Source organism: Myotis daubentonii, chromosome 12, assembly GCF_963259705.1.
Source record: "Myotis daubentonii chromosome 12, mMyoDau2.1, whole genome shotgun sequence".
Classification (NCBI taxonomy): Eukaryota; Metazoa; Chordata; class Mammalia; order Chiroptera; family Vespertilionidae; genus Myotis; species Myotis daubentonii.
In genome coordinates this window covers 44,103,135-44,247,313 of record NC_081851.1, presented here as the reverse complement: position 1 = coordinate 44,247,313, position 144,179 = coordinate 44,103,135, and the positions used below count along the sequence as shown (strand labels likewise).

At 43.8% G+C, this 144,179-nt stretch overlaps 2 protein-coding genes and 1 long non-coding RNA gene across 4 annotated transcripts in view; 2 read left to right on the top strand and 1 right to left on the bottom strand.

Moving 5' to 3' along the window:
* B3GNT2 (UDP-GlcNAc:betaGal beta-1,3-N-acetylglucosaminyltransferase 2) overlaps positions 1-19,104 on the top strand; it is a 244,919-nt gene extending 225,815 nt beyond the window's left edge. For both annotated transcript variants that reach the window (XR_009447951.1, XR_009447950.1), the window contains one exon: positions 17,582-19,104. The gene's annotated coding sequence lies outside the window, so the exon portion shown is untranslated. The remainder of the gene's footprint in view (positions 1-17,581) is intronic.
* A 28,022-nt stretch (positions 19,105-47,126) lies between these two features.
* Positions 47,127-116,734, top strand: LOC132213314 (uncharacterized). Its single transcript, XR_009447946.1, has 3 exons — positions 47,127-47,360; positions 86,758-86,819; positions 116,604-116,734. It is a non-coding gene; the product is annotated as an uncharacterized LOC132213314 (long non-coding RNA).
* On the bottom strand, positions 86,705-92,693 carry TMEM17 (transmembrane protein 17). The gene is made up of 4 exons (XM_059659673.1): positions 92,267-92,693; positions 88,746-88,849; positions 88,471-88,584; positions 86,705-86,983 (listed from the first exon to the last, which is right to left on the bottom strand). Exons 1-4 carry the CDS (start codon positions 92,364-92,366, stop codon positions 86,705-86,707), a joined length of 597 nt encoding a protein of 198 aa, XP_059515656.1. The 5' UTR covers positions 92,367-92,693.
* Positions 116,735-144,179: the final 27,445 nt, after the last annotated feature.

Below are 144,179 nucleotides of genomic sequence, written 5' to 3'. Positions count from 1 at the left end.
ACCAAGCACCTCCTGGAAGCCTGTCCCCTCCCACAACAGGAAACAAACAGAAAAGCTGGGCTTCGGGAACCAGCTCTGCAGAATGCTTGCCAGTAAACATTTTAAAGTCTGAATTAGAGAAGTGGGTTTTTAGTTTGCATTTTTAAAAACAATATCCACAGCTCACTGTGCTAGATTATAGAAGCCTGGAGACACAGCCAGCAAGACCGTAAAGTGAGGCCTCTTTACTAGTGTGGCAGTTTAAACATATGTCCACAAACTCTTTGATACACCTCCCTCCAAAAAGTGGAGCTTAACTACTTCCCCTTGAGTGTGAGCTGTCTTGCTAATGGAGTAGCATGCAGCAGCAGTGACAAGGTATGGCTCCTGAGACTCAGTCATAACAGGCACTGTGGCTTCCTCCTCGCTCTTTCTCTTGGTCACTCACTCAGCGGGGGACACTCAGAGGACACTGGACAGCCCAATGGAGAGGTGCTTGTGGCGGGAATGGAGGCCCCCTGCCACTATGAGGCCTTCTGCCAGCAGCCATGCGAGCAGACCGTCTCAGACGCAGATCCTTCAGCCCCAGTCAAGCGTTCAGATGGCAGCTACCCCAGCTGACTTCATGACGCAACATCACAGGAGACCCCGGGCCAAGGCACCCAGCTAAACCACTCCTCAATTCCTGACCCACAAACCTGTGAGATAAGGAATGCTAGTTGTATTATTACACTGCTAAGTCTTGGGGTAACTTGTTATATATAGCAAAGGTAACCAGCACAAGTAAGTTACCCTCTAGGTGAGTAGTTCTTACCCTTTGGGGTGTCAGGGATCCCTTTGAGAATCTGATAAAAGCGATGGACACTCTCCTCAGAAAAATGTGCAGTCACAAAAACACATAGCTCACGGTTTCTGGAGGATCAAATATTCTGATAAAGTCCACGAATGGGTGTCAAGTTAAAAACTCCTTTAACTATTACAGTAGTGCAAGGTTGAGCTCTTTCCCACAAAATCCTTTTCCTGTGGATGACTAATTTGCAACATTTTAAATCCTTTCCTTCAGTTTATTTTTCCTTGAGATAGAAGAACAGGCTAGAGAAGGACCCCTGAGCCCCACCACATTTCCCTAGGCTCTTTCCGCCCGTGCATTTCTGAGAGCAAAAGGGTCAAACTAACTTTTCTCATGGTTCTATTTCTGTGACTCAATTCTTCTGGAAGAGTGAGGGTGAATGGTGGTATTTCCAGAATCAGTAGTTATTAGGAATACAGGAAGGAAGTGTGTTCCTGAAAGATTAAAGCCCCAGGGTTCAGAGCTAAATGAGTTGGCTTGGTTCATATTCTCAGGACACGCTAGAGCATTTCGGGGAATCCCACTGAGCTCATTCTCTGTCCACTGGAGCCCCTCCCTCCTTGTTTTCATATTCACTTATTTCTGGCTGACATCACTGGTACAGAGAAGCCTAGTGATTTCTCCCCATCTTCTGCCTGGGGAGATAAAGGCCTCTAAGGGGACATAGACACAGGAGAAAACAATTGAACTTCCTCTCTGAGGTCAGTATCTGCTAAATCCCTTGAGGCCATCATCTCTTTTCTTTTTTTAAAAAAATATGTTTTTATTGATTTTAGAGAGGAAGGGAGAGGGAGAGAGAGACAGATGCATCAACGATGAGGGAGAATCATTGATTGGCTGCCTCCTGCACACCCCACACTGGGGATTGAGTCAGGCATGTACCCTGACCTGGAATCAAACCGTTACCTCTTGGTTCATAGGTCAACGCTCAACCACTGAGCCATGCTGGCTGGGTGAGGCCATGATTTCTGATCAAACCAAAGATAGTAATTGCAGCTCTCTGAGTCACTTCTGCTTTGGGAACCCCAGCATGGTTCTCATTTCCATCCATGAGCACATTTCTCTGGGCTGCAGAATGTCGTGTAACGCAGGCAGTGTAGACCAGGAAGAGAGGCAGTGCTTGGTGGCATGATGATGTGATATTTGGGGTAAATTAGGACATCTTCACAGGGGCTGGGCATATGATACTGGAACTGTGGAGCGGTCTGGGTTCAGAAATATTTGTTAGCTAAAACATGAGGATAGAACTTGCTCGTGCCCTAGCCATTTTGCTCAGTGGCTAGAGCATCAGCCTGAAGCTTGAAGGGTCCCGGGTTTGATTCAGGTCAAGGGGCACATGCCCAGGTTGTGGGCTTGATCCCCAGTAGGGGGTGTGCAGGAGGCAGCTAATCCATGATTCCCTCTTATCATCGATGTTTCTATCTCTCTCTCCTTCTGCCTTCCTCTCTCTCTCAAATAAAATCAATAAAAACATATATTTTTTTTTTTTAAAAAGAGCCCTGAAAACTGACCGGTAGGGGAGGAAGAGAAGCCCGCTAAAGAGTGAGGGGATTGGTTGATTGAAGAGTTTGGGAGAAGAACTGGGAGGACGAGATGTGAGAGAAATCAGTGGATGAGGGAGTTTAAGAATGGAGGGAATGTTAAGTAGTTTCACATATGAACTGAGGGTTCAGGGAAATGAAAGTTGAAACATGTCTGTTGTAGTTAGCATGTAGTTAGCATGGATCGTCTTGGCAAGAGCTTGTCAGTAGAGTGGAGGACGTGAAAGCCTGATTGGAGCAGGCTAAGGAGTGAATGAATTGACGTGGTTCCCATAAAAATGGCTAAACAGTAGTCACCCAAGGTTTGCGACTGGATAAGGCAGAGAGTTCTGTCAGCCACGATTTTGGGCTGCAGTCGAAGAGGAAGCTGGGAGGTTCTTCTGAAAGGATCGTTTTCATTTTGATGTTTGTTCATAGTCTACTTTCACTGAATGAGTAAAATTATATTTTTAATAAACAGAGGTAGCTCTCTAGAGATGGGAACTTCTGGTGTGGACAAGATGCCACTAAATTAACATAAAGAAATAGATCAAAAGCCATCTGCCCAAACTAGAACTGTCAGAGAAGAAACAGCCTTGCCAGGCACAGTGACATAAGCTGATCATGAATCAAAGAACTGAAGGATGAAGGGTTCTGAGGGGAGAAGCAGGTGATCCACAGGTGGGGGATGAGGTGATAAAATGGTCTCTGCTGCCTTGTCTAAGTGGATATAACCTGAGATACTCAGTCTCTCTGAATAATTAGCACCAGTCTGAGATGTATCTAGAGAGCAAAGAGGAGATGGACAAATTGCAGCAAATAATTCTAAGACTTCGATTCAGGACACAGAGAACATAAGAGTTGTAGTATTATTTCATTTTAAATAAATTTATTTCCTTTACATTTTAACAAAACATTTTCTGTGTTTAATAATAATCTTTCTAGTTAAAAAAAAAAAAAAGTGAGTATAGACAACATTTTCCAAGAAGCTTCCCCAGGCTGCTGGCAGGTCCTGCCCTCATGATTCCTGCTGTGGTTCTCTGTGCTCAGGATTCACTGAAGGCCTATCACCAACCTCTAGGGCTATGTTACTATGACAACCAGTCTAGTGATTCTGTCTCTTGGAGACACTGGCTACCTATGATGCCCAGCCCTTTGGCAGAGCTCAGTATGTGGGTCCTATGGGCCACACTCCCTTAGGCCTGCTTTCAGATTTAGATAACATCTCAAGCCCCATGGGAAGCGCGTTTCCTGGCGGAACCCTGTTCCCACTGCAGACTTCCCTGCCACTGCCCTGCTGCTGGTCCCTGCACCCATTGCTGCTGAGCTGGTGTGTCCTGCTGGGACACCTATTATATTGTGTAGGCCAGAAAGATTGAATGTGAGGGCCAGCACCAACTTCCAGGAAGCAAGGCTGAAAGCCCACAACTCTTCCACCATGTGCTCAGTCTCACAAAAGCCCAGCTGCCTACGTGCTGTATCCAAAGAAACTGCCACCATGCCTATTAAAAGACAGGAAGCAAAGTCATAAAATATACATTTCCTGCCAAACATTTGGTGACAACCAGATATAAGAAGAGGAACCATAAAATAGGAATGTGAGGGTGACCGTTACATGCCCAGATGCCTTTCCTGTTGAAGAACAGCAGCTTGGACGATGGCGTGGGGAACTTGGTCACGTGGCTGTGAGTCTAGTAGGACAGTCACACAGGCAGCTCTCTTGCTTGTGAGCTGAGAAGGACCGAGCCAGCCTCCAGGTTGGTTTCTGGGAGCACTGGGCTCTTCGATGTCACAGTGAAGCAAATGTTGGATATTCTACAAAGTTAGAAGCAGATCAGACTTATTTTGCTGACCTTAGAGGCCATGTGACTTCTTTGGTGGCTGCGGCTGACTATGGAAAGTCCTTAGTACATGTGGTGGCATTTGAAGCTGAGGAATCTTGTCACAGCAATGCAGCAGGCACTTTACAATGAACCCCAGAGTGCCTCCTAACATCCCAGAGACCTTGTGCCAGTTGTCGACACCCTCAGACCCCACCTTGTGCCTCCTGGACCCACCTCCTCCTGAAATTGAGTCCACCTTCAATGCCTACAAAGAAAGCTTTTGGAAAATGTGGAACAACTTTATTGTTTTTGTTTAAAATAACAAATCCTATGGAATAAAAGCCTAATATGCAAATTGACCATCACACCCTCACACAAGATAGCCACCCCCCATGTGGCCACAAGATGGCCGGCAGGGGAGGGAAGTTGTGGACGACCAGGCCTGCAGGGGAGGGCAGTTAGGAGCGACCAGGCCTGCAGGGGAGAGCACTTGGGGGCAATCGGGCCAGCAGGGGAGCAGTTAGGCGTTGATCAGGCTGGCAGGGGAGCAGTTAGGGGTGGTCAGGCTGGCAGGCAGAAGCGGTTAGGGGCAATCAGGCAGGCAGGCAGGTGAGTGATTGGGAGCCAGCAGTCCTAGATTGTGAAAAGGATGTCCGACTGCCTGTTTAGGCCCAATACCACAGGGATCGGGCCTAAACAGGCAGTCGGAATCCCCTGAGGGGTCCCAGATTGGAGAGGGTGCAGGCCAGGCTGAGGAACACCCCCTCAGTGCACAAATTTCATGCACCAGGCCTTTAGTTTTATTATAAAAATTCAAGTAATATAAAAAAGGACAACTAAGTTAACACACACACACACACACACACACACACACACACACACACACCCTTCAGGGTAAATCCTATTGCCCAAAGACAACCATTCCTAATCCTATATGATAAAGAGGGAATATGCAAATTGACCATCACTCCACCACAAAGATAGCAGCGCCCACAGCAGAGGTGGGGTTTCCGTAACACAAGATGGCTGCACCCACAGTGGAGGTCGAGTTCCCGTAATGAGCCTTAATGAGTAATCAGGGACTTGAGGCTGCATCCCCCCACCCCTGTGGGGTTGACAGGGGACCTCAGGCTGCACCCCCCTACCCTGGCGCCAGGCCCGGGAACCTCAGGACATGCCCCTAACTCGACAGGGCTTGTCGGGGGACCTCAAGGTGCACCCCTGCCCCAGTGCTGGGCCAGGGGACCTGAGGCTGCTCCCCTCACCCCGGGCCGGGAGACCTCAGGCTGTGCCCCTCTCCCAGCGGGGCTTGACGGGGGACCTGAGGCTGCGACCCCCTCCCAGCGGGGCTTGACAATGATGGGACTGGCCGGGTCTGGATCTAGCCCAATTGGGAGGGGGGTGGCCAGGTCTGGGTCTTGCGCAATTTTGAGGTGCACGTGGGTGGGTGGGGACTTGACTCTGGGTCCCGTGGTGTGCCCCAGACTCTGACAGGAGGAAGATTTTCATATATATTTTACTAATTTTCTTTCATCTCTGACACTTCTATTATAGAGAAAGGGCAAATAGCAATATTAAAATATTTCCCCTAATTAATCCCCCTTTAATGTGTATGAATTTTGTGCACTGGGCCACTAGTATATATATATATATATATATAGATAGATAGATAGATAGATATGTGGATAGATAGAATAACTGATAAAATTCTATAAAAATATGAGCATACTCTGCTTAAAATATATTTTTCTTGATTTCAGAGAGGAAGGGAGAGGAAGGGAGATAGAAACATCAATGATGAGAGAGAATCATTGATTGGCTGCCTCCTGCATGCCCCCTCCTGAGAATCGAGCACACAACCCAGGTATGTGCCCTTGACCGGAATCGAACCTGAGACCCTTCAACCTGCAGTTCTGTCCAGTGAGCCAAACTAGGGCTGGGGTGGCTGGGGTGAAGGTGGGACAGGCGGGGCTTCCTGGTGTTACTATTTTTTTTTTATTATTGATTTCAGAGAGGAGGGGAGAGTGATAAGAGATAGCAACATCAATGATGAGAATCATTGATTGGCTGCCTCCTGCACGCCCCCTACTGGGGGGCGGGGGATCAAGCCCGCAACCCAGGCATGTGCCCTTGGCACGAATTCAACCTGGGACCTTTTAGCCTGCAGGTCGACGCTCTATCCACTGAACCAAACCAGCTAGGGCTGGTTGTTGCTATGTTTAATAGCAATTCTTCTGTTTTGCACTAAGGATAACATCAGCTCTGTTTTAAATAGCTCTGTATTTTGTTATTGTGATATTTTTCTATTCTTTTCTCTCTTTTAAAATGAGAAGTGGGGGCTGAATTTTATCAAGTGCTGTTTCAGCATCTGTTGAAATGATTGTATTTTTCACTATTTAACCCAGTGATATGGGTGATATCTTATTGTTAATATTAATTATAGTTGCCTTTGTATCAAGTCCTTTAATCATTCCTGGGATAGAGTCTCTTTGGCCATGGTGTAATGATTTCCGTAATGTATTAATTAAATCTATTTTATGTATATTTTAATGTGAGATTTGTGTGTGGTTTATAACTGCAGATGAAGATTTTCTAGAGCAGTGCTTCTTATCCTTTCTCATTATTGCCCTCCCTGTGGAGACTTTGAGACATTTTATCTTTATGTATGTACTCACAAGCCAAGAGCTTTATTGATGCAGCAGGCACTTTACAATGAACCCTAGAGAGCCCGCCCTCTCTGGGAGGATGTTTGTACAAACCCTCCAGGGTTTTCCACTTCAAAAACACAAGTTCTCCCTTTCAACACAGGCCGTGGATCTGCACCGCCCAAATCATCCCTCCCCGTCTTAAACAGGCAGTGCCCACAGGTACACCTGACCAACACTGGCCAGCCAGCCTGGCAGACAGTCCCAGTGTCAGTTCTACATTAGCTGTGGACAAAGGCGCAGACTGTCAGATCCTACAAAGGCTTTAGGAAACAAACATAAGACAATTTCTTCCTCCACCTTGAAAATAAGCCCTAATCGGTTTGGCTCAGTGGATAGAGCATCAGCCTATGGACTGAAGGGTCCCAGGTTTGATTCCGGTCAAGGGCATGTACCTTGTTTGCGGGCACATCCCCAGTTAGGAGGTGTGCAGAAGGCAGCTTATCGATGTTTCTCTCTCATCGATGTTTCTAACTCTCTGTCCCTCTCCCTTCCTCTCAGTAAAAAAATCAATAAAATATATTTAAAAAATAAATAAATAAAATACACTTCAGTGGATGCATGTCCTGAAATAGTTGGGAGTTCCTGGGAATATGGTTCAATGTCAATCCCTTTTTAAAATTGATTTTTAGAAAGAGGAGGGAGAGAGGGAGAGACAGACACATGAGAGATAGAGATAGAGATGAGAGAGAGAGAGAGAGAGAGAGAGAGAGAGAGAGAGAGAGAGAGAGAGAGAAATATGGATGGGAGAGGATTGGCTTCCATATGTAGTTTTATATATCTTGGAATGAACTAGGCAATAGGGCACATTTTTTATACTCACCCAAGGATACGTTTTTATTGATTTTTAGAGAGCGAGAGAGGGAGAGAGAAACATTGTGTGAGAGAGACACATAGATTGGTTGCCTCCCACACATGCTCCTACCAGGGATTAAACCCACAACCTTTTGGTGTACAGGGCGATGCTCCAATCAACTGAGCCACCTGGCCAGGGCTATTGGCCCTTTCTTTAAGGCATCAATCACAGATAGGCCCTTCAGCGTATGGGTCAGAATATTTGCAACATCTAGTGGATAAGCAGGCATAGGATAGGAGAGAAGACTGAGGAGTGAGGCCTAGAATGTCTCCAGATCCCTAAAGTTGTATGCATTACACATAAGGCCTTAGCAAGAGAACACGACACCATGGAGAGCAAGACTCCACTGGGGCAGCTGCTCGTCAAGGATTGACAGTGCGTAGCTGGGTTTGAAGTCAGGAAGAAGTAGGGGACAGAGGTTGGACTCACAAGCTGAGCTGTAGATTGGGAGGTAGCAATGGTATTAAAGTGCACATGGTTGAGGGCCCAAGACTGTCCTCAAAGGCTTATTTTATTGCACATGCTTCCTTTGGAGCTTCAGTCTTATCTTCAAGGGATAGAATTCCTTGATTGCCATTTTTAAAATAAGGTCATTAGCCTCGGAGAGTTGGGTGGGATTTAGCGTTCACCCGTATTGTAGTAGATAATAATATGTAGTGGCCGGCTAAGGTGACTCCAATGAGTAATACTCCTGTATAACCAATCCCCTCCCATTGAATGCAAGTGGAACCTGTGACCTGCTTCTAACCAGTATGCATGGCAAAGGTGAGGGGATGTCAATTCCTTGCTTAGGCGTGTCCTATGGCTAAGGTCACTCCTTGATTACGTTTGTTATGTAAGACTGTTGAGGAGAGAGGGATTCTCCTGTTGGCCGTGAAGAAGCGAACTGCCATGTGGTGAACTGCCTATGGAGAGGGCCACGTGGGAACAAACTGCAGGCGGCCTTAGGACCTGAGGGTAGGCAGCGGTCAGGAAGACGCTGGGCCCTGAGCCCTGCAGACATAAGCAAATGAATTCTGCCAACAACCGATGACCTTGGAAGCAGACCCCCCCTCCCTCGCCCCCCACCAGTCAAACTACCAGATGAGAACACAGTGCAGCCAACATCTTGATTGCTACCTGTGAAACTCTAAGCCCAGGACCCAGCTAAGTTATGCCTGAACTCCTGAACCAAGGAAAGCATAAGAATAAATATGTGTTCATTGAAGCCACAGAATTTGTGGTAATTTGTTATGCAGCTACAGAAAACTAACACACACACACACACACTCACGCACACACACACACACACACACACACATACATGGACACTTCAAGTTGAATTCTTTTCTACATTTCTTCCCTCTTCCCAAGTGATTAGCTTAATATTTATTAGGTGAAGTTTGGACTTTCAGATTGTTAAAAAATATTGTTCTTTTCATTCATATGTTCAAATTTTATGAGCATATATTTTTGTGTTCTATTTTCTTATTTTTAAATTTTTATGTATTGGTTGGTATCTCCTTCCTCAATTCAAAATTTATTAAATTATGGCTTTACTTTTCAAATACTTAGCTTTTGGTTTTACTTATTGAGCCCAGTGAAATTATTTTTCATTTTCAAAAGTATCTCCTTCTACTTTTATTGTCACATTTGCTTCTTCCTCTTTAGCCTGGCTTGTCTTCTAATTCTTTTTCTAATATCTTCAGTGGAATTCTTTCTAAAATGTTCTCTTTTTATCAACCACTGAAACAGAGAAAATTTCAAATTATAAAATTTTCTAAAAGTACTGCTTTGAATACATTCCAGAGATTACTGTGGCATGTTTTAACCATCATTGTTTTCTGAATAAACTCCTTTTGTGTTCTTGATTTTCTTTCCAATTCAATTGCTGATTCAGTCAAAAATTTAAAATTTCCAAGTAGTTGGTTTATTTTTATTTGTTTTGGTCGTTACTTTATATTTCATTCTATTTTGGCCAGAGAACATAGCAAATATCATTTCTGTTCTTTTTGAACTACTTGAGATTGTGTTTGTGGCCTAGCATGTGATATATGAGACCATATGGGAAGTTGCCATGGACAGTTGGAAATTATACACAGTACAAGAGATCTATTAATTCTGTCTCTAAGATACTTCTTCTCAGGGGCTGGGACAGGCTCAGGGGCTAAAGTAAGAGCTGAGGAGCATCCATGAGTATAATTAGTAGGACCCTGGTTCCTGGCAGAGCTGGGAAGGGCACCACTCAAACAACCAAGGAGAGTGTTGTTGAAATAGAGAGAGAGTAGTTAAGAGACTAGCTGTGACAGGCCAGAGAGATGGGGACATAGTGTGTCACCCTCCAAGGGGAGGCAGGGGTCCAACAGTAAATGAGCAGAGAAGTCAGTGAGTTAAAGAGAGAGGTATGGATCTTGCTGAAAATCCCCATGTGTTGTAGTACTTCAGTTGGCTGCATATGGTAGAATCCTCTGGTGCTTTCTCCAGGCTAATAAGTGTTTAGAATTATCTCTAATGATTAACTTCTGTTCTTTCTGGTAGAGAGGGAACATCTTTGCAAATTTATGTCATGCTTTTAGGAAAATAGGGGGAGGGCAAGAGAGCTTTTCTTGTATTTATTTCTCTCTTTCCCCCCCCCCCCTTTTAAAAAATACATATTTTTGTTGATTTCAGAGAGGAAGGGAGAGGGAGAGGTAGAGATAGAAACATCAATGATGAGAGAGAACCATTGCATGCTCCCTACTGGGGATTGAGTCCACAACCCAGGCATGTGCCCTTGACTAGAATCGAACCCAGGACCCTTCATTCTGCAGGTTGTCACTTAAGCCACTGACCCAAATAGGCTAGAGCTTGTATTTACTTCTCAATTGCCTTTAGCTCAAAATAATGTTTAAGCCAGAGTGGCACATTTTGGGGTGGCATATTCTGCTACCCTTCAAGGTCAAGAACAACATACTGTAGCAGAACATGAATTTAAAAGGAGCCTGAATATTGATAATTTCCAAAACCTCTGTACTGGTCCCAGAGGCCTGTCAGACCTGCTGTGTTCTCATTACTTGGGGAAAATACTCCATTTGGTTAAGCTTCCATATTTGCACCTCTATTTTATGCAATGGAATTCAAGCATAATTGAAGATAGGCCAGTAAAATACCTTGCTGTAATTGTTTTTCTAAAAGAACTTTCCAGCCGAAACTGGTTTGGCTCAGTGGATAGAGCGTCGGCCTGCGGACTGAAAGGTCACAGGTTCGATTCCGGTCAAGGGCATGTACCTGGGTTGCGGGCACATCCTCAGGGGGTGTGCAGGAGGCAGCTGATCGATGTTTCTCTCTCATCGATGTTTCTAACTCTCTATCTCTCTCCCTTCCTCTCTGTAAGAAATCAATAAAATATATTTTTTTAAAAAAAGAATTTTCCTTGTACTTATACCCATTTTTGCTTTATGTATTTTGTAACTAGACTTGGGTGGGGGGGGGGTCATCTGTATTCAATGTTCTTAGTATTTTATTATTAAACGTGTCTTTTCCATTATATGATAACCTTTTTCATTTGTTTGAATACTTTTTGTCTTTATCTAGTAGGCAGTGAAAAGCAAAATTATTTTGTTTCTCATAGAAGAGAGTTGAAAGTTCTGATTGTTGATAGTTAGAACCAGATATAGAAAAGAAAATGTTCATTGTTTTAAGTTAATTGCCTGTTACTGCTGAAAAGGAAAATGTGACTTACCACACATACTTACGAGATACAAATAAGCAAAAGACATAATGGAAAAGAAACAGGAAACATAAAATATGAGCCCAGAAAATGGACTAACCATCATAGTAAATGAATACAGTCAAAATGCTTCTACTAAAATCTAAGAGCCTCAGTTCAGATTGAAAAACAAAATCCATTAGTAAATGAATTCTGAGGCCACACAGATGTTTTTTAAAAAGGCAAAACCCAGGAAGTAAGACAACACTTCTATCAAAGTCAAGCAGAAGGAAGGGAGAGGAGGGTTTCTAGAGTGGTTCCTGGCCTCTGAGGGTTCCTCTCATCTCCTCAGCCCAGTTCTCCCACAGGAAGGGGCCACACCCCTCCGAGGTATGCTGCCAAGCGTTCAGGGGGCCCCTGGTGGCTCCCACTGGAGTGGGTAGAAACCGCAGATTCCAAACTCTAGTGAGGAAGAAACATAAGCTTGTGTTTTCCTGAATGCAACTGGACTTCTAGTACAGTCTCCGTTCCATCAAGGTGTCCTGCTCCTCACCCCAGCCGCGTCCCCCCCCCCCCCCCGACACGCCCCACTTTCCTCTGATTGCCTAGTTCTGGAGGACTTCCCATGGCATGGGGTGGGGCAGGGCAGATGCTCCTTGGCTGGTCCAGGACCAGGCTTCTCTCCACTTCTGCGCTGGCCTTGAGTGCCTGCAAACCACCCTGCCAGGCCGCACCAGCCCTGTCTGCCTCCACACGGTGCTCACCCCTTTCCCATCTCCGGGGTCTTGCCACTTCTCTGAGAGGGATTCCGTCTGAAAAGTGAGGCCTACAGATCCGACATGTTCATTCTGACTTTGCAGTCTCTGGGGCTCAGCTCAGGACAGAGGACCCTGGATCCTTCTGCCCATGATCCACCAACAAGCTAAAGACAGCAAATTAGTAGCGCGCAGGCCGTGTCCAGTCCAGGAGATATTTTGTCTGGCGCAGACGGTATTTAAAGATTCTTTTCAAAAGGTTAGGAACATTTTGTTATGAGAGCTTTAGCTTTTAAATCCATCTACCAATTTACAGGAAGTACAGAAGACAGAGGAGCATGTAAATGACACCAGCAAAACCCAGACTGTGGGAAACTCTATACGACAAAGGGAATGGCTTCTTCTTTTTTGTTTTAATTTTTAGAAAAAAATTTTTTTAATTGGTTTGAGAGAGAAACAGATTTGTTGTTCCACTTATTTATGCATTCATTGGTTGCTTCTTGTACGTGCCTTGACCTGGACTGAACCCACCGTCTTGGGGTATCGGGGTGATGCTCTAACCAACTGAACTACCCAGTCAGGGCCAAGGGCTTGGATTCTTTAACAAATACATTGAGGAGACAAAAAGAAGGGGAGCGAGCCCCTAGGCTAAAGGAAACTTAAAAACATCAATCATTTGCAATGTGTGGACTTTGTTTGGATCCCGTTTCAAACAAACTGTAAAATATAAGATAACATAAACATTGATGACCTTCATGAAAAAATTGTAAATGTTAACACTGACAGGCTATTTAATGTGAAGTTCCCGGGGTTTATTTAGTTATGACATTGTGTTATGGTTAGAAACAGGAGTCCTTACTTTTACAAAGAAAAGGGCGAGTATAGGATTTACTTCACAATATTCAGGGTGGGGGGAAGTGAGGCAGATGAAACAAAATTGACCATGAGTTGATAACTAATTGAAACTTGGTGATAAGTGCAGGCAGGTTCATTATATTAATTTGCCGATTTTTAATATGTTTGAAGTTTTCCATAGTTACCTTTTCATTTTATTTTATTAAAAAATTTTAGAGGAGAGTTTCCACATAAACATTCTGAGTTTGGCTTTTCTGGAAGAACATGGGAGGATCTGGTAAGAGGCCAGACCTCCACCCTGCAGCAAACAGCTGGAGTTGAGAAGTGTTGTGGGGCGGCATCTGCCCCCTCAGGAGCCAGGTCTCCACACTCTCTGCCCCCTCAGGAGCCAGGTCTCCACACTCTCTGATGCTCGAGGTGGAGGCCGGGCCACACCCTCTGCCCCCTCTGCCCCCTCTGCCTGCCTCAGCCGCCAGCATTCAGGTTTGCAACTTTCCTTTCCTTCCTTCCCGCACTCTCCTGACCGTGGGGCTGGGTCAAAGGAGCTGCTTGCTCTTCGCTCTTTTTCACTATGCTTTTCTCCCAAGTCTTTTTTCTGTACCATGCATCCTTTTTGGTCCCCGGAGAATCCAGGATTTTGAAACTCAAAAGCATGAGACGAAAAATCCATTAGAAAATTAATTATGAGGACAAGCAAATGTGTTTTTTAAAAGGCAAAACCCAGGAAGTAAGACAAATACTTCTTTCAAAGTCAAGCAGAAGGAAGGGAGAGGAAGATGAGAGGAAGGACCTCTGAGGGTTCCTCTCATCTCCTCAGTCCATTTCTTTCACCGGGAGGGGCCACACCTCTCCCAGATGTGCTGCACAGGCCTTCTGGGGGGTGGGGTGGGGGGGAGGCCCCTCCCGCGCACTCCCCTCCTGCTTTTATCCATCATCACACCCCATTCCTGAGGAAGCGAGCACAGCACACCCTGGCACTTCCAATAAAGACACAGATGGGGCTGGGAAGGAAAAATTACAGAAAATTTGGTTAAGATGTAGATGTGGATCGTATACCTATCAGGATGGCTGATGTTAAGAAGTTGGGTGATATCAAGTTCTGCCAAAGGCGAAGGGACCCAGAAGCGCTCGTGGGCCTGTTAGCGGGTGTAAGCTTTCCGGGCAGCAGCTTGGAAGTGTTAAGCGAAACGGAATACGGACGATCGGCGCCCAGCACTCCTGGACGCTGAGCCCAGAGAAAGTCTTGCCCAGCTCCCCAAAGAAACATGTGCGAGTGAATATGTTCTTGTAGAATCGTTTGTAAGAGCGCAGATTTGGAAACACCCAGAAGTTTACAAATAGTAACGTAGATAAATAAAATGTGAGCTATGCAGATGAGCGCTGTTCAGCAGGTAAAAGGGAATGCTCTGGCCCATACTCGTTTCCGTCAACTTGGAGCCACCTCAAGATCTCAGAATCTTGACTGGGAAAAAGTGAGAAGAGAATGATATGTGCACAAAAGAACACTGAAGGTTATTTCTTTAAAAAAAAAATAGGCACAAAATAATACCAATACTGGGCCTGGATACAAATGGAAATCTAGATGAGTGGGACATACAGAATCACAGGAACGGTAAGAGGAGAAAAATGAGATTGGGGATGGGGTGAAGGGGTAAAAAAAAAAAAAAATGTAAAATTGAGCCGTGCAGGTGCTGATAGAGGTGGTGTGCCTTGGACCAAGGAGACGGCTCATTCCTTCTGCGTACGTGAGGTTTCAGCAAACAGAAAACGAACCAAAACAAAACACCAGTTAATATTTAAAATATTAACCTGACGCATGTGGAAAAAGAACTGAGCGAGTGGCCGTGAATAATTAGAGGTCTAATGTGTGCCCAGAGGTGACAGCGAGGGCTATCTCTCGGGCCTCCTGGCAGAGTGGGCCAGCGGGCAGCCCGGGGAAGTGGGGTGTCCCCTGTGATTCTCCAATGACTGATCTCCTTCTGGGGTCACTCCTTGTTGTGGCCTTGAGTCTCTTGAAACACAGATACTCAGCCTCCTTCCAGCCCTGCCGACTGCTATCAGGGAACCTGCGGGGTCACGAGATTTTCCCACAGAGGTTGTCAGCACGGGGAGGCTTCCACCTGTTATTAGCCGCCAGCTCCTCCAGCAAAGCCAGGGTGTCCTGGGAACAGACACTCCTCCAGCCCCCCTTTTCTTTGGGTGCCTTCAGTACCAAAAGCTGCTTCTCAGACATGTTATATGCTCCTAACTAGAGCTGTCCAGGTTATCTTTTCTTGGGATGTGAAGGGGCAGAGGAGAGTGGTTCTAGCAACGGCTCTGGTTTTGCTTGAAGCCCCACCCGCAGGCAATGAAGGGGAGAAGGACCATGAGTTCTTTGTTGTCTCCTGAGCCCACCCTCCCCCCCCTCCTTCCTTTTCCTTTTACAAACATACCAGGAACTGTGCTGGGCACCATATGATTTGAATCTGACACGACGCCTGCCCTCAGGGAGGCTCCAGTGTAGTGGGGAGCAGGTAGTGAGTGTGGCCACGTGGTAGGTTTGTGAGTGTGAGGGTGCTTTGAGACCACGGAGGTGGGCAGCTACTTCAGATGGGAGGGTATCAGGGGTGGCTTCTTGGAGGCAGTGCTCCTTGCTGAATCTGAAAGGATAAATGGAGTTAACAAGAAGGGGAGAGGTATTCTTGTTGGAGGGAAGAGCACATGGGATGGTTGGGAGGCACGAAACAACAGGAAGCAGTGGGAAGCTGTCAATAGCTCGTCATATCTGGGCTCAGGCGGATTGTGTTAGGACTTAACTGACATCCTACCTCCTCCCTGGAGCCTGCAGAATGGCCACAGCCCATCATGTTCCCCTCCTCTGAATCTTGGGCCAACTTTTACAATCACGTTCCCCTACTGTTAGTGTGTGTGTTTGTGTGTGTGTTTGTGTGTGTGTTTGTGCGTGTGTGTGTTTGTGTGTGTGTTTGTGTGTGTGTTAGTGTGTGTTTGTGTGTGTGTTTGTGTGTGTTTGTGTGTGTGTTTGTGCGTGTGTGTGTTTGTGTGTGTGTTTGTGTGTGTGTTAGTGTGTGTTTGTGTGTGTGTTTGTGTGTGTTTGTGTGTGTGTTTGTGTTTGTGTGTGTGTTTGTGTGTGTTTGTGTGTGTGTTAGTGTGTGTTTGTGTGTGTGTTAGTGTGTTTATGTGTGTGTTAGTGTGTGTGTTTATGTGTGTGTTTATGTTTGTGTGTGTTTATGTGTGTGTGTTAGTGTGTGTGTGTTTATGTGTGTGTGTTAGTGTGTGTGTTTATGTGTGTGTGTTTATGTGTGTGTGTTAGTGTGTGTGTTTATGTGTGTATGTGTTAGTGTGTGTTTATGTGTGTGTGTGTTTATGTGTGTGTGTTTGTGTGTGTGTGTGTGTGTGCGTGTGTGTGCGCGCTCACACGCGAAGGCGTCAATTCCCAGCCCTGGCTTGGAGAAGGGCTCACTGGCCCAAGGCTTCTCCCACCCAGTGCCTTGCATTTAGCCTTCATTCTACCACGGATGGGCCTGATTCACCCAGTTCTGAGCGGATGTGCTGCTCAGTGAGGAGGGAGACCGAGGCCACCGGATCCCACCCCAGTGCATTGGGTGTTCAGTCTGAGAGGCTTCTGCCAGGTTGTGCCTGAACCAGGCTGACATCTGGGCCAGTGCCTAGACCAGTGATGGCGAACCTATGACAGGCGTGTCAGAGGTGACACGCGAACTCATTTTTTTGGTTGATTTTTCTTTGTTAAATGGCATTTAAATATATAAAATAAATATCAAAAATATAAGTCTTTGTTTTACTATGGTTGCAAGTATAAAAAAAATTTCTATTTGTGACATGGCACTAGAGTTAAGTTAGGGTTTTTCAAAATGCTGACACGCCGAGCTCAAAAGGTTCGCCATCACTGGTCTAGGTGAACATTCTTCTGGGAGAGAGAACTGAAAATCTGGTAGCCAGCCTCTCAGATGGTGCCCAGTGATCCCCACTGCCTGGCTTTCATGCCCCGTGTTGTCTCCTTCCTTGAAGCTTGATGGGTCGGCATGACCAACAGAATACAGCAGCAGAGAAGGGGTATGCCTTCAAGGTCAGCTGAACAGAGCCTTAGACTTCCTCCTTAGATTCCATCTTGGACTGCTCACCCTGGAAGGAGCCACCTGCTGTGTGGTGAGCACACTCAGGCAGCCCTCTGGGAGGTCCCCGGGTGAGGAGCCAGGGCCCCTGTCAACGCCCAGTGAGGAGCCATCGTGGACACACCCCCTCCAGCTCCAGTGAAGCTCAGAGGACAGCGGCTTCCTGAGAAACCCAGAGCCGGAGCCACCACCGTAGCTGCATCCAAATTCCTGACTCTCAGATACGCTTAGGAATGTTAAACGTTTGTTTTTAAAGCCGTGGCGTTTTAGGGTAATTTATTACACGCAGTAAATAACCTACACGAAGCATTTAGCAGCTCGGAGTGGCTTTTCCTACTGCATGTTTGGAAAGGCCTCCTGGCCGGGCAGAAATATTAGGGCTCCCAAAAGGTCACAGTCACTCACCCCCGTTCCTTTTTCTCACTCCTTCTCCCTCCCCAGGTACTTCCCTTGATGAGACTAAGAGCCCAACAGCAGACCAGAAAGAAATCTCACCTGGACTTCCCTTAGGTGACTGCCTGGAGCGGCAGGAAAACCAGCTGCCGCGACCCCACCCCCACTGCTCCCGGGAGGTCTCCAGTCAGGGAGGCACTGACATTGGGCACAGGACATTCCCAAAGAAATTGTGTCAACAAGCCAAGCCTCATCAGAACCTTCCATCCTCACCCTACAAAAGCCCTAACGCCTGCTTTTGTTAAATTGGAGTATAAACCTTTACCTCTGGTTATTCAGTGAGTTACCCGTTAGTCCTTGTGCCCACACTCAGTATGGTACAAACCTCACCTTCTGTTAATCTGTTTATCGTTAGTTAATTCACATGCCCCCACCCCCACCCTCACCCCTCAAACCTAAGTTGGTAGAAGAAATGTTTTTTTCCTCCCAACACTCTCAAATCAAAGAATCCCCAGGGACTGTCAAGTGGGAAGTTCTGGGGCCCTTGCAACTGAGTTTTCAGCCTGAACCAACACCTAGTAGGAGAGATGCCTCAGAAATTCACAGTCCCCTCACCCCAGGGATCCACGGAAACATAACTGCTGGACCTTAGGACATAGGGAGGCAGGATGGTAAGAAGCTATAAAAATTCCCTGGCAAGTGGAATGGGGAACTGAGACAGATAGTGGGTTCCAATGGGCCCCACCCAGCACCACGACTCACCTGCCTCCTTCTCCCTGCATGACCACTTCCTTAACCTCTGGCCCTGAGAACAATGAGGTTCTGACCAGCATCAAATAAAGCTTCTGAAACAAACAAAGCTTCCGGTCCGTTGACCACAGAGACAGAGTTTTGGTCAAACTAGAACATCTAGGCCTCAATTGTGTTTCAGCTTGAGGCCCAGAAAAGCAGCAAAACCAGACAAAGTGAACAGGCAAAACCAACTTGTATCAGGACCTACCCTAGTACCAACCAATCAGCAGAGACCATGACGCGGACTCTACACACTTGCTCATTTTGATGAATCATCATATTAAAGGACACACCTGGAAAGCTGATGAATATTCTATTAAGATCCTCCCCTAAAACCTCCCTTAAAATTCCTGCCTTTAGGAAACAGATAAAAACCCTTGAGACAAAGGACCCAGTGCATGCCCTCTCTCTGGCATGCCCATACCTTCCCACCTTCCTCCTTTAGGTGTGTGCCTTTGTTTTCTTTCTCCTAAGCTCCAAGGGGCCCGTCTGAGTAATTTGTTCCCGAGTCCATGCAGCCCAGCTGGCTCACTTCTTCTGCCTCTGTGACTTTCTTTCTAAAAAGCCAAGGCCAATCTCTGAGTAGTCCACTCGCTTCTTCTCTTCGAGTGTGCTTTCACTTTACTTGCTAAATAAACTTCCTCTTGTGCTAGAGTTCTTGCCTCTGAATTCTTTCTTTGCTGAACTCAAGGACCGAGGTTGCTGAACTGAGAGCCCACCTCAGTGCTAACAGTAGTGAGAAGGCTAAAAGGTTAATTCCAATGTAACCCTGGTATCTGGGGGGGGGGGGGGGGGGGGGGGGATGTTAGCAATCTGAATCTGTGCCAGCAAGCCGAGTGTACATTCTTGAGAACCTATCATTAAGTCATTGCCCCTTTCTCCACAAACTGGTCTTGTAAGACCTGTTACCTAAATGCTCCCACTTTACAGAGGCCCTAAACCATGACACAGCCCCTGGAGAGGGGTTATCAGCACTGGCGCCAGGCCAGGCCCTTAGGTATGGTCTCAAGACACCCAACACCTGGGGCTTTTTGCAAAGCCCTCAAAAGGTCCAGAAGTATAATCCATATTTGGGGGACAAAGACACCAAAAGGGGTTAAAAGAAGGGCTTCCACCATATTGGTTTGCTCAGAATTTGAGAGGCAACCTCCTCTGAGTCTGCCGGCGAAATAAAGCTGTGTAACTCCATTTCTCTAAGCGTCACTTGGTTTTACTCTGGTCTTCTACAACAGCCGTAGGGGCAACTGCTGATTTACAGAAGGTGGCAGCTCCTGGTCTGTAGCAGCTTCCTGTTGGGTCTTGGCTTATTTGACAAACACCTAGTACTTGCTATGTGCCAGGCTCTGTCCTAAGCACTTCATAAATATTAAGTCATTTAATTCTCATAACAACCCTCTGAAGTAAATGCTATTGTTGCCTTCATTTTACAGTAAGGATCTCAAGGCATGGAAAGGTCAAGCAATTTGCTCAAAAAGGCACACAGTGAGTGGGTTGCAGAGCAGGGATCCATGCACACCCAGGTGGCCTGGTTCTGTGCTCCGCCCTGAGATGAGAATTGACCCAAAGTTTGTTCAGTGAGTGTTCTGTGCCTCTGGGGCCCTGTGTTTTGGCCAGGGCTTCTGGGGCTGGACAGGGTTATGTATCTTGGTTCTGGGGACAGGAACGCTGGAAGTTCACATCCTAGGCCGTATGTTTACTTGGGGAAACCAGGGGGGTGGGGTGTGTGTGTGTCGTGGGGGTGGGTTGGGGGATGTTCCAAGGCCAACCTCTATACTCAGCCCTGAGGGTCAACCTGAGCCCTGCCTGGGGAAGGAGAGCCTCCTTCCTGATCATGCTCAGTCCTGCCTCCCCAGCTTGGCTCAGCCAGGTAGGCACCTTTGGGGGTGCCCCCGTACTCCCCCATCTGCATAGACCATTATTTCTCAACAAGGGCAATTTTGCCCCCCAGGGATCATGTGGCGAAGTCTAGAGACATGTTTGTTTTTTTACAGATCCTATCTTTATTTAGAATTTGATATTATGTTCAATATGCATTATGTTCAATGCAAAGTTAAGTTTTGCATTAACTTTGATTTTTTTAGTACTGCATTAATTACTTTTCTTATTACTGAGTTTTTGGGGGCCTGCTTAAATTTTATTTTATTTTTTTTAAATTGTTTTATTGCTTAAAGTATTACAAAGAGTATTACATATGTCTCCTCCCCCCCCCCCCCCTTGACAATCCCCTGGCCTCCCCTACCCCCCAGTGTCTTATGTCCATTGGTTATGCTTATATGCATGCATACAAGTCCTTCAGTTGATCTCTTACCCTCCCCTCCTGCGCCCCAACCCTCCCCGGCCTTCCCGCTGTAGTTTGACAGTCTGTTGGAGGCTGCTCTGCCTCTGTATCTATTTTTGTTCATAAGTTTATAATGGTCTTTATTATCCATAAATGAGTGAGATCATGTGGTATTTTCCCTTCATTGACTGGCTTATTTCACTTAGCATAATGCTCTCCAGTTCCATCCAGAGACATGTTGTTTTTTAAATTTTATTTTTATTGTCACAACTAGAAGGTTGCTAATGGCACCTAGTAAGTAGAGGTCAGAGATGCTGCCAGACATTCTAAGATTCACAGGATGACCCTGCACAACAAAAAATTACCTTGTTCCCCCAAAATGCCAGTGGTGCCTAGGTTGAGAAACTGACCTGGGCCCCTCCCACAGCCTCCTTAAGGCCCAGGACCCCCTCCCCCACAGGATGATTCCTGGTACAGTGGTGGTTGTGGTCCTGGGGGGATCCTCACTTCCGCGCCTCTTAGAGGCCACAAGAGCACATGAATGATTCAGTTTGACCTCCAGCTATAGGTTCTTGGAAATAAAAATAAGGATGTTGAGGTATTGACAAATGTAGTTGACATTATTTTGTATCAGGCTCTGTACTGAGCATTTTACATATTTTATCTTATTTATTTTTCATAAGCTTGTTTTAGATGCTATTCTTATCCCCATTTAATGATTGGGAAACGAAGGATTATAAATGTTAAGTAACTCACCCATAATAAGTGACAGGGCGGGAATCCAGCCCACCCAGGTAGTCTGACTAGGTGCTGATATGTGCACCTAGGCAAAGCAAAGATGCTAAAATCTCCCTGTGGAGGTGCCTGCCTGAGGTCAGGAACCTCCTATCCTCCCCTGGACAGGGATCCGCACCACTCACTCCATAGCTCAGTTGTAGCCAAGACTCCCTGGAGCTGGGCAGAGTGGTTTGACCTGACCTAGTTCGTAAAAAAAGGGAGAGGAGTGACAGAGAGAAGGGCTTGTTTTCGTACAGGGACAGTTAAGACAGACAGGACTGGGCGGGAGGAGATGGGCGGGGAGGGGAGGCTGAGGAGCTTCTTAGTATTTATTATCCCAGGGGAAAGAATGGGAGGCTTGTTTCTAAGCCATAAATACCCTCCTTTGATCCCTGTGCCTATCAGAGATAAAGGAGTCGCCTGGCCTCAGAGGCGCAGGATGCCGGCATTAGCGATTCTCTCCACACCCTACTCCAAAGTAGCTGTGTCAGGATTTGACCAGGTTTGGGGAGGAGACGGGACTGAAGTGGGGTGAGCTCCTGCACTGATCAGATTCATGTTTGCAGAGATGTCATCAGCCTCCCTTCTTAAGCCAGAGAACAGAGCTAGACCCCAGCTTCTGAGCTCTGTCCTCCTCGACTTTGCCTTCAGGGCCCTGGTGGGTCCTGACTCCACTGAGCGGGGACGGGTCCTGTGTATTTCCAGAGCTGCAGGGGCATCTGAAAGCTCTGAAGAGGCTTTTGGTGCAAAGTTAACAACCTAGGACCCTGCCCATTCAGAGGGCGGGAGAGCTTTGAAGTTCCCTTTGTTGCTTGTTTTCACGGCCCTGATCCTGCTGTGCTGGAATTAGCCTGCAGCCCTGCCCCATCTCTGGAGATTTATTCCCAAACTCCACAAACCTTAGGAAAATGCTGCAAGTTCCACTCACCATCCCCAGTCACTGACTCCCTTTTCTTAGGCTAAACTATAAAAGAGCCCCCAGAGCCCCCACCAGGAGACATTCTCTACCTGCGTCTAGTTTCTCTAGATTTTCTGCTGACTCTTAGAATCGAACGTGAGGGCTGAAGCTTCCAAGAAGTGTGTTGGGGGTGGGGGGTGGGGGGTGGAAGAAAGGACTTGATAAGGGCAAGGGGGCGTGAACAAGATCGTCCCTGCCGGCTAGCCGCCCAAGCTGAGGGCCAGGTCTAGGCCAGTAACAGCAGGGCCCAGAGAGAAGAAAAAAACAGGGGAGTCCAGCCTTTCCAGTCATGTCCAGTGAGTCAACCACTGCGGTTTGTGTAGCCAAATATCAGTCTCAGGGATCTTTATCGCTCTGAGCTTCACGAAACAGGCTCTGCTACCGCATTGCTCAAGTCCACCAAAAAGTCAGTATTGAAGGAGGAGAGGGGACAAGCAGGGTAGGAGGGAGAGGAGGAGGAGGGGGAGGAAGAGAATAATGATAGAAAGATAGATAAGGAAGGAAGAAGGGAGGGAGGGAGAGAAAAGGGCTGGGGGCAGGGGGAGAATGGGAGGGAGGGAGGGAGGGAGGAAGGAAGGAAGGAAGAGAGGGAGAGCAGAAATCCTAAACCAGCCTGCATTACTTTTCAGAGTGAAGACCGAGCAATGGTGCCATCTTGTGGCTGTGAATAGGAATTACATCCAGCATCCGTGTGTGTGTGTGTGTGTGTGTGTGTGTGTGTGTGTGTGTGTGTGTCGCTCTCCCCTCCCTCCCGCCTTCTCTTCTACTTTTCATCTACATTCCAGAGTAATATTTCTATATACAAGGTTCTAGAATAGCACCACCCAAAAACAATACCCACAAACCACATGAGTATTTATACTTAAGTGTAAGTCAATTAAAGTAACGTAAAATTTGAAATTCACTTCCTCAGTCACATGACGCATTTTAAGCCCGGTGTGACTGGTGACTACTGCATTGGACAGCACAGGAATATAGCATTGCCATTGTTGCAGAATGTTCCCTTGAACAATGCTGTTGTAGGAAGTTCAGAGTTGTCATTTGATGGAGCAGTATAAAAATTCAGAAGAAATATAGTTTAGAGCCAAATTGCACATTCAGAATGACCCCTGGTGATATATATATATATATATATATATATATATATATATATATATATATATATATATTTGTATTGATTTCAGAGAGGAAGGGGAGAGGGAGAGAAACATCAATGATGAGAGAGAATCTTTGGCTGCTTCCTGAATGTCCCCTTCTGGGCTGTGCCCACCCCATGGTGTCTGATGCTGCTGGGGCATGAGCCATGAATCTTGGCATCCCCACCCCTCATCAGCCTGTCCTCAAAGCCACTACAAACTCTGAACCTCTCTCACATGTCTCTCAGGTAAGGCCATATTTGCGCAGTGAAATGCCTGCTATTTGGTGTTTGACTCAACCCTAACTTTAAGATGTATTCACTCTTCAACAGATATTTATTGCATTGTTTTTATGGGTCAGGCACTGTCCTGAGACCTGGGGACCTGGCTGGAAATAAAAACATCTGCATTCATCTCCGAAGCATCTTACATTTTAACTGTAGAGACAGTTATTAGGTCATGTGTTATCTATAATAATAAAAAGGTAATATGCTAATTAGACCAGAAGTCCTTCTGGATATCCTGCCGGACAGAAGCCTGAGTCCCAGGTGCCAGCGGGCAGCCGGAGGGAAGCCAGTGATGGCAGCCAGGGGAAGGAGGGCCTACTCTTTCACAAATTTCGTGCACTGGGCCTCTAGTCTAATATAATGGCAAATGGTAACGTGCAATGAAGGGAAATCAAGCAGAGGATTTGGAAGGCTATTTTAGATAGGGTAATTGATCAGGCACACTTTAAAAAAAAAGTCTTTTTAATTGATTTTAGAGAGAGGAAGGAAGAGGGATAGAGAGATAGAAAAATCAATGAGAGAGATAGAGAGAGACTTTGATTGGCTGCTTCCTGCACACCTCTTACTGGGGCTCGAGCTCTCAACCCAGGTATGTGACCTCCTGGCTCATGGGCTGATGCTCAATCACTGAGCCACGCCAGCTGGGTCAGGCACACTTTTATAAGCAGATGACATTTGTGCAGCGAGGGAGAAGGCCCAGTGGAGATCTGAGCAGAGAAGGAATTGCACATGTAAAGGAACTAAGGCTGAGGCAGTCCCTGTCCCTTCCTGTGGATGTTCTTGGGGCTGTGGCTCCAGGATAAGCTGCTATAGGAGATGACACAAGAGGTAACCTGGGGTCTAGGGTCTATGAATAGATCTGACATTTATCTCTTGTCTAGTGACCCCCATCTTTAGCATCCAAAGATATCCTTATGGAATCCACCTGCTGAGGACCCCCAGAGCAGGTGGGGAGGCCATGCTCTCGGTTCAGACTCAGGACCTTTTGGCTCCCATCTTTCTGGATACAAAAGCAGACTTAAGTGATTTTATTTATTATTTATTTATTTGAGAGAGTGGGAAGGAGGGGGAGAGACAGAGAGAAATATCAATGTGAGAGAGATACATCAATTGGTTGCCTCCCACAACCACCCTGACCAGGGCGGGGGATCAAGCCTGCAACTGAGTTAACCGAGGTATGTACCTTTGACCAGAATCAAACCTGGAACCATTCAATCCCACGGGGCCGATGCTCTATCCACTGAGCCAGACAGGCTTGGACTTTAAAAAAAATATATATATATATTTCTTTATTGATTTCAGAGAGGAAGAGAGAGATAGAAACATCAGTGATGATAGAGAATCATTGATTAGCTGCCTCCTGCACATCCCCCACCGGGGATCGAGCCCGCAACCCAGGCATGTGCCCTTTACCGGAATCGAACCTGGGACCCTTCAGTCCACAGGCTGATGCTCTATCCACTGAGCCAAACTGGCCAGAGCCAGCTTGGACTTTTGATGTGAGAAATCCAAAGTGCTTCACTGGAGGGGCCAGTGTTTTCTTTCCCCAAATTGCTGGGTTCCCTGCTGTGACCCACGCTGATCCCATAACTCTGCCTGTGCTTATATCCAACAGCTCGGATCTCCAATGGAATGTCTCCTCTGACATCAACGTTGAAATAAAGAAGGCCAGTTCTTTTAGAGAGCAGGCCCACGCTGTAGAGATCCGGTTATGAGCCAGCTCGTGGGCCAGGCTGGCCTGCTCTTCCCTTTGATCACTTCACAAACACAGGAAAGTTCCCAGGTGTCTTTGCCCATTTTCCAGGTTATAAAAAATATCACCTGGAACATTATTTGGGAGCAGGGGGCGGGTGCGAAGCCTCTTTCTTCGTTTGTGGCGGCTTGTAGTCCCTATAGGCAGGGAGCCGCTGGTTTATAAGAACAACTGCTCCAAACCAGACGGCGCTCAGGGCCTGTGTGGGTTTGCTTTCCCAACAGGAGTCAACAAGAATGGGCCATTTGTCTTCCGACTGGCCTCTGGGTGGACAAGGTAACTGGTTTAATCAGGTTAGTTGACTCAACAGGTCAGAAATGCCTGCAGCAAGGAGTCTGCAGACGTGATAAGTTTTTTCCAGGATTGCACGCCCAGTGCCCAAGGCGGCTGCAGGGGTGGGGGTGGGGAGGCTCCAGAGCACATTGTCTAACCTTGGTGGCCAGAGTCAAATGACCTCCACTAAAGAATAAACACAAAACAAAGTCTCCATTGGAACGTTAGAGTCTCCCCAGTGAATTGAGTCTTGTAGTTTTTGTGATTTCCGAAACGGGCTGAGGCAGCTCTGAGCTCTTGCCGGGACTCTCTCAGGGTCAGTGTCCCTTTGCTCAGGTATGTTTGTGTGGTAACACGGTGTTGTCACAGAGCTCCTGGCCTCCTGCCTGGCTCGGGGAAAGGCCTGCCTCCGGTTGGGCCTGTCCGGGGCCTGTGCACAGGGAGGGCAGGTCGGTCACAGCTGCCTCACAGCTCATCCAGCCTGTTCCTGGATCAGAAGCCCCCATAGGCTCACCTGGAGTAAAATTGGCAACCAGGAATGAGATAGCTGCTTCCTCCCTGCTGCCAGCAACAGGCCTTCCAGGGCCACCTCTCCAGGGAGAGGGAGAGTGGCATTTGCCTCTGTGTGGTTTTCAGTTTTCGGGGGCTGGGGCTGGGGCTGGGGCTGGGGCAGGGGAGGAGGGCTGGCAGTGTTGGCAAGGGCTCAGGGCCAGGATACTTAGGAGTTGCCGGGGGAGTGTGAGTCGTGCAGCATTTCAGAAGGCCAGCTGGCAGCGTGAATCATGCCCAGAGCCGTCCTGGCTTACTGGTAGTTATTAGTTGCTGTTAATTTTTAAGGTTACCCCCTTTTTTTCATCCTTAAAAATGTGCTGCTTTGGAGGATAACTGATGTGGGCACCCAATCTTTGGGGTACCTTTAGGAAATGTGTACAAAGGTGTAGCTCTAGGGATGTTTACCCCAGGGCTACTCGGCATAAAGAAAAGTTAGAGATAATTATGTGTCACACACTAGAGGATTAGCTGAAATTAGTTAAATGAATTATAGATCATCCACGTAGTAGAATGCTAGATAGCCATTAAAAAATAAAATGTAGTAAAATATTTAATAGCAGGAAATATATACATATTAAGGAAAAATACTAAACATTGTATATAGTATTATCCTTCAAACTTAGCTTACAGAAACAAAAACCCAACAAAAACCATGAACAGAGGACTGGATGAATACACATTAAACTGTTGGTGGTTCTTGCTGGGAAGTGGGCTTGGAAGTGGCGTACATATTCCCCTTCATGCTTTTTCTCTATTTTTAAATTCTCTACAGTGAACAGAGGTTGTAGGCAGAGTAATGACTTCCCCAAGTCCTAATCCTTAGAGTCTGTGACTATGTTAGGTTACCTGGCAAAGGGAAGTAAGTTTGCAGGCGGAATTGATGTTACCCATCGGCTGGCCTGGAGAAGGGAGATTATCCTGATAATCCAGGTGGGCCCAGTGCAGCCACATGGAGGAGGGAGGCGGCAGAGGGAGGCTCTGTGGGAGACTCAGCCATTGCTGGCTTTGAAGATGGAAGAGGGGCCACGAATCCAGAAATGCCACTGACCCCTAGAAGCTGGAAAAGGTGTGTGTGTGTGTGTGTGTGTGTGTGTGTGTGTCGGGCGGGGGGGGGGTGGGGTGGGGGGTGGGGTTGGCTTCTCCCCTGGAGCCCCTGCAGAAGGAAGGAAGCCATGCGGACACCTTGATTTTAACCCTGAGATACCCACGTTGGTTGTCTGACCTCCAGAACTGTGTGTCCTTGTCAGCCACTAAGTTTGTGGTAATTTGTTACAGCAGCAATAGGAAACGAATACAATGGATTTGTTTTTCACTGAGAGGGAGAGAGGGAGAGGGAGAGGGAGAGAGAGAGAGAAAGAGAGAGAGAGAGAGAGAGAGAGAGAGAGAGAGAGAGAGAGAGAGAATATGATAATAAAAGAGGATTAATCACTCCTTGTAATTTAACCCAGCAGCCATCCAAGGAGGTGCTAGGAGCAGGCCTGGCACCGTCTTCTTCCTACAGAAAACCTGCATGAAAAGCTCGTAGGAATGGCTGGCGGTTGTTCTGTTATTATAGAGAATAACAATGCAAGGGCTAAGTAAGTGACCCGCCCAGCCAGCAACCCGAGAATTGTCTGCAGCCGTGCCCGCCATGCACAAGTCGTTGTGGGAGATGGGCCCAGGGCCGGGGCCGGAAGACGGAGAACCAGGGAGTTGCTACTTTTGAGAACCCTGGGAGTAAGAAAGAAACCAAACCTGCAAGGAAGCCCTTTCCAAGGGAGTGGAAACTGCCAGGTTCCGCTGGCTTGTGCCGGCAAATCCCGTTCCAGCACCAAGAAATAGAAGAGGGGCGCTGGGCCCAGCCCACGGGGAACGGTGCCAGCCCCACCCACGGTAGGGAGCCGAGCATGTGTGCAGGGTCGCCCACTCTGGGCTGTTCATGGAAGCAACGTGCTCGGGCGGGAGACTTGCAGAGGGCTCTCTTAAAACCCTTCCCGCTGGTTTTGAAGGAACTCTTAGGGCAACGCCAGGGCCCTGGCAAAGGCTGTGGTGAATAAGGTTTTCACCAGCATTTTCGTTTTCTTTGCTAGTGGGTCTAAAACCACCTCCTCTTTGGTTAAATCTATTGCAAAGCCCCCCCCCCCCCCCTTCTGTGGCCGTCAGGGCTCTCTGGAAGCAGGCGCTGAGCTGGAGTTTGGTGAGCAGGACTTTGGTCAGGGATGAACGCCTGTGAAGGGCAGGGAGGGGAAGCAGGACTGGGCAGAGGGAAGGGCCACACGGTGACGCAGGCATGGCAGAGCCAGCCGCACAGGCATAAACCGCCCGTCAGAGTTCTTGGGGGTGGGTGCCGTGGGCAGGGTTTGACCCCTTCCTGTGGTCAGTGTTTGGATGTGTCATGGTCTTGGTGAGGCAGCCTCGACCCCTCCCCACCCCCCCACCCCACCCAAGAAGCAAGAGTCTATTTGCTGACGGCAACAAGTCCTTCCCTGAGGGGCATCGGGTTGGCACACCTCTGTGTCCACACACTGTCCCCTGAGCGGACCTTGTCCTGCTCACTGGCTTGGACCCACCGTCCTGCCAACCTGGTGGGTCAAAGAGGGACTTGGCTCATCTCGCCCAGCTCCTGAGAACAAGAGGTGGCGCCCTCAGGGACCTGTGCCACAGCTCAGAGCCAAACACAGCGTGTCTCTGTGTCTTTTTAATCCTCCGAGGTCCTGAGCCAAAGGCGGGGGACGTGTGTGACAGGACAGAGAAGGGATTTCCACACTGAACCATGCGGGGGGGGGGGGGGGGGTGCATTCAGGGCCCTTCCAAGGCTCCTGTGTCTGAGGTGTGTGGCTAACGGGTCCATCGCAGGTTCTGCCCCAGGGGGGCTGCTCCTGGCCATTTCGGGCTCTGTCTGCTGGTGTTACCCCTGGAGGTGACATCTACTTCATGTCAGTCTGTTGGTCCCTTCCAGCCCCTTGTCACAGACCAGGCCCTGCTTAGTCCCACACAGGGCCCAACTCCAATTCCCGCAGGCTGGCCCTGTCGGACACCGCCTGCCTCTGCTCGCCCAACCTGGGGGCTCCCAGCCTCAGTGCCCCCTCCCCGTTTTGTCCCTCTTGGGTTTGCTGACCCTGTCATGGGACCATGCCACTTTACATGGCTCTCAGCCCATGCCCTGCAGCCTGGGCACCAGCCACTTCCTTCCCAGTCAGTTCTCGAGGCTTCACCACCCATCCCTGCCCTGCAGGTAAATTCAGTCAGTAACAAGCACTGAACATTCACTATCCCCTTGATAAATGGGACTTCCTTCTGTTTGCTCAACCCATACCTGCCACAAATTCCAGAAGGTGCCACCTTTTCCTAGTATTTCAGAATTTGATGAACAAGTCATGTTTATTTTGTTCCTGCTGCTCATGACTTCATATTATACACGCAAAATGGTGTGCATTATGTACACATGGCCACACCTGAGAACCCACCATCTGTGTAAGAAATAGAAACTTCCTGGTACCTTTGAAGTGCCTGTGGTCCCTCTTCTCCAAAACATCTCCTGCCCTCTCTCCCAGAGGTGGCTCAGGGGCCCGTCCTGCATCTCAGTGCATCATTCCTTTGTTTTTCTTTGCAGTCTTACTTGAGTATGCATTCTACGCAGTATGTTTTTTGCTTTTGCTGGTTTTAAAAATGCATATACATGAGCCCTAGCTGGTTTGGCTCAGTAGATAGAGTATCGGCCTGTGGACCAAAGGGTTCTGGGTTTGATTCCAGTCAAGGACATGTACCTTGGTTGCAGGCTCCTCCCGGGCCCAGGCCCTGGTCAGGGCTTGTGCAGGAGTCAACCAATCCATGTGTTTCTGTCACATGATGTTCTTCTCTGTCTTTCCCTCCCTCTTCCTCTCTCTCTGAAAGTCAATGGAAAAACATCCTCGGGTGAGAATTAACAAAAGAAAAACAATGCATATGCATGGAAATCTACTGTATTATTCTTCTGTGATGCTTTCTTTTCACCCAATATGTGTTTTGGAGACCCACTCCTGCTGTGCTGTGGGATTTTATATCCAGGGCCCTCCTCAGTCTTCACCTTTCCCGTGACGCTACAGGCTGAAGGGTCCTGGGATTTCGGGTTGTCTGTGCAGGAGTCTCACTGGACACCCCCTTTCTTTCTCATTGTCCTCCTCTTGTCTCCTCCTTTTCATCTTCCACTGTAACTGCCTTGAAGTCAAAGACCCCCACCCCCACCCCCACACCCCCCCGTGCACCCACACTGCACAGGGCTGTGGAAACAAAGGAAAAACCATGGCACTCACATGGACGTGGCTTAATGACTGTGAGATTTTTACTTTGCTGAACCCTGGACGGTGGGACAGAAATGTGTTTTCTCTTCCTGCTTTAGGAAGTGAAGCATGTTGGTTTGATTGCTATTGGACTAGGCAGGCAATGCTTTGCAAACTTTCGTGAGCACAAGAATTACCTGGGGGTGAGTGTGTGGGCTTGTTATTTGGGCAGATTTCTGGAGCCCATTCTCCAGAGGTTCAGAGCTAGAAGGTCCGGGCGGCGGCCCAGGAATCTGCCTGTTAGCAAAGTGCCCCTCCTCCCAGCATTTCTGATGCAGACGTGTTTTGGCTCCTCTTTTGGCAAACATTGGACACTTGACCAGAAATGCTATCAACCTCCCAGCATTTCTCTTAGCGAGACATTAAATGAAAGCCTGTCCCCTGAGTGTTCAACACCGGGCCCAGGTAGAAATAAATCGTCACTGAGGCTTAAAATCCTGGCAAGGACTTGCCCTCCCCGCAGAAAGGAAGGCCAGGCAGGCTCCACTTCTGAAACTGGCCCTTTCTGTCCAGGGTTGAGTTTCATGGAGATTGCTACATTTCCACACAGAAAGTGGGAAGAAAAAGCTGATATTTGCTGCCGATGTACGAAATGGCTCAGCCACCAGCCTGACACCAGCAGTCCTAGGGCTGGGTCATGACCGGGATGGCAGGAGCAACAACTGCAGGGGGCAGAGTCTAGCCTACAGGTCACCCTGGAGCCAGCAGGGTGGCAGACAGTGCCACCGTAGGCCTCACCCAGGCTTTTTGCACACTTTTCAACTTATTGGGGTGGAGGGTGGGGGAGGGGGGGGAGACAGGCCATGAGAGCTGGGCATCTTTGGTAAGATCTGTTGACCATGGGCACCTGTTTGCACTTCCCTGTGGAACAAAGTTCTTGGCCAGTGGCCACCCTTACCAGTCACACTTGTTGGGGGAAGAAGCTGTCTAGGCCCCTGGGGCATGTGGCAGGGATCCTCAGGGAAGCAGCTAAGCTGTTCTTTTCCAACCTAATGAAATTTACACACACACACACACACACACACACACACACACACACACCCCACAGTCGCTGAGCCCAGGGCAGTAAAGAGGTCTTGGGTGGGACAGGGAGAGCCCAGGACATGCTTGTCTTCGATGGAACTGGGGTAGAGAGGGGGGCATTGTTCAGTGAGCGAGCCTGGCTCCGCTGGGCCTCGTGGTGAACGAAAGTCACAGGGGTTCCTGGCCTCACGGAGCTCTGTGTGCGTAAACAATTGTAGATGTGTGCAAACGGAAGTATTTGCTAGATCAGTGGGATACAGTGGGGCCAGGGGAATGGATTTGACTTTAGTCCAGGAATGCTTTACAGAGAAGGGGAGACACTGCGTTTTAAAGTCGGGAGAGGGCGCTGCAGGCAAAGGAAATTGTCAAGAGCAAAGGCCTGAAATGGGTTCACCGGGCTTCGATGTTGCTTTGACTCTGCAATAGTGCACAGAAGGCGCTTGGCTCAGAGTGTGGCACTGAGCAGGCCCTTTGGAGAGCGGCAGGGAGTTCTGTGGGGCTGGGGCCCGGTGGGAGCAGCCCGAGATGGAGCTGGGGAAAGGAAGGCAGGCATCAGGGAGCCAGGCCTCCAACCAGTGTTCTCTGGAGGAGGCAGTCCAGGGCAGGGCTTAGCAGAGCGTGCCCTGGTCTTGCATCTTGGGAAGATCATCTAGGGACTGTGGAGGGGGAAGGGCTAGAACCTGGCACCTCTTTGGAGCCTATCAGAAGAGTGACTGGGAAGTTGTGACTGAGAGGTCAGACAGGGCTCCGTGGGGCAGCATTTTAATATCTATGAAGGTGTGACAGCTGGAGAAACATAAGAATGACAAAGTTCTTTATACCTGGAAGGAGAAGACAGTTATGTTATCTAAAGAGCCAGAAAAATGCAAAGTCTAATCCAGCGATGGAGCCCACTGGCTATACTCCGACTTGAAATCTCAAGCAGTGACATGACACACCTCTAAGGAAGGTGGCACCTTTCGAGTTGTCCACAGGAATCTAGTCATATTCTGGCCAAAACTTGGTGCACAGATGTCTGAGGAGCAATTTTTCCCCTCAGTAAAGAGTTTCCCAACTTCTGTGGCAAGATCAACATGGGCTTTTTATAAGCATGCAGACCAACTGGTTTTTTCCCTGGAAATGCAGATTCAGTGGATTTGGCTGGGCGCCCAGGAATCTGTGTATATAATAAACACCCCAGGTGATTCTTGTTTTCTGGAAGTCTGGAAACCCACACTCTGGGAAACTTCGTTAAGCCCAGAAAGATTTAAAACTAACTATAGAAAGGATTTTAAAATAAATCTACAGTGTTGATTCTTTTGTTCTAAGAATACTCTATGCATATTTGGCATTTTAACTACTTTATAATCTTGAAGATAATTTGATCGATTAGAGGAAAAGTGAGACTTATAATTCCAATTTAAAAGTGTAATTGAGTAACTGAGTTAGACTTGTGATTTAACTTGAAAGTTTAATAAATTTATGTATGGTGTTAGAGGAGTTAGAACATGAGTGTTACCATATTTATTAGTTTAGCTTATTAGATTTATGTAGTTTTTAAAGTTGTTGGTAAGATTTTGTTTGTTAAACAATTGAGGTATTTAAAGAAAGAAATTGCAAATATTAAATTTATATAGTTTTAAGTGTTGGAATGTGCCTAATTAAGCTTATTAATTGGACCAAATATTAACCAAATAAATATTAACCAAAGACTTCCTTAAAAATATTTGCTATAATTTTGTTTGCTAAAGCTATAAACAGGGAAAAGTATTTTAAGAACTTAAAAGCTAAAGGAAGGTTTTAAACAGATGAATGGATAAACAAAATGTGGTACATACATATAATGGAATACTACTCAGCCTTATAAAGGGAGGGAATTCTGACATATGCTGCAACATGGATGAATCTTCAGGACATTATGCTACATGAAATAAGCCCATCACAAAAGGACAAATGGTATACGATTCCAAGCACAGTATATGAGGTACCTAGGGTACTCAAACTCATAGAGCCAGAAAGTGGGAGGGCCGTTGCCAGGTGGTGAGGGAGAGGGGGAATGAAAATATCTCACAGGGTTCTAACCAACTTCATTACAGAGTGCATATTGCACATCAGGACCTTGGCGCAGAATCTGAGCAAAATATGTTTCATCTATTATTAGAAGCATTATCAATGTCTGAACTAAGTTTGAAATACGAGAGGGATTTGATTCCTATAAGTAGGCAAGCAAAACTGATTTCTCTTTTGCTTTCTCCTGTTACCCATGGAGAGGTAACAATATTTTCCTTGCTTCCTGGAAATGGCTCTGTTCTAGCATTTCAATATAATCCAGGAGGTAAGATTTCATAATTGGAGAGTATTAGATATATTCCAAACCCATTAATCATGTTTAGAGACCTGAATCCTCTAAAGCCATCTTGTAAGCCGATAGCAGACGAGAGGCAGCATACTCAGACCACAAAGTATTGTCTTCACGAGTTACATCAGGGAATTGATCAGAAACCAGCTTTCTGATCCAGATTTTCACCTATGTGCCTTTCCAACCTTACAGATACACAGACTTAATACATTTTTAGTGTGTTGTGTCTAAGGTTTAACCTTTGGCTTAACCTCACCCAAGGGCCATTGTTTCAGAATCCATTCCCAAGTCTAATGTAAACTCAAACAGAAATGCAAGCAAAGAGAGCACACTTTAGGTCAACTGGGGAATAAAAGTCCCAGAGGCTTGTGACACTGAAACAATATTGCTATGCTTTATTGATAAGATTTTTTTCCTCCCCTCTCTCTGAAGTTGTCTTAAAGTGATGGTTAAGTCAGAGCACCTCAAAGAGTCTTCGAGTGGATACTCTTCCAAAGCGTTAAGATCTGCAGTGAGAGACATTAAGCAGGAGGTAAGTTGAGGACGGGACTCAGTAGCTGTGTACCCATGGACACTACTTGTTCTAGTGACAGGAGAGTAATCCCTGAGGGGGATTCCCACCCTCTATACATTCACATTTTCCCCCTCTCCCTCCCCCTTCTCTTGTTTTCTCTCTCTCCCTCCCACTCCCTCCTCCTGCCTGGCTCTTGACTCTTACCCAGTTGGGAAACTTTCCTCTACACCCTGACTTGCTGGTCCACGTTCTGGCTGGAATCAGGGAACACAGTCGAGGGGCAGCGGGTGTCAGACAGGGGTGTAGGTGATTCGGCTCTAGTCCCAGATGAGTCCCTAATAAGGTTTTGGACAGAGTCCCCATTCCAAACCGGTTTTCTAAGCTCTATAATGTCCATATGTGAGCTTGACAGAGGTTCCAATGGACTAGCATACTACACCAGCTGCATTACTGCCAGGTCTCTGACCTGGTGGCTGAGTTGTTTTGGAAGCAGACCATCCATCCCACACTCCTTATCTCCTCGGAATTGAGATGCATATAGTTTTATGCTCTAACAGACATCAGTAATTGTGGCAACTCTGATTCCAACTCAAGAGGAAGGACTCCACCCGAGCTCAGTCTGCACCTACCTTTTATAGTCTGAGGTAAACAATGCCGTGGTTACCATAGTTACAGTTCTTGTGAGTTTCACCTGTTTTGATCATGTTTACACTCCCTGTACTTCCCTCAGCCCTTTAGCTTCCCAGGTAAGATCTGGGGAGTGTTATAATGTCAAGCCTAATTATGCTAAGAGGACTGAGCCCTCTAAGCTGGGACTTGTTTGTGACTTTGCCAGCAGGTCAGTCCGAGGCTCAGCCCTGTATCAGTTTCCCACACTTTCCTGCACTGATTTTTCTTTTGCAGACTTTAGCTTTGGAGTATTTCCGTAGGGATGCTATTCCTGATTCTGATCACAGTAGATGTGCATAAGAATGAACTTGAACATCCGGTTGTTTCCCCAAGGCTCCAGCCTTTGTGTCCTTGCTTTTAGAAGCTTTCTTACCGAACACAGCATTGGGCAGGGACTTGTGAGTGAGCTCCCTCTGAGCAGGTCCAGAGAGACCAAAGGCCTTTCTCCCCGCCTTTGCCTTTTAGAGGAATTACTGCTGGTGATATAATTCATTCTGTAGTTACCCAGGAAATCATGTAAAGTGCCTGGTGCTGCCACAGGCAGGTTAGTAGACACTATTTCTATTTCCTTCTTGCTAATTTGCTGTGTGAGCTTGGTCCTTGGGGTCCCAATATCCCCATGCAGCGAAGGGTTTAACTAGATGTCAAAGGTTTTGTCTAGCTCTTTTGAAATTCCAGCAAAGATGCCATTTACCACAATCATTTTCCATTGGACTCTAAGGGCAGGCAGGTGATCCTGCAATGCTTGCTTTAATTATATTGAGCTCAGTGGATGGGGGAATTAAGACACAATTAGGGGACAGGTGCCTGTGTCCTATGAAGGTAATAGTGGGAGACGTTTGTATGTAGGATGAAGAAAAACTTAGAGGCGGGCAGACTGGGCCCTGAGTTTCCAGAAGCAGGAGCACTTTATCCACACACAGTGCCAGGTGTGGGCCTGGTCTGTGGAAGGAACTCCTCTGCTTGAAGTAAAGCTGCCTGATAAGGGATCTATCCAAGCTGGCCTCAGGCTCTTGGGGGATCCAGGGCTACATAGAAGCCCTGACCATGATCAGCAGCTTCCTGCCCCAGCTCCCACATCCTAACTTCTCCTAAGAGCAGCCTGGTCAGCTGCATGGAGCTGGAGAAGAGCTGCGGTGGGAGGATGGGGTGGAGGGCCCTTCTGAGAGAAGGGAGGGGATCGCAAGGGGGTGTCAACTGCTCCAGCTGGACTGAACCATCTGTGGGGGTGGAGTGGAGCGATCCCATGGCTGCCTGATGGAAAGTTGGGGCATCAGACCAGGGTGCTGTTGCATGAATGTGGCTGCACGAGGCATGTACTGGCCTCTCTGTGGGGCCTGGCCAAGGTGCAGCTCTGTTCCCATCGCTCCCCAGAGTCTAAAGAAAGGCAATGGCATAGCCGAGGTACCTGGTGGTAGAGCAGACACCGCCCACCACGATGACCCAAAGAAGTGTTGGGCTGTGGTCGCCACGCCCAGTCTTCACCTGGCCTTCCACAATACTCTAATTTTTGAAATCTTTTTAAAGAGACCCTCTTAGAATGCAAATACTCCTAGGAGCGTTGGGGCCTCATCAACCTATACTTAGGCTGTATCTTATTTTTTAACAACAGTTTAATTGAGGTATAATTTATATATCCTAAAATTTGCCCGTTTTAACTGAGTTGTGCAACCATCACCATATCCAACGTTAGAACACTGTCAGCACCCCAAAAAACACCCCTTCTGCCTATGTGTAGCCATTCCCCATTCCCACCCCCAGTCCCAGGTCACCACTTTTGGTATTTATGGGTTTACTTCTCAACATTTCATATAAATGGAATCACACAACATGTGGTTTTTGTGTCTGGCTCTTTTCACTTAGTGTAATGTTTTTGAGGTTCATCCATGCTGCGTCAGTCAGTAATCTGTGCCTTTCATTGCTGAATAATATTTCATTGTGTATACCACATTTTCATTTACTATTGGCCATTTGTGTTATTTCTAGGTTCTGGTTACGATGAGTAATGCAGCTATGAACATTCATATACATGTCTTTGGATGTAAATGTTCATTTATTTTGTATAGATTCCTGAATAAATCTATGGTACTTTGGGTCATATGGTACTTTTTGTTTAACTCTTTAAGAAACTGTCAAACTATTTTCCAAAGCGGCTGTACCATTTTACAATCCTACCGGCCATGTATGAGGATGTGTTTTTTCACGTCCTTGCCAACATTTGTTATTGTTGTCTCTTCCGTTTCCATGGGCCAAAATCAAGGGATCAGCAGAGCCTCCAGGGAAGAATCCACTTCCTTATCTTTTCCAGTTTTTAAAGCTGCATTATTTTTGCATTTTTTGTCCCATGGCCCCTTACCCGTCTTAAAGTGATCAGCATAGCCTCTAAAACAGCCATGGGCAAACTACGGCCCGTTTGAAATGAATAAAACTATTGAAAAAAAAAGACCGTACCCTTTTATGTAATGATGTTTACTTTGAATTTATATTAGTTCACACAAACACTCCATCCATGCTTTTGTTCCGGCCCTCCGGTCCAGTTTAAGAACCCATTGTGGCCCTCGAGTCAAAAAGTTTGCCCACCCCTGCTCTAAAAATCTCTCTCTGCTTTCTTTGTAATCTGGCTTTCTTTCTCTTGTGTAGTATAGGGTCTCCCTCTGCCATGGCCCTAGGCCTTACAGGCATATCTCAGGGATATTGTGGGTTGGGTTCCAGACTCCTGCATTAAAGCAAGTATCGCAATAAAGTGAGACATAAGCTTTTTGCTGGTGGAGAGTCTTGCCTTCGATTTATAAAAAACCACAACACCTGCGAAGTTTGATGAAGCGAAGCACAATAAAACGAGGCGTGCAGGTATAAGGATGCCTGTGATTACATGAAGGCCCACCTGTCCCAGGATACTCGCCCAATCGCAACAGCCTTAACTAATGACACCTGTGAAGTCCCTTTTGCCATATAAGGTAACGCTCGCAGGTTTCTGGGATTAGGATCCGTCACAGTCAGTAACCATCTGTTAAATGGACCCTGCGTCACTGGCTCGGAGCTGGCTGATCCTGATGGGGATCCTGGAGGAAGCACAGGTAGGAACCGGAGGGTGTCAGAGCCACTGACACCATAGCTGCTCTTCTTTACACTTTTTCTTCTTATTCTAGAACATGTGAGAAGCTGACAGCATTTGAGAGCTGGGAGGGGCTAAGGAAACCAGCAATGTTGCCGGATGGTGGTGGGGGCCTTGATGCTCCTGTCATTCCCCCACCTCCCCTGCAGCCCCACTGCCTAGTGCGGGTCCTGGAGCTCCTGTCCCACCCAGAGCTCAGCAATTCCCAGGGGTAGTCGGTGACTCCCAGGTTACTGTCCGGGTCCTGCCGGCAGCTGTGTCCTCGCGCGCGGCCAGCAGGGGTCAGCATCCCCCGATAATGGGTCCCCAGGCTGCTGTCCTCGGAAAGCAGGGACTCCGTGGCTCCCAGCGTTTCGTCCAGCCTTTAGTTTCATTTGTGTTGCTGTGTCACCATCTTAGCCACACGGCCATTTGCATCTTCGTTACGTTTAGCATGCCTCCCGCTGGCCCGCTGAGCCTCTAACCCCGGAGAAGGCAGTGGACTGAAGGAGGACTGGGCAGAAAGGCCTCCCCCCGCACCTGGGCCTGGAGGAGAAGCGGCCTCCTCCGCCAAGGCAAGAGGGAGGGGGGTGTGTCCGGGCGTGGGAGTGCCGGTGAGGAATAAAGAGCAGAAAGGTTGGAGCAATCCGTGTGTGTACTGATGGCTCGGAAAAGGACTTCTGAATAGCACTGAGCTATTAGCTTTGGGATGAATTTCTCACCGAATGCATCAAACTCATGGCCAAAGTTTGGTTCACAAGTCCCCATGTTTCCAAGCCCAGAGGGTGGGAGTGGGGATGGGCTGCCTGGATGCAGAGGGCTGAGCTAGCCCCGTGGGAAATGGTTAGCCAATGGCACTGTAGGGAGCTGCAGCAAGCTTTTGCTACCAGGCTCTGAGCCAAGCCTGCGATTAAGGTCTTAATCTAATTTAGCTGCTCTCCCACTTGTTTGTGGCCTGACCTGAGAGGTTGCCCCCAGCAGCTTCTGGCCTGATCACTGCTTTGCCACTGAACCCAGAAATGGCTATTCTACTGCAAAGGAGCTAAGACCTTCATTTCTTTCTCTTCCAAAGTGGCTGCACCATTTTGCATTCCCACCAGCTCTTGTTGCCCTATATCCTCACCCATGTTTGATGTGAGTGTCCTGGATGTTGGCCATCCAAGACCTTCATTTCTTGCACTAGCATTTCCTCAATGGCTTTTCCCTCTAACCTCAGAGAAGCCAGAGATGAGAGCCCAGATCTGGTGTCAGAGAAAGACCTGGATGTTAGACCTGACTTTGCCATGTACTTACTACTTGTGAAAGGATGGGCAGCCTTTTTGCCTGCGATATGGAATGCTAATGCAACTGAGGAGTCACTCAGTTGGTACTTGTAAAATGGTAAGGTTAGAACTCCAGGCCTTCAACCCTATGTCTTGGAGTGGGCATTTCAGGAGAGCAGCAAGGCCAGCTGAAGGGTGAGGCCGTTCCTGTGTGTGGAGGTCTGGTGGCGCACACTGCAGGACAGGAAATGCAGCCGGGTCAAACGGACAGAGCAGCAAGCAGCAGTGCATGCCCTCAGGGGAGTAGACCCTCACGCTCCTCTTTGGTGCCGGTCCGAGATCATTCCCCTGTGACATGACAACCTCAGTCACTACAGGAGCCAGCTCATGTGGGTTCTGTGTGGCTTTGGGCAAGTTACTTCACCTCTGCGGGGACTGGTTTCCTCATCTGCAAAAGGGGTAGAGCATAACTTACTGCCTCAATACATGGTGATGATCAAGATGTAAGGTGTGGGATGCTGCTGAGCCAGGCACATGGCCCTCGGCAACCGGCCCTCGTGATCCAGATGATGGACGCTTGGGTTTTGATACTAAGGATAGAAGAGGCTTAGAGTAGAAAACCCAAGGCAAGTTGGGCCTTCTACAGAGGCTCCTGCAACTGCTGGGTAATATGTCTGTGTCTGCAGCACACCCTGGGCCAGGTCAGGGCTTTAGGTTCTTGGATATTTTTGAGCATGACAGCTGGCTCAGAGTCCCGCTCAAGAGGCGTCTTCAGACACTGCCAATGCGAAATCCTGCAGACAAATGGAGGAGCAGCTAAATTCCGGTTTTGAAGTAAACTTAGCCGCAGTCTGTAAAGAAGATTCACAATCTATTATGAGTAAAGCTGGTAGGAGCTTTTGTATACAACTTTGTGCCACTTCCCTTCTCTCGGATGAATATCTACAAGTGTAATTTTGAGGTCATGTGGTTTCCCTGCGTGTAGCTTTTCTGACGGAAAATTGTGAGATGGTTGGAGAATTACTTCCCGCATGGGAGAGAGTTTGATCAGATGTGGCAGCCGGGGAGTCCCACAGGTACTCCTGAGAATCAGTGGATTGTCTTTGTGAATAACAGGCAGCATATCTGTGTGGCGGGTGTTGGCCTTCCACATCCACTCGTGGAGGCAGGCACGCCGGCTCTCCATATGACCCCTCACCGACCCCTTATTGTTTGTCACTGAAATCTGTTATCAATTTGGGCTTAAGGGGCAGTTCCATGGGAATTTCTTTATTATCTACATGGTTCAAGGCAAAGTCACTCAGAATTAAAGAGCATCTACCACTGGCTTGTCCTGGGTCATGCAGCACCCATATTTCTGCTTCCTGACCAGTTTTCTTGACCAAGTCACTGCACAGAGCATCGTCATTCTCAGTTCATTTGCCAGCCTGCCGCAACAAGAGACTTCTTCTGTGAGGACTCTAACCAGGACTAACACTTTTCTTCTCCACAGAGAATGCCAACACTGCCTTAGGCACTAACTTCGCTCACAAAACAAACTGTGCTGCTTGATTGAATTTTCATGTGGTTTGCATAAGCTCCCAAGCAGAGGGGGAAAACAGGACATTCACAGGCAGCCCTAATGTCATTCTAACATTATAAAAATATCATCTTGCTATTCACATTTGTGAGTACTGGGTTTTCCTCAGGTCCCAATGAAATGGTTTTCCTTAAATAAGCGAAGCGATGCCGATAAATAAAAAACCAAAATACTAAATACTAAAAACCAGGGGCACTGGAGTTATGTCTCTTTTAGTTACAGGAGTAACTGCCTAGCTGGCACCTCCGTTGTCTGCACTCGAGTGCACAGTTACGTATTATTTAGCCAGGCCAAGGTTCTGTTTGCTCTGTCTCAGGAAAAGCACCTGCGAGCTCTGCTATGCTCTTATTTAATCCTCACTACCAGCCTGTGGGTAGAAATGGTTGTTGTAGGTGTCACAACTGAGGCTCCATGAAGCAGACTCATTGTTCTTCCTCCCTGTGCCGCCGTTTCGGAGTTGAGGTGCCACTCATAGGGAGCCGTGGGGCGAAGTGCCCACGGGAGCGTGGCTGCAGGTCTTTGCCTCAGTCTTGTAGCTTCTAGGTTTCTTTCTGCCACATTTTTGTCATAACTATCTCAGAGCCACTGGTGACTCTTAACCTTACAATGAAAGAGGTCACCTTTAGCCCTGGCTGGTGTAGGTCAGTTGGTTGAGTGTCATCCCTTGCACCAAAAGTTTGTCAGTTTGATTCCTAGTCAGGGCACTTGCCTGGGTTGTGGGCTCAATTCCCATATAGGCGGCTACAGGAGGCAGCCGATCAATGTTTCTCTTTCACTGATGTTTCACTCTCCTTCTTCCTTCCTCTCTCTCTAAAATAAATAAAAGCATATTAAAAAAAAGATTTCGCCTTTACATCCCCTCTCCTGGAAGCCAGTTATCAGGCCTGGGCATCCCAAGTTGAGTAGTGGACCACAGATGTATCTTCTTTCATTTCCATCCACTTTCCTAAGAAGAATTTTCTCACAGCCTATCAGATGGACCCAAGAACAGACATTGCTGTCCTGAAGGCTGCATTTTTTTCCAGCCATTATTTCTAGAAATAGTGCTTTCTCTGAGGTAAGGTCCTTTTAGTAGGGGCTGCAGATGACCCCTCCTCAGCCCCCTTCACTCCACTGTGAGGAACCCCCTGAAGAACATGGTGTCCTAAAACCTCCCTCACCACCAGGGGCCACCTCAGACCCAGATATGACATAGGTTTTACTCTTCCACCAGTGTTTCTACCTCAAAGTTACTGTGTTGTGTGTGTGTATGCAAGTGCGCACTTTATTGGTTGAGAGAAACCCCCTATCAGGGATCGAGCCCACAACTTGAGCATGTGCCCTGACTGGGAATTGAACTGGCAACCTTTTGTTGCAAGGGGCAATGCCCAATCAACTGAGCCACACTGGCCAGGGATAATTATAACTCCATAGAGTCTATAGGAAACCCTTGTTCTTAGGTTATGTATGCTTCCTTCATAATTACTAGCTGTGTATGCAGGTCATCTGGCCTTTCATATCTTTCTGGAAAAAATCCCTTCCCCATTTGCCAAAACAATAGTTCTGTCTTTTTTTTGTTTTATAAGGTAGAACGCCATTCGTTCAAACTGAAGCTCTGAAAAAAATAGATGCTATGTATTGTCAGTTGCCATTCCTACTTTGTGCAGTTCATCTCGTGGGCTCCTTTAGATAGCCCCGTAAACAGTTTATTATTGCTGGGAAATGCTGTGGCTTTTATTTGAAAAATGATTATTTTTCAAATCTGTAACATTGATCAATGATTTATGTAAAATAAGAAACCACCCAATAATTTCTTCACATTTTGAACTGGAAGACTAACCCTGGTCTCATTCAATGCTATTTTTAATTTGATGAACACCTGCTCTGCCAGGCTCCCAGGTAAACAAAAACGGGAGAGTCCCAACTTTGTCAGCACTGAGATGGCTAACGAAGTTGTAGAAGCAAAATCAGGTAATTATGGCCGGGGGAGGGGGCCAGCTTTATGGAGGAAGAATCCCTTGAAAGAGGGGGCTTTTGATGTCCCACACACGGTGGGACAAGCTGGGATTCAGAGCTATAAATTGGTGAGCACATGGTTTCCCAGAGAGGAACTGGGCCGGGGGTCTGTAGCCAGCCCCTTGGACTCCCGTTAGGTCTCCTCAGCTGGTGGCTCTCCTGCATGTGTTGCCCTTGTTTGGGACACCACAAAGTGCTTCCAGGGCTCAGGCCCTGAACTCTGCTCTCTGGTATACAAATATGTTCAAATGAATTTTAGCCTGGTTGGGATTTGAAGTGACCAGTCCCCTGCCTGTTGGTGTGGGTGGGCCAGCAGGAGAACAGGCTGGGCTGCCCCCACTGACCAGGCAGGGTGGCCGAGCAGGATACCTGCCCACAGGAACCAGCACAAGCCACACTGGCAGCCAAGCTCGGGGAGGCTGCACTGAAGAGAAGAACCTCTGCACGAGGGCAAACCATGCTGTCTGTCCAGCCCCTCAGGTCATTCTCACCTCCATTTCCCTCCCCTTCTATGAACCAGGAGGTCATAGTTCAATTCCCTGTCAGGGCACATGCCTGGGTGGCAGGCTCAAACTCCCAGTAGGGGGCATGCAAGAGACAGCTGATCAATGATTCTCATCACTGATGTTTCTATCTCTCTCCTTCCCCCTTCCTCTCTGAAAGTAATAAAAATATATTTATTTTTTTTAAATGTGAGCAAATGTGGATGAGACATGTTAGCACAGGAGGAACCCTGAAATCAGCATCACAAGACCCGAAGGGCTGCTTTGTGTGACTTTGAGCAAGTCACGGTCTCTCTCCGGCCTCCGCAGGATGCAGTGTGCTAGTTCCTTCGGCTTCTCCTTTTAGCTTAGAGTCCAGGGGTGGGCAAACTTTTTGACTCGAGGGCCACAATGGGTTCTTAAACTGGACTGGAGGCCCAGAACAAAAGCATGGATGGAGTGTTTGTGTGAACTAATATAAATTCAAAGTAAACATCATTACATAAAAGGGTACGGTCTTTTTTTTTTTTTTTTTTTTAGTTTTATTCATTTCAAACGGGCCGGATCCGGCCCGCGGGCCGTAGTTTGCCCACGGCTGGCTTAGACTAACCCACCTGCGGCCTGGAGAAGGCAAGTCAGACAGTGCCAACCCCTCCCCAGTGAGCCAAGGGACCCCTGGTTTCGCTCACAATTTATTCCCAGTAGCTAGTGCAGTGGTGCCACATAGAAGGTGCTCAATAAATATCTGTTGCCTTATGGGTAAATGGGAATTGAGAGGCACAGAGACGCTGGTAATTAGGGGAAACACTGGAGCTGAAAAGGCCTCTTCAGGCTGCACTTCCCGCTAATGGACTAGTAAACCAGTACACTCCTTCCCTGAATCCTTCCAGCACTTCAGGGTCTGATCATAATCTTTAAAGCCCTAGAACTGGCCTTGGCCATGTAATTTGTAAAATCATGGACCTGATAAGATTGTTCCTTCCTCCTCCCTCTGCTGTTTCACTCAAACTTTCTCCCACCGGTTATCTTCTGGCTTACACTCCCCCGGTGGATCTGCTCTCCTGAGCCTCCCACTCCTCAGGGGAACCCTGCCCACAGTAGTCCCCTTCTGGACAGACGTGGATATGTCTGTGGCCATAATACTGTTTGGACTGGGAAAAAGGAAATAAGCTGGACAGTCTTTTGACGTGCATGACCTCTTCAGCTCTCCCAGTGTGATCGAACAGAGAGAGGTCATCCACCGGGTGCTAGCAGAGCCAAACACCAGACAGCAACAACTGCAGTGGAGAAATGTTGGCTGTTTTATTATGAATGGCGCCACCTGAGAACGGGAGGCTCATGCTCAAGAGCCCGAACTCCCGATGGCATGTAGCTTACAGCTTGTATAGGACAAAGTCACTGGACACTTTGGGTTAGCGTTTGGCATCCTGTTGGGAGCTGATTGGTCAGAGGTGAGGTAAAGTAACCAATCATTTCTTCAGGCCTTGAGGACAGCTCTCAGGTCTGTCCCACTGTCCCTCTGTCTGGTTTCATGAGGAAGTAGCCTGGGGGTGGTTCTACCCGAAGGCTCAGGAGCTGCAATATAACTTAGATTAAGATGTTATCTTTAGCCAGAGGTCCAGGTCCAAGCTATTGGTCTTCTGCTGCCTCAGGGGTTATTGGTTATTACGGGAAAGGCTAGGTCTCTGAGGAATATATATAGAGAGAGATGATTTCTAGAGCTAGGGTTTAAAGCTAAGTTTTAATAAAAGTCATAAGGACCCTTGGTTTCACCAGGACTCATCAGTCCACAAGCACTTACTGAGCACAACACCCTGCCCTGAGCAGTTTGGGGATGAGATTGGAGACCCAGTTCCTGACCTGAACCCCACAGTGTGTCTGGGGAGGAGACTGCACACGCCAGAGCTGTGCGGGACACGAGGTACCACTGGACAGCATGCGGTTCACTCCCCAGTGAAGAGAATGAAGAGCGTAGTGTCGGAAACAGCACTTTGGTGCCTGAGTTCTGACTCTGCACTTAGTAACACTAGGACCTTGGGCAAGTTCCATTACAGATCTGAGCACAGAGTCCTTATCTATAAAGTGGGGGAACCAGGGACCTTGTGAAATACAAAATCCCTTTTAGGCCCACATTACGGGGATACCTGCTGCCGCAAGATCCACAGATGGGTCTAAGCTCGGTGAGCAGAAGCTGGGGGAGAAACAGGTTACTTGTGTCATCTCAGAGTATCTCCCACAAGGCACGTAGCAATTATGAAGAGAAAAATGCTGGAGAAACCTGGCAGACACCCCGTTAATCAAGTGATCAAGGTTACCATGACAGACTTTAATAAGACAAATTGGCATTACGTACCCCTGGTGGGATGCACTGAGAAGGGCACACATCACTTCTATGGTTCCTGCCAAAATGCATAACCTCATCTAGTCATGAGAAAAACATCAGACAAGCCCAGAATGAGAGACTTTCCACATACAACTAATCAGCCTTATTAAGTGAGTCAAAGTTTGAAAGACTAAGGAATGAGTCACAGGTTGGAGCAGCATAAGGAGACGTAACAACTAAATGAAATGTGGGACCCTTGATGGAAACAAGAACATTAGGGAGAAAAAACACCCATAATGTACTATGGGTTGTGTAAGATGTTAACATTAGGGAAGCTGAGTGAGGGGTGTACAGAGCTCTCTGCTATTTTTGCAACTTTTCTGTAAGTCTAAAGTTATTATTCTTAAAAGTGACTCCGGATTTGTAAGGAATAAATGAGGTGGTGTTTGTAAGGAGCTTAGCACTGCTGCACAGTAAGTGCTCCAGAAACTTTAACTTCTATTTGGTTTGACAAATTCAAAGGATGGCAGGTGGAGGGGAGGGTGATCCATTCTCCCAAGCAGGAGGGTTAGCCTGAGAGGCCTAAAGGTAAAGGGTATGTTGGGAAACAAAAGCAGACCAGGAGACCAAAACAGAAGGCTAAAAAAAGATTAAAAAAAAAAAGTAGGGATGTAATAGGAAAGGCCTCAAATAGGAAACCAATTTCAGTTAAAGGCAGTGGGAAGCACCTGCATGAAAAAGTGGCAACAAAACCTACAAGTTCCCACATTTCAGAAAGGCCAAGGGGAGGAGGGAGAGGAAGGAGGGAGAGGGAGGGAGAGGGGGAACCTCCAAGAACTTTGCTAGGAGTTTGGAATGTAAAGGTCTGCACCAGCTGGCAGCATGGAATCGTGGAGGAAGGTGGGGCAGGGGTGGGGTACGGTAAAAGCAGGTGGAACATCTAGGGGGCCCCAGGAAGCTGAGCATCCTGAGTGGAAATCCAAACGGAGCCTGTTTGCTGCTTCCTGGTCCCAGATGCTTAAATGCAAACGGATAAAAAGGATGCTGGGAGGCAGTCCAGGAACATTCAGCGTCTGCTAGGAAGTCAAACCAAATGCAACAGCAATGTGACTTGCTGTGTTCAGAGAGGTGGGAGGCCCGACTGCTTGGTCACATGAGGAGATTGGAAATGAAGCTCAAATTTAAGCTCACTGTGTGGGTGAGAGAGGTTGGTTCTGTCTGGACCCTCCCTGAGCTGGCACAGCTGGCCCTGGAGGCCTCAGAAGCAGCAGATTTGAGGGTTCACCATTCAGGACAGTGCGCTAACCAGAGACCCTGGGGTTGAGAGGCCCGGCAAGGGCTCCCTGCGCTAAGTGCTAAGTGTGACTGTGGGGCGTTGCCTCAGACCCTCCCATCATCTCCCCTCGGAGAGGAAGGGCTCCAGCAGAGGGACCATAAAGCAAAGGTAGGGCTGCATGTGACTTGCTGTGCTTGGGCTCAGCTGCATGTGGGGACTGTGGAGAGGGTCTAGTCCAGCGTTCTCCATCCTGGCTGTGCATTAGGATCACTTGGGACTCATTTAAAAAAACCCCAATGCCAGGGCCTCGGTCCTTAGATAATCTGATTTAATAGGTCCAGGTAAAAAACAGAAATAGGTAGTTTTAGGGCATTAGTCCTTTTGTTTTGTTAACTTTATATCCTGGGAAAAAAAACCAAAAAAGCACCCCCCCCCCCAAAACAGCTGAGTGGACAGAATAATGTCCCCCCTCCATTTGTCCATTATCTCACTCAAACAATTTTCTTTTTTTTAAGGATATATTTTTATTGATTTCAGAGAGGAAAGGAGAGGGTTAGAGAGATAGAAACATCAATGATGAGAGAGAATCATTGATCAGCTGCCTCCTGCACGCCCCCTACTGGGGATCGAGCCTGCAACCTAGGCATGTGCCCTTGGCTGGAATTGAACCCAGGACCTTCAGTCTGCAAGCTGATGCTCTATCCGGCGAGGGCTTGCTCAAACAATTTTCAACTCTGTCAGTCTGTGACAGCACTGCCTCCACTGCGGCCTCCTGGACCTGGCCCCTGGGTTACTTTGAAGCAATCTCAGACGTCAGAGCCCATGATTACGGCATCCCCAGGTGGTTCCCATGTGCAGACCAGGTTGAGACCTGCAGATCTAGTGCAAGCCCTTCATTGTACAGATAAGCAGACTATGGCCCAGGGAGGAGAAAGGATGTGCAAAAGCTCCACAAATCGCCTCTTCCTCTTTAACATTCCATGAACACATGAACCTGGAAGCACCATAGAGACTTTTGGAGTATCCTTGTCAAAACACTTCTGGGAAGCCTCACCCTGGTGACAAGCCAAGACCTTCCAGAGGTGGAGTGGGCCTCCACCCCAGATGCCAGCCGGAGGTTTTGTTTCTTCTGGTTCCTGGCAGACCTCCGTCCTGCTTTCTTCTGCTTAGTATCACTGCTAGACAGCTCACGAAGGGCCCTGTTTGAATCCTCTCAAGCTCTCTGCCCCTTTGGTTGAAACTCAGTGGTTCTGTTTTCTGCCTGAAGAACTGGGTGGGGCTGTGATGACTCAGAGCTGGGAGGGCCTGGAGTTGCTGGCCTGGGGCTCCTCCACGCTCCAGAGGCACAGGAGGCCAAATGTTCACAGAGGACCAGGTGGCAGGACCTGGGGGCGGGGAGGGGGTACCTTCCTCACAGGCGCCTGCACACAATGACAGGTGTGTCTGCCACATCTGTCTAATTTCTAATCAGAGAGCAGGTGCTAATTGTGAAACCTGGTGTTTGTTGACTCAGGACCTCCCTCAGTGCCTTCAGCCTGGTGGTCCACTGGGTCTCACTCAGAAGCTTAGGGTGGCTGGTGTTAACAGCAGCCCCAGACCTGGGAGACCTGGGAGAGCTGGGCTGTGGTGGCTTTGGTCAGTGTGCAGGGGCTGGAGTTTCCTTTCCTGCCTTTTAGAAAGTTCCCTTCTATTTCATCTCTGCAGCCTGAGCCCTTGCCCTGGGCGCTCCCTTGTGATGCTGTGGAGCCAGCCAGCACCACCTCCTCCCTGCTCTTAAAGAGGCTGCCCTCAGAGCCAGGGCTGTGCATGGGGTGGGGAGGTGAGGCTATGCCAGCACATTGCTACCCTGATCCATACCGTCAGGCTTTCAAAGAGGGGAAAGAAAGATCCCCTGAGCGGCAGCATCAGGGACGCCACATCTTCATTTGACATTTGACCTGTAGTCCAAGGGGCAGTCATATTTGTCACCTTAAAAAAATCAGTTGCTTCCAGGACAACCACATCTGGGGCCCTGGCTTAGGCTGCTCCTGTGTTTGTCACCTCCATGTTTAATCTGTAGACTGCGGGGTGGACTGGTGTGTACGTGGGTGCATGTGGGTGTTGGGGAGGAGGGGTGTCAGAGTGGAGGCTGAGCATTCATCACAGACACACCTCTGAAGCATGGGAGAAGTGGAGAGTAAGATTCCTCCCTGCAAGGACCTTAGGGTGCAGCTGATAAGGCAGAACAGGCGTGTACACATGGGAGAGACCCAAAGATACTTATCCTTTGTGTGTCAGCAAGTCTGACCTAAAGGACTGCTGTTCACCGACTATCTCGGGTGGAGAACTGAGTAAAGGAGCCAGCAGAGGTGGGAAGGCACCGGCGAGAGGCAGTGAGGAGAGTCTGACAGAGCTGAGTGCTGGCCTTGGAACAGGACAGGAAGGTAACCCTGGTGCCCCACACCCCATCTCTGAATGAGGACTATGGGGTCAGCTCAGCTCTATGTCATGTAAGGTCCAGCCATGGCAGGCGGCCACCTCGTTTACCCTCTGTCAGGGCATCCTCTGAGAGCCAAGCCAAACAACATCTTTATTTTCTAGAAAATGTGCAAATAAATGCGTTTTATGTTATTTCAGACACTCAATTTTTATTTTGCATAAATTTACTATATGCTGCACAGTCAACTCAGTATACAAGAATCCCTTGAAAGGGCGAGTCGTCGCGGGGCCTACGTGGGCGGGCCGCCAGGCCCCATGAGGCACAGCCTGACCATGCTGCTGGCGGCCTCGGGCACCGACTCCCCAGCCCATGGCGGGAGCCCGGCGCAGGCCGCCACCCGCCCGCCGCCCCCCCCCCCCCCCCGCCCCCCCCCCCCCCCGGACCACGCGGCGGCGGTGGGGCACGTGCCCTCGCCCGAGGAGATGGAGGAGGAGGCGATCGCCGGCGCCCCCGGGGATGAGACGGAAGTTCCTGTCTGGGCTGGAACTGGTGATCTGCTGGACCCCTGGCAACCGGACTGGCCCCTGGAGCCCGGGCTCAGCTCGCCCTGGGGGGGCTAGGACTGCGCCCTCCATCTTGCCCTGGGTCCTCCATTTTTGGGGCGGCCGCCATGTGCTCAGGAGAGTGCCTTCTTCCCGGAAGCCCAGGCCCCTGCTGGCCACGCCCAGGATTTCTTTAAACTAACCAATGACAATCAAGGGACGTGCGCGCCATAGAGATGACCACATCCTGTGTAACAAGACCCGACTAGCGCCTGGCCAATCGGCGGGGCCCACAGTCCCCTCCCCTGCCCTTACTATAAAACCCACAATCCCATCAGGCCTCGCTCTCTCGGCCACTGGGCTTACCGTTGCATCGGTGAGTGTGGTCGGGGAGCCGAACTAGTTCGAAATGAAGGACTCTTTGCTTTTGCATCGGACTCGCTGGCTCCCTGGTGGGCCCTTGGGAATCTTGAAATCTAGGCACAACACCCTAAGTTGGCTAGTGGCATATTTCAGCCTCAGGTTAGGTCCAGTAGAAGTGGTTGGGCTGTGGAGACTGCTAAGCTCTTCCCTCAAAATGGATCCAGGGCAGGGGGATGTGTTGAGCAAGGCTGGCAGGTCCCCTGGCCCTGTCACACATGTGAAATAGGGAAGGGGAACTTTTCTAAGGCTTTTATCTTTGTTTTCAAACTGCCTGGGCTCATTTAGCTTCTTGTTAAGGCCATTTTCAGTTAATTCTTGTCTTTCTTTCTTTACTTTTTTAATTAAAAATCCAGAGATTGAATTGTCCTGAAAAATTGAAACATTTGATAGTGTTGCCAAATTAGGATTTGTTTTCCTCACTTTCAGAGCTCTTTCCAAGGAATTTTATTTCAAGAAAACAAAAATTAAAGTAAAGGTGATGATTACTCCGTTGCCTGTTGCCCGTTGCCAGGTGATGGGAGGCAAATAGCATTTGTAGAAAATCCAGTGGTTCTGCTGAGTGTAGCTGGTGAGGTCAGGGAGACAGAAGACAGTGGCACAGTCCTGGCTCCTAAGAGTAGGGAAGTGCCCCAGGAGCCCCAGGTGGCTTTTCTGTTGGCTGAAGCTTTGTGGTCTGTGGGAGGAGGCAGTGTCTGGTGCCCTAGAAGCAGGCTGTCTCCTGTCTGTCAGCTGCCTGGCCAGCCTGGGTCCTGCTGATGGGCTGTGAGTTTGTCTCGAGTTGTTAAGTCTCTTTCCCTTCCCCTGCCCTTGAGGAAACGTCCCCAGCCCTTCTCTATGGCCTTCACCTTTGTATCCTGATGCTCTTCTGGCCTTGAAAATTCAAATTCTCTTCCAGAGTGTGTCCTCTCATTTCCCTGGCCTCTGGAGCAAGGTCACCTCTGAGGCCAGCCAGCTGGTCCTTCTTCCAGGTCTCCTCACTCTAGGAAGATACCCCATTGTTGGGGTCCAGCCTCAGCAGGTCCAGGGGTTCCCAAAGGTGTGGAGGGAGTCGGTGAAGAAGGAATGGCAGTGTTCAGTTGATCAGCATAGCGAGGTTCTCCTTTTTTCTCTCCGGTTACATCTGTATTTATACCAGTTGATTTTAATCCTATCCATTCTATTCCAAAGGTTAGGGTGTTTGTTATCTCCATTCCAAGGTCACTACTCTACTGTTCTGTTAAGCTACAAGGAAGTAACTGAAGGAGATTATCCTAAGTAAAGATTATGTAGTTTAAGTGTGATTGTTCGTAGTTAAAGTGATTAACTACCCGCCTGGCACTTAGTTAAGGGGTTTTACTGATTCCCTTCCTTAGTCCTGTTAATCCCTAACTCCAGGGAAAAATCCCCACCTGGGGAAACAACCTTTCCTGGAGAGGTGACCTTGGTTAAAACACATAGCACTAAGAAGGGGAGCAAACATATTAAGAACAGTATGCCATATACCCCAGGTCCCTTGAAACATATGCTGTGCAGATGTTTCTTCCCTGCAGTGACTGTGTCAAGCAGCAAGGATGGACTGGCTTTTGGCAAATTCCCTCTTTTTTATTTTTTAAATGACAGCGCGTGTAAATCAGTGGCCACCTCTTGGATTGGGTTGTTTAAGACTCGGAAGACCTGTTTGTGACATTGCCAATAGGTCAGTCCGAGGCTTAACCCTATATCGGCTCCCCACACCCCATCAGTTGGTTTGATTCCCTTTGGCAGAAATAAGTCTCAATTAGTCAGCTTTCCTCACCACGCCAACCACTTCTGTGTGTGCGGAGGGGGTGGGGTGGAGTACCTTTTCTCTCTATTCTGAGCACATCCCTCTCTGAGCCTCCACCCCCAGGATTTAATTCCAAGACCTTAAGGCCTCTCTCCCAATTTGCCAGATTCTGGGGCCAGCTCTGGAAAGAGAGTTAAATGGACATTTAAATTGCCACAAAGACAACACATCTTTTATGAGATTCTCACCTGAGTCTTGAAACCTAAATGTTCCTCATGCAGAGTTCTCACTCCTGCTTCCGAAATTCCCCTGCCTACTAGAGCTGCCCGTAGGAAAACAAACACCCACAGGCAGACTTTGGCCCACAGCCTGTGGCACTTCACATGAGGCTGTGTCCACAGAAGCGCATGTGCATGCGCACAGCAGCCTTTGGCGGGATGACAACCAGGCCTAACTTCTTGGCCAGAAGCCCAGGTACACAGGGTCCTCGGTGACTTCACCGTGGCCAGCCCACTTTTGGGGGCGGGGTCCATCTTGAGTTCCCTGCACAGTTCCACTGACCCTTCCCTCACATTGCTTTTTCCAGGCAAGACCACAGCCTCTCACACGGAGAAGCCTGAAAAGTTTCCTCAGGAGGAAAATCAAGCTTGCTTTATTATCTCCTGTTCCCCACAAACGGCTCATAGAAAAAAGGTCAGGGTTACTTGATTTTCTCTGAGGGAGAAGGCTGCAGCCAAGACCCCCATCTGAGCACACCTTGCCCATCCTATTGGCTTCTCACCTGGGCCTGTCCTGAGGATGGTGCCTTTGAGGCAAGTAAAGGCTGTTTGCAAACAGCAAGATGCATGTTCCCTTCTGGGGACTGACATGAGTGGGAGGACGGAGTAATGAAGAAACTCAGCCTCTCAAGGTGCAGGGTCTGGACTGGGGGGTCCCAAACAGAGCAGGTTCTGACCTTGGGCCGGTTCAAGAGCAATCAGCAAGCTGTCAGCCTTTATTGGGTGCTTAGGGTGTGCCACGTTGTTGACTGGAAGGCTGTGGCAGACAAGCGAGAGCCTCATCAACCTCCTGGGAAACTTAGAGGCCAGTTGGAGAAAAGACCAACACAGAGAGTAGCTGGAGCCTTGAAGGCACAGCGACCTTGGATAATGCTCTTAACCCCAGGGACTGTTCATTCATCTGTAAGTTGGGGATAATGTTCATGAAAGTCAAGGCTGGACCAACCAGATGCTGCTCAAAGGAGTTCAAAAAATGGCAGGTGCTTGCCCTGACCGGTTTGGCTCAGTGGATAGACCATTGGCCTGCAGACTGAAGGGTTCCAGGTTCAATTCCCGTCCAGGGCATGTACCTTGGTTGCAGGCACATCCCCAGTAGGGGGCGTGCAGGAGGCAGCTGATTGATGTTTCTCTCTCATCGATGTTTCTGACTCTCTATCCCTCTCCCTTCCTCTCTGTAAAAATCAATAAAATACATTTAAAAAAAATGCCAGGTGCTTGTGGGCTGGAGTGGTCAGAGAGGGCTTCTTACATGGGGAGTTCCTTCCTTGTAGCGAGGGCCTGTGAATTTCATCTTTGTATCCCCATCTGTAGCCCACTCCCCGAAATTCACCAGGTTCTCAATTAATGCACATTGATAGTCTTCAATATTTTATTTATTTATTTAAGTACTAGGGGCCCGGTGCACGAAATTTGTGCACTGGGTGTGTGTGGGGAGGGGAGTGTCCCTCAGCCCAGCCTGCCCCCTCTCACATACTGGGAGCCCTCAGGCGTTGACCCCCATCACCCTCCAATAGCAGGATCGGCCCCTTGCCCAGGCCTGACGCCTCCGCCAGAGGCATAGACCCCCATCACCCTCCGATCGCCTGATCGGCCCCTTGCCCAGGCCTGACGCCTCCGCCAGAGGTGTCAGGCTTGGACAGGGGACCCTCATCTCCCCCCGATCACTGGCTCTGGCCCCCGCCCAGGCCTGAGGCCTCTGGCCCAGGAATCATGCCTGGGCAGGGGACCCCCATCTCCCTCTGATCGCTTGCTCCACCCCCCGCCCAAGCCTGACACCTCTGACCCAGGCTTCAGGCCTGGGCAAGGGGACCATCATATCCCCCCAATCCCCGGCTCCGCCCCCCGCCCAGGCCTGAATCCTCGGCCAGAGGAGTTGACCCTCATCACCCTCCGATCACCAATCACCGGATCGGCCCCTTGACCAGGCCTGAGGCCTCCGGCAGAGGTGTCAGGCCTGGGCAGGGGACCCCCAGCTCCCCGCGGTTGCAGGCTCCGCCCCTGCCCAGGCCTAACGCCTCTGGCCTAGGTTTCCGGTCCGGGCAGCGGGGACCCGCAGCTGCAGCGGCCCCGCGATCGTGGGCTTCGCTTTAGGCCCAGGCAAGGGACCCCTAGCTCCCGGGACTGCCAGCTTCGACCGTGCCCAGCTCCCATCGCTGGCTCCACCCCTACTTCCTGCTATCACTGGCCAGGGCAGCAAAGGCGCCTGATTCTCCGATCATGGCTGGGGGGCAGGGCAAAGGTGGCCCCAGGGTTCTTAGTTCCCCCCTGGGTTTCCGATCACTGTCAGTGGCAGGGGGCTTCTTCCTGCTTTCCCTTTCGCCTCCCTGCTTTGTGCCTACATATGCAAATTAGCCGCCATCTTGTTGGCAGTTAACTGCCAATCTTAGTTGGCAGTTAACTGCCAATCATAGCTGGCAGTTAACTGCCAATCATAGTTGGCAGTTAATTTGCATATAGCCCTGATTAGCCAATGAAAAGGGTATCGTCGTACGCCAATTACCATTTTTCTCTTTTATTAGATAGGATTACGTATGTCCCCCTTTTTTACCCATTGACCCCTTCTAGCCCACCCCCACCACTTATTGATTTTATTTATTTTTAATTAAATCTTTATTGTTGAAAGTGTTACATATGTCCCCCTTCTTCTTCCCCTTGGCTCCTTCTACCCTGTCCCTACCCCACCCTAGGCGTTCACCACCCTATTGTCTGTGTCCATGGGTTATGCATATATGCATATAAGTTCTTTGATTGATCTCTTCCCACCCACCCACCCTCCCCTGCCTTCCCTCTGAGATTCTGCAGTCTGTTCTAGGCTTCTATGTCTCTGGATCTATTTTGTTCATCCGTTTATTTTATTCATTAGATTCCACATATGAGTGAGATCATTGTCTTTCTCTGACTGACCTATGTTGCTTAGCATAATACTCGCTAGGTCCCTCCATGCTGTCTCAAAGGGGAAGAGATACTTCTTTTTTACTGCTGCATGATATTTCATGGTGTAAATATACCACAGTTTTTTTATCCACTCATCTACTGATTTGAGAGAGAGAGGGGGTGGGGGGAGAAACACAACATACACAGAGAGAGACCAGTTTTGTTGTTGTTGTTGTTCCACTTACTGATGCATTCATTGGTTGCTTTTAGTTTGTGTCGTGACTGGAGATCAAACTGGCAACTTTGGCATAATGAGACAACTCTCTAACCAACTAAACTACTCAGCCAGGACCTCAATTAATGCATTCTGAATGAATGGACAGAAGGGAAGGAGGAGCTAGGGCTAAGGCTGAAAGATAGTAGGATTGTCAGGTGCCTAGGAGAAGGAAGGGCCTTTCCGTCAAGGGACCAGTTGAGCCTGGGTGCCCAAGCAGGAAAATTGCATGCATGGTGGGTGGGGGCTGGTCTGTCTTGCTATTTGTTGACAATTTCTGCACAGTAAAGAATTTAATATCTGTACTTTTCTCCAAGGGTGCTGACTACAGTGAATCTTCGGTGTTTCAGCCCACCTGGCCGAGGAACTCTTGGCCCCATTAACATGCCTTTGTCTATGTCAGAGCCCAGACACAGAGTGCAGGACCCTGCCTGGAATGGGGGCCAGCCCGCAGCTCCAGGAGCAGTAGTGTTGAAGCAAAACTTGGCAGAGTTTCAGCCTCTGCAGCAGGTAGCTGAGAGTGTGGGTGGGGATACAGATATTTGCTCAGAGAAGTAGAGGGAATTTAGAGTTCTTTGTGGAAAATAGAGGAGGTTAACTTACATATTACTCATCCAGACTTTTCTAGGATAACTCAGACTTAATGCTAATCTAAAAGCATTTTCCAACAAAGACTAAAATGTCAGAGGGACCCAAGAGATGCTATAAACAGCTACCTGCCAGTAAAAGAAGGGCGGTCATGGAGAACCACAGCAGAGCGTTGGGGGTTTCCCTGCAGCCTGGAACTAAACCCCCTTCCTGGCCGGTGCCTATTTTATTACTACAAACTCTAGGCTTAGCATCATTTTGGTACACCACTGCGGAATTGAACTATGGGAGAGAAGGATGTCTGTTTATTGGCTCTGGCTGGTGTCTCCCCTGTCTGCCTCCCAAATGAAGCTATTGGGCTTATTCCAGACCTCAGGAAATGGACAGAGGCTAGGGCTGGAAGTTCTGCTGGTTGTCACTCCACCCTTCAACTTACCAAAAATCCAGGGCAGGTGTATTTGCCAGTCTGCCTGTCCTAGACCCAGGTGTCCACATTCAAGGAAAATCTTTTGGTGTTATGTTTCATCTCAAGGATGTCAGGCAACGGAGATGGAAAATCGCTTTGAGGTTCTCCTAGGTTCTAATGTGTCATTCGGCCATGCCTAGAATTATGTTAGGCATAGATGGGAGATAAAGAAATCACACAAGACAGAATTTCTTTCCTCTGGAAGCACACAGAGGTTTGAAGGATCAAGACTAACCCATTCAAAACAATTAGAAATAGACTATATTTGGGTGGCAACTAAAGGCAACCTTTTTAGAACTTGGCCCTGGTTGGCCTCTTTGGGAGGCACAGTACAGCACAGAGGGAAACCCAGGATTGGCCGGGGTTAGAAGCTTCTAGGGAGGCAAGCACTGCTTCTAACAACAGGAACAAAACCCAGAGATGGGAAAACTTCAGAGTGAGGACTCACACAAATCAGGTGGCCTCTCTCTCTCCCATTAAAAAATATTAAATAGCCTGGCTGGTGTGGCTCAGTGGTTGAGCGTTGACCCAAGAACTAAGAGGTCATGATTTGATTCCTAGTCACGGCATATGCCCAAGGTGTGACTTGATCCCCAGTAGGGTGCGTGCAGGGGCAGCTGATTGATGATCTTTCTCTCTCATCAATGTTTCTATCTCTTTATCCCCCTCTTCCCCTCTCTCTAAAAATTAATAAAAACATATATATTTAAAAAAAATTTTAAATACTAGCCAGCATCTATTATATATTCTAATTGCTTTAACAAGAGTAGGTCACTCAGTTCGCCCAGTAACCCAGTGAAGTAGGTACCATTTTATGGTTGAGAAAAATAAGGTGCCAGGAGGATCTAGCCACATAGTGAGAAGCCAGGTAGCATGTGCTCAGCTGCTCCCCATGGGGCTGAGCTGAGGATCTGGCTAGGATTTGGGAGCCAAGAACATAGTGGAGCTACAGCAGAGATGGTAGACAGTCTGTGGCCCTGGGAGTTTTGGAGGGATGCCCACAACACAGAACCAGGGTAGGCGGCCACATCGGAGAACCCAAACCCAGGGCCCCATGGCAGCAGAGCTGACCCAATGTTTCCCCCACCCCCACCCTCCCAACTCCAGCTGCTGGGAGGAAGGGAAGCAGCAGAGGCTCACAGCATCCGTGGGCTTTTGCTGACTTAGTGTCTGACCTAGACTATTTCCTACTGATTATACATCATACTAAGGAGGTGGGCAGGCCACAGCCACCCAGGTTTTCACAGTCTCGGGAATACCAGGACTGAGGCGGGTGGACAGAGGAAATTTTGGCAGAACTAATGACTTGGTTGCTTCGAGAATGGATCACAGAGGGATGCTGGCAGTGTGATGTAGACTGCTTGCTCCGGAAAGTTCCAGAAGAGAGAAAGGGAGAATCCTTAGGCTTGAGCTGACCATTGCAGAAGGAGTAGAAGTAAAAGGGCAAGCCTCCCAGACAGGAGATGGGCAGGACCCTGGCAGGTCCTCAAGGCTGTGCAGGAGGCCATGCTGAGGATGGGGGAAGACTGGTGTGGTAGGATGGGGAGGGCCTGCCTGTCAGGCTTTGAGAATCCTCAGCTGCAGGGCTCCCCACAAATCCTCAGATCCTCATTTCACTCCCTCCATGTAAAATTGAAGACAGCGTGGGAGAGAATCTTGATTTTTTCTTCTATAAGAGACAAAATTTCCAAAATAGCTAATTTTTGCAATCCAGCCCCTTTGACAGGAATTGTGTTCACAGGGATATTTAAAGGAGCTCTGTACCTGTGGTGAGAATAGCTCCATTTCTCTGCAGTGTTTGCAGCCACAGCATGCTGTGTCCACAGGCTTGCAAATGCTCCCCCAAAGCTCAGCCTACAACCTGCTCTCCCACCCACTCAGAAGCTGCTTCTCTCTCTAGAACAAACAGCACTGTCTTTCTCCAGGCCATGGAAGCATGGTAACATTCCTACATAAAATATTAGCAGAGAGGGGCCTTTGTTGAATTAAATAGGAGGCAGCAAATTCAGGAACTGGATAATGAGCACCTCTGTATGGCAGATGCTGGGGAATACAAGCAATAATGGGACACCCCACCCCTTTCTTCAAGAGGCTTCGGAGCCCAGGGAAGCCATGATCAAAGGCAGCCTAAGGTGCCCTGGAGTCTAGCGGGTGAATGACTTTCCCAGGTTTAGCACCCGCCTCACAACCTAGAAACACTTCCCCACACCCACACTCTGAGAGTCTCAGTCAAATCAGGACTATTTGTCGCCGAGGGCTGTGACCGTTGGAATCCACTACCTCCTTGCCTCCATCCCCACCTCTACAAACAAGCTAGCATGTAACTTAAAATAATAATCGAGGCTGGAGTGACTCAGTCGGTTGAGCATTGTCCTGCACACTAAAATGTTGCCAGTTCGATTCCCAGTCAGGGCACATATTTGGGGTATGGATTTGATCCCCACTTGGGAGAAATACAGAAGGCAACCAACTGGGTAAGGATAAACAAATAAATAAATAAAAACACTTGAGAGTGAAAATAACAACAATAATCCATCCTTTACAGTAGGTTTTTTTGTTTTGTTTTGTTTTTAACAGAGAGGAAGGGAGAGAGATAGAGAGTCAGAAACATCGATGAGAGAGAAACATCGATCAGCTGCCTCCTGCACACCCCCCACTGGGGATGTGCCCGCATCCAAGGTACATGCCCTTGACTGGAATCGAACCTGGGACCTTACAGTCTGCAGGCCAACGCTCTATCCACTGAGCCAAACCAGTTATGGCTACAGTAGTTCTTGAAGGAGATCAGGACATGCCACCCCCAAATATGCCATTTTGGAAAAAAGGATTATTTTGAGCTAAAGGCATTGGAGAAGCATCGGATGCAGGAAGAGTTCTCTGCCCTTTTCTTTCCACCTAAAAGCAGGGCCTAGCTCTAGTCAGCTTTTCTCAGTGGTTAGAGTTGGCCTGAGCATCAAAGAGTCAAGGGTTCGATTCCCGGTCAAGGGCACATAACCTCGGAAGGCTTGATCCCCAGCTCCAGTCCGGGCATGTACGGGAGGCAACCAATTGATGTGTCTCTCTCATGTCGATGCTTCTCTCTTTCTCTGTCTGTCTCTCCCCCTTCCACTCTCTCTAAAAATCAATGGAAAAATATCCTGGGATGAGAATTAAAAAAAAAAAAAAAAAAAAAAAGCAGGGCCCAAATGTCTCTTTGCGAAGTGGCATGCATTTTCCATTGGAAGATGCACTACTCTTCCATGCCAGGAAGAGGAGAGCACCTCATCATCAGAGTGGGCACCCAGATGAGTCTGCATAACCAGGCCTTACTAAAATCAGCCTTATCTTCCATCAGTTTTCCTCATGTACTTCCTAGTCACTGCCCCATAATTTATTGTCCCTTGAAGCCCAAACCTTCTTTCTTTTGTTAAGAAGTGCATCTAAGTTCCTAAGTCTAAGTGCTTCTTTGCATTTTTCTTCTTTTATGTGAGCTCCTGTGTACATAAAATATTAATGGGTTTTACTCGTTTTCTCCTGTTAATCTTCTGATAGCTAAATCTGCAATCCTTCAGTTACGGAACCTAAGAGGGTAGAGGAAAAGGTTTTCCTCCCCGACATTCTCAACCTTGGCTTGCTCATTAGAAGCACGTCAGCTTTTAAAGCAGACCAGCACCCAGGTCCCTCCCCAGAACAATGATTGACATCAGGCTCTCCCCCAGGTGCTTTCAATGTGCAGCCAGGGTGGAGAATCTCTCTGCCTAGGGCTCAGGATTCCTGGGGGAAGCAGCAGGAAAAGGGCCACAGAATCCTGAAGTACTTCCTGGAGTGACTGCAGCGTCAGAGCCACATCAGGGTGGTTCATGGATGATGGGGAAACGCTGCAGGTCCTAACACAGATGCTTACTGAGGAAGGGAAGCAGATTGAATTCCCGGAGAGGCATGCCCACAGCATGGGGCTCAGCGTGTCTTTCTGGAGACACAGCGCAGTGCAAATATCCTCTTCATTAGGCTCGGGAACCGGGAACCGAGATGGTCCGTCCCCCACTTCCAGCCTTCCGCCTTGCTGCAAGAAGTCCCATCGAGGCTGTTTCCCAGGCTGCTGCTCCTTGGCGTTTCTGGTTTTCCCATTTGCCACCTCCGCGACAGAAGTTAACAGTTTTGCCAGACCCTATATAAACAGGAAGGCAAGCTGTTAACAAGAGCCGCCTGCCCCGCCGCCAAGCCCAGAGCTCCCGGTTTCCTTCCTTGGAGCCCGCCAATTGTTAGGAGGAGAGAGGAGAAGAATGGGCTCGCTCTGGGCACCCGGTGGGCTCTCTGGCGGCCGCTTGGTGCCAGGGCTGGGGCTCGCTGACAGCTGGGCCTACAGCTGGCTGGTTTTGTCTGTTTATTGAGGGACAGCCAGGGACAGCCACTGATTAAACTGGGAACAAAGCAAGACGATAGTCGTGGCTGTGCACACCAATGCGGCTGAGCCGCGGAGAACAATTCATTGCCATGTTGTGGAATGTGTGGATGGGGGCAGGGAGCCAGTTGGAAAATGTAAGAATGTGCAGGAAAATGTCAAGCAAATGCTTGTGTTCATTAGAAGCTGAGAGAGAGAGAGAGAGAGAGAGAGAGAGAGAGAGAGAGAGAGAGAGAGAGAGAGAACGAGCAAGAGCGCTCTGCATGTGTTCTCAGGACCCACCACAGTGTGGAGGGTCCTGGTCATGCCCTGCACGTCCCGCAGCCTCCCAACTGGGTGGTCTGACACACAGTCGTGTTGCAAACGGAAGTTGTGCCAAGCAAGATAGGGAGCCCCTTGGTCTTGGGACGGCAGTTGTAGCCATTTACATGAATAGGATACAAAAACGCCCGTTTCTGTGGCTTCTATCTAGGCATGCAGCGAGCCAGGCTCCATGCCTATGCTCTGGAAGCTTGCAGTCTAATTTTTACCCAAGAACCAAAGGGGAAGGGCATCAGGAAGGAGTAGGAGTCCCCATCCCATCTCCACCACCAAACAGATTGCTGCTGGCTCTTCAGGGATGCGGAATCAGGAGAACAGCTTCTGTGCAGAGGAGTGTGTGTGTGTGTGTGTGTGTGTGTGTGTGTGTGTGTGTGTGTGTGAAGCCAGAGAAGCCAAATACATTCATACAGTAAAAGAGGTGAAAAAGAAGCAAGATTGGCATTCGACGAGATCTCGGGTATCTGTGAGATGGTTTGGGGCCCGGGAAGGAGAATTTAGAAAGTGTTGGATTCTCTTTGATTTATTTTTGTAAATATAAAGATTGACATTCTTTTTTGTGATGCCATATTGTTTGCCGGACTATGCATTGAATTTCCTGCTAAGGCTAAGCCTCGTGAGGCCCTGGTATTTATTTAAATTACACAAAAATGTTGTTTTTCCTACCCCAGGTTCCCTCTGGAAAGCTGAGCCTGAAATAAGGGATTGTGCGCAGGTAGTTTATTGGGAGGTGATCTGATGGAGCAGGAGGGAGGAAAGGGAAAGAAGGACAAAAGCCAACATAGGCGCTCTGTCAAGGTCAGCACTCTGTAAGGGCAGCTTAATCCCACCAGGACCTTTTGAGGAATGCGAAAACAATTTCTCAGGATCGTCCTCACCTGGTGATGAGCCAGCAGAGGCATTCGCCCGGCAGCTCCCATTGCCCACGGTTTGAGGCTTCCACTGGAGGCGTTAATCCCCACGTGGGAGGGCTGTGCATAGGTGAGTGCTAAGTGGGCTCCCACTAGTGTCCACAGCATCACAGATCGAGGAAGCAAAAGGTGTGAGCCTGCTCTTGGGATAAGAGGCTGCCAGGGTGAGGCCGGCACCAGCTGCCGTTAGACCCAGAGGTGAGATCGAGGATGAGAGGCAGGAAGCAAAGGCATCTGATTTATCATCTAGGGAATGTGGGCCAGGCCCCTGACTCGATCCATGAAACCACTAAGCTACAGAGGTAGTAAGAACGTGAGGAGGAAGGCATTTGTCCTTAAGCTGTGGCAGAGGGAAGCTCGGGGCCTCCTTTATGTGTGATCTCTTACCTGAAAGGCCCCCTGACCTACAGCCCTGCACTCTACCAGAGCAGCCCAGGCTCATGCTATGGCAGCTCCCTGCACTTACACTGCATCGACTCTTCTCTTAAGGGCTTCCCTGTCCTATTGCCTGAGTCGCATACTAGTATCTCCCTAGGGCCTCCCCGCCGCCCCCCCCCCTCCTGCCCTCCCACCAAAAAAAAAAAAAAAAAAGCCTGCCAGCTGCCATTAAACCTCCCATGCCTTGCTGGGAGGATCTCTACTTACTGTTAGAAGGCAAAAGGATAATTAAACTTGTTGTGACTTGGGTCCACAATAAATGACTAGTAGTAAGGTGGGCACATATAAGGAAGAGAGATTGCAGGCAGAGCTGGGAGGGAGGGTCAAGAAGCCAGTGAGCTTCCCTATCCCGAGGAGTCCTCAAATGAACTCTCTTTTCCTAAATCCACCTCAGTTCATGTGACGGGATGGGAATGCTTCCTTGCTTAGCTAATGCTGCCTGTTATGAGTTCCCTGCAGCACAGAGGAGGGAGCAACATGTACTGCTTTGTTGCTTCCTGTATAGAGAGGGCAGGAATGAGGAAGTCCAGAGAACACTGTCCTGGGCAGCTGCCACCGGGGACCCAGCCAAGTCTCCAAGTGCAGAGAGGCACATGGCAAGAAATTCCCATGGTGCCTGTACATGGGTGCGATGGACTTGCTCCCTCACTGGCCTTAAGCTTATACGTAACCAGACAGAAAAGGATTCTGATTTGATTTAAGTAATCAAATTCTTCCCCTTCACCCAAGCATTTTGTTGCCTCTTGCATTGGCTTTGTCACTGATCTTGGGCAAATACGAACCAATGCCAGATCAATAATAAAGGGTGCTGCTTCTGTTTATTTCACTTACTGTGCCTCTGGGAGGAAGTGAGAATGTGGTTGGTGTTGTGGTATTTTAATTTATTTTCTTGTTTTATTTGTTTTTTAAAAAATTATTATTTTGAAGTTTACTTTAACTGTCAGCTCTCATTTTATCCTAATTTGTGCTTCTCTTGAACCAAAGAGTCTTCTTTCTTTTAAAACCAAAAGGGAGGTAAGAGAGTTTAGAAAAATTAGGTTCTGGTTTCATCAGTCAGGATCCAGTGAGAGAGGCAGAACCTTTTAGAGGTGTGTGTGTGTGTGTATGTGTGTGTGTGAGCGTGAGTGTGTTGTGTGTGTGCGTGTGCATGTGCGTGTGCATGTGCGTGTGTGTGTGTGTGTGTGAGAGAGAGAGAGAGAGAGAAAGAGAGAGAGAGAGAGAGAGAGGGAGGGAGGGATTTGGCCTTATGCAATTATGGAAGTTGGTTAAGAAGTCTCCTTATTGTCTTTGAGTCTAATGCTGGAAGTCCCCAGGGAAGATAGTTGGAAAGGGAAGGTGGGTGTAAAGTAGTGGAGAATAAGGACAAGCTGGAACCCACAAGCATAAGGTGGAACCCAAAAAGGACTGAAACCCATGTCACTTTCTGCCTCTGACTTGATGGTATGGATGTCCTATGGGAGAAGCTGGCACCCTCCCTCACAAACCAAACACATACCTGGCCCAGGAGATGGAGGATCTGAAGAAGCTTCCAAGGGAAGGCAGAACTATTATAGACTCACCTGCTGCCCTACACCAAGGTGAGCCAGCAGGTGACATATGTGAACTACAAAATAGCTGCTACTTCACTTCCACCTCCCAAATCTCCCCCAAGAATCTCTCTTGAAGCTCAATCTAATTATAAACATACAGGAATTCTGGGAAATGAATTCGGCCTTGCCAAGTTGACACATTACAAAGTCACCATGTGTCCTAAACAAAATAATAGTAAATTATTGTTTGGCAGAAGTATTAGCTACCATCTTTTGAACAGTGTTCCAGATTCTTTACATAAGTAACTTCATTTAATCTCATAATAGCCCTGTGAGAAAAGTGTTCTATACTCATTTTAAAGATGAGGAAACCAAGACTGAGGAGTTATAATGAGCACAATGTTATGGATCATTCAAGACTCCTCTTTTCTGTGAGGAACTCAATCCCTGCGGGTTGGGTATGAGTTATCCAGTCTACTCCTAGGCAAAGAGAAGAACATGTGACCCAAGCCGACCAATTAGAGCACTCTATTCTCTTACTCATAATGACTAGTCCATAAATGGGCATTGACTCAGGCCAGAGCAACCAGAAACTTTCCCGAGACTTTTCTACTAGGAAAGATAGGATCTTTGTCTCTTGTTGGCTTGTCAAGTTAAGTCTGGAGCTTGGCTCTGGCAGTCATCTTCCTTACCATATAGAACATGCTTATCTGAGGACAGAGAGGAAGATATCATTTGGGCCCTTCCCCTCCACTTAATCATGTCTAAAGTTTGCTATACTCTTGAACCACCCAGGTTACATGAGCTCATACATTTCCTATTTATAATAAGCTAGTTTGGGTTGGGGTTTTATTAGTTGCCACCACAAAAAGACTAATAAACTAAATTGGTGACAAAAGAGGAGTACTAAAAACGAGAGAGCCTCAAATGTAGATTCCTTATATGTGGGGAGCAGACCCTTGCCTTCCCAGTACAGAAACCAATCCATTTGCAATTTTTCTTAAGGAAATGTTACTTCCAACCAAGAGAGTATGTCTAATAAAAAGGTTAAATGACTGGCCCAAGGTTGCCCAGCCAGTAAGAGTAAGTGCTAGAACACAAATATGGGACTGCTTGATTCCAAAGCCTCCACACTTACTCTCTGGGCCATACCACAGTTGCACCAATTTAGTCAGTGCATCTGAGGTTACCAAGGGCTTTGTCTCTATAGATTTTCAAAGATCCAATGGGCTGCTCAAAGGAAAGCCTGAGGTGAGCTTTTCTAATTCCCTTTGGAAACAAAGTAGACTGTGGAGTGAAGTGAAAGTGGCCACTTTTTGAGGTCAAGATCTGAGGGTGTGATTTGGGATGACAGCCACCATGTGTATGAAGGATCAAAATAAAATCCTAGAGGATTCATGAAGCAACCATTAATTGTGCCTATCATTTAAGTACTATATACTAGACTTGAACTGATCAAGGCAAATTGATGATTAAGACAAAGTTCATTCTAGTTAAGCCCCCAATACAAAATCCGGGATGTCGAATTACTATGCTACTATTAACCAATGTCGCTCCCAGACGTTTAATTTAAAAGTTGTTATGCGCCCAGTCACTGTGGATCAGTGGTTGAGCATCGATCTATGAACCAGGAGGTCATGGTTTGATTCCCAATTAGGGCACATGCCCAGGTTGCAGGCTCGATCCCTAGTTGTGGGTGTGCAAGAGGCAGCAGATAGATGGTTCTGTCTCATCATTGATGTTTCTATCTCTCTCTCCCTCCCTCTCTAAAATAAATAAAAAAATATTTTTAAAAAATTGCTATGCTATTGTAAAATCTTTCCCACATTTACGTATTTGACAGTGTTTCCTTCTATTCTCTTCCAGTGTCCAGTCCCCTTACAATTAGGGGCTCTTTATGACTAACTTATAAGCTTCCTGCTTTAGCTCTTCAAACAAGTGGACAACACCTAGTCTTGACTCAACAGTTACCATAGTTTTAAAGCCTCGTCACTCACCTTTTTCCTTCCAGCGCTTGAGAAACATAGTCTTTATTGCCTCTTTCAAAGGTTCCGATTCCAATGATGTTGGTGGCACTTGTGCAGAGTATTTCCGGGGCTCCTCTCTCTACTGTAGCAGCATCTAATGGAACTTTCTGCAGTGATGGAAATACTCTGTATCTGTGCGGCCCAATACAGAAGCCACTAGCCACATGCGGCTCTTGAGCAGTCGAAATGCGGTTCATGTGACTGAGGGACTGAATTCTAAATTTTGTTTATGTTTATTTAAATTTAAAAAGTCACATGTATCTAACTCTCCCATCAGATACAGCACATACATGTTGTGGTCCTATTTCTGGCCTCCCAAGTATTATCCTTGTTCTTTAAAGACTTGTTGACTTTTGTTCAGTTTGTAGTCTACTAGAACTTTTACTCTATATAACCTCCTTATAGTTTCCAGCTTTCTATTTGAATGCTTTGATCTTTTTTAATGTCTCTAAGTTTGTAATTATAACTACTGAAATCCCACTTTTATCCATTTCTCATATTTTTTAGAATAGTTTGTCTTGACCAAAAAGGATAGTCACACTGTAACTGGTGTAGCTGGTGGAGAATTACATACACATTCCTTAGATGAGCAGAATGAGGAGTAAAAGAAGAGTGAGCAGTCATGATTTTGCTAACTGATTCATAATTTCTATTACATCAAGGGCTTCCTATTGCTGCAAAAGTGGGGCAAAGATAATATTTACTTTCATGCTTCCCTCTGAAATCCTGCTTGCCTGATGTTTATATATATATTATTTTACTGCGATATTTGGAAATACTATGTCAAACTGGACTTTCTGATTCTCAAAGGGAGGAAGTGAAGATTACAAAATTTCAAAAATATTCATGAAATGGAAGTGGCTTGAAGGGTTTAATAGTGAATATGTTTGCTACCACCACTTTCTCCTCTCCATTGCCCTTTCATTGTTTCATTGACCTGTGCTTTTGACCTTGCATTCCACAAGAGAAGAGTGGTACAAGGCTTTTACATAAAATGTGTTCTAAGATCCAAAATATCAGGAAGTAGATCTTTAATTTGATTAATTTAGTGTATCCTTTTAACTTTTTAAAAAAAATCCTCACCTGAGTATATTTTTCCATTGATTTTTTTAGAGAGTGGATGAGAGAGGGAAAGACAGAATTATCAGTGTGAGAGAAACACATCAATTGGTTGCCTCCTTCCTGCACAAGCCCTGAGCAAGGGTTGGGAGGAGCCTGCCTGCAACCGAGGTACACGCCCTTGACTGGGAATCAAACCCAGGACCCTTCAGTCCGCAGGCCGACGTTCTATCCACTGAGCCAAACTGGTCAGGGCCTTTCAACCATTCTAATGCTCACAGTAAAATGCTGAAACCTGCTGAAAGTTGGCTTTAGGAGACGACTGGCTATTTGCTCTCATTTTCTGGCACGGCCACACTATATTTGTGTCTGTGTTCAGCATCTGCCCAATCAGATGGTTCTCCTAGCAGCCCCAGCAATCCCAGTCTCTCACCCCTTTGTGCAGAGCCAGGGTCTCTCTGTGCCACTTCAAGTAGACTTGCACAAAATTAACCTTACGCAGTGAATGTTTCATTTTAAAAGCTGCACTTTTTTTGTATTTCCATTTTGGTAAGCAGACCAGATGCTTTGCCAAATTTACCCTCAGCTAATTGCGGAGTTCAGTGTCCTGAAATGTGCCCTTGTTTGCTTAAAACCTGCTGATTTGCAAAAGAAGTTGTTCCAGGAATGTGGGTCAGAGTGGACGCTCCTGTGGAAGCTGAATTGACTGGGAGAGAGCTGCTCAGGCCTGGCCGGGGTGTTGGGAGTGTGCAGTCTGCAAGACGAGAGCACTCTCCAGGGCAGGATTTTCATCTTAATGATCAGGCTGCTGGAGGTGGGAGAGAGCTGGGGCCTGGGGACATGGACAAAAATCAGTTTGGCTCTGATCCACCTTTGGAACCCCTCAAGCTTTTCATCTTGAGCAGGCTTTGGGGCAAGATTGCAATAAAATATTAATGCACAGCTGGAGGAAAATAATTTTTCAATTTTGCATTTGCTCTGCCTCTGTCCCTGGAGGCCCTCTGATGAGATGTATGTGAAGTAGGAATGATCTTCCAGCAAGAATAGGATAAAGATGAAGTTGCTCAGTTGCTCTGCCCCCACCCCTAAATCTGGAACCTGATGGCCAGCGGTAATGATCCTGGGGACTGGCCCCAGGGCAGATCACAGGGCTCTAGCAAGGCCAGCTCCAGCTCCTGCTACCAGGGCAATGCGCAGACAACAGCCTGGAAGGGATTGAAAGGGTAGAGGGTATTACACAAGTGATACTTTCAATAATAAAGAATTATTTTATAAATTGTTGAAAAAAAATAAAATGAAATAAAAGACATTTGAGTCCTGGCCCTGGCCAGGTAGTTCAGTTGGTTGGAGAGTCATCCTGATATGACAAGGTTGTGGGTTTGATCCCCCAGTCAGAGCACATGCAAGAATCAACCAAAGAATGCATAAATAAATGGAACAACAAATCGATGCCTCTCTCTCTCAAAGCAATCCATAAAATAAACAAAGACCAAAAAAAAAAAAAAAAGAGAGAGAGTAGAGGGGACCCAGATGGGATGCATACCAATCTTTTGTCATTTTTATCACATGCCCTTACTCAGGGCTTCCTGGGGGCAGCTGCAGTCTGAGCTATGCCACTCCCTGGTTGGCTGTGTGCTCCTGCCAGCCCTTTCTCTTATTGGATGTGTTTTGCTGACCTACAAGGCAGACACTGGGAGAGCAACTCAGTGTATTTCATTCAGCTCTCATAGTCCATCTAGAACTTGTTTCAGTCCTTGGAAGTTTAGTAATTTTAATAATTGCATTAGTTTCCTATGGCTATGTAACATATCACCACCAATTAAGTGGCTTAAAACAGCACAAATGAATCTCACTGGGCTGAAATCAAGGTGTCAGCAGGGCTGTGTTCTTTGCTGGAGGTTCTAGGAGAGAGTCTATTTTCTTACCTTTTGCATCTTCTAGAGGAGCTGCATTCTTTGGCTTATGCCTCCTTCCACCTTTAAAGCCAGCAAATGTCTTTCCCATATTACATCCCTCTGACACTCACTCTTCTGCTTCCCTCTTCCACATTTAAGGATGCTTCTGATGACATTGGGCCTACCTGGATAATCCAGGATAATTTCCCATATCTATATATAAAGAGCCAGGGTCCCTAACGTCCATAATGATCAAAGCTCCACCAAACACCGTAAGTCAGTGCTGGGTTGCCCTGGCGACTCAGCACTGACTGAGGAGGGGGCTATGGAACAGGTCCAGAGAGAAGCCTGTAGAGAGAGAGGCAGGGTCTGATCCACAGCCTCTGTGGCAGCTGTTGATCAGCCATTGCCTCTCTCTTTCTCTCGGGCTTCCACAGCAGCCACCCCTCTGCTGGCCTCTGGGGGAGGGGGCTCTGATCAGCCCCGCCTCTTTGATCAGGCCCAGATATAGGCCCGGAGATGCTGACTGGCATAGAAATTGACCAATCGGAACCTAATCTGGGTGAAGTACCAGGAGCCAATGGCTGCCTAGGAGGCGGAGCTTTTGACGCTGCGTGGCATAGAAACCGAACAATCAGAACCTAATCTGGGTGAACTACGAAGGCAGAACCTAAAGTGGGGGCTGAGGAGGGGTTTTAAGGGCAACAGCTGTTTGGTGTAAGGTATAAGAAAGCAGTTCAATTTTTTAATGACTGCTTTGGCAGTATAGTGCATATGGCTGGCTATCAGTCCAGATATAGGGATTATGTGTTTTTGTCTGCCAAGAGCATCCTCTCCTGCTGAAAAAGGCTCCCCCCCCCCCCATTTAAGCAATCCTATCCTACTTAATCTATTTATACTAATAAAAGGGTAATATGCTAATTAGACCCGGTCAACCAGCCATTTTCTGGATGTCCAACTTCCTTCCAGACAAAGCCATGGTGGTGATCACGCCGGCAGGGGAGGGAAGTTGGGGGTGATCAGGCCGGCAGGGGAGGGCAGTTAGAGGTGAGATCAGGTCAGCAGTGGAGGGCCATTGGGGGCAAGATCAGGCCAGCAGGGGAGGGCAGTTAGGGGCGATCAGGCAGGCAGGCAGAGGGGTTAGGGGTAATCAGGCTGGCAGGCAAAGGCAGTTAGGTAGGCAGGTGAGCGGTTAGAAGCCAGCAGTTCCAGATTGCAAGAGGGATGTCCGGTGGTCGGACATCCCCCAAGAGGTCCCCGATTGGTGAGGGTGCAGGTTGGGCTGAGGGAACCCCTCCCCCGTGCATGAATTTCATGCATCAGGCTACTAGTATGTGTATATATATATATATATATAATTATTTCAGAGAAGAAGGGAGAGCAAGATAGAAACATCAATGATGATAATCATTGATTGGCTGCTCCTGCATGCCCCACACTGGGGATCAAGTCTGCAATCCTGGGCATGTGCCCTGGCTGGGAATTGAACCTGTGACCTTCTGGTTCATAGGTCAACACTCAGTCACTGAGCCACATCGCCAGGCTAACCTTCCTCCTTTTCTTTTTTTAAAATATATTTTTATTGATTTTTTACAGAGAGGAAGGGAGAGGGGTAGAGAGTCAGAAACATCGATGAGAGAGAAACATCAATCAGCTGCCTCCTGCACACCCCCCACTGGGGATATGCCCGCAACCAAGGTACATGCCCTTGACCGGAATCGAACCTGGGACCCTTGAGTCTGCAGGCTGACGCTCCTATGCACTGAGCCAAACTGGTTAGGGCACTAACCTTCCTCTTTTAAAATCAGCTGACTAGTAACCTTAATTCCATCTGCAAACTTAACTCCCCATTGCCATATAATCCAACACATTCACAGGTTGCAGGGTTTGAGATGTGGACATCTTTTGAGGAACCATTGTTAATAATGAACACTCACCTTTCTCCAAGCCTTTTTACAGAACTCATTTGACCCTAAAAATGCCTGTGAGATAGGTGATGGTGGTGGTGGTGGTGAGGGGGGAATGAATGTTTTTAATAGATGAGGAAGCTGAAGGAAGAGTCAGAAAACCAAAGTAAACAAAACTTGCACAGATCTTACCGAGTTTACTTTGAAATAGAACACGATTAAGATACAGGTCACAGTATTCAGTTCATTTCCAGGCCATACTCGAGATGACAATGCATATTAAAGGGAAGGGAATAGAGAAAGCATGGCCTTCTGTGGCCAGCTGTCAGAACTGAATCACATTTTGTGCTCACAGGAATTTGGTCTGGTGATGATGTTTTCTCTTCCCGGGTCTCAGATTCTCTGTTTTTAAAGCCACCCAAGTAGCTTTGAAATTGAACAAGATGATAGTTTTAACACAGATGGCTACTGTATAGAAGTCCGACCCTAATGCAAAGCTATTTGTATTTATTAAAGTGAATGCCACAGAAAGATGCTGAGTGGAGGATAAAAACCAGGGCCCCAGTACTGACCTTTTTGAATTTTCTGTGCAGTAATAGATTATTTGTAACAAGCAATCAACATATAAACAAACTTTTATTGATAACTAACGAGCTTTTTGAAAAAGAATTGGAAAACCCCGTGATATTTATTTAGGGCAGCGGTTCTCAACCTGTGGGTCTCGACCCCTTTGGGGGTCGAACGACCCTTTCACAGGGGTCACCTAAGACCATCCTGCATATCAGATATTTACATTACGATTCATAACAGTAGCAACATTACAGTTATGAAGTAGCAACGAAAATAATTTTATGGTTGGGTCACAACATGAGGAACTGTATTTAAAGGGCCAGAAGGTTGAGAACCACTGATTTAGGGCAATCCTAAAAGCAACTAGCCAGGTGGAACTCTGACTGCTGGCCCACGATTGCCATCTGAATATATCAAACCCAATTATGCAGTTCTAGAAACTAAATTCCCTTTGCAGTTTCACTAGGAAGCTCAGGAATTGAATCCTGAATCTAGGGAAATCAAGGAAGAAAGAAATAGTCCCCAACCAATTAAGAGGCTGGGTTTAAAAGTTTACCCGGAGCTCCTGCTGGCTGGCACTCCCTCTCTGATTTATTTATTTATTTATTTATTTATTTATTTATTTATTTATTTTTGTTTTTGTTTTTGGAGTGGAATGAAACACTTCCCCAACCTTAGTGCAATTTCTCTGCTCAGAGACCAGATTTAAAAACAACAACAACACACACACACACACACACACACACACACACACACACATCATACACACACCCTTTTGGGGTGTTTGGCTATCTTTTAGTCAATAATACAGGTACTTACACTGTTAAGTCAGGTATTAAACTTGAAAACGATGTGCCTTTTACAAATGGACACCTTTACCAGGTGACTGAGGTTGCTCCCTGAGGCTTGAAAATAGTAAATATACCCAGCAGTGGCCCTGTCCTCTCAGAAAGCAATCATGGTAACACACTCCGAGGGCGGGGTTGCCCCCAGGGCAGTGGTGACTTTGAATCATCTGGCTCCAAAGCCTGGCTGTATCCAATAGTTCAAGTGAAAAGGGAAGGAATGTTTTGGTTGGAGAGTCCCAGCACAGTTTCCAGCATATTTTCCATTTGCCTGACTTTGCTCTTGGCCCTGAGTGGGGTAGAAGGTGGAGTTTTTTCTACCGGAATCATGAAAATCTCTTTACTGGCATGTGTGCTTTCAGATCTGCTCTGGATATTGCACATGTATTTACTGCAGCTGCGTTTGCTGTGAGCAAACTGTTTTTGTCTTCAGTGAGGATCACATTGACTTGTGACTGCCTCTACCCTGCAATCGGAGTGGGCATTTTCGTGAGGGGCTTGATTATTCTTTTATTTTTGTTGTGTCTTTTTCACTCCTCATTCCATGTGTTGATTTGGGCTTGTTTGCAAAAGGAGGAAATATTTGGCTCATTCCATTTCACACAGTAAAATCCGCAGCTTTCTGGGGGCTGTTTTTGTAACCTAGAAGACAAGTTTTCAAAAGAAATTTGGCAAGCTGTAGGTGTTATCAAGATTTTGTGTGATATGGAGTCACACAACACCAGCCCAAGTGCACGTGTGCCTCACCCTTAACCCTGTTTTTAAAAGAAGTTTAAAAATCAAAGCAAAACAAAACAAAAAACCTCCATCAAAATGTTATGAGGCAACATTTGAGTTTCACAGGCTTCAAATCAATGAAATCCAGAACCAATGAGATCTTTTTATTTCTGTAGGAGCTAATATTGATTTCAAAATATATTTATTCTGATATTTTAAAAAATTACAAATTCCGAGGTGTAATCACTGAGGAAGATCTGGCCACTTCTCATATTTTAAAGATTATACTGGGGACCCAGCGGTCCCCCGACGCTGTCCGGGAGATGGGGACCCAGCGGTCCCCCGTCTGGGAGGCGACGACCCAGCTGTTCCCCAACACAGTCTAGGAGGCGGCGACCCAGAGCTCCCCCAACACTACCCAGAGCCCCATTCCCAGGTTATGAAGGCATTTCGGGGCCCCTGAGCGTGAGCCAGGCAAGGTTCAAGCGAAAACCCCTCTCTGGAGCCCTATTCTAGGTCCTGCTTCTGCAGCAGAAGCTGGGGAAAGTAAAGGGTGGTGTGGGTTGTTCTTGGTTTCCCCTCCCCACCCCCATGTTAAATGTTTGCAAGCACAAATCTAAAGTTGTAACAAAAGAATCGAATTTCCTTAATAAAGAATTAAAAACAAAACAAAACAAAACAAAAGATTATAATTTAGAAACACTGAGTTTTAGACTCAGAGGATTCAAGAAGTTATGAGTTTGTAGAAAATGTTTCTTATTTTTAAGTTTAATAACCAGACCCTTTATTAAGAGAGACAGAAAAGTATGTGGGTACCTTAACTGGCACAGACCGCCAGTGATTCAAGGTGCCTCTCCTTGAATCCTTTTCTGACCACTTCATATGAATGATTATTTTTCTCCTTTGTCAGCATCTCTTGAGAGCTGAGCCTAGTCCCGAAGAGTTGAGCCTAGAGCTCTGTTTGTACTTTATTTAGTTTGCATTTGCAGGAATTTTGCTTTATTCTAAGGAAGGAGATAGAAAAAGAGAGTGTGTATGTGTGTATGTCAGGCTGCTTTAAAAGCCCCACTGTTTCTTGGCTCCAACATGGCGAGAGAGAGAGAGAGGGAGAGGGAGAGGGAGAGAGAGAGAGAGAGAGAGAGAGAGAGAGAGAGAGAGAGAGAGAGAGAACATCAATGTGAAGAGATGTATGGATTGGTTGCCTCCTGCACATGCCCCAACTGGGGTCGGGGATCGAACCTGCAGTCCAGATATGTGCCCTTGACCAGAATCAAACTGGAGACCCTTCAATCTATCCACTGAGTCAAACTGGCCAGGGTTTGAGCAGTATCTTACTCATCCTAGAACCCCTTGTCTACCAAACAATAGAACTTCATTCTCTAGAACTGAATGGTGTGGTAAAGCTTTAATCAGACACACCTCAGTTTGAATTTCAGTTCTGCCAATTACAGGCTATGTGATCTTGGTTAACTTATTAGACCTCTCTGACACTCAATTTTTCTCATTTGTAAAATGGAAAATGGTGTTATTATAATTAGGGGCCCGGTGCATGAATTCGTGCATGGGTGAGGTCCTGAGGGGGGTGGGAGGGGGGCTGGGATTCAATTGGCTCTCTGGGTGGGCGGTGGGGCGCCCTTGCTGGCTCAGGATCTAGCTCCATCCCGCTGACATTTGCGCCGGTTGTCGAGAGCCACCTGGCAGCTGCTTTTATATTGTTTCTTCCTTGCGGAGTGTCTAGGGAGGGGAAGTGGCCATGGTGTCCGAGGCCAACTTCCAGGAGGCCGGCAGTGCTGTTGGGATTGTGCTGGCAGCACTGGTCCATCAGTGCCTGGCTCTTCTCCAGAGATTGGACCTGCAGGACTACTTAGGGAGTGAGTGACTGCTGTTGGGCTGGTGGGCTGCCCAGACAGGTTGGTCAGCTGAGCAGAGCTCCTGCTGTGGGAGTGCACTGACCACCGGGGTGGAGGGGGGGCCCAGCTTCTGTGTTGAGCGTCTGTCCCCTGGTGGTCAGTGCATGTCATAGCAACTGGTTGTTCCAGTCGTTCTCGTCATTCAGTCACTTAGGTTTTTATATATGTACTAGAGGCCCAGTGCACAAAATTTGTGCACAGAGGGGGGAGGTCCCCTCAGCCCATCCTGCACCCTCTCCAATCTGGGACCCCTTGGGGGATGTCCAACTGCTGGTTTAGGCCCAATCCTTGGGCCTAAACCGGCAGTCGGACATCCCTCTCACAATCCTGGACCACTGGCTCCTAATTGCTCACCTGCCTGCCTGGTCACCCCTAACTGCCCCCCTTCCCCACCAACCTGATCACCCCTCACTGCCTCTGTATGCCGGCCTGGTTGCCCCTAACTGCCCCCTCTCTGCTGGCCTGGTTACCCCCAACTGCCCCCCTGCTGGCCTAGTCACCCTCAACTGCCCCCCGTGATGGCCTGGTCACCCCCGACTGCCCCCCCGCTGGCCCGGTCGCCCCACGCAGCCTGCTGTTCAGTTATTTGGTCGTCCCTCACTAACCCCCCTGCTGGCCAGGTCGTAGGCAGCCATCTTGTGAGGGCATGAGGGTTAATTTGCATATTACCTCTTTATTATCTACACTAATAAAAGAGAAAAATTGTAATTGGTGTACGACGATACCCTTTTCATTGGCTAATCAGGGCTATATGCAAATTAACTGCCAACTAAGATTGGCAGTTAACTGCCAACAAGATGGTGGTTAATTTGCATATGTAGGCACAATGCAGGGAGGCGAAAGGGAAAGCAGGAAGAAGCCCCCTGCCACTGACAGTGATCGGAAACCCAGGGGGAAGCTAAGAGCTGGGGGGCAGGGCAAAGGCGGCCCTGGGGCCGCCTTTGCCCTGCCCCCCAGCCATGATCGGAGAATCAGGTGCCTTTGCCACTCTGGCCAGTGATAGCAGGAAGTAGGGGTGGAGCCAGCGATGGGAGCTGGGCACGGTCGAAGCTGGCAGTCCCAGGAGCTAGGGGTCCCTTGCCTGGGCCTAAAGCGAAGCCCACGATCGCGGGGTCGCTGCAGCTGTGGGTCCCCGCTGCCCGGGCCGAACGCCTAGGCCAGAGACGTCAGGCCTGGGCAAGGGGCCGATCCTGCGATTGGTGGGTGATGGGGGTCAATGCCTGAGGGCTCCCAGTATGTGAGAGGGGGCAGGCTGGGCTGAGGGACACTCCCCCCCCCGCCCCACACCCAGTGCACGAATTTCGTGCACCGGGCCCCTAGTATAGGATATAATACACACACATATATATACACACATATATATAATTACATTAATATACTATAATTACAATATAATTATTATAATTCCTTGGAGGAGTAAATAACATAGCACAATGAAAAGTACCTGGCTTTGCCGTAACGTAACCAGTTTGGCTCAGTGGATAGAGCGTCGGCCTGCGGACTCAAGGGTCCCAGGTTCAGTTCGGGTCAAGGGCATGTACCTTGGTTGGGGGCACATCCCCAGTAGGGAATGTGCAGGAGGCAGCTGATCGATCTCTCTCTCTCTCTTATTGATGTTTCTAACTCTCTATCCCTCTCCCTTCCTCTCTGTAAAAAATTAATAAAATATATTTTTTAAAAAAGAAAAGTACCTGGCTTTTCATAAGGACCTATCTCAAAAATGGCAATCCTTTAAATTCATCTACCAAAGGGTTTCCCCACTAAAAAATTTAATCAAATATACATCCCTTTATCTGCTGGAAAAGCTAAGGACCAAACTGTTAGACCCACATAGAACAACACCAAAGTAATGAGCTGAGACAATTTACCTAAGTCGCTTCCCTACAGCAGCAATGACTTCTAAAGACCTTTATAACCGCAAGGTCACCACTGCTTAAAAGAAAAGGGGAGGGAGGGGAGAACTTAGATGTAACCCATTCTAGTGGAAATGTCCCTAATGGATATCTATTAGCTTGTTATAAACATCCTTGTAATAGTATCCAATTTCCTTCTATCGAATTTTGCTTTACAAGCAACTCTGCAGTTATAACTTGATCTTCCAAATGGAAGGGCAAGCCTATACCTGTGCCCAGTGCGCAGGGTTCTCAGACCACATACAGCTCCTGTTGTACACAGACTTACTAAAGCCTCTTATCAGTTTAGATGGGAGTTATCAAAATACCTGCCTACTTAAGCCCGAAAGTCAAGTTTTGGGGCCCCAAAGGAACAAAGTTAAAGACTTAGAAGGAATTACCTGGCCCAGAAATTTCAGAATATAAAATTATAATAAAAATATTTACCACTTATAAATGTTTATTTTGTTATGCTTATCTCATTTACTTCCTAAACCAGCAGTCGGACATCCCCTGAGGGGTCCCAGATTGGAGAGGTGCAGGCTGGGCCGAGGGACACCCCCCTCCAGTGCATGGATTTCATGCACCCGGCCTCTAATCTTTTATATAAGAGACTGATATTCTGACACCAGCCTTTCCAGCTCATCTCAAGCCCTTCTCTACACACCTTATATTTTATCACATCAAACTACTTTTGGTTTTGTTCAGGCCTTATATTTTCAAATGTCTATACCTTTGCCCATGCTGTTCCAGCTGTCTGAGAGACTATCCTCCCCCCTAGACAGGATCCCTCATTATCTTCATATTTTACATAGCTCTGTTGCAATATTATCATAAGACATATGCTCGACCTTGGCTAGAGGGCAGGGACTCAATTCTATTTATCTTCTTGTCCTGGAGTATCAAAACATAGTGGATGGGCTATTGTTGGAGCTAACTAAATCAAGTTTATTTTGCAGAACAAAATCATAGCATACTAAAAATATAAAGCATGAACAACCTATCCTTTGCTGCTTTGCTTTTAAATGACTGATCAATCAACAGTTAACACTTTCCCGCCTTCCTTAGTAAAGGTTTATTGACTATAGGGAGCTCTAGTTTTTAGAACAGAAAAAAAATGGACTCTTACTAGTGCTCATGTTTTTTAGGAAAGCTATTGAAGCAAAGTTCTAAACTTCCACTGTCTCTAGTGATCATTTTAGTATTTCTAGGTACTAATGAACAAGTGTGTATAAAATAAATATTAAATATGTACATCAAACTTTTAAATTTTGAAATTTGAACTTGAATTTAAATATCAAACATTTTTCTCTTTTGAGCTACAATACTGAGTAGTGTGTCCAATCTGTTTTTGATTGGAATATAAATAACTCAGTCAGAAACTAAAAACCTTTAAAAATATTTTTCTTGATTTCAGAGAAAGGAAGGGAAAGGGAGAGAAAAACATTAATGATGAGAGAGAATCATTGACTGGTTGCCTCCTGCACACCCCCAGGCATGTGCCCTGACCAGGAATCAAACCCTGGGTCAATGCTCAACCACTGAGCCACGCTGGCCAGGCAAGAACTAAAAACCTTTAAAGATGAATTCATAATACTACTTTCCTATCAGCCAAATATAGTGCTATTAGAATTCTGAAAAATTAAAAGATAAGACCATTTTGGTTGATTATTGTGTTTTTTTTTAAAATCTACATTTTTAATGTCGTCAAGTACAAAACACTCAGGTCTGTGGACCGATGAAGGACAACTAGCTGTGATATATACATTGTGATCGTCATGCATCTTGATAAGTTAATAAGCCCTTTCTAGATAAGAGTGTTGCTGTGCAACATGCTTAGGTTGAGCATGTAGCTAAGATGCATTTCAAGTGTCTGATTTTTCATAGAATGAATATATATATATATTTCATCCTTTCTCTGGTATCTTGTTTTTAAGAGTTCTATACTTTCTTGACGTTGGTTAAAATGATTACACATCAATGCCTGGACTCATTTTAAGAAAGAGGTAAATCTATGTGAGCACCAAGATAAATTTAAATGTGATTACACCTGTGTTTAAACATATTTTTCCATGGGCTGAATGTTTTTAAATGCTTAAACACGGTGGGGTGGTGGGGTGGTGGGGTGTGGGGTGGTGGGGTGCTGTGGTACTGGTGGTGGTAGTGGTGTAGATTTTTAGAATGATTCTCATAATTAAATGTTTTGTTTTGTTTTTTTCTTGACTTAAACTCCCCAAATTGTCTTTTAAACCTAGAATATATATATAGTTATATATATATATATACTATTACAAGTTAGTGTTAATTACACTTATAAAACACAGCATTTAAATCTTCTAATAAGCCTTTTTTAGAACTAAAATCTAACATTTTATATTGTAACAAATTTATGGGGTATTCTGCTGCCTCATTGTTTTCTGCTTCCATGCCTATTTTGCTATGCAGAAGCTTTATGTCAATTTACTTTCTGAGCCATTTAAGACCAAACCAAATTATTCCTTCAGCACATTTTAAACAATCCCTTAAAGACTTCTTTTTCTTGGCTATGTTTCCAATCTTGGCTTATCACTATAATATTTCATGCTCCATGCTTCTGAAAAAATTCAATATTCAAGAACAAAGTAATCCAGAGCTTTACTTCATTTCAGTCTTTTTATGTCCTAGGGCTGTCCCAACTCAACGACCCAGTTTTTATTGTGTCACATCTCTCTGTTGCTGTGACCAGCCTGCCTAATCCTTTTCCCTCCCTTATCAGTTTTCCCTGAATTCAAAAATCTTTTTTTTTTTTTTAAATTCTTTGCACTTCTCCTTTAGCAGCTTTTAGCTTTTTTCCCCCCCTCCTTGGGAGACTCAGTGTTCCTGTGGTAGCTACACAGAAACAAAGATGAATGGGTAACTGAGGTCCATAAGTCTGTCCTTATCAAACTTTGTATTATACTATCTTTAGAATTGTAGGTGGTGAGTGGCAGAAAGTGGATGTTACAATTTGGCACTATGCCTCAAGGGTCCTTACAAATGTCCATAGCCTATGATCTAGCAATTTTGCTAGCTTATTCATGAAAAAGAATCATCTAAGATATGTAAAAAGCCTTATGTGTAAGAAATTCATTATAATGTTATGTATAAAAGCAAAAGAAGAAACAACACAAATGCCCAACAATAGGAGAGAAGTTAAATTAGTGCCTATCTACTTGGTGGAATATTGTGCAATCATTCAAGATGATGGTTGTGTGACTATGTAGAAAGATGGATAAATATTTATAATGTTCTTAGAAAAACAGGATACAAAATTGTAAGTGCCAATGATCACAACTATGTTTTTAAAAAGCATTTATAGCCCGGCCGATGGTTGAGCATCAACCTATGAGCCAGGAGGTCAGGGTTTGATTCCCTGTCAGGGCACATGCCCAGGTTGCGGGTGCGATCCCCAGTGTGTGGTGTGGCGTGCAGGGAGCAGCCGATCGATGATTCTCATCATTGATGTTTCTCTCTATCCCTCTTCCTTCCTCTCTGAAATCAATAAAAATATATATATTTTTTAACGAGCATTTATAAAGCAAAAACTGCAAGGAAACATGGCATTTGCTAATAGTTGCTCTTTTAAGGTGGTGGAATTATAGATTTCTGTTCTTTACTCTCAAAATCTTGATTCAATTTCTTTTAAAATTTAAGTTTTTAAAAACTATCATCTTAAATGATGTAAATTAAGAATAATTTAGGTAGGTTGTGTTAAATAAAATGTATAAAAGACTGTTTTAGACAGAGTCCTATTTAAGTCTAATAACCTAACAATTCGAGGGAGAGTTCCATAAGACAATCAGTATGTCATTTTGTTTACCATTGTGTGTAATCCTCAAAAGAGTGAGTTGGGAAGAAACATTTGCTACCTATTTTAAAAAATGTAAAATAAAAAATTTTTTGTGAAACTTTAATATGTCCTACTTAAATTTATTTTACTGCCACTCACTTTATCTAGGCCAGCGTGTTCTGTTCGAAGTTACTGCATCAAGTTCTTCGTCTAGTCCAACACTTTGAATCCGTTTTCCACACTGTCCTCAGAGAGAGATCTTTCTGAAATCTAAATCTGTTTGTGACATTTCACTGTTTAAACTACTCAGGGATTCAGAATATTAAAATCTTTAGCATAGCTTACTAGCTCCTCCTAAGCTTCTCTACCTTATTTTGTGCCCTTTCTTCTCATGCACCTTCCCACCAGGCTTTACCCAATTACATGTAATACCTGAAACAGTACTCGGTCACTACTGTTTCTGTCTCTTAATACTGAAATTAACACTTAATAGCCACTCATTCTCCAAATCTCAAGTGGTACTTTGTTTAGGAAGGCTTTCCAGATTCCTCATCTTTCATAAGTCTCCTCTCTGTAATTCTACAGTGCCCCCATCACACTGTGCTATCAATGATTTGCTTATCTGCCTTTTCCACCAGGCATTAAACTTTCATTATTGTGTGGACAGGCAAGTTCCAGTGTGTATGGGTTTATTTAATTACATTCATTGGGATGACACTGGTTAATAAGATCATATAGGTTTCCAGTGTACTATTTCTATGACACATGATCTGTATATTGCATTGTGTGCCCACCACCCAAAGTCAAATCATCTTCCATCATCACATATTTGGCCTCCTTTACTTTTTACTATCTCTCCACCCCTTTCCCTCTGGTAACTACCATACTGTTGTCTGTGTCTACGAGTTACATTTTTATATCCACGTAAGAGTGAGATCATATGGTTCTTAGCTTTTTCTGAGTGACTTATTTCATTTAGTATATTTTCAAGGGCCATCCATGTTGTCCCAAATGGCAGAATTCATCTTTTCTTATTGCTGAGTAGTATTCCATATGTATCACATCTTCTTGATCCAATCCTCTATCAAAGGACACTGGTTCTCTCCATGTCTTGGCCACTGTGAATAATGCTGCAATGAACATGTGTTTAACTGTACCCTCATCTTCCATGCCTCCTCCCTGTTCTCTGACAATGAGAGGAATGGTGTATGCTAACTGATGAAGATGCAGGGCCTAATCCTGAACACTTAAGAGCTAGGAACAAAGAGGGGAGATATGCTGGGAGCCAAGGTACTTCTCAGGTAGAAATTCATTCAATGCATCTCTCTGATGAAGTCAGACTTTTCTATTTTGTCTTGATTGTCTTACAAATATCTTACCTTCCACATGGGAGCATATCTTATTTGTCTGTACCCTCCACTATTCCTTGCACATATTAGACATTCAAACATGTTAAAATCCAATTTTAAAAATCATTCTGATTTACAGAAATTTACATCTACTTTGTGATGAGAAAGACTCTGGAAGAAAAACGTGAAACACACAATATTCGTGAAGCTCGACATCCTAACTAGAAATGTTCAGAACAGTGTTATGAAGCCCTGGAGAGAAAGATGTAATAGAATTAAGGACAAACAACCTTATTCAAATAAAATAATGGACTCCCTAAATTCCAAATGTGCTGGCATGTAAATATCTTCTCAACCTCAATTTTCATATGCTTACATAGGTATGTTCCAATAGCAAATATTGGTTAAGCCTAACACAAAATCATGGTTTTACCGTTTGGATGAAAAACAAATGACTTTGTCATGTTCTCAGTTGAATTTCTTAATATCTTTTACCCCACCCTTATTATGTCAGTATTTTAAGCAATATTGTTATTATAGCAAAAACATTTTTGGAGAATTTTAATAAGCCAAATTTATTTTTCCAAAATTTTTAGAGTCTTTGAAATTTTTTGACTCCAGTATTTTAGCTATTAATCTCTTAATCCTAAATTAAAGTTTATATGTGTCAGAGTCTCTACTATTTAAAACAAAACTTTGGAAACAATTGTTAAAAAGTCTTTTATGATCATCCCCTTAGTTTATCTGTTAAGTAAATTTAGTGTTATTTTACTTTTTTCTTTATAGATTCACCCATCTATTCCTATCTGAAAACAAATCCAGAGAAATTAAGTTCTAAAAAACTTTCCACACAGAATTCTATTTTGAATTTCATGTTATTGGAGTACACCTAGTGACTACTTTGGTATGAGGAAAAGGTTAATCAACCAGTGCATGTGGAGGACTGTGTGTGTGTGTGTGTGTGTGTGTGTCTTTGAATTGTGTAATAAAAAAACACAGAAATAAATTTAGCATAAATAGTTTGGTCGGGTGTACTTAAAGGTGGAAAGTGAAAACATTTTCAAAACGTAAGCAACATAAGAATAAATAATGCAAAGCATGGAAAACCTAAGATGAGTATGAATTACAGAGAAGGGAAATTGGGGAAAAAATAAGTTTTAACGTAGCTATAACTATTTCTCAGTATAAAGCTGCCGGGGTCCAACCCCAGCGGGTCCAGGGGTCCCCAAAGGTGTGGACGGAGTCGGCGAAGAAGGAAGGACATGGAGACAGTGTTCAGTTGATCAGCAGCCTAGCCAGGATCTCTAGCCAGGATCTCCTGCCAAGTTCTGGTCTGGATCTCCAGCGAAGTTCTGGTTAGGATCTCCAGCCAGGTTCTGTGTCCATGTTCTCTTGCTAGGCTCTCCAGGTTCTACTGCCAGGTTCTGTAGCCATGTTCCCTCGCTAGGTTCTCCAGCCAGGTTCTGTACTAGGTTCTCCAGCCAGGTTCAGTCACCAGATTCTAGTCAGGTTCTCTTGCCAATTTCTGTAGTCAGGTTCAGTCCAGGATCTTTTGCCATGCTCTCTCCAGCGAAGTTCTTCTGTCTCTAGAGAACGTTCTGTGTAGGTTCTGTGCCTAGGTTCTGTCTCCTAAGTTCTGTGTGTTGCTGTCTTGTTACATCTGTATTTATACCAGTTGATTCAATCCTATCAATCTCTATTACAAAGGTTAGGGCGTTTCTTATCTCCATTCCAGGGAGTAAAGATTATGTAGCTTAAGCATGATTGTTCATAGTTAAAGTGATTAATTACCCGCCTGGCACTTAGTTGAGGGGTTTTATTCCCTCCCTAACTTCAGGGGAAAATCCCTACCTGGGGAAACAACCTTTCTCAGAGACCTTGGTTAAGACACATAGTGCCAAGAAGGTGAGCAAACATATTAAGAACAGTATGCCATATATGCCAGGTCCCTTGAAACAGCAAGCATGGACCGGCTCCCGGCATAAAGCCACATTTTTTTTTTATAGTGAAGAAGGTATTATATTTGTCCTTCCTTACCTGAAGTTTTGTTTTCTGTAGTTTCAATTATCCATGGTCAACCATAGACTGAAAATACTAAATGAAAAATTCCAGAAATAAGTCCATGAGTTTTAACTTGTGCCCTGCTCTGAACAGCATGACAAAATCTTATGCTGTCCTCCTCTGTCCTTTCTGGGATGTGAATCATACCTCTGTCCAGCGTCTCCACACGGTAGATACTACCCGCTCATTAGTCAGTTATCAGATCAACTAATGTTGTGGGATTTTGTTCAAGTATCCCTTATTTTACTTAATAATGGCCCCAGAGTGCAAGAGTAGTGATGCTGACAATTAAGCTATGTCAGAGAAGCCATGAGTGTTTTCAAGTGAAAAGGAGAGTACAGTACATTTTGAGAGGCCACATTTGCATAACTTTTATTACAGTATATTGCTATAATTGTTCTATTTTATTATCAGTTATTGCTAATCTCTTACTATGCCTAATTTATAAACTTTATCATATACATATGATAAAGGGGATAAGGGGAGACTACTGTATATCCATTAAGACAATCCTATACTCAGTTAAAAATAATGTTCAGATACACCCAAACAATTTTGCTCTTACCTGAATTTCCTTAAATATGTTTTTCCTATTAGCAAGGGAACATGCTTATTAAGATCATGAGTTTAGTCCCTTTGGTCACCTTAGCTCTCGCTATGGACTAATAGGTACCCTGATTTTCAAATCAGCCCTCATATGAATTTATTGGGTATGAAGCAGTTCTTCAGTGAATAATGATTTAGTAGATGAGATCACAAGGATTAATGTGCTTAGTATAGTGCCTACTACATAGAAGCTCTCTACTATCTATTTTTTCTCCTTCCATCCTTTGCAACTCTGTATAAAAATAAAACCACGCCCAAAAGAACTGTACAAGGCAAGCATGATTTATTATAAATATTTTATAATCTATTGTTAAAGACATTTAGAACACCACCACCACCATAAATACTGACATGGTTTTATGAAAGTTACAATTTTATTATAAAAATATTTCCTAAATACCATGATAATCCATTTGTTTTCTTCTTAACCTCATGATAGCAGCTGAAATTAGGTTATAATTTAACCCTAGCAGACATGAAAATGTGTCTTGGTTTACAAATATAGTCTAACATGCCAGAATATTGCTAAGGATTTCCACATGCTCCAGATGAACTGCCAAGATATGGATAGCTGAGGCATCTCAGAGGGAAGGGGGTGGGTGGGAGGAGATTAACCAAAGACTCTATATGCATATATACATTACTACGTATGTACACAGATTAATAGGGTGGTGAAGGCCAGGGGTGGGGCGGGAACTGGGTGTAGGGAGGCAATGGGGGATAAAAAGGGGGACATCTGTAATACTCTCAACAATAAAGATGAAAAAAAAAACAAGTTTAAAAGAAATATACACATTTCTAACTAGAAATGTTAAAGATACTAACTAGAAATATTACAGTAAAGCTGGTAAACTGTGACCACCAACACTGAAGTCTACACACCTGAGAAAGCCAACAACAACAAAATTAAGATATTTGGCATCAGGTGGACATCATCTAGGATTTAGGGTTGACTTACTGCTTTTATACTGTAGAGTCTGCTACTGCCCCAACCTTGTGAGAGGGTTAACTTGAAACACAGACAAATAGGGCAGGGGTCCAGGGGAAACAAAGGCCGGTGGAACACAGGCAGGGGCAGACTTGGCAGTTTGAGCAGCCTAACCACAGGACCCAACCAAGCAGAAATAATAAAATGTTTCTGGACTCAAAGCGGGAGGCATGGGAAAACAAGGGAGGGCCTGCAGTCACAAGGTGTACGAACCCATAGAAACAGAAAAAATTCAGCACAGGAACAGAGAAAGAGCACAGAAACGGGGAAAGTTCAGGCCCACTGCTGGGCACAAACTGCTGAGGGAATCCATCAGGTGACGACACAGGTAGACGTAGAGCAGGCTTGTAGCAAATATATTCCCCTGGACTACAAGGCTTTAACGGGCAGCCCACTATTGGTTCCCCCTCCGCTTGCGGGGAGTCTGATCTGCTTGTAATAAATGTCCCACACTTTTGCTAATCTTCTGGCCCACAGAGCTCATTCTTGGGCGTTGAAAGACACGACCCCGGGAAAACACCTTGGCTCACACCTCGGCTCACCGTTCCCGGTTATCACTTGGACTTTCCAAGCTTGAAGAGTATACAATTCCAAACACTCACTCTGTCCTTTTTCTCATGCTACATCTCTGATGTTTTCCTAACTCGTAGTCTCCTAGAATGAGCTTTCAGATTTTCACTACACAGCACGAGGTCAAATCTCTTCTAAACAGGATCTCATTGTTCTCATGCCTCCTCTATTCGCAGAGAGCCGGTCAAAGTCTTGGAGGTGGAAACGAGTTGCCAACTGATTTACCATTTTCCTCAAGGTAAGAAATGCTGAAACAACTTGGAAAGTAAGGAACATAGTGAAGACAATGTGTATCGCTTTTTCCAAGGGCAGACTTGTTAGGCCTTCATTAAAGAGCAAGAAAAGAATTAAAGGCAACTGCAATAGGAGGCTCAAAAGCCAAAAGCCAGCTAGTTCAGGAACCTGAAATGACACACATTGAAAGTAATCAGATCAGTAAAGTATACTCTTTGGTTTATACAGATAAACAAAATTTAGTATATACTTAGCACTACTGTGAACCTATCCTCAGAGAACTTATAGTCTAGATTAGAAGAGAAAACTAATTTATGTGACAACCCTAAAATACTACACCTTAATGAATAATTAAATGTGTCACTTAGAAATATAGACTAAATGCTATAAGAAGATAAGAGAATGATCAGAGTAGGTGAAAGAATTCAGGATGTAGGCTTTTAAAGCTGGGTAGAAGGAGGAAGAGGCAAGAAGGTAATTAAAGATGTGGGATGAGCATGACTGAGAATCAATATGTCAGCCTGGAATAGATGTTTAGTTTAGGAAATAGCAAGAAACACAGTGAGATAGGCTGGGTGGGACCGAATTATGAAGGGTCTTTTAGAAAACCTTAGGAATATTTAGGCATTATCCTCAAGCTCTGGTCACTACCTGTAAATGCTTAGGTAGCTTGATGATTCAGAAAACATGTGCCCAGCATAGGAAATGAGTTTATAATTTCTCCTCATTTTCTTTTTAATCCTCACCTGAGGATATGTTTTTATTGATTTTTAGAGGGAGAATAAGCGAGAGAGAGAAAGAGAGAGAGAGAGAGAGAGAGAGAGAGAGAGAGAGAGAGAGAGAGAGAGAAACAATGATGTGAGTGAGAAACATCAATCGGTTTCCAACCAGGGATTAAACCCACAACCTAGGTATGTGTCCTCACCAGGAATTGAACCCACAACTTTTTGGTGCACGGGATGACACTCTAACCAACTGAGCCACTCTGGCCAGGGCCCCCACTTTCTTATTCAGGATCCAAATGAACATGTTTAATTGACTGAGTATTTTCAAGACTGGTGAGAAGAGGGAAAATGATCAATTCTTAAGTGCTTACTAAATTCAGGTACTTTATAAAATTACTAGAGGCCCAGTGCATGAATTCGTGCACAGGTGGGGTCCAGCCGGCCTGTCAACCTCCTGTGTGCGTCCCTTCCCCCAGCTGGCCTGGCCCAATTGCCCCGATCGTGGGCCAGCCCCTGATCAGGGCAGGCGGTGGAGGGGGGGCGCTGATCAGGGACAGTGTCAGCTGGGGGAAGGGGTCACAGGGGGTTGGCAGGCCGGCCCCGCCCCCTGGTCAAACTCCCGGTCTAGGGGACAATTTGCATATTAGCCTTTTATTATATAAGGATTTCATTTAATTCCAACCAACTTGTGAAGTAAATATTTTCCCCATTTTATTTTTATTTATTTATTTATTTTCCCCATTTTACATATGAAGAAACCAAGGCTAATGAGATTAAGTAAACAGACCACAGTGACAAAAGAAGTAACCTTGGAACCAGGCCTTAACTATAGGCCTTCGTTCCTTCCACCACAGTGCACTGCCCTTTCCTTGCTATGGAAACCTCATTGCATTTACGTGTAGCACTGAAAGGAAGGAAAGGAGAGCCTACCTTTTCCTGGAGGTTACCCATGTAGCCCAGATACAGCCTGATAGCTTCAATTAAGGTTATGAGGATGATGACAGTGACCACAATGAATTTGTAGTAATCAGGCAAAATTGGATACTAAAGAAAACAAAAATAAACATGTTTGTAACATCTCACATATAATAAAAATGACCTGAGATAGAAATAAAATATTAAGAACTTGGATTTTATTGGCAATGTAACAATGCCAAGGGATGAGCAGAAGAGACCTTAGCAGAAGTATTAAAGTTTAGACTTACTTTTATTTGAAGCATCATAATGCTGCACACCCACCAAAGTGGGAAAAAGTAAGCATTAAAATAAAGTGACATCTGCAATGCTAAACTGGAAACCACTTCATTATCTACAATAGAAACAGGGAGAAAAGGGACAAACTCTTATTCCTGGTTTATGCCCTATAAATCCTTTAGTTCCTTAGAATAACTATCATATTGGCTCAACAAAACTACAAATGTTAAGCATCTTTATAATCATTGCCAGTACAAGGAAATATTCACCATCATATTATTTAGTTCATATATTGGTTACTTGGGGGTTTGTTTCAATTTTTTCAATTACTTTAACATTTTGCCATTACAGTCTGCTTTTTGCACACTATTGGTATAGACTAAATGTAGACTATCAATATAAATCCTACTGAGACACAATAATTATTATTACCAACTTTGTAGAGTTCTATGTAAAGAGCTCATAAAATACATAAAACTACTCTCTCACAAATATACAAAAAAGCATCTCCCCAAATTATAATTAGACACACCCCTTTTCAGCATACCCTAATCCCACCCATTCATTAATACCCAATTAAATGCCACTTTTCCATAATTTTTTTTTCTTGATTATATTCCCCAACTCCAGTAGATGCCTTGTTCCTTTGTAGGTATTTCTCACTCTAACCTGTGTACAGGAGTGTTAGCAAACAACCATACTTCCCTCACGTAAGAGTCTGGTGTACTGAAGAGACTGTGAGCTTTGGAGTCCAAGTAAACCCCGAATTCCCCAGACTCCCCAGTAACTCTGGCTGCCAGACTTGAGCTAAGTTATTTGACCTCTTTGACTGTCAATTTCTTCATCTGAAAAATGGTAACATTAAAGTTATCTCACAGATTGCTTGTGAGGATGAGGGAGAATATAAATTATTTCACTCTAGCACCAGGCCTGGCCCTTAGGAGGCACTCAATAAATGTTCCCGTTCCTTTTCTTTCACTGATGTACAGCCTCAATGTAAACACAGACCACATTCTACCCACTTTTGAGATCCCCAGAGAACCTAGCATCTTACTTTAAACTGGTAAATATCAAATACACATAAGCAGAATGAATTATGAAAACATTGTCATAAGGACATTGTCAGTGTAGCTATTTGTAGTTCATGAGTTTCATTTATATAAGGCTGATTACATAATATTTTGCTTTTGTGTAAGGGAGAAGGGTCCTAAATTAAGAATTTTTTAAAAACTGAGCCCTACATTTGCATCCTAAATTTACTAACAGGAACAGACACATATTTAGAAATCAATTGCTCTAAATGTAAGAATTTACAAAGGCTCTAAAATAAATTTCTTAGAAACAGATTGTTTTCTTTTTTTCCACAATCCAGTATTTTATATCTGTCATTTAATAAAAATTTTAAAATATAAGGAATAATCATGGTCTCACAGCAAGGTGTTCTTTAGCTCCAAGAATATACCTGATTATGATCTACTTTTTAAATATGCTTGTTTTTCTTAAATTGATTTTAGAGAGAGGAAGGGAGGGAGAGAGATAGAGAAACATCAATTGGCTGCCTCCTCCATGCTCCCTACTGGGGATCTAGGGATGTACCCTGACCAGGAATCGAACTGGTGACTTCTTGGTGTATGGGTCGACCCTTAACCACTGAGCAGCACCAGCTGGGTTGATCTACTTTTTAAAATCATTATTAAGATGTACTTTGCTTGCACCTATTTATTAATTTACCACCGATAAAGGGATGAATTCTTAAAATCTGTTAAATCTGAAGGCAACTCACCATCCTAGGATTTTTTTCATAATAATAATGCACCTCTTGGTCAGCTATGGACATGGTAATGATATACACTTGTAATTACAGTACAAATAAACCTCCAGATCCACAAAGAAAATGTGGAAAAATAATGATAAATTAGTTAGGCTGAAAATTTTAATATCTTTAGAGCAGAAACTGTAGTCAAATTTTGCAAAGAAGTTTTTGTTAAACATTTTTGCACAATAACATTTTAAGAGTTGTGCTATTTCTGTATTTCAGCAGATCAAACTTATAATCATGCAACTGAAAATCAAGTTAATATGTAAATGAATGTTGAAAGCACAGACATGAATTTACTAAATTTTGCAAAAGTACAAGTTGAGTTCTGTAAATAGAATTTAAATTAAAACATATATAAATGAGGGATAGGCAAACCACCAGCCAGCTGCCTGGTTTTGTATAGCAAGTGAGCTTTTTCACATTTTTAAATGGTTGAGGGGAAAAAAATGAAAGAATAATATTTTTTGACACTGAAAATCTTATGAAATTCAAATTTTGGTATCCACAAATAAAGTTTTATTGGAACACTGCCATGTCCACCCAATTACCATTATCTATAGCTGTCACAGAGATTTACCACTACAAGTCTAAAATATTTACTACCTAGCCCTTTACAGAAAATGTCTGCTGACCCGATACCTTGCATCATCAGATTCTAGAGCCTGTTAAGCCTTAGCTTTAGAAATCAGAAAAGTAAAAACCTAATTTTTCACACTATGTTTTCTGCTGTACATCCTAAATTAGGGGGGGACAGGCAAGTAATGAAGTTGAAAAATGCAACTATGGAAACTGACTTTACTTTTCTCTGACCCTTTTAAAAATTCCTAAACCAAGAAAGAGGAAAAGATTCCTATTTCCTGCAGAGTTCAGGGATAAAGACGTATGCTGTCTATCATGATTTAAGAAGGGGACACTGGAGGAAATCTCGTTATTGTTGTCAGGTTGCATGAGATAGCATCATGGCATTTTGTTAGCAGATTTGGTGAAAGAGTCATATATAGGGGAGGGAGGGGAGGGGAGGGGAGGGGAGGGGAGTGTAGGAGAGGGGCGAGGAGGGGAAGGTAGGGGAGGGGGGAGGGTAGGAGAAAGGTGGGGAGGGCAGGAGGGAAGGCAGGGGAGGGAAGGGGAGGAGAAAGGTGGGGAGGGCAGGGGAGGGGAAGGGGAAGGCGATCCTAGCTAGTGTGGCCACTGTCACTCGGGAGTGGATAGCGGTTTAAAACGACTCATTAAAAAAACTTCTTTCCATCTCTTCCGCCAGAAAACCTCCTTGTGGTGGAACGTACTTGTTCTGCTAGGAAAGTTGTAAAGGAAAATATGTTTTACGGGGTGGGGGTGGGTGTGAAGAGTGGGAAGGGGCGATTCCCGCCATCCAGGCTGAAAAAGCCAGGGCTGCCTCTGCCAGGCGCAGGACCCGGCGTGTGCTGCGAAGGCGGCTTTCTTGCATTCATGTTTTTCTGTGAGGAAGGCCAGCTCCACCTCAGCTGCCCTGCTGGGAACTCGCGGGCCAGGCCTCGGCACGATCAGCCTGGCACCAGCGCCATCAGGGACCGGAGACGTCCCAGCCCAGCTCTCGCCCGGCCTCTCCTCCAAGGCGCTCCGCACTGCGGCACCCGCTGAAGGCGAAACCGCCATTTTGGGTCCTGGCAACATCCGCGCTCCAAACCCGCTGGTCCTCGGCGGCCACACGCCCGGCTTTGGGCCTCGGCCACTCACCCGGGCCTTCGCTGTACTCGGGCTCGGTCCGGTTGGAGTCCCTGAACATGGTCCGACTGAAGTTTCCCAGCCGCTGGCGGACCGGCTCTGGCAGCTCCATGGCCTGGTTTCTGCACCTCTCACGGCTGGGCGTACGGTTCCCAAGGCAACCGGGGGCGCCGGGGCTCAGGCGCGCAGCCGCACTACGCAGCCCGCTTGGGGCCTGGAAGGGAGGGAGGGTTTGGGGAAAAGCCGGTTCCTGCTGAGAGCCTTGGCCGGATGCAATAGGGCAGATTCCTTCGTCCTGTTGTAAGCCCCAATATCTTAGAAACAAGTAGAAATAATAATAAATGACCTGGGTTTGGATTGTGATAGAAGGATCCCTCACGCCTTGCTAGGAGATGCAACCTTTCTGGAAGGAAGTAGAGAAGGAATGCAGAGCTTACAAAATGTTCATGACCCAGTAGCTCCTGTTCTAGGACTACCTATGTGTAATATATAATATTCTAATCATATATAATAGTAAGTGTTCCTAGAAAAGTGTATATATATTCACTATGTATGAATATATGTATATACACTATGTATATACACATACATTACACATACATACACATTTGATGGAATACATTGCTGCAGCTTGAAAAAACATGCTTGCAATGAATATTTGATAAGGATTAATTTCAAGTAAAAATAACAGAAGTAAAACTAAATAGAAATGAGCCTAATTTAGCAAAATGTGTGTGTGAATATGTGGGGGGCAGAAGGGGAGGAGGTAGCACAAGTGGGTTTTGGGTAATTGAAATTTTTCAAAACATTCTTGTATGTTTCAGCTTCCTCTCAAATAAGATGTAATGTTATTATTATTATTATTATTATTATTATTATTATTATTTTTAAAAACCCTAGTTAAGTCTAATATACTTTTCAATCTGTGTTTGGGAATCCATGTATGAGAAGGGCTGACAAGTTATATGGTGGCAGGTCAGTACCCCTAAACCCAGTGTTATTCAAGCATCTAATATACATGCAGAAAAGGGCAAAAACTGAATTTACAGGGTAGGCAGCACCCAGATCAAGAAATGAAACCCTACCTGCACATCCAGAAGCTCCCCCTTCCTGTCCCCTTAGTCACTAAACCCCCACTTCTGACCTTTCCTGACCTCTAACAGCAGTTTTTTGCCTATTTTTATGCTTTACATAAAAGTAATCATACAGTAAGTGCTTTAAAAAAATCTAGCTCTATAGTAATCAAAATTGTTTTTATGAAATTCCTTAATATAGTGTGTAGAGTCATTTTTCTTGCTGTGTGAGACCCTAACTCATTAAGTTTATCCATCCTACTGTTGATGAGCATCTGTGTATTTTCTAGTTTAGAACTATTATAAATAGTGCCACTTTTGGTAAAAGTATGCCTCTTCGTAAACATTTGCATGTACTTGTGTTTGAGTTTATTCCTAGGAGTGGAATTGCTGGCTTAAGAAGATATGACCCAAAAGTTTTCCAAAGTGGTTGCACCAATTTCTACTCCTTGCAGCAATGTATGAGCATTCCCATTGCTCCACATCCTTCACCAACACTTCCTATTTTCCATCCTCTCCATCCATTCTGATGCATGTGCAGTTAACAGTATTTTTACAATCAAAAGAAAAAAAACGCATCCTACATAATAAAAGAGACATGGAAACAAATAAGTGTAATACAACTTAGTAAAGAAACACACAGATAAAGAAGCAGTTTATTCTGGTTGGATATGTTAGGGCAAATCTGGCTAACTCTACTTCTCTTCAAGATGGAGCTCAGGCCTCAGTATCTCCAAAAAGGCTTCCGGGACCTCCTTTGAGATGGCTTAAGTGCCCTCTTCCATGTTTTTCAAAGCATCTTCCTCTGTGTTACTTTGATCACTGTCCTAGTCGCGCTGTGCTATAATTGTCTATTTGTGTCTCTGTTTCTCTTGCTAGTTCACAAGCTCTGTGAGGTCAGAGATGGGCTTTCATCTTTATATCCTTAACATTAGCACAGTGCCTGACCTAGAGTGGGAGCTGGATAACTATGAATGAATAAAGGCCTAAAGACCACTCCCATATCTTCCCATTTCTAGAATAGGGACTAGAAAGCCCTTATACAAGGTTCATGCTATAGAATGGGAATTGATATATTAAAACACAGTGAATTGTAGCAATACATTTTCTTAAAACTTAGCAACAAAATATCCATTTTTACCTATTAAATTAACCAAGATTTTTTTTATTATTTATAACCAAAATTTTTATAAAGGGCACAGTGAAGCAGGAAGCCTCTTGCTTTGCTCATTGAATTATAATTTGAACAATCTTATTGAGGAAAGCAATAGATAATATATACAAATTACCTAAAAAATATTCCTACTTCTAATGCAATAATCCAAATTTTAAGGCTCTATTTTGGGGAAATAATCATAAAAACAAAGTTTTACACATCAAGATACTCCAACATTTTTGGTATTAGTTAAAAAAAAAAGAAAAGGTGGGGCAGCATTTCATTTGCTCGACCACAGGGCCTAATTAAGCAGATTATGATGTTCACGGTGAGGGTTTGGGCTATAGAGGAAAGGATGCCCTTGGAAGTAGAGAGAGCAGGTTCAAACGCCCTAACATTCTCACTTTACCACCTATGAGCCATGCAATTGATTTCAGACCTTTGTTTTGTAGAGTGAGAATGATAATAATTTACTGTTATGGTTGATGTGAAGATTATATCATTAAATAAGGCTTTCTGTCATTGATGTATCTACTACTAAAATAATGTTTATGAAGAAAAAACACCTATAGAGGGGTGAAATCATGCCAGCTTTTAGTTTTCTGAATTTAACTTTACCTGTGAAGCAATACCTCTATTGCTGTTCTAGTAAAGACAGAAGATGCAATTAACCATATTAACTGCCAGGAGCCGGTCCATGCTTGCTGTTTCAAGGGACCTGGCATATATGGCATACTTTTCTTAATATGTTTGCTCACCTTCTTGGCACTATGTGTTTTAACCAAGGTCACCTCTCCGAGAAAGGTTGTTTCCCCAGGTAGGGATTTTCCCCTGAAGTTAGGGAGGGAATAAAACCCCTTAACCCAGGGCCAGGCGGGTAATTAATCACTTTAACTACGAACAATCATGCTTAAGCTACATAATCTTTACTCCCTGGAATGGAGATAAGAAACGCCCTAACCTTTGGAATAGAGATTGATGGGATTGAATCAACTGGTATAAATACAGATGTAACAAGACAGAAAGAGACAGAGCTTAGAAGAGAACCAAGAAGACAGAACCTACACAGAACCTACAGACAGAAGAACTTCACTGGAGAGAACATGGCAAAAGATCCTGGACTGAACCTGACTACAGAAATTGGCAAGAGAACCTGACTAGAACCTGGTGACTGAACCTGGCTGGAGAACCTGGACAGAACCTGGCTGGAGAACCTAGCGAGGGAACATGGCCACAGAACCTGACTGGAGATCCTAACCAGAACTTCGCTGGAGATCCTGAACAGAACTTGGCTGGAGATCCTAGCTAGAGATCCTGGCTAGGCTGCTGATCAACTGAACGCTGTCTCCATGTCATTCCTTCTTCGCCGACTCTGTCCACACCTTTGGGGACCCCTGGACCTGCTGGGGTTAGACCCCGGCAATTAACCAAATTTATAAAAAACTTGAATGAATTATTTTAAAGATATTTTTTCTTAGCATTGAAATAAGATTTATAGTTTTTCCTTTTATTATTCAAGTTTCCTATACTACACATGCCTGTCATAATTCAGAACAAATATTAAAAATAAATTGAGGAATAAATAATGATGGTGCAAAAATATATTAGAGTTTAGAGCAGTGGTTCTCAACCTTCCTAATGCTGCGACCCTTTAATACAGTTCCTCATGTTGTGGTGACCCCCAATTTCATTGTTACAAATTGAACATAATTAAAGCATAGTGATTAATCACAAAAACAACATGTAATTATATATGTGTTTTCCGATGGTCTTAGGTGACCCCTGTGAAAGGGTCATTCAATCCCCAAAGGAGTCGCGACCCACAGGTTGAGAACCGCTGGTTTAGAGGGAGAAAAATTGTGGTTTGGAAACAATCCTGCCATTATTATTACTATTTAAGATTTAAAAAAATATATTTTTAATTGATGTTTTTAGAGAGATAAGAAGGGAAAGGGAGAGAGAGAAATATCGATGTGAGTGTGCAACATCTATTAACTGCCATCAGTTGCCTCCTGCATGCCTCCTATTTGGGATAGAGCCTGCAACCCTAGCATGTGCCCTGATCGGGAATTGAACCACCAACCTTTTGGTGCATGGGATGACGCCCATCCAACTGAGCCTCACCGGCCAGGCCAAGAAACCTGTCATTATTGATGTCACAAATGGTCAAAAAGGCTAAAAAAAAAACTTTCCAAAAATTGTTAGTTGATGCTTACAATATTTATGGACAACAATCATATTAGTTCACTACTGAAGAACAGAGAAGGGAACCCATTATCATGGAATCAAAAGACTAATATAATTTGGGTTTCCCATCTTCTACACCTATTACTCTGAATCTAAAGAGAGAAGTACAGAGTCTTTGTTCTTAAAATGATGGGAATCATTCCCAGCAAGATTAGTAAATAACCCTATAAAGTTAAACTGTTTACTCTTATGGCAATGTTGATGGTCACAATAATAGCTGCTTCCCCAAGAATTGTTTAATTTCAATGTGGTTTAATTACATTTATGGTTTACTTTCTTAAATATTTTTTTTCACAAAAATTTTGAACCTAGTGCAATGGTTTGTTTCTCTTTGACAAGAGGCAACGTTGTCTGGTAATAATGTATTATACTATGTGACAAGAAACTGATTTGGGGAGTTATTTAAATTACTCCTTGGCATAATAAAGATATAAATTCTTTCTACTTGATATTAATAAAGAGTTTACAAACAATATTTTTAAGTGAACATGATATTCAATATATTGACATAAAATGAACTCTGAGGCAGTTCTAATATGATATGATTCCACATCAGTTTCATATTTAAATAAATCTTATTCTAAATAACCTGAAATGTAACCTAATAATCTTCAAGTTGTTGATGGCTAATAAAAAACCTTTTGAATCTCTAGTATAATCTATTCTATTCACAACAGATTCAAAGGTTTATAAAAAAAGAACCAGGCTATGGATTACATAGAAAGTCAAATCTCATGAAAAGAATTTTTCTTACTATATTAAGTGATATTTTAAGGCTGACTTTAATATATAGTCTTTAAAGACATCCCCACTAAGCATTTTTATTAGAAAAAGTTTCCCCCTTTAAAATTCTATTTAATTATAGTTTTTTGGTTCTGTGGCATTTCTTTGTGTTAGCCTACCACAGTGTTCATCTGTTATAGCAAGCTGCTACTGCATGCATCCAACTATGTGGGAGATGGGAATGGCAAGCCCAGGGAGATTGGTAAAGAAAAACCTGCTTAAGGAAACCTCAGATCTGTCAAGTGAATTGTTATACTGGTTAGAAGCAAATAAGTAATAGTTCCATTTTTAGTAGTAATAATATTACCGTACTAATAATATTTTTATATTACACTATATAAAATATAAATTCTGTTCTCCTTTCTGGAAAAAATTAATCTTTATATTTTATTGACTATAGTAAAATATTGTCCTGCCCCTTCCCATAAATATTGATACATTGTACCCTTTTGTTTTGGATTGTGGTTCTGTGCTTTGAAGAAATAGTATGCATTGTCTTCAGTAGCTTACTGTACATTGCTTAGTCATACTCCGTTTTGATCCCCAATTACATCAAAGTTGTAAGAGTAGAAATCTGATAGACAATTTGGTATTAAAATGGAAGGTGTACACACAAGTAAAGAGTTCAGGTAAATTTGAATTATTATATTTATGTAGATGAATAACACAACTCTTCAAATTTTCTTGGAGGTAAATTTGCTTTGTAAAATAGAAAATCATTGCAATTATTCCCGCATCCCATTCCCTTTCCCACTGTATTTTTTAGTCAATATAGAATTGTTCTTTTTTTTTTTTCAACACATGCTGAGAAGATTAACAGAAGTTCTAGGTGGTTGGAAACAAGTATAATAGGAGGTCAACAGGGATGTCCTGGACCTCGGCTGAGCTACAAAGCTATGCACAGAAGGTGATGAGCTCATGCATTTTAAGTTCAGGAACCCCCTGTAGTCAGCCAGCCTACTACCCCACTCCCCTAATCCATCTTTTCACTTTCAACAGTTTCAGTTACTCAAGGTCAACCTTGGTCCCAAAATAGTACCTGCACATCCAACTATGAACATTTGTCATGACTTGATGATCCAGGTTCACCAAAGCAGATGATCCTCCTTCTGATGGATTGTTAGAATGTCAATAGTAGCTAAAGTTACATCATAATCCCATGCCACTCACCTCACTTCCTCTAATCACATTGGCACTGTATCATCTTATGTCATTATAAGAAGGGTACAGTACAATAAGATATTTGGGAAAGAGACCACATTCACATAACTCTTATTACAGTCTATTGTTATTATTGTTCTGGTTTATTATTAGTTACTAGAGGCCTAGTCCACAAAATTCGTGCAGGGGTAGGGTCCCTAGGCATGGCTGGTGATCAGGGCTGATCTGTGGGGCGACCGGTAGGGTGATTGGGGCCCCTGCTCGCACCCGCCTTGGCTGGCCTGGTGCCATCCGCTTGCCAGCCCCGCCCCCTGCCGCAGGTCAGGGCCTGCAGGCTGGGGGCAGCTCCTGCATTGAGCACCTGCTCCCTGGTGGTCAGTGTACTTGACCTCTTCTACAAGGGGTCAGCTAGCAGTCTCATAGTGACCGGTCATTCCAGCAGTCGTTCCGCAGTCCAGTCGATTTGCGTATTAGGGTTTTATTATATAGGATTATTATTAATCTTTTATTGTGCTTAATTTATAAATTAAACTTTATCATAGGTTTATATGCATAGGAAAAAGCATAGTCTACACGGGGTTTGGTACTATCTGCAGTTTGAGGCATCCATTGGGGTTTTGGAACATATTCTCCACGGATAAGGGGGGACTAGTACACAGGGAAACAGCCCTACCACCAAACAGTCCCAAACTACCCCATCCCTATTCCCTGAAATATAAGGGGAGGGTGAATAGAGAGGGGGTTAGCTTTTTGTGAAGCAAAGTACTCATTAGGATGCTCTAATGTCTCCCTTCACCCATTCTCACTGTAGAGGAGGAGATGGAAGATACCTTTTCCTCTCAAAGAGCCCTTAAGAGAATTGTTCATGAAGTTGAGAGATGCTCAGTCTTCCCCCTCTACTAGTTTGGAGACTGGTTATTGTCACATCTCTTCTTTATCCTGGACCAGCAGAGTGCTCTGTATTCCAGGACAAGGAAAGGGGCCAGCAGAGAGAAATACCAAACATCATACCAAAGTCATATCCAAATGCCTAGATGAGGGAAAGAGCACCACAGTAGCTCACATTGCACCCCCCAAGAGAGACTGTCAGCTGACCCCTTGTGGAAGAGGTCAAGTAGCTGCAAGATATGCCTCCAGGAACTGGGCAGCAGGGAGGCACCTCAAGAACCCTAACCAGCCCTGACTGGTTTGGCTCAGTGGATAGAGCGTTGGCCTGCAGACTGAAAGGTCCCAGGTTCGATTCCGGCCAAGGGCATGTATCTTGGTTGCGGGCACATCCCCAGTAGGAGGTGTGCAGGAGGCAGCTGATCGGTGTTTCTCTCATCAATGTTTCTAACTCTCTATCCTTCTCCCTTCCTCTCTGTAAAAAATCAATAAAATATATTTTTTTAAAAAAGAACCCTCACCAATGAGGGAGCCAGAACTTGGAGTCGCTTCTGTATACAGAGCATCAAAAATCTGACAGGGTTAACTAGAGAAGCAGCACCCTAAAGAAAGAAAATTACAATCTTCCGAAAGGGAACCATGCAAGATATCTACTTCCCCATTCCTCCTCCTGCCCTAACATCAGAAGAGAAGCACCAGAAAGGAGAGGAAAGGGTGCAAAGAGTGGAGTACTTAACCCTCTACCCTCCCTCCATCCCACCCAATCCCAAGATTGTATAGTTATATGGGGAGAAAAATCATGCCTAAAGGGATTTATATTAAAGATTAATCTTGTTGGGGGGCAGGAGGTAGGGGGGTAAGAGATCAACTAAAGGACTTGTATGCATGCATATAAGCATAACCAATGGACATAAGACACTGGGTGATAGGGGAGGCTAGGGGACTGTCTAGGGCGGGGGGATAAAATGGATACATATGTAATACCCTTTGTAATACTTTAAGCAATAAAAAAAAAAAGATTAATCTTGTTGGCAGTGATGTTAAGTGGCTCCTGTTCTAATATCTAATCTTTAAATTATGAATAAAATAGAAGTTATTAAAATCCACCCATCATTTCTAAATTAGAAAGCTGTTGGATATTCACATATCTACCAAGGTACAAATACATTTGGAAACAATGGCTGGGATCCCAGACAGACGCTCTGGCAAGAAGACTGAGCCTATAAATATCAGATGTAGTGTGTCATACAAAACCAAATAGCAGTTTTGAAGCATCATGATGTTTGTTTGTTTTTCCTAAGCAGATCCAGCAGTTGATCTTGGGCTATTTTCATAGCATCTCAAACAAAATTATTTTATTTGGCATTTCCGAGTGTTACATTACTGAATTATAGGTTAGATCATCCCAGTGACAGAATGCTATGTAAAATTTGCAGCGAGGTACATTCATGTATATATATCATTCCAATATGCATAGATGTGTGTGCAAGAGATAAATACAGAGATTGGCCATTTGCCATTGTTATTGGGAGGAAAGGCATGCACACTGAGAGTTTTAACAAATTACAAATGCCAGGGAGAAAATAATATGGCTGTGTTTGAAAAGATCATGCTATTTACTTGACAGGCTCTGCCAGGGCAGAGTTACAGCTGTGGCCCTGCTTTGCAGATCATTTAAACAGGCTTTTCTTTATGTCACTGACACATTAGTCACATCCACAGAGCTTTGCCATCAGTAAATAATAATTATTGTGTGTGTGTGAGAAGATAGCCTATGAGCCTCTCCCATGTTAATAACACCACAAATAAATCGATAGAAACACACACATTTATTAAATGGCTTGTTTATTTTTCCACTTGATTAACATCATGAGACGTGTTAAATAAAAAAGAATTATAATTTAAAAAATTATGAACAGTGATGTCTGTGTGTATAAAAATTAGGATTGTCTTTTTATTTATTTTTTAAAATTTATCTTTATTGTTGAAAGTATTACAGATATCTCCTTTGTTTTCCCCATTGAGGACTGTCCTTTTAATGTGTTTTTTTGATTCTCTATTTTTTTATCTTTATATATTCTCTGTAGTTGAACATTTCTCATTCCTTCTGTCTTGTTACCTTTGTATCCATCTACCTCAGGAAACATGGGGTGGTGTAGAGTCAGATAGCCTGGTTTTGAGCGTCACTACTTCCTAGCTGTGTCTGTTGAAGATTCACTTCCTTCATTTGCAATAATACCTACCTACCTCCCCAACAGTTCTGTGCAGATGAAAGGAAATCATGAACATAAAGGTAAGCTATGTAAACTGTGAAACATCATACGAAAGTCATATCCAAAGGCCCATCTCTCCCAGGTTAGTCTCTAATGGAGACTGTGAACTATCGAGTAACTAACCATGGAAATAAGCATGGAAATGAATCATGGTAGGGCTCAGGGGAAACATATATTACTTAAAACTCTCTTCGATTTTTCCTTATTTTAGCTTTTATGGAGCATGATGAGGGCTTCTGATCATGTTTGTTCCAGTGAAAATTCCTGTGGTTGTTATTGTAGCTGTTGTCCTAGTGATATCAGAAATGTTAGAAGCAAATCACAGGCAACTAAGAGAAGGGGAGAACATATGTAGGTGTGGCTGGAACATAATAAACATTATCGAATTCACACATATGAATGTACCCAGTAGCCTCATCTTATGTTAGTCTTTGGAAATTTAAGAGAGAAATGGCGTGGCATCTGCCTCGAGGCTTTGTTTATCTGCTCTGATCCGGCACTGTGCACTACAGAAGTAGGGGGGACAGCAAAACCCAGATTGAATTTCGGAAGCCTTCCCAAACGTCGCATAAGGCATTAATAGGGGGTTTTGTGGCGAAATGATCTCTTGACTTTTTGCAGTAGGTGAGTAGAATTTCAAATTGCTTTGTTTATAAGAAGTTAGTTGGGATTTTCTTTCTTTCTTTTGTACTTAAGTAAAAGGAACACTGATCCTTTAAAAGCTTTTGGGAGGGGCACAAGTTTTTATTTAACCGGCTGTCACTGAGGTGGGAGACTGGTTCAGAATTGAATGGTACGGCGCTATTGCATGCTTTCATAGGTGTCTGTCAGAAGTTTTCAAGCCTGAAAACTCCGAGGTGAGAGGTATCATTCCCGAGTGGCAAGCAGTGAGCCCCGCAAAAGGCCAACATAGGGCAAAGTATAGGCAATGTATAGAGATGGAGGGTAGAAGGGAGGAGGCTGGAGGGAGAATGGCTCCTTTCCTACTCATGGGTGGATTTTCACTTGGTGTTAAACTTCTGTGTTGACCAAAATACTTCTTTAACTCAGTAAGAAGAAGCCTGTGATTTTTAGGAAAAAGAAATGTTTCAAATTCTGAGTACACAGACCTGTATTGAACAATGCATTAGTGCTGTTTGGTTTGGGTGTTTTTGTATATATTATACAGGCTTGGATTACAATAATTCCTCCCATTTGTATAAGATTTTGCAGTTTTTAAAGCACTTTATGCTCTTAATCCTCACAATAAACATGAATAGAAGGGTACAGATGGCTCCTGACAATAGGTTCACTTTAGACCACTGCTATTATGACCTTTATTATTGTAAATAGACTCTCTTCAGTATTGGCCAAATATCGCCATTGTGACTGCCTAGGTTACAAGATAGCTGAAGCTGCTCTTATATTGATTGGTGCTAGGAGTAAAGTAGAAAAACTTTTGATTTTATGAATGCAGGTATAGATGAAGCAAATCCATATGCATCTGAACTAGTCAACGCTCTTGCCAAAGCATTGTCCATTTATATTGAAAAATAGCTATCCCAAGACATCAAAGGAAGAAGTTTTTATTGCAAGCAAAAGCTCATTGGGTTGCTTTTAGAATACAGTTGGCAAAACATTAACTGTTAAGGGCATAATCAAATAATTTGCCCACAAAGTCTGCTAAAGATGAAGGATACTATGTACTGTGCATATTTAATGATGATAAAATCAGCAGCAGAGATGAGGAGATGCAGGCAGAGGAGAAAAGGAAGAGAGCACAGCAATAAGAAAAACTTTAACTTTCAAAATAATTTCTACCCACTGGATCTGCAATGATAGGTTTTAGGCAGATGGCCCTAATTTTGATCACAGTTTGAAGGTCCTTAGAGCAATGAAACATTTACTTGTGTCAGAGAGATTTATCAGAAAAATATCTTTAGTTAGAACCTCTTTGCACTGGTATTTTAAGAAGCCTCAGCCAGTTGATAAAAGAAGAATTCTCCAAGATGATTATTTAAAACATTGACATTTTCTTTACAAGCTTAGCTCATTGGAAAAACATGTATTTGTCTTTTCACGATCGATTTTGATATTTTAGAGTATAAAATGGGTCTTCCAGAACACTTCCTTCATTTATAACCTTATAGACAATAGAGGTTTAATTTATGCAAGTTCAATTTGTGAACAATATCTAGGAATAAATTATATTATAAATAACTATTATATTAGGCCCAGTTTATAAATGAGAAACAGACCACAAAGCAGTAAATTACTTGCTGACTTTCCCAAAAAAGGCAGATGGGGTCACATAATGGCAGATTGCTAGGCTGACATTTAATGATGCTTCCCTTTATCTCCCTTACCTGAGCAACATGTTTTTCACAGGCCATCAAGCAGATACACACGTAACATGTGAAGGACTCCAATCTTAATATCGTGGCAGCATCAAGTAAATTTGCTGATGGGCATATTATATGTTATCAAATATTACCAACAGATAAATTCAATGAAAATTTATCAGAGAAAACCAAGATGGCGGCATAGGTAAACACCGGAGTTAGCTGCCTTGAACAACCACTTCACAAATACAACTAAAAGACCGAATGGACATCACCCAGAACCACAGGAAGACTGGCTGAGGGGAAATTCTTCAACTAGAAGGAAAGAGTACAGCATACGAGACTCAGAGGAAGTGCAGTGCGGAAAATACAAAGGTGCGGAGGTACGCGCGGAGTGGGCTGGTAGCTGAGGGCGCGGTTGTCATTTTCAATCGGGAGGGAGTCTCAGATTCTGAGCTCCAGTTCTGGGTGAGTCTCTAGGGACCCAGACTCAATTGGGAGAAGCGGGACTGTCTGGCATCAGTCGGAACGCGAGGGCAGCTTTCTCTCCGAGGTTTGCAGCTGTTGCTGGGACACTGAGAGGCAGAGCCTCTGGGGACAGGACTGAGAGCAGCCATAACTGCTCCCTCCACCCACTCTATTGATCCCGTGCGACCCGCCCTGCCCAAGCCCTGCACAGAGCCATTTGCCATATAGCCTCAGGCAAAAGCTAGATTAGCACCTCCCTAGAGGACAGAAATTTTCCCACTGCAGACACAGCTGATTCTCACAGCCAGTTGGCCTGGAGGTCAAATCCCCCTAGTATTAACTACAACAATCAAGGCTTAACTACAACAAGACTGCGCACAAAGACCACTAGGGGGTGCACCAAGAAAGCATAAAAAATGCGGAGACAAAGAAACAGGACAAAACTGTCAATGGAGGATATTGAGTTCAGAACCACACTTTTAACGTCTCTCAAGAACTGTCTAGAAGCCGCCGATAAAGTTACTGAGATCTACAAGAAATCTAATGAGACCCTCGATGTTATGATAAAGAACCAACTAGAAATTAAGCACACACGGACTGAAATAATGAATATTATACAGACTCCCAACAGCAGACCAGAAGAGCGCAAGAATCAAGGCAAAGATTTGAAATGCGAAGAAGCAAAAAACACCCAACCAGAAAAGCAAAATGAAAAAAGAATCCGAAAATATGAAGATAGTGTAAGGAGCCTCTGGGACAGCTTCAAGCGTACCAACATCAGAATTATAGGGGTGCCAGAAGATGAGAGAGACCAAGATATTGAAAACCTATTTGAAGAAATAATGACAGAAAACTTCCCCTACCTGGTGAAAGAAATAGACTTACAAGTCCAGAAAGTGCAGAGGACCCCAAACAAAAGGAATCCAAAGAGGACCACACCAAGACACATCATAATTAAAATGCCAAGAGCAAAAGACAAAGAGAGAATCTTAAAAGCAGCAAGAGAAAGAAACTCAGTTACCTACAAGGGAATACCCATACGACTGTCAGCTGATTTCTCAACAGAAACTTTGCAAGCCAGAAGGGAGTGGCAAGAAATATTCAAAGTGATGAATGCCAAGAACCTACAACCAAGATTACTTTATCCAGCAAAGCTATCATTCAGAATTGAAGGTCAGATAAAGGGCTTCACAGATACGGAAAAGCTAAAGGAGTTCATCACCACCAAACCAGTATTATATGAAATGCTGAAAGGTATCCTTTAAGAAGAGGAAGAAGAAGAAAAAGGTAAAGATACTAATTATGAACAACAAATATGCATCTATCAACAAGTGAATCTAAGAATCAAGTGAATAAATAATCTGATGAACAGAATGAACTGGTGATTATAATAGAATCAGGGACATAGAAAGGGAATGGACTCACTATTCTTGGGGGGGGGGAGAGGGGTGTGGGAGATGTGGGAAGAGACTGGACAAAAATTGTGCACCTAGGGATGAGGACAGTGGGGGGGGTAAGGGCAGAGGGTGGGGTGGGAACTGGGTGGAGGGGAACTATGGGGGGGGGGGGGGAAAGAGGAACAAATGTAATAATCTGAACAATAAAGATTTACTAAAAAAAAAAAGCGAAAAAAAAGAAAATTTATCAGATAAAAACAATTTAATGCAAAAGAAGAAGGCAGTTATCTACCGATATCATCTTTGAAATAGACAAGTAAGCATGTTATTGTTTCAATGGAAAACATGCCCTCCTTCAAACTGAATCTAGTCTATCTACCTGGAACTACCCTTGCCTTTCTTTTTCAGAAATTCATTATTTTCATTGTTCCATGCTCTCTCCTACCTACCTTCAACCTCTTTCTCTGCCTAGCTGCTTATTATGAGCCTAAACAGTCTAACAGGCTCACGTCTCTCTCATCTTAAAGCCAAACATCCTAAAAGAGTTCCCCATATTAACTCTCTTCATATTCTCACTTCTCCCCAAACTCACTTATAACCTAGCTTCAGCCTCAACATGCTTTTAGAATTGTTTTCTCACCAAGTCACAGATGACCTCTATTTGCTAAATCTGGCGGTTACTTCTCTATACTTTTTTTGACTTCTCAGTAGCATTTAATACTTCTGACCACTCTCTGTTTCTTGAATCTTCCCCTTCCCTGGGTTTTCACGGCTGCAAACTCTCTTGGTCCTTCTCCTGTCTCTGGTCTCCTGTTTCTCAGTCTTCTTGTTTCTTCCTCTGCCTGTGCCTAAAGCTCCTCAAGTTTCCTTCATGGACCCCCTTCTGTTCTCACTGAATGATTCTCAGTTTGGATTTCCCTCCCTCAGGCAGAGCCTGAAAATAAAGGATTAGATGCATGAAGTTTATTTTGGGAAGATAATCCAGGAAGCAGGAGTGATGGAGCAGGAATACTAAGAGACAGAAGGAGGGAAAGACAGTAAAGGATGTATTACTGAGCTGGTAATCGTTGTGGACATAGACTGGTTTTCACTGTCTAGGTGACACAGAATTGCCTCTCTACAGCAGGGTGGAGAACGTCCCGCCCTCGGGCCATATACGGCCCAGGAAATCATTTGGTCTGGCGCTGCCAAGGCATTAGGGGTGAGTTAATTAAACATTTGACCAAATATAGCAGGCTAATTTTTAAGTTGATAATTTTGTAAAGCCCTTGAATGCTATTATAAATATCCAAAATGGCCCTTGGCAGAAAAAAAGGCTCCCCACCCTTGCTCTAAAGGAAGGGAGGCTGGAGCATTATCCACCAGCTTCCATTGGTTGAAGATTGTCTCCAAGAAATGGTAATTTGGGGCACGTCTGGCCTGTACCTTTGCCAGTTTTAATGAACTTCCCCAGGTGTGGAGAAAGTTGTGAGGCAGAAAAGTAGAGGTAGGATGCTGTCAGAATACAGGAACCTGTTCCCCACAGCTGCATGGAAATGACAGATGAGCCAACAGGGCAGAAACTAGGGCACAAAAAGCACTGCTCCACAACATTCTAAACTGAGCTGACTCCCCAGTGGCTGACCCACTTTCTGTACCCCTTTCTGAGAGACGGGCTCCGCCATCCTCTCAGGAGCCAAAACCAGTCACTGAGCAGCTTGCTGATACTCTTTTTTTTTCATAACATCCTATATATTTTTCAAATTCATCTGATTTTTGTTCATCCACATCCTCACTGTCTTGGCTTAGCTATTTGTGAGCTCTCACTTGGTTTCCTGCAACAACCTCCTAATTTATATTCTTGCCCTATTTATATGTTACCCTTATTGCAGCCAGAATAATCTTTTAAAGCACTCATTGGATTATGTTGCTCTCATACTCAAAACTTCTCAATGGCTCTTTCTTCATCTCTAAAAAAATCAATAAAAACATATTTTTAAAAAATTGACTGGGGCCCTAACCGGTTTGGCTCAGTGGATAGAGCGTCGGCCTGCGGACTCAAGGATCCTGGGTTTGATTCCGGTCAAGGGCATGTACCTTGGTTGCGGGCACATCCCCAGTAGGGAGTGTGCAGGAGGCAGCTGATTGATGTTTTTAACTCTCTATCCCTCTCCCTTCCTCTCTGTAAAAAATCAATAAAATATATTTTTAAAAAAATTGATTGGGGAGAGAGAGCATGTAGACGAAGGAGAGAGGAAGACCCAGGAAAGAAACCTTGAGAACAACTCTTAACCCTCAGGGAGAGGCAGAGGGACTTTCATTTCTGGCAACATGACAGACTAGATATCCTGAACAATCCTCTCACTGAAAGCAACTTAAACTAGTTGACAAAGTTGAAATGCATTTTATGGTAGTAGCAAAAATAAGGAATACTTTGCTGGGCCAGTGTGACTCAGTGGTTGAGTGCTGACCTATGAATCCAGCGGTCACGGTTCAATTCCTAGTCAGAGCAAATGCTTGGGTAACAGGCTCAGTCCCCAGTGTGGGGTGTGCAGGAGGCAGCCGATCAATGATTCTCTCTCATCATTGACATTTTTATCTCTCTCTCTCCCTTTCCCTTCCTCTCTGAAATAAATAAAAATATATTTAAAAAAAAATAAGGAATACTTATTAGAGGCCAGGACTAAATGCAAGGGGGAACCCAGGAAATAAGCAAAACCTGAGAGGAGAGGCTTTTGCCTTGAGGGCATTTGTCAAATGAGTGAATGTCTTCAAAGTGAGAAGTGGACCCCTCTGCCTCTGCTTAAAGCTGGGTCCCCAAAAGACTACCCCCTTTTTATAGGATGAATTACAAATAAACCTACCATTTTCCCTCCACCTCCAGAAAATTGCAAGGAAAATTGTCTGCCTTGGGAACTGACTCTAAATGGAGGGAGAGAAGAAATATGCCCCCTGAGAATTTGCACATAATCGGCATTCATACAGGCTTGCAGCCCCAGTTCACACCACACCTGGCAGTCCAAAAACGCTCAAGTCAAGCATTAAGGGTAAAGTAAACCTGTACGTGTAGTTCCTGGGCGCATAGCAGAAACAAATGCAAATCTGTCCTGGAGGTACCGTCTTCAACACAGGCCTCAAAGGGTTTTCATCAATAAACGCTAAAGAAATACGAGGTCATGGTCAAAATCACCAAATAGAAAAGGAAATAATATACCATAAGCAAGGGCCAGCAGAAGCAACAAACAACAGAATTAGATCGCAAAACATTAGCTATTAAAATTCTAGATATAGGCCTTAGCTTGTTTGGCTCAAGGATAGAGTGTCAGCCTGCGGACTGAGGGGTCCCGGGTTCGATTCCAGCCAAGGGCACATGCCTGGGTTGCAGGCTCGATCCCCAGTGGGGGGCGTGCAGGAGGCAGCCAATCAATGATTCTCTCTCATCATTGATGTTTCTCTCTCCCCCTCTCCTTTCCTCTCTAAAATCAATAAAAAATATATTTAAAAAAATTACTAGACATAGAATATAAACTAAGTATGTTAAATATATGTTAAGAAATAAGAGAATAAAAAAAAGAAATAAGAGAATAGATTGACAATATGCATAAACCATGACCCAGCATTTTTGAAAAAGACTCGAAAGAACCACTAGAAGTTTAAAATATAAATTCAAAATTAAAAACACAATGGTGGATTTTTATTTTATTTCATTTTCAGAGAGGAAGGGAGAGAGAGAGATAGAAACATCAATGATGAGAGAAAATCATTGATTGGCTGCCTCCTGCTGCCCTACTGGGGATTGAGCCTGAAACCGGGGATATGCCCTTGACCAGAATCTAATTCGGGACCTTTCAGTCCTTAGGCTGATGCTCTATCCACTGAGCTAAACCAGCTAGGGCACAATGGGTGGATTGATAGCAGAATAATCACAGCTGGGGAACAGATTAGGAAAGAGAGATCTAAAAAAATTTTCTTTTACATAATGTATCCCAAAGATGCAGAAAATATGAAAGAGAGATTATAAATTATGGAGATATTGTAAGAAATATAACAATACCTAATTGGAATTCCAGGAAGACAGTAGAGGCCAGAAGGAATAAAAGCAATAATTGAAGACATAATGGCTGAGAATTCCCAAGAAATGACAAACTATAGATTCAAAAAGCCCAACAATCCCAATATTGTTAAGTAAAAGGAAATTTACACCTAGAAACATTCTCATTACATGCTGAGGTATAAAAAAAATATCAAATAATATGATAAAGAAAAAATTTAAAAGCAGCCAGAGAAAGAAAAGGCATTACTTTCATCAGGACAACAATTAGACTTTGTATCAACTATGGAAGTCAGAAAAAATTTAAAATCTTCAGTATGCTGAAAGAAAATTTCTGTTGACCTAAATTTGTATATTTTAAGAACAATGGAAAAATCAGACATCTTCAAACAAGCAAACAAAAACAGAATTTGCCACCACCAATAGACCCTCACTAAAGGAAATTCTAAAGCTCTCTAGGTAGGAAGAAAGTGAGCACATGGGAGGTTAGAGATGAATAAAGAATGAGGAGTAAGAAAAGTGCTAAATATGTGGTTAACTGCAAATAAATATTGGCTAAAAACAACTCAGTAGTATTATCTTAAGAGGTTAAAAAAACTAGCTAGAAATGAAATACATAGCCATCTATAATAATAAAAACATACTATGCTAATTAGACCAGACATCCTCCCAGATGTCCCTCCGGATGACCTTCCAGATGAAGCCGGGGCTGCAAGGGAAGCCCGGGCCCCGGGTGCCAGAGGGAAGCTGGTGCCGGTAGCCAGGGGAAGGGAGACCTACTCTTGCATGAATTTCATGCATCAGGCCTCTAGTCTATATATAACATGTAAGTTGGGAGGGGAATAATCAGAGTTAAATGTTCTGTTCTTTTTATTGTTTGGGAGAATGGTAAAGATATTAAGTATCCAAGTTAAAATTTTTAGCATAACCATCTTAAGGGTGTGTAGCTTTTTAACTAAAAAGGAAAAAGTGGAAAACAAAAAATAATCAATACAACAGTAGATGAAAACAGAGAAAAAAGAAATATTGAAGGTTCAAACATATAAAAAGCACAAAATAAGATGGTAGAAATACAAATATATCAGGAATTAGAATTAGCAAAAATAGACTAAGTGCCCAACTTATAAGGCAAAAATTTACAGGTGTGTGTGTGTGCATACATATATATTCTGTTTTGAAGAATTCAGCTATATTCTGTTTAAGTCACATTTAAAACATAAGGATTCAGACAAATTGAGAATAAGAGTGTGAAAAAATTTATACCATGCAGACACTAATCAAAAGAAAGTTGGTATTGCTATATTAGTTCCGGACAAAATAGTCCTGAAGACAGAAAGCTTTAAAAAAAAATCATTTCATAGGGATAAAAGATTCAGTTCTCTAGGAAGAGGTAAGAGTTCTCTAAACTTATAACTAGTTAGATCAAGCTGGCAAAATCAATAGGGAGACAGAAGATCAGGACAACACAATTAATAAGCTGGCTTTAATTGAATAAGTAGATAGAACACTGCACCTAACAACTACAGAATACACATTCGTTTCAACCAACATGGAGTATTTTTTGAAAATTAACCACATGCTGAGCTATAAATCAAATATCAACAATTTTCAAAAAACTGAAATCAATAACAAAAGGATGACTAGAAAAAGACCATATGTAGAAAATTAATATACCCTTTACTAAATAACCTGTGGGTCAAAGAAAAAATTATGATGAAAATTAGAAAATACTTAGAATATGTGAAACAAAAATACTATAATCAAGAAGTATTCAATGCAAATAAAGCAACAACTAGTGAGAAATTTCATCCTTAGATACTTTTATTAGGAAAGATGGAAGGCTAGCAATTAATAAGCTAAGAACTTAAAAAAATAATGAAATAAAGAATAAAAAGTGGGAATAATAAAGATAACAGCAGCAATCAATGAAGTAGAAAAAATGCAAAAGAGGATTAAAAAGACCTATAATTCTTTCTTTGAAAAGCCTTTTGCAGATCAATATTAGAACAAAAGAGATTGTAACTACAGTTGATGCTGACAATTAAATGGTTAATAAGGAGAATTACAAACAACTTCAAGACTGTGAACTGGAAAATATAGAGAAATGGATAAATTCCTACAAAAATATAACTTAACAAAACTTCTTTAAGGAGAAAAAGAAAATAATTCCAAAAAATTAAAGAAAAGAAATCAGTTGTTTAAAATTATCTCACAAGGTAAAAATTAAGACCAGACCATTTTTTGTTGTGTTTATTTTACTTTAAATTGTTTTATTGTAATAATTTTCAATCATGCAAAAATGTAGGTCTTCCTCTTCTGTGCTTACTGCTATTGCAATGTCCACCATAGTCTCTACAATTCATTTATTTGCCTGTTTCTGACACTAAAGCTAGATTATAAGCTCTTGAGCAAGAAACTGAATTGAACATCTTCTAAGTGCTTCATAGACTATACTACCTATTAAGAAAATGACCAATTTGCCTCATCTGCTTCAGCAAAGAATAAATTTTTATAGTACAATTATGTTGAGTTAACTGAGTCAACAATATGCTAAACATAAGCAAAATTAGATGTAGCCTCTTTCCAATGGCCATAGCTCCTAAATGTAACCATTATTACATATATTCTTTTCCTCAATTCCTTTTTAATGATATAGCCATTGAAAGAAAAGAATACTTTTATCTAATTGAGATTGTTCTGTGCTTCCCCATCATATAGTCATTAAGATACTCAGCATTTTATTCATACTTCAAGTTTTTCCCACAGCAAAATAAACAACATTTATAAACATGAAAGTGTTTCTATTTTCTCCCGAGAAATCTAGGGGAAATGACCTCTTGCTGGCTTTAAGGCTAAGGCGTCCACTGGTACATTAAGTGTCTGTGGCCCTCTGATAATAGTGTGTGCCATGGCCTTGCCCAGTGTATTGTGTGAGCCCTTGACTAGACTTTCTTCTCAACTACTTCAAACTGTACCTCATCTGCCCAAGAGACATTTCATTGTGTGGTTTTCTATTGACAAATGTCTTTCTTGCACTTTTCTCAATGCCGCTCTGTCTGAAGCAAGTCGGTTCCTTTTGGCAGAAAACACTATTCATGAGAAAAATTTCCTAATGAAAAGAATCCCAGACTTCAGTGCTGAGTGCTAGCAACATAAGGAAAAGCACAACTGCATGAGGATTAGAACTTTATATGTGTGATTGACTTCAGGCTCCAACCAAAGCAAAGATGGCATCAAGGCAAATCCTCTTATGCTTTAACCTGCTCTGAACCACCCCTCAGATGTCAAGGTTCATGGTAAAATGCGTTTAATCTATTCCCTGAAGTACTTTGAGCCTCTAAATCTTTGAAAGAGTATTTTACTCTCTCATTCCAGGTTTGAAAAAGCATCATCAGGAAAGCTGAAATAGGGTTACTTGATAGTCTCATGTTAGATTCCTTATTTCTCTAGATAAGCACCTTCTCCTACTGGGCACTTCTTAGAAGATTTTAAAAACAAAAGGCTCAGGTGATATGAATGTTTCTGCCTATTTGCAGTAGGATTGGTTGGATCAATAGTTTTCAAACTAAGTTCTGAGCATCCTCATGGGTCCTTGGAAATCCCTCAGGATCAAGAGGGATGAATAAATGAGTATCCTTACCCAAGTTCCAATATGAGCAGCCTGTTTTTGTCCATTTTATATAAATTGGGCTCTAACACATATTCACTTGAAGAGAAGAAAGGGTTTCAGTGCTTAAAAATTGTGTTTTTTTTTTTTAAATAAACAGAACTAGAATACCGTTTTCTTTATTCAGTAGTTAGCCTACACTGCGTGTCATTAAAGTAGGGTTAGAACACTGATATCACTGCTAGTTCAAAGCAGTGACACCTTTATTTTCTTATTTATTCTACAAATATTGAACTTTTCCTATGTACTAGGCACTGTGCTAAGTGCTAGGATATAATATAGGCATGGTACCTGCCCTCATAGGCTGTGTGGTCTAGTGGAAAGATAGTTAAATAGGTAATTACCGTGCATTGTAATAACTAGTTGTGTGTGGTGAGGGAAGGGAGTCAAGAAAGACTTCTGAGTCTTAGGAAAGTAGGAGTGTTCAGGAAACGGGACTAATATATGTAAAAGCCTGTGGGTGGGAGAGACCATGGATCTCTTGAAGAACTGAAAAAAAAGAAAAAGAAAAAAAAAGGAAGTATTAAGTCTGGAGAGTAGAGTGCAAATTAGAGGAGCCTTGAAAGCTATCTAAAGGAGCATGTACTTTAAGAGCCCTGGGCAAACCATCACATTGCTGTTTTTAAAAGCTCACTCTGGCTGTAGGGTGGAGAATGGAATGAAGAGGAGCAGAGAGGAGAACCAGAGAAGACTGTTAGAGTGTTCCAAGTGAGAGCTCCCTTGGGTTAAGTGAGCAGAGTGCAGATGGAAGGGTGTGGCCAGATTCCAGAGATAATACGGGTTTAGATTCTAGTTATATGATGACTGATGGAATGGGTGTTGGGTACGCAAGAGAGCGTGTCAAGGATGCTGTTCAGTTTTCTGGCTCAGGCAACTGAGTGGTTAATGGAGTCATTCATGGAGCTAGGGAACTTAGGGGAGAGGATCAAGTTTAGAGGGAAGGTGATGAGGTTCATTTTGGACCTGCTGAGTCAGCGATCCCTGTGGGCCATCTTTGTGTCGATGTTAAATAAGCAGTGGATGTTTGGGCCTGTAGGTTAGGACACAGTCTGGGCTAGAGATGTAGTTGTGGGTCTCATCAGGGAAGAGGTGGTGATCAATGTCTTGAGAGTGGGATGAATGACAGCTTCTGGAGAGAGTGAGTAGGCTATAAAAGAAATTGAAGGACAAAGAGAAGGAAAACAGAAGGTGGTGTCATAGAAGCCAAGAGAAGAGAGCGGTTCAAGGAGGGGTGAGTAAGCAGTGGTGTTAAATGTTGCAGAGGTCACAGTCTGAAAAGTGTCTTCAAAATGTAGGTCTGCATTCTGTCAGTGACAATATTCAAAAGCTGTTTGCGATTGCCTTTGATCTAATCGATATGTTTTCTGTACTAGTGCAGGAACAAACCTCATGTGTAACTGAACAAAATTATCCAGGAAACGGCACCTTTAATTTTCAGTAAGCTGCTACATCATGAGGAGTTTTTGTAGATATCTGAAGAGGTTTAAAAACCAAACAGCTAATTATTGAAAAATCTCTCCCCACAAATATGTAGGCAAGCAGCTAAAGCTCTCTAATGTGATTTTCCTAAAAACCCAAAGCAGGAGTTTTATACAGTTTGCTCTTTAGTGTAGTATAATGTTAGTGTTCTGTAAAATGTAATAAATATAACTTGGAGATAAACCACTAGAATAGGTGGGACACCTCCACACACTAAAAAACTTTGCAAAGTCATGTTAACCCACAATTACATTTCTCTCAGTCTTACTTTCACCCTCTACCCAGCTCCCCTTACCTTCTATCCCCTTCCCACCTGTAACTTGTAACTTTATGGGAGCTATGATTGCTGGTAAATATGTTGAATTTGGGATTCTTCACAGAATGGAATAGTGTTTTCCACGAGGTAAGTGGTTCTTTGCAGATATTCACCACTCTATGAACCACATGGCTGGAAGGAAACGTATCTAGCCTAACTTCCTCCTTGTATAGTCAAAGCAATTAGGGTAGGAAGAAATGAAGTAACTTGAGCAATGACACTTCAGGCACTGAATAGGCCTCTGAAGTAGGTCCACATACAGCCTGTACTGTATGTATAACAATAATGCTTCTTGGAGATGACAGAGAGAAGTAAAATATGTTCTGTCCTACTTTATACAAGACTGAATCTGTTCATGTCAAGTTGTTAAACGATTCAGATATAAAATAAAAAGGTTTACTGTAGTATGTTTGAGAGGCATTGTGAGACCCAGTCCACAAATGTGAATTCTCTTGTATTTTCTGTTTCAATGCACTTCGTGCAAAAATTTATTTCCAAAGAGATTGAGACATGCACACGGATATATTCTGTGTTAATCTATGTAGCCTGAATCTTGGTCCAGGGCACTTTATACTACAACACTCAAACTCACCCACCATCCCTCTCCCAATAGTACCAATATTTTGATCTTCCAATGGGATACCAGAGATTCATGTGGCTGCTTGGATAGGGTTTGCAACGGGACAGGGAGAGACTGAGCCAGGAGATGCTAAGTCCAGCTGTCATTTAGCCAGTTTGGTGTAAGAAAAGAATGGCTTTCTATGCATAGATCCAATTCTGAGCTACCAAAGAGCTTAAAGGGATGATACAGGAGGTAGCTCTCTGAATATTGGAAGTCCCAAACCCATGGAAGGTGATGGAGTATAAGGAAAGACACCAGACTGTGGAGTCAATGGACTTAGCTTAGAATCCTGGCTATGCTTCTTAGTAGAAATGACACTTCTCAAATTTATTTTCGATTCTCTAAGCCCTCAGTTTTTTCATCTGTAAAATGTGGTGGTGAAGATGCAATGAAATAATATGTGATTTTTTAAAAAATAGCAGTAAATTATGTAAGTTTTAGTTTCTCTTTTCTTCACCTTAAATTCCTTAGGTTCCTTCCATCTCAGGCCCCTGCTCTTTGCATCCCCACCAAATGGCTCTGCTAAAGAAAGACTCAGGCTTTTGCTGAACTACTCCTGAAGAAAAGCATCTTGAAATTTGGACCTACAGTTTCAGAAGTTTACATGGTAAGCCAACACGATTGTGTTTTTTCTTTTTAGTTTTATTTTGACATAACTGACATATAACATGGCATGAGTTTAAAATGTACAACACACTTATTCGATCACCTTTTTGATGATAGTCATTCTTACATATGTGAGTTAATACTACATTGTGATTTTTATTTGCATTTCTCTAATTATTAATGTTGGCCAACACTATGGTGACAAAGGGAAAATTATTTCTTTGTGACAAAGAAAAATGACTTGTAATTTATAATATCCCATTCATTTCAAAGAAAATTCTTCATTTGCTGAACAGAGTGATGGGTAGGAGGCTGCAAGGTTAAGAGAGTTTACTAACTTGTTTTGCATTAGATAAAAAAAATTATTTTGTAGGCGATAGAGGAGGAGGGCAGAGCTAAGGGACAATGCAGTGAGATCCAGCACCAAGGGAAACCTGGAACCTATATGTGGACAAGATTCAAGAGTGAAGAAGTGGCTGAGGGGAACTTTCTGGGGAGACCCAAGTTGTTTAATAGGAGTTTCTATTAAAGTGTGCCATGTGGTGCTTGATATAATCCTTTAATGCACCACTCCATGAAATCTACAATAAAACCCATGTTTCTTGTTAGTGTCTTCTGGGAGTTGAATTTGATCTTGTTCAGAAATGTAGAACTGTTGAGCCCTACTTCGTGGTGTCTGTGAACTCAGGACAGGGCTGGGAGGCCCAGGCATATCGGGGTCACATTACTTATAAATATCAGTATCCTCAGCTGAAGATATACATTCTTTTTTAAAACAGAATAAATAAATAAACACCTGGAAACTGCCATCATTGGGCTCAGAATAATATAGCTTGGCTCTGAAGGATGAAGGTAGAGTTTCATCTGACAAAAGTACACAAAGTTCAGATTTTGGCTTAACCTAGAACTTCCCTATGTACCTCACAAAATTGTTATAGAGTTTACACTCCAAAAATTTCCAACTTGAACAATGTCACTCATCCAGACCATGTATTCAATGCTGCAACATTTGTGTGAAAAGTCAAAGAGTAAAACAGTACTTGGAAAATCCTAAGGCAGAGACTTTCAGTTGACGGAGCACTCCTTCCACGCCCAGAAACTCAGCAGCAGCAGCCTTCCCAGCTCATCTGTGAGGTAATGGGATAATGGGTTAGGTTTTCAGAGTTCCCAGCAGAGCTTGTCGTCACATTAGGCTCCATAGCTCTACCTCCCCACACTTGTCTTTGTTTTTGTTTGTTTGTTTTTTGTTTGTTTGTTTTACAATAGTACAGGACCTATTAGGAAGCAAGAAGTAGCTTTTAAGAAAAAGGTCACAAAAACTCATACCTTGAAAAAACGGATAAGAGTGGAAATTGGATATGGAGAAAGATGACCGAGTCCAGGGGAGAGACTCTGGGAAGCTTTTAACATTTGAGAGCAGTGCGCAGTGTACGGCTTGGCAATAATGGTTACTCAAATGAATAAAGCTGCAGGAATTTGTTGTGGGAGCTTAATTGCTTCAAGCCTTTGGTGCCACTTTCAGAACAGCTACCAATTTTAATTGGAAAATTGATTCTACAGAATGACTGGCAGGTACAGATGAGTGGACGGTGCTCTGCTGCAGGAGAGCACACAGATATCTCTGAATGGGCTGCAGTGAGTCACCACGTAAGCCAGCTCTAAGAACTGAGCGTCCCATGTAGAGGAAAGCATAAGGTTAAGAATCAGATGGCCAAGCGAAAACCCAGGCTCTACTGAAGCCTATCAAGTAGTAGGTCGCTCAGTCCTTCTGAGCCCCAATACCCTTTCCTATGGAACGCGCCATGATGCGTCACCAGATAGTTATAAGCTTCAATGGATATAAAATGTACATTCATTTTTTTCTTAATTACAAAAGTAATGCATGTTCAATGCAAGAAACTTGGAGAACGGCAACTGATCCATGTTTCTCTCTCACACATCAATGCTCCTCTCGCTATCTCTCTTCCTTTCTCTAAAAACAACAACAAATCAATAAAAACATATCCTCAGGTGAGGATTAAAAAGAAAAAAAAAAGATAAAGGAAAATAAAAAAGTATTCAGAATTTTACCAACCAAGGACAAGAGATAGTATTTCAATATGTCTTCAATTTTTTAATATGTGTGTGTGTGTGTCAATAATCTTCTTCTACATGTTTAGGAAAGCATTTTTAGAACTGTAAAGGGCCATTCAAATATCAGTAGTTATTATTAAAACATGAATGAGTATATATGTTCTTTTCTTCCTCAACATACCCAAAAACCCAAGCACCCAAAAAAGCCATTCTGCATCATTCTATTGGCAATTCTCTAAACAAAAGTTATGATGATTAGAATCATTTTTGTCTATCTTTTCTTATTTCTCTTTTGGTATTTTCTGTCTAACAACTAGGAAGACAAAAGTTACCAAATGAGATTATGTGGTGGCATTTTAAAGCTGTAAATGCCTTTGATTTATTCTCTTCAAATTTGTTTTGGCAATGATGCCTGGGTTCTGTTGAGACAGGCTACATGTATGTGTGCCATGGTGTTTTCCATTAACATAGTTTAAAAAATAATTATCCAGAAACCTGGACCTACTGCCCCCTTGTTTTCCATGTCCAAGTTCTTTTCCTCTTGTGAAGAATACATATGCACACAACTAAAAATAAATCGCAAGTCTGATTTAGAAAATCTTAAAAAATGATGACTGGGCGAGTTAATTTGTTGTAAGGATGTTTTGCCCATTTTCCCTACTTCATTTGACCTGGATTGAGATTTAGAGATGCGGATCCTTGTTTTGACTCTTACTATTCATGTATCATGGACAAGCCCACACTTTCCTCAACCTTGGTTTTTTCATCTGTAGAATGTCAGGAGTAGAATAGGTCATCGCTAAAAGTCTAAGATTTTCCAGGTCATGTTCGGAGAGTCAGGTGACACTCTGAAGGCGCACCAGAGATAATGTAGACAGATATGCCCTGGAACAGCTCTAGCCAGTTACTGAAATATTAAAATCTTCTGTATCACTTATTAACATCCCTGTTTGAGCTTCAAAGTGCCCTCTTTTCCTAATTCCTCCCCATTTAACTTCCCTGGCCCCTCCTCCTGGACCCCAGACTCCTCCAATTCCAGCAGCTAAGCAGCTTCCAGCTGACATCCATTCTGATTGGTTAGAGCCCGATTCCATCCAGTTTTCAAATATTTTGAATATCACCCCTGGACATAAGGAGCTCCTTTGCATCCCTACTGCACAGTGCACGCCAGCTCATGACAGAGGCCAAATCATTATCCCTGTGGCCAATTCTTCTGAAGTTCACAACATTGCAGACTATGTTTAATATTGGCTATTTTACATGTAGAAAGTGAAAACCTTAACTGAACTTTGTAAGTTGTATCAACCTAGGTATAATTTAAAGTAGTCGATACACTTATTTTTCTACATGTGTTCAGTTGTTTTTACTGTTTTAAAAAGTAAAGTGAAATTTTTAAAAATTTAGTTTTAGACATCAGTATAGCAGGACATAAATATATTACTTTTTTCTTTTTAAAAATATTTTTATTGATTTCAGAGAGGAAGGAAGAAGAAGAGAGAGAGAGAAACATCAATGATGAGAGAGAATCATTGACTGGCTGCCTCCACACAGGGATCAAGCCCCTCAGCCACTGGAAACCACTAATGTACTGTCTGTGTCCATGGACTTGCTTAGTCTAAAAACTTCATATAAATGGAATCATACAATATCTGGTCTTTTGTGACTGGCTTCTTTCACTTAACATATTGTTTTCAAGGGCATGAGTGCATTCTCTCTCTCTCTCTCTTTTAATCCTCATCTGAGGATATTTTTCCATTGATTTTTAGAGAGAGAGGGAGAGGGAAAGGCAGAGAGAAACATTGATGTGAGAGAAACACATCGATTGGATACCTTCTGCATGAGCCCCGACCAGGGTCTGGGCTGGGGAGGAGCCTGCAATCAAGGTATATGCCCTTGACCAGAATCGAACCAGGGACCCTTTGATCCACAGCCTGATGCTCTATCCACTGAGCCAAAACAGCTAGGGCGGAATGAGTGTATTCTTAATGTTTCAATAAAATTGAAAGCAGGAGTGATTCTGGGCAAAAGTTTGAAGACACAATAACGTTTGGATTTGGCTTCCTCTGACCTCCTCTCCTCGATCCGGCTGTCCCCCACCTCTAGGCACTTTCCCAGTTGTGGCCTTCTCTCCTGCCCCACAAACAATTTTTTTTTCAAACACCTCAGTCTATGGAGATCTGTTTTAACTAAATATTCACAAACTTGTTGAAACTAAGGAATCATGAGTAGTTAATATGCTACTCTCCCCAAAAGTAAATTACTTTTAGCTAATCATTTCTTAACAGCAAAAATAGTTTTCATTTTGCAGCCCCAACTCAGGGCTGGGCTCTGCACTAAGCATATTTTTAGGCCTCATTTTAGGTCATTATTGCCAACCAGGTAGGTGTAGATTAGTATTTTAATTTCACAGAGGAGAAGGTAGAGGTTCAGAAAAGTTAACTATCTTCCCCAAGGCAACCAGTTTATTAAATGGTAGGATCCGATGTCCATCCAGATGTGTTTGACTTCAAGACCAAAGCTCTTAGTTACTTAATTCCATAGAGTTTACGACATAGGTTTTTCATATTTTAGTATGTCTGAAGTTGTGATACCTCTTACAATTGATGATGTCTTACGATAATTAGCATTTTTTCTTTCTTAGTGGTACTGTTTTTCACTTTCTACACGTAAAATAGCCAATTCCAATTGATTTTATCTGTTTTGATAAAAGTTGGCGCTAAACAATATTGCCTCCCTAAAGGAATTAACCTTTAATAATGAAATTTAAAGCATCAGTGAGAGTTCAGATGAGAGGGCGAGAAAGGTTTTGAGGGGAAATTCCCTCACCAACATAGCAGTGTTTCACATAATACCGATATCTACCTACCTACTAATGTGGATAAAAGTGACCTGGCAAATACTGTCTGCAGGAGGCCTTCGTCGCAGACACTGCTGCTTTGAAAGCTCTGCTTTTCCATTTCCGTATAGAGCAGTGATGGTCTTGGAACATCAGTTAAAGGTGTCAGAGTACTTCAAATGTGTGGCCAACGCTTAAGCCATATTTTAAATCATTCTGCTTTGCACCTCCTTTTTTCTCTTTATCACATTTATAAAGTGATAACTCATTTTGGTCATAAATCTTATGATGAACATGCCCTTTTTCCCTTTTGTATGTTGTTTTTTGGTTTATAAAACTTTTTTTCTACTATAACTGACATAGCTAGTCAACTGGAATGATAGCAGATAAGAGCTGAATGTCAACAAGTAAGCAGGCCAAACTTTTCACTAGCCTTAGTAGAGACTAAGATGATATTTTAGCAGTGAAATGTCTGGTTATGATCATTCTCTGTGTTATTTACATGATACCAAATAAGTTTGCCAAATTGTAGAAACTTTTTTCTTTGTTTTAAAAATTGAGATATAATTGATGTGTAACATTGTGTTAAAGTGTACAACATGTTAAATGTATCTATACTAATAAAAGGGTAATATGCTAATTAGATCGGGTTGAGTGGACATCTTCCGGATGTCCAACTTCCTTCTGGACAAAGCCACGGTGGCGGGGGCTGAGGCAGAGTGGTTAGGAGCGATCAGGCCGGCAGGGGAGCAGTTAGGGGGTGACCAGGCCAGCAGGGGGGCAGTTAGGGGGTGGCCAGGCTGGCAGGGGAGCAGTTAGGAGGTGGTCAGGCTGGCAGGGGACAGTTGGGGGCGATCATGCCAGCAGGGGAGGGCAGTTGGGGGCGAGATCAGGCTGGCAGGGAGGTCAGGTGGGGGTGATCAGGCCAGCAGGGGAGGGCAGTTTGGGGGATCAGGCAGGTAGGGGAGGGCAGTTGGGGGCAATCAGGCTGGCAGCAGGCAGGCAGGTGAACGGTTAGGACAGGGGTGGGCAAACTTTTTGACTCGAGGGCCACAATGGGTTCTTAAACTGAACCGGAGGGCCGGAACAAAAGCATGGATGGAGTGTTTGTATGAACTAATATAAATTCAAAGTAAACATCATTACATAAAAGGGTACGGTCTTTTTTTTTTTTTTTAGTTTTATTCATTTCAAACGGGCCAGATCCGGCCCGCGGGCCGTAGTTTGCCCACAGCTGGGTTAGGAGCTAGCAGTCCCAGATTGTGAGATGAATGTCCAACTGCTGGCAGTTGGACATCCCCCGAGGGGTTCCAGATTGGAAAGGGTGCAGGCCAAGCTGAGGGACACCCTCCCCAGTGCACAAATTTTATGCATCGAGCCTCTAGTGTGTGTGTATTTGCTAACACCTCTCTCATTTCTTTTTTTGTGGTCAAAACAATTCAGTCTAGTCTCTTAGCAACTTCAAAATTTATAATACAGTATCGTTGACTATAATCACTATGCTGTACATTAGGTCTCCAGAAGTGAGATCATACAGTATTTGTCTTCCTTTGTCTGACTTATCTCACTTAGCATAATGTTCTCAAGGTCTATGTTGTTGCAAAGCAGGGTTTCCTTCTTTTTTATAGTTAAACTATAGGCCCCATGCATGAAATTCTTGCAAGCGGCTCAGCTCTCTCAGCCCTGGCTGCCTCGGCCCTCACAGCCCCAGCTTCGCCCGGAAGGTTGTCTGGACAGTTGTTCTGCTGTTTGGTCTAATTAGCATATTAGCTCTTTATTATATAGGATAATATTTCTGTGTGTGTGCATATGTGTATGTCTCACATCTTCTTTATTCATTCACTGACAGACACATAGGTTGCTTCAATATCTTGGCTATTGAGATAATGCTGCAATAAATCTGGGAGTGCAGACATCTTTTCAATATACTGTTTTCATTTCTCTTGGATATATACCCAGTTGTAGGACTAATGCATTAGAACTGCTGTATAATAGTAGTTTTTTGTTTTTTTTTGAGGACCCCCCATATTGTTTTCCATAGTGGCTGCACCAATTTCCATTCCCACCAACAGTGCACAAGAATTCCCTTTTCTCTACACTCTTGTTATCTTTTGTCTTCTTAATTATAGCCATTCTTATAGGTGTGAGATGATATCTCATTGTGGCTTTGATTTGCATTTCCCTGATTATTAGTGATGTTCAGCATCCTTTCATGTACCTGTTGGCCATCTAGATATCTTCTTTAAAAAAAAAAAACATCTATTTGATTCCTCTGCCCATTTTAAAATCAGATTGTGGTTTGGTTTTTTTTTTTTGGGGGGGGGGGTTGGTTGTTGTTGTTATTGAGTTGTATGAGTTCTTTCTATATTTTGGATATTACTCCTTATCCAATATATGGTTTACAAATATTATATTCTGTAGGTTGCTTTTTAATTTTTTTGATCATTTCTTTTGCTATACAGAAGTCTTTTAGTTCAATGAAGTACTACTTACTAATTTTTGCTTCTGTTGCTTGTGTTTTTGGTGTCATATCCAAAAAATCACTGCCAAGACGAATGTCAAGAAGCTTTCCCCCTATGTTTTTTTATTCTATTTTATTTTATTAAATCTTTATTGTTCGGATTATTACATTTTTTCCTCTTTTTTCCCCCCATAGCTCCCCTCCACCCAGTTCCCACCCCACCCTCTGCCCTTACCCCCCCCCCCCCACTGTCCTCATCCATAGGTGCACAATTTTTGTCCAGTCTCTTCCCGCATCTCCCACACCCCTTCCCCCCCCAAGAATAGTCAGTCCATTCCCTTTCTATGTCCCTGATTCTATTATAATCACCAGTTCATTCTGTTCATCAGATTATTTAATCACTTGATTCTTAGATTCACTTGTTGATAGATGCATATTTGTTGTTCATAATTAGTATCTTTACCTTTTTCTTCTTCTTCCTCTTCTTAAAGGATACCTTTCAGCATTTCATATAATACTGGTTTGGTGGTGATGAACTCCTTTAGCTTTTCCGTATCTGTGAAGCTCTTTATCTGACCTTCAATTCTGAATGATAGCTTTGCTGGATAAAGTAATCTTGGTTGTAGGTTCTTGGCATTCATCACTTTGAATATTTCTTGCCACTCCCTTCTGGCCTGCAAAGTGTCTGTTGAGAAATCAGCTGACAGTCGTATGGGTATTCCCTTGTAGGTAACTGAGTTTCTTTCTCTTGCTGCTTTTAAGATTCTCTCTTTGTCTTTTGCTCTTGGCATTTTAATTATGATGTGTCTTGGTGTGGTCCTCTTTGGATTCCTTTTGTTTGGGGTTCTCTGCGCTTCCTGGACTTGTAAGTCTATTTCTTTGACCAGGTAGGGGAAGTTTTCTGTCATTATTTCTTCAAATAGGTTTTCAATATCTTGCTCTCTCTCATCTTCTGGCACCCCTAATTCTGATGTTGGTACGCTTGAAGCTGTCCCAGAGGCTGCTTACACTATCTTCATATTTTCAGATTCTTTTTTCATTTTGCTTTTCTGGTTGGGTGTTTTTTGCTTCTTCGCATTTCAAATCTTTGCCTTGATTCTTGCGCTCCTCTGGTCTGCTGTTGGGAGTCTGTATAATATTCTTTATTTCAGTCTGTGTATGCTTAATTTCTAGTTGGTTCTTTATCATAACATCGAGGGTCTCATTAGATTTCTTGTAGATCTCAATAACTTTATCGGCGGCTTCTAGACAGTTCTTGAGCGATGTTAAAAGTGTGGTTCTGAACTCAATATCCTCCATTGACAGTTTTGTCCTGTTTCTTTGTCTCCGCATTTTTTATGCTTTCTTGGTGCACCCCCTAGTGGTCTTTGTGCGCAGTCTTGTTGTAGTTAAGCCTTGATTGTTGTAGTTAATACTAGGTGTTTACCTGTGCCGCCATCTTGGTTTCCAAGTTTCCCCCCTATGTTTTCTTATATGAGTTTGATGGTATTAGCGCTTGTGTGTAAATCATTAATCCATTCAGTTAATTGTTGTGAATGGTATAAGATAGGGATCCAATTTCATTTTCCTCGTGTAGTTTTACAGTTTTCCTAGCACCATTTGTTGTAGAGATTACCCTTTCCCCATTGAGTATTCTTGGCTCTCTTTTCAAATATTAGTTGACCATTTATGTGGGATTTATTTTTCAGGTTCTCATTTCTGTTCTATTGGTCTATATGTGTAATCTACTGTTTTAATTACTATTGCTGCTATACTAAATAATATATAGAGGTAATAGTATAGTTTGAAATCAGGAAATGTGATGCCTCTCTGGCTTTGTTTTATTCTTAGGGTTGCTTTGGCTATTTGGAATCTTTGTGTGTGTTTGTTTTTAGTTCTGTGAAAAATACCATTGGAATTTTGATAGGGGTTGCATTAACTCTATAGATGGCTTTGGGTAATATGGGCATTTTAATGATATTAATTGTTTGGATCCATGCACATGAAATATGAAATATCTTTCCATGTGTATCTACTTCAATATTTTTCATCAAAGTCTTATAGTTTTTACTGTACAGATTTTTCACTTTCTTGGTTAAATTTATTCCTAAACATTATATTTGTTTTGATGCTATTGTGAATAAGATGTGTTTTTTAATTTATTTTACAGATTTTTAAAAAATTTCTTCTTTGTCCCAACAGTTGTTCAGGAATGCGTTGTTTAGTCCCCACATGCTCGTAAATTTTCCAGCTTTCCTCTTATTGTTGATTTCTAGTTTCATACCATTGTGGTCAGAAAGGATATTTGGTAGGATTTCAATCTTCCTAAATTTGCTAAGACTTGTTTTGTGGTTTATCACATGATCTACCTTGAAGAATGTTCCATGTGCTCTTGAGAAGAATGTATTTTCTGCTCTTGTTGGATGAATTATTCTACAAATATTTGTGAGGTTCGTGTGGTTTAATATATGGTTAAAGTCCAACGTTTTGTTGATTTTCTGTCTGAATGCTAAAAGTGGGTTATTAAAGTCCCCTACCATTATTGAATTGTTGTCTATTTCTCTCTTCAGATATGCTAGTATTTGCTTAATATATTTAGATACTCCAATGTTGGTGCATATATATGTATGGTTGTTATATCTTCTTGATGAATTAACCCCTTTACCATGATATAATAACCTTGTTTTTCTCTTGTTACCATTTTGGCTTAAACTATTTTGTCTGACATAAGTATAGCTAAACATTCTTTCTTTTGGTTTTCACTTTCATGGAGTAGCCTTTTCCATCTTCTATCTATTCACTTTGAGCCTATATGTGTCCTTAAATCTGAAGTGAGTCTCTTATAAGCAGCAAATAGTTGGGAGAAACTTTTTTCACTTGAATATTTTGGGAAAAATTCTGTCATACAGATGAGCAGAATAGAACAGTCTATATATATTTTTTCCACAATTAAATTGGGTCTGGTTTCTGAACTTTGGGTTATTCTTGAACGTTAATTTATTGCAAAGGGCCAAATATCAGAAATTCTAACTTGTTATATGTTCCCACTTTCTCACACCAAACTAAGCCAGTTTTGATGAAAAAAAAATTGTAAAATATGAGTGTAGATAAAAGAGTAAACAGACTTCTTTTAATAACATGAGACTTAGGAATTAAACATAGCAGGCAGAAGAGATCCTGTAGGAATTTCAAGTGATATTTTATGATGGTTCGCTAAAGAATGTTTTAAGCCTTGGTTTACATAGCATGCTACTTTATATAGTATTCTTTATTCTTAAGATCCCTGCAAGATGAGATATTGTACTGATATAGATAATCATCTCTGCTTCCTTCTTATCTGGCCAGGTGGGATGGGAATAAACAAAAATAATATCTAGTTCATGGGCGAAGTAGAAAAGACATTTTAGAAGAGTAAAGGGCAACATAAAGAAGAAATGTGAAGTAGTGACTATTTTGAGTAGGATAATCTTACATTATGGATCTCCTAAAAAATAAATTCAACTTGAAAATATGTCTGAATGTTTTAATGAATTTCCTAAAGATTACTAATTTTATGATCTTTGTCAGGAGATATCTATAACATCTTATAAAACATCCAAGGGTCTCATATTCACTTATTGTTTACTCTTCTTTTAATTGTATAATCAGTGGTTACTTTATTGATTATGCATTTGTGAGGCATATACCAAAGACTGGACATTTTAAAGCTACAAAAAAACAGAGTTCTTGCTCTTGGGCTGCTTAGCATTTAGTTGCAGGGGCCAGGTGTATAAAATGTTTAGAGGACAAAAGCAATACAATATTTCAGTGAGGAAGAAATAGCAGGGGTATAGAGAAAAAAGCAATATTTCTATTGCTATTTTTTTTTTTAAAAGAAAACAGCCTCCTAGAAAGGTTTGATTCCGAAATGGAAAGCCCCTCTAATAAGCTAAACACTATGAAGAGATTGGCCATCTGAGTTTGGGGGCAAAAGCTGGGGAGAAATGAGCTACAAAGCTTAGTAGAGGAAAATAATTTGAAGTTCTTGGTTCAATCCAGGGGGGAGTGAGTGACGATAAAGAATAGAAGAGAGGAGCTGGCAAGGTAAAGAAGGACTGTTGGAAGGCCATTAGCCCAAGAAAGGCCACAGTAATTGCTCATGGTACCATTTTGAAATTATTTGTATCCTTGTGGCTTAAACCCATCTTTCTCTGACCTTCCGAGCATTGCTATTTACAGTAAATATGACTGTTCTCAAGAAGGCTTTGTGTAGTGGGTTAGTTTATTGTTATCATTTGTGTGTGTGACTACCAAAGAAGGAGCTAAGTTTCACATGATGGATCTCAAAGAGAGCGCCAGAAAAATTAGAAGGCAAAGGAGGCCATGAAAACCTGAGGCTTGAAGGAACTCACAGAAATCTTAGCGGATCATGGGGCCATGGGATTTTACTCAGGCAGGAGAAAGAAAGCCCCAGGCAACATCAAGTTTACACAAATAAAGAGGGATGTGATCCACACAAGTGGTGTGTGTGTGTGTGTGTGTGTGTGTGTGTGTGTGTGTGTGTGTGTGTTGTGAGAGTGGTGGGTGGTTAAATAGGGGAATTTTAATCCAAATCATGGAAGAAATGCTGTTTTCGGATTGGTTGCAGGATTACAATTGGGCATAACAGAGTGGGGCCTAGCATGAACAAGATCGTTAGCAGACTAACAAACGTATAAATGGAAATATTTTGGCTCAGCTGGAGAGTCACTGTGTAACACCCCTTCCTTTTTGCCCTGAAGGATTCCATTTTCAGACCCTCTTTAAGTTGCTAATGGTTCAATGAGAAACAAGGCTCAGACCCGTAGTTTGCAAACTTGTTTTTAACAACAAAATCATATCTAAAAATAAAAGCTAGTCCCAAAGTGCAACATGTAAAACAGTGAAACTCAGTTGCCTTGGTTAAGAGGGTGGAGGTCTGTCTTTTGTGCTTTCCCGCTCCCATCACTAGAATTCCTCGGGCTCCATAGAGCACAGCCCGAAAACCACCGCCCGAGAACAGGAGAAACGAGGCCGTCTCATTTGTTGATTAAAATATACTGCCCTTGCCAGGAGACATTCCATTTAGAAATTTGTGCCAGAAAATGAAAAAGGTCGATAATATCAAATGCTGGCAAGGGAATAGGGAAATGGCACTCTCTAACACTGCTGATGAGAATATAAATTGATGCAGTCTTTTTAAAGACAAGTCATCAAAATTTTAAGTATACAAACCACGTGATCCCACAGTTTCATTTCAAAAAGTGTAAATACAAGCATGCTCATTACTTATAAGACTGTAATTTAAAAAACAGATTAAGTAAATTATACTACCTCCATTTATTGGAATATTATAGACAGTAAAATTAAAGTGGTAGATCTATTTATATGATGTAGAAGAATGTTCCTAATACACTGTAAAGTGAAAATGCAAGTTACAAAATACCATGGTTAGTTTGATAAAAATTTTGAAGCAAACAAATAAAACTCACATTCTATGAAAGCTGTGTAAGTACTTCTAATTGAAAAAATAAAAACAAACCTCTAGGAAAGAAGGGTTAATCTCAGGGGTTAGAGTTTACTTCTGGAGAATGGAAGTGGAGGTATAAGTAAGGTGAGCATTCATGTTTCAGTATATAGATGTTTGTATTATTTGAGGTTTTTTTTTTTTTTTTTTTACAAAAGACATGCATTCATTTTATAATTTAAAATGCAATGAAAAGAAATATAAAATACTTTGCCTGTTTTCAAGAACTGGTAAGTTTCCTCTTTTCTATCAACAAAATTCAACTAATACTAGTATACCCTGCTTCCCTCTGTGCCCTAGCTGCCAGGGAATCCAGCATGAATCTGGCAATGATAATGACCTTTAGACCTAAAAGATTACCTTTTCCTTTAGTCCTGCTTTTTCTATTTCTAGTTAACATTTCCACCAAAGCTTCCTAGGCTCATTTTTTTCAAGAGATAGGAATAGGTTATAAAGAAAGAAACAAACCATGAACACTTCACTGTAAGCAGCCCACATTTCCTCTGAGCACCAAACTCTCTAAGGTCAAGTGTGGGCTAAGCATGGAAGGATTTAATTTGCTATTTATACTTTACTAGAGGCCCGGTGCATGAAAATTCATGCACTGGGCGGGGGGGGGCCCTCAGCCCAGCCTGCCCTCTCTCATAGTCCGGAGCCCTCAGGGGCGGGAGGCAGGAGGAGACCTGGCGATCAGGGGAAGGTGACGCCCCATCACACCTCTGCTGCTGCCACTGCTGGCAGCCCACACCTTGACTGGCCCTGGTTACCTGAGCCTCGGGCAGCCCTGGGCAGCTGGGGAGCTGAGGGGGACTGGGGGACTCCGGAGGCAGGCGTGCGGAGCAGCAGGCCCAGCCTTGCCGAACGCCTGCCACCTCAGTGGGGCTGAGGGGACTGGGCACTGCCATCCTGTAGCTGTGGGCGCTGCCATCTTTGAGGGTGTGGCAGTCAATTAGCATATTCCCTCCTTATTGGCTGTGGGCACTGCCATCTTTACAACGGTATGAGGGTCAATTAGCATAGTCCCTCTTTATTAGATAGGATACTCTGATTATTCTCACATTGGCTCTGAGGACAAGAATTGTACTTGTATAAAACACTTGGCTCTACTTTGAGGTTTCACTTTTTCTCTACTCCAAATTTAAGAGCTGCAAGGACAGGCAGGGGCCTTATGTGACAAGTCTTGTCTTCATCCTGCAGATGGTGGGAAACCACTGAGGGTTTTTATGCAAAGGAGTCATAAATGGATCCTAACCAAGTATGAGAGAAAATAACTGGCAAAGGAGAAAGTAGATTGGTGCAGGGAAAGGCAGAGATGCTCATTAAATACCTGTAGAACAGTTGGGTAATTGATGGTTAAATGCTCAAGGTAACTCTAAAGTCTGCATTTATTTTAAGGGAGTGTGCATCATTTGTCTGTAATACCAGGGTTGGATCACTTGGCCTGAACATGGGTTAGCCAGGCCCTTAGCATAGGTCCAGTGAGATTCCAGAAAGAAAACAACACCGAGTTTTAGACTGCAGTCTTAAATCCTGCAAGCCAGTTCATAAGGGGACCATATAAACAGCTCAAAGCAAAGATATCCTTGTGGTTGGTCAGAAAAGAACGGAAGACAACAGTTTTCTCAGGTACCTTGGCAGCTGGCATCATTATTTGTATCAAATAAAAATCTGTAAGGAGTACCCTTCTCAAAGTTTCCCCCAGGCTGCTGGTAGATAATTTTTGCCTTTGTTGATACGTCCTCCTTTAACACTCTTGGGGACATTTACTTTACAGAACAAACTGTGCTATCTTAATGCTGTTGGCTAGCAGATGAGAGAAATGGGGGGAGAATAGACATTCATAGATCTTAACCACATGCCATGCATCTTTTTTGGTTTGTTTTCCAAAATATACTTACAGGTGGAGACAGTGGGTATGGAGAAGGGACATCCCTCCCATGCCAGGCATCTTTTAAACTGGGTCTTTTTTCATCCCTGCACCTTCATTCCCCATTCACATATGAAGAAACTGAGGGGAAAGAGATCAAATAACTTGCCCAAAGCTACAGCATTTGAACATAGACCTCAACATTTTTTAGATTCAAAGTCAATACCTTTCCTACTTCACTAAGAGGTTCCTGATGAAAAATTTTAATTGCTAGTAAAACTTGCATTTTAGTAGTAAAACATTTTCAAACCCCTCTCCCTTTAAAAAAAAAGGACTATCTCCTAAACCACAGCTCCTAAAAGGGCTAAACTGGAGAACTGCTGGAGGAGAGCGAGTGCCGAACAGATAATCCCATAGACATTTCCCACCTCAGGCCACCAGCAGAAGCCAGGCCTGGGATTTAGGGTTAGCTGTCACTGCCATGCCAACGCACGAGCAACATCATCATCAGTACATTTGAGTAAGTGAAAAACAGGTTTCGAAAAGCAAGTTCCAAAGAAGGCTGTTTAAAGGAAGCCAGGGGGGGTTCTGAGTTTAGATGGTGGGTTGCATGCATGTATTACTTTTACTTCCTCCTGAAGCATGCCAAAACTACATTAAAGAGATTTTTTTTTCCTCTTTATTACTGACATTTATTCCATTAAAGAGATTTAAACAAAATACATAAACACAAGGAAAGTAGGAGAATTGGTAAGAGCAATTAAATTTTGGAAGCTGGAAAGCAGATGGGCCAGTGGTAACTGGCTTAACAGGCCCAAGAAAACGGAGTCCCCAGGTGGCTTAAAACTACAGAATGCTCAAAAGTTTCAGGAATTGGCAGCATTCAGTATGCTAGGATCGAGGTAAATGAGAGGTCTTAAATAAGGAAGAAAAAGCTACTTGAAAAACAATTGGCTTCCAAGCTGCCTTTTCCCTTTTCGTGGCACCAGGTGACTGTCTGGCCCCCGTCCTGACAGAAATCTGGAGGTTTTGTCTCTGTGGAAAGAGACACGGATGGTTCTCGGCTGAGGGGTGCCAGGCACCGTTGAGGGCAGGGCTTCTTCCTGGGTGGAAAGTGGGGCCTGGAATTAGCTCCTCTGTTTTGACTCTCCCTCCAGACCTCTGTCCTCATTTGTTTGTCGGCCAGACTCTCATCTACCAGGCAGGACTTTAGAAAATTCTCTGATACGTCCAGAGAATAAGACCAGAATAAGAAGAAAATGTAAAAATACTAACTTCAGAGGTCCCCTAAGAAACAGCCCACCCAGATCACCTTAAAGTTTAAAGTTGTCAAACCCTGCCCACTTACTCGGTAATCTTTATCAATTTTTAATTTGCTATTTATCAAGAGCAAAAACAAAACAAAACAAAAATAAAAACCAACCAAACAAACAGAAACAACAACAACAACAACAAAAACAAAGGTAACCAAATATTTGAGGAGTCCCCAAGGAAAAAGATAGAGACCCAAATAAATACAAGAAAAAGGCCATCTGGAACAATAGCCACTACGTAGGGAAGAGAAAACAAACAAGAATTCCTATATTGTCAGATAATAAACAACACTGCATATGTGAAACAAAAATAGGTTGCTATAGGAAAAGTTCATTTAGAGAACAAAAAAGAACATCATGAAATAAAAAAAGAAGGGCTAGAATGTAAGATAAAGGATTTTCTCAGAGAGTAGAACAAAGAGTAGACAAAGAAGAAAGAGTAAGAAAGTGAGAGGTATGTACTAGAAGGTTCATCACCCAAATAATAAGAGTTCCAGAAAGAGAGGAAAATGTAAATCAAAGTTACACTATTACTCAGGGATGGACACAAGAAAATTTATCAGGCCGAAACCGGTTTGGCTCAGTGGATAGAGCGTCGGCCTGCGGACTGAGGGGTCCCAGGTTCGATTCCGGTCAAGGGCATGTACCGGGGTTGCGGGCACATCCCCAGTGGTAGATGTGCAGGAGGCGGCTGATCGATGTTTCTCTCCCATCGATGTTTCTAACTCTATCTCTCTCCCTTCCTCTCTGTAAAAAATCAATAAAATATATTTAAAAAAAAAAAAAAAAAAAAAAAAAAAAAAAAAAAAAAAAAAAAAAAAAGAAAATTTATCAGAACTGAAGAACAGGAGTTGTCAGATCAGCAGGGCCTATAGAGTCCTAAGCACAATGGATGAAAATAGACCCTCACAAAGGCACATTATAAATGTTCAGAACACCAGAGCAGAGAGAATTTATATAAACTTCCAGAAAGGAATAAAAACATATATAAAGAATTAAGAATCCAAATAACTTCAGACCTCTTCACACTGACACCATAAATAAGATTTTAATTAAGTAGGACTATTGTTTTGTACAACTCCAGGGAGCAACATGTAGAACACAGTGTTGTACAATAAAGTGGCTCACATTCAAGCATGAGACTAGAACAGACATTTTCAGACATTAAAATCTCAAAAATTTATTTCCCATGTACCCTTTCTTTCAGTCTGCAGGCGGATTTCTATCCACTGAGCCAAACCAGTTAGGGCTCCATGTATCCTTTCTTAAAAGACTACTAGGGAATGTGTTACTAAAACAAGAGAGTAAAACCAGGAAACAGGAAGACATGGTATATAGGCATGGCTGGCTTTGCTCGGCTGTTACCATTTTGAAATTATTAATAATTTTTAAACAAGGAATTCTGCATTTTCATTTTCACTGGGTTCCACAAATTATGCATTCCAGTTCTGGATACAGGTGATCCAACTTGGGGGAAAGGCAAAGGAAATCCCCATGAGGTCAGTGAAGGGAGATTCCAGGACAGCTGTCAATAGACATAGAGGACAGCTAGTCCAGAGAGGAGCAGGAGACTCAAGAGACTGACATGTTGGTGGTTGTCATAGCCAAGTCCTCTGTTATTTTACTCTCTATTTCAACCTGAGGACAGAATACTTAAATAAGCCTTGCCCAGATTCTTACCTGTGATTCTTATTATTATTTGTTGACTAAGTTTCTGCTCCCTTTCCATGCCCTAATGCCTGGATCAACTGAGGATACATTTCACCAAACTTTCTGCTTAAACTTACATCTAAGAGCTGAAGCTAAGGTCGGAAATAACCCTCTGACCATACTTCTACCTGACTCCAGTACCAGGCTTACCTGGCAGTCTTGCCAGATGTCCTGAGTGTGCAGAGCCCCAAGCTTACAACCTTGCCCACTGACTTCCCTGGAAAGGGCTCTTGTAAACTCTCAGGGGAGTTGTCAACAAAAGATTTTGTTGTGTTCATCCCTGAGTTAGTAGTGTAACTTTGATCTTTCTTTATGCAGCTACCAAATTTTTAAAACTAAATATGTTGTTTGGGTGTATGAAAATAGGTAGTAAAACCATAAAGAAAGCAGGAAATAATTAACACAACAGTGTGCACTAGTAGTAACGGTTGGCCATTGAAAGGGAGTCGCAGAGGAGACTGTTAATATTTTATTCTTAAACTAGGGTAGGTGGTGATTACATGGATATTGGGTTATTATTATTTTTTAAACTGTACCTATATTTTAACAAACTCTTCTGAGTGCATGATGCAGTAAAATATAAGAAAATGAATATCAATGTCATTATCATAGGATAAATTTCATCAAAGGCCACATCTGGCCCTTGAGCTACATCAGTACACATAGTCCTTTCATCATGGAATTTCAAATAAAAGCCCTTATACCATCCAGTCTAACCTCCTTTTTATTTGTAACCATTATTATTTTAACTGTCTTTGTTATATCCTTATATCATGTAAGTTGCAACATACACTTATAAGTTCATGTTGTTTCAGAGCTTGGTGAGTTGTTAGATTCTCCTTGTTTCCTACTGGTATTTCTGCCTTTCTCCTTCATCTGGGTCCTTTCTCTTTTGAAGGATATGCTTGAGATTTTCTTCATTGGCCTTGATAATTTCATTTTGCTCAGATATATGGGGTGAGGTAGTAGATGGAGAAACTGAAAGAGCAAAATTTTGTTTTTTTGCAATCAAAGCTTCACTGACTTTAATTCTCCCCAGGATGTATTCATTTAGGGTTTACTCAGTTTGATGCAACGAGCTTGGGGACCTGGGATCTTTTTGCCAAAAATATGAGCTGACTCACTGACATATATCTCAAGTGATCCATTGGTCCAGTGAGTAATATCCTGGAAGAAACATGAGTTATTATTAGTCATTATTATGCCTTCACCTTTCCTGGAATGCCTTTGAAGGCACAAGGCATCAGCAATATCTGTCATCAAAAACTCTTTTGTCTGCAATTTCTGTTATTGCATTCGGCTTATTCACAGCAGAGAGAGTTTTTCTCCTAATATGATGGCTTTCTTTCTATAAAAAGTATCCACTATTTAGCCCGCCTGCAGAAAGGAAGTTGGCACGGATTCTGAAGAGCCAATCAATTCCTTAGCTGTTCTTGAACAAGCAACCCTTTCTTGATAGCTTTAGAATTTTGCTGCAATTGTAGAAGTTGAGTAACTTGTCAGCTGGTGATTTGTAACCAATAAAACTGAAAAGATTATCTACCTTTATTTAAATATTGTATAAATAGAGATCTGTAATTCTGGAATTGTGTCTTGAGGGTTGACTATATTATGGAATCCCATCTGGACAAGACTTTCCTCTAGATCCTGGCATTCCTGGCATGATGAAATTAGAAATGAAGTCAGAATCATACCTATTAACTTGTTAGTTGTTTTCATGGTATAATGAATTAAAGAATAAACTGAAGCACTGAGAAAGGAGCCGTATTAGTTATATCTTTTTTTAATTGCAAAGGACAAAATCTTTTTGGTACAGCTTACTAAAAACAAGAAATCTTACCTAATAATAGACAAACATGTAAATTGACCATACCTTTGCTATGCTAACCAGCCAATCAGGAGAGTATGCAAATTAACCTAACAAAGATGGCAGTTAATTTGCATACATAGGCTCCAAGCGGTGGAGCGAAGCCTGACGGCCCCGGGGCCCGCGGGGCAGCGAAAGCCTCACGGCCGCGGGGCCAGCTCCAGCTGGAGCCCAGCCAGAGTGAAGGCCTGGGTGCTGGGTGCCAGAGGAAAACCGGTGCCAGCAGCCAGGGGAAAGGAAGGCCTATTGCACGAATCTCTTCATCTCATCTCTGTTCCCCTCTGCTCATGTACACCATTTTTCTTCCTCTTTGCAGTTCATCTTTTCTTTAGTTCTCAGCAGAATGAGGCTGCTTCTGTGTTGGTGCTATGTTAGGATAGTCTAGGATATGCTGAGACAAGAAATAAATCCTAAACCATAAAGATTTCTTAAAAAAAAAAAAAAAGCCCAGCTGGCATGGCTCAGTGGTTGCCCATCTGACTAGAAAGTCATGGTTCAATTCCCAGTCAGGGCACATGCCCAGGTTGCAGGCTCAGTTCCCAGTGTGGAGCATACAGGAGGCAGCCAATCAATGATTCTCTCTCATCATTTATGTTTCTATCTCTCTCCCTCTCCCTTCCTCTTTGAAATCAATACAAATATATTTAATTTTTTTTAAAAAAGATTTCTTTCCTCACCCATGTCACAGATTTCTATGGGATGGGAAGCCCTTCTACATCTTATAATTATGCCATCTGGAACATGTGGCCTCCATGGTCACTGCTGTGGGGAAACAGAAAGTGAAATGATAGCAGGAATATTTTCAACAGCCAAGCCCGACAGTGGTTGAAACCACTTCTATTTATTTCCCAGTGGCCAGAAGTTGGTCACATAGCTCCAATCTACCTGCAAGGGAAACTGGAAAACAGGAGGAACATATGGATAGTTAGTGAGCACTAACAGTCTCAGTTCATCTCTAATCAACAGACAAACCAGACCAATTAGTCAAACTCGTTTTCTAGAAGTGTTTCTGTTAGTCCAAACTCCACATTCCTAGGGAAGAGACTCTGGCCTAGCTTTGGTCAGATGTCCACTGTGATCCAACCTGCTCTGTCTTGGATAGAGACTCCTGTTAAACAGAATTGCTTCCAGATTCCCACCAGTTTTAACAAGTGACTTAAATGTAGATGGGAAGGATGATACTTAGAAAGAGTAGGCCCTTCAGGCAATGTCTATCTGCTACCTGGAGTCATTTCATTTCTGAAGTCTCTGAGAATCAGTCTCTCTCTTATGTTATTTCTCAGTAATGGTATCTGTGTTTTATGAAATTCTTTACTTTAAAGGTGAAAATATAGTGAACCCACGTGGAAGAGTTAGAACTTACTGCTTTTCTTTCTAGAGAGAATACCTATCTCTGGAAATAAGGCATCGATGTTGTGAGGGTAATAAATGTGACTTTTAAATGTGGACATCATTTTTCCTAATCTCTGTTAACAGCTCCTAGAGCTCAAAGGTAGCACTGGAGTCTTTCTAAATGACCCCTAGTTGTAATCATTAGAGTTGTTCCAAATATTTCTATTCTCTCCTCCTTCTGGATACATGGTAAGGTTGCATTTCTCTGCCTCCTTTGTGATTAGGTGTGGACATGTGACTTGCTTTAGCTAATAAAATGGAAAGAGAAGTAACACATGTCACTTGAAAGCAGAGGCTTTAAAAGCCAGTGTGTGGTTCACTAGATTTCTCCCAGCTGGAGTTATTGTAAAAGCACATGTTGAGGTGCAGTGGGGTCTCCCTGCCTCCCCATGCTGGACATTTAGCATGAGCAAACAATCAACTTCTGCTGTATTGAGCCAGAGACTTTGGGGCTGTTTGTTACTATAGATAACCTAGTCAATTGTGTCTACTACACCTCCATCTGTAGCCATCCATGCCACAGGGCATCCCTACCAATATGCACAATCATTGTGGCAATCCTGCTCAAAGCACAGTGCTCTTCTTCCTCTATGCCAGCGGTTCTCAACCTGTGGGTCGCGACCCCTTTGGCAGTCGAACAACCCTTTCGGCGGTCGAACGACCCTTTCACAGGAGTCGCCTAAGACCATCCTGCATATCAGATATTTACATTACGATTCATAACAGTAGCAACATTACAGTTATAAAGTAGCAACGAAAATAATTTTATGGTTGGGTCACAACGTGAGGAACTGTATTTAAAGGGCCAGAAGGTTGAGAACCACTGCTTATGCCATCCCTAAGAGGGCCAGCTGTGTGGTTCACACTAGCTTAGTAGTGATTGTGACACTTGAGCCTATTTGCATGGCCTCTTATTGCAAAAGCCATGTGAATTATACAGTCACAGGTATTTATTTTATTTAAGTATATTTTATTCATTTCAGAGAGGGATAGATAGAAACATCAATGATGAGAGAGGATAATTGATCAGCCGCCTTCTGCATGCCCCCTACTGGGGATTGAGTCCGCAACCCAGGCATGTTTCCCACCCGGAACTCGAACCACAACCTCCTGGTTTATCATAGGTCTCTACACTCAACCATTGAGCCACACCGTCTAGGCACAGTCGCAGGTATTTTAAATGGGAAAATCTTTGGATATGGAGGACCACAGGATATGTTATATTTGAAATAAATATTTAGACACTTGACACTGCTGCCACCTTCCAGAAGGATCAGCTGATTCACTATGCTTACTACAGACTGCCTGCACAGACTATGCTTTGTTGAAGATTAGACAAAGATAGAGTGCTAAATAGAGAGCAAGGAAGAGCATGAGACACTGCTGTGGTTCAATACAAACAAAGCCTGCTTGTCTCGCTGCAGCAGCTGTAACATCCTTCACAGGCTTCAGACGAATGAGCCACACTTTAACTCACTTTCTAACAAGTTTTGCTTAAATATGTTCTCAGGTTAAATCAAGAATCAGGCAAGTCAGATTACTTGTTAAAAGTACCAAATTTCACGTTAGTCACTTTAAAGAGGTAAAGGGAGATAAAGAGGAAATTCTAAGAGCTACTTCAAAACAGGTAGGACCCAGCATATGACCAAATTTAATTTCTAAAAATCTTAGGTAAAGTAATAATGGCCCAAGCCAAGAAAAACCATGAAGACACCAGAGGTGACGGTAATGCCATGAAAACTGCCTTGGCTAAAGTCACAGTCCTGAACCTAAACACTAGATTGTGCACCTCCCCACCATTTCCCCAAGCACTTGTTTCTCCCACTTGGCCTTGACGCTGCCAAATTATGGTTTTGGAACTTCTCCAAAAAGGCTTACCATCTTCTTGTGTTTTTTTCCCCTGACTCTGGTGATTAGCACTAGGCCTCCCTTAGGCTCAGGGCCACAGTCAGCCCATAGCCTATGTGCAAATGAGAAGCGATGTCTCATCTTCCTTGCAGATGCTGCTCTGAGCCAAGGTGTTCTGCTGGGAAAACAGAGCACAGATCAGATTTCAGAGTCCACTCACGCTCTGGGCCCAGCCCTGAAGTACAGGGTCCAGCCTGCACAGGTCTGTCCGCAATAGCCCTGCCTATTTACCCACTGTCCTTACATTCTTTTATCATTCAACTGGGGAGCTGCAGTGGACAAAAGTTTACAACTTGGCACAAAGTATCCCAAAGAAGCTTTGATGATGACGATTATGAGGAAGAAGATAAAAAAGAATGACAATAATTATATGATAATAATTATATTAGTAATGATAATAATAATTATAATTATGTGACAATACTAATTATTATTATTGTTAGTCATTAGTAATAATATGATTATTACTTACTGTGGCATGTAGGTTGGTAGCATACTACTCCAGAAAAGCCAATTTAATGAATAATGCTGCTAAATTCTTATACTAATAATATAGATTTAAATTTTTGTTCCTGGGATCAAGGATTGAGCAAGACTCAAATCTCAAATGGAAGGAGAAAGGAGAGCATTAGGAGAAGAAGATGAAGAAGGAGGGAGAGAGGGCAGTGTTAACTCCTTTCTTAGGCCGCATGTTGAAATTAATGAATGATATTTACTTTGGCATTTTTTTTTTTTTACCTTCTTTCTACACCTCTCCTAGGGTGTCCCGTGCCCTCATGGTGTACACACACACACACACACACACACACACACACACACACCTCTGCCCCACTTCCAGAAGGTTACTATGCACTAGAATTATCTACTGTTGGTCCTTTTAACAAGTGTGGGGGAGGAGGACAGTCTCCTCTACCTCAAGGTTCTTTTGGCTGGACTATAATTAAATAGACATGAGACAGTTAGAAGAGAAAATAACAAAAAAAAATTGTTAAGATTTTTAAATTGACTTTGTAGAGAGAGAGGAAGAAAAGGGAGAAACGTTGATGTGAGAGTGATACAGGCTCTGCTGCCTCCTGCATGCCGTCCCTACCTCTGCCCTCTTACTAGTAAGTACCTCTGATTTTCTGGAGGTTCTGTTTTTTTTTTTTACAGTAATTTTCTTGCTGGAGAAGCAGGGACCCTGAGGCAATGTAATAGCAGTTGTGTCCTTTTGTTGTTGTCTGTTTTTGGTTAGGGGCTATACATATATAGCTGCAGGGCAGGTTCTGCGGCTGGCTGGGAGCCTTATGTGAATATCAATACATCCATACCTGGCAGCAATACACACTCTAGGTCCTAAAAATCTTTACAGAAAAAGAGTGTTTTCTGTAGTGAGACATTCCTGATTAGATCTGAGTCAGACACGAATCAATGCAGAAAACGAGAGCAGTGCAGTGTGCATACTATTACTGTCAGTGTATTGCTCAACTGACATTGAGTTGCCTGAAATCTTACATTATGGGAAATTATCTTTTTAATTAAATGACTTCATGGTGAATAGCACTGTTCTACAGTGAACACTGTGTGAGCTAATGATGCCCCCTCCTTTAAAACAAAATATAACGTGGGAAGAGAAAGTTCTTTTGATGGATCCCAAGTATACCCGAATTACTATTAATGGAGCTTGATAAAGACAGACTTGTTCTTAGCATATTGATCCTGCAGTCCGTAAAAAAATACCAAAAATACAATCTTGGAATCTGAAACAAAGTAAATATTTTCTTTTAATTCATATTTCAGGACTTCAGTAGGAAATCACTCCAGTTGCATATCAAAAGGTTTTTTGCTCGTTTCCCCAGCTTCTTGCCTCTGCTTCATTTGCACAAACATAAAAGGAATGTGCTGGTCTTTTTATTTTTATTTTAAAAACAGAAATTGGAAGAACTCTTTGAGAATATTTGATATGACTAAGCTGAAGAACAGTCAGAGGAATTGTCCGAGTTTGGGTTGGGAAGGGCTTACTCAGCAGCGTCTGCCACCCTGGGCGCTCCGTGCTCTCCAGAGAGACCAATTATCAGAGGGCTGCTCGCTGGGAGGGGTGAGCACGTCATTAGTCCTCGGGTTCAACAAAGGGGCCTACAATGGCTATTTTGTTTTCTGCTTCACAGAAGAACAAAGCTAAAGAGTATGCTACTCATGATTAATTCTGGAGAGAAAAATTCCATGCAACTAGAATTTTTTTCCAAGATTTAAAACAAAACAAACAATATTAGAAGAATGTGCTATTCGTTCTCATCCTTTTTGGGTCCTCGTTCTCCTGGCAAATTTCAAGGCCGACAAAAGACAAAGGCAGAGAGGCAAGGCTGCCCCTGGACCAATGGTGAGTAGGCAGCATGGGGTGGAGAACAGAGGGAGTTGAGGGGTGAGGGATGGGGGGGCAGCTCACCACTCCTAAACTCTTGGGATCCTGAATCATGGGTCTCAATCTCTGCATCTGTAAAATGGGAGACTGGACTAGACCAGGAGTTCCAACCTTCTCTGTGAGGCCTTCCCTGATTACTCAGTTTGCATTTCTACTTCCTTTTCAATACACTACTTAAAACTCCCTAACCATGACGTTCTCTTAGGCATAATTTTTATTCAATGCATATAGATTTATATTTTATCAGCAATTGCAAATTTTCAGTCCTGGAATATATAAATTGCAGGTCATTCCTTCTGGGAATGGGGATAGCTAGAAAAAGAGAGAAATGGAGGTTGAACATAGAAAAGGACTTAAAACAGAGACAAAGTCAAGATTTGTGAAATGAAGATTTGAGCAGGTCCAAGGCAAGCAGGAATAATCCTGGGCTTTGGAAGCACTTTATGTGGCATCAGTGGGGAGGGAACAGAGAGCTATGCATGTACTTGGCATAGAGTTACCATGGGCAGATCCAGGCTGCAAAGCTCTGGGTATTGGGAGAGATCAGTTCTCAAAGGCTTTTTCATCTCAGGTCTCCAACATTTCTTGAGGACCCAGATCTTGAAGAGGCAGGGCCCAGACTGGAGTCAAACTTCATCTTAGGCTTGGTTCTCCTCCAAAGCAGACCTAAAACAAAGGCTTTAATGAAAACAGTTTGTTTAGATGCAATCCCAGGAAGTCAATACAAAGAGTTACTACACAATTACTGCTGTGGTCTGCTGGGGCCAATCCCTCTAGAGGCCCTGGGACACCCTGTAGGTCCCACAGGAGTCATCCCACCTGAGGGGTGAGAGCTGGTACACCTTAAGTCCCAGCGCTTTCAATCTGCCTCCACCCTTTTTCCCCTCCCCCACCTGCCCTGGCAGTTGAAAGAAGCCTCTGGCAGTCACAGATCTCTGTAATAGGAAGTTCCTGGTCTGTAAGGAATATGGGCAGGAAAATAGTGTGTCTGATAGAAATCACAAAATAAGACAGAATTTGAACATTCAGAGGAGGGCCAACCCCAGAAAGCATTTTTCTTACTATGGATATTTTTTTTAACAGTCCTACAAAATGATTTGTAAACATTTTATTGAAACTACAGAAAAGAAGGTCCTGCTAGTGAGTATAAAATGGTAAAGGGTTGCATATCCGTATAGAAATCATGATTACTAAATTGAAATGCATAAAAGTCATTCATTTTAGTACAAAAAACCCCACATAATCCTAATGGCTTTCGAAGGTTTACTCCAAACATCCTTTCCCCAACATGATTTTCACCATAGGGATTTAAGTTCTTGAACCACAGGTCTTTCTGTCTCAGCATTCTTAAGAATATGGTCTCCATAGTTGAGGAACCACAATTGTACAGCCTTCTGTTATTCCACTTTTTATTGATATTGTTCAAACTCATTAGAAACTAAATTGTCCATGGTGATGCAAGTCTCTCAACTATTCATGGCACCCAGGACAACTCCTTGAACATAGTTCTACAATAATTTTATTGATGCCATCCTAAATTTTCTCAGTAGTTGCACAGTAGTATTTCTAAAACTATTAGGAAAATTATATAAACTTATAAGGGAAAATTAATTTTGATGACCAATGGTCAAAGATATGAGTAGTTCACACAAGAACAATAAACAGATGAGAAACATGTCAAGCTCCTCTAATAGCTTGATTTGGTAGACTCTGTTGTTTGGTGTGATCAGAGCCCTTCCATTTGGTATCCTGTCTTTGGATTAATGCTCTTTCTTCCACTCGACAAGACAAATGGCTCTGACAGGGAACACCAGTTATAGCACCCACTTTCCTGGCCACAGCTGATGGGTTTAGGAGTGAGCAACTATCCAAGGCAGTCCAATAAGACTCCTTCCCCGGGAATATGGAGTTGGTAGATGTGCACTCACCGTCTACATGAAGCATGGGAATCCTGCTGGCCAAGTTTCCTACTATGTGGAGGAAGCCAGGCTGAGAAAATGAAACCAATGCACACAGAAAACCAGAGACCAGAGGCAGATGGAGAAAACAATCACCCAGCTGTACTTCTACCTTTCCTTCCTGTAAAAGGTTGAGATGTCTTACTTGAAAC

Excerpts from the sequence above, each read along its gene's own strand:
- TMEM17 (XM_059659673.1), bottom strand. The coding sequence starts at position 92,366 with ATGGAGCTGCCAGAGCCGGTCCGCCAGCGGCTGGGAAACTTCAGTCGG. Across the intron at positions 88,850-92,266 it reads CGAGTACAGCGAAGGCCCGG|ATAATGAAGTGGTTTCCAGT; the intron begins GTGAGTGGCCGA and ends TTTCTATTGTAG. Across the intron at positions 88,585-88,745 it reads TTATGATGCTTCAAATAAAA|TATCCAATTTTGCCTGATTA; the intron begins GTAAGTCTAAAC and ends TGTTTTCTTTAG.